The sequence below is a fragment of the Amphiprion ocellaris genome, chromosome 10, assembly GCF_022539595.1.
Source record: "Amphiprion ocellaris isolate individual 3 ecotype Okinawa chromosome 10, ASM2253959v1, whole genome shotgun sequence".
NCBI classification, from domain to species: domain Eukaryota; kingdom Metazoa; phylum Chordata; class Actinopteri; family Pomacentridae; genus Amphiprion; species Amphiprion ocellaris.
Window position 1 is genome coordinate 25,740,795 of NC_072775.1, and position 144,179 is coordinate 25,884,973.

The 144,179-nt window shown below is 38.9% G+C and overlaps 9 protein-coding genes across 13 annotated transcripts; 6 read left to right on the top strand and 3 right to left on the bottom strand.

The window, feature by feature from the left end:
* The first annotated feature begins 8,260 nt into the window (after positions 1-8,260).
* Positions 8,261-10,513, top strand: ccl25a (chemokine (C-C motif) ligand 25a). Its single transcript, XM_023280665.3, has 5 exons — positions 8,261-8,334; positions 9,059-9,144; positions 9,464-9,581; positions 9,703-9,823; positions 9,912-10,513. The coding sequence occupies exons 2-5, from the start codon at positions 9,081-9,083 to the stop codon at positions 9,939-9,941; spliced, it is 333 nt and encodes a 110-aa protein (XP_023136433.1). The 5' UTR covers positions 8,261-8,334; positions 9,059-9,080; the 3' UTR covers positions 9,942-10,513.
* A 2,256-nt stretch (positions 10,514-12,769) lies between these two features.
* LOC111575498 (serine/threonine-protein kinase NIM1-like) lies at positions 12,770-17,380 on the bottom strand. The gene is made up of 4 exons (XM_023280670.3): positions 17,038-17,380; positions 16,604-16,879; positions 15,105-15,373; positions 12,770-14,824 (listed from the first exon to the last, which is right to left on the bottom strand). Exons 1-4 carry the CDS (start codon positions 17,105-17,107, stop codon positions 14,069-14,071), a joined length of 1,371 nt encoding a protein of 456 aa, XP_023136438.2. The 5' UTR covers positions 17,108-17,380; the 3' UTR covers positions 12,770-14,068.
* Positions 17,381-21,101: 3,721 nt separating this feature from the next.
* pnhd (pinhead) lies at positions 21,102-26,877 on the top strand. Its single transcript, XM_055014315.1, has 7 exons — positions 21,102-21,117; positions 22,377-22,472; positions 22,656-22,795; positions 23,398-23,674; positions 24,265-24,446; positions 25,436-25,494; positions 26,516-26,877. Exons 1-7 carry the CDS (start codon positions 21,102-21,104, stop codon positions 26,664-26,666), a joined length of 921 nt encoding a protein of 306 aa, XP_054870290.1. The 3' UTR covers positions 26,667-26,877.
* Positions 26,878-28,439: 1,562 nt separating this feature from the next.
* admp (anti-dorsalizing morphogenic protein) lies at positions 28,440-30,956 on the top strand. The gene is made up of 5 exons (XM_023280671.3): positions 28,440-28,829; positions 28,914-29,044; positions 29,152-29,274; positions 29,364-29,553; positions 30,290-30,956. Exons 1-5 carry the CDS (start codon positions 28,535-28,537, stop codon positions 30,712-30,714), a joined length of 1,164 nt encoding a protein of 387 aa, XP_023136439.1. The 5' UTR covers positions 28,440-28,534; the 3' UTR covers positions 30,715-30,956.
* Positions 30,957-34,614: 3,658 nt separating this feature from the next.
* cib3 (calcium and integrin binding family member 3) lies at positions 34,615-40,043 on the top strand. The gene is made up of 6 exons (XM_023280666.3): positions 34,615-34,870; positions 35,688-35,722; positions 36,154-36,265; positions 37,442-37,589; positions 39,163-39,358; positions 39,492-40,043. The coding sequence occupies exons 1-6, from the start codon at positions 34,820-34,822 to the stop codon at positions 39,511-39,513; spliced, it is 564 nt and encodes a 187-aa protein (XP_023136434.1). The 5' UTR covers positions 34,615-34,819; the 3' UTR covers positions 39,514-40,043.
* A 62-nt stretch (positions 40,044-40,105) lies between these two features.
* rab8a (RAB8A, member RAS oncogene family) lies at positions 40,106-46,615 on the bottom strand. Its single transcript, XM_023280655.3, has 8 exons — positions 46,431-46,615; positions 45,835-45,895; positions 44,893-44,953; positions 44,687-44,764; positions 44,484-44,573; positions 44,327-44,392; positions 43,330-43,380; positions 40,106-43,091 (listed from the first exon to the last, which is right to left on the bottom strand). The coding sequence occupies exons 1-8, from the start codon at positions 46,552-46,554 to the stop codon at positions 43,002-43,004; spliced, it is 621 nt and encodes a 206-aa protein (XP_023136423.1). The 5' UTR covers positions 46,555-46,615; the 3' UTR covers positions 40,106-43,001.
* A 1,626-nt stretch (positions 46,616-48,241) lies between these two features.
* On the bottom strand, positions 48,242-57,056 carry tpm4b (tropomyosin 4b). Of its 4 annotated transcripts, none has more exons than XM_023280651.3 (9): positions 56,704-57,056; positions 54,416-54,541; positions 50,615-50,748; positions 50,026-50,143; positions 49,873-49,943; positions 49,653-49,728; positions 49,364-49,426; positions 49,214-49,283; positions 48,242-48,582 (listed from the first exon to the last, which is right to left on the bottom strand). In XM_023280651.3, the coding sequence occupies exons 1-9, from the start codon at positions 56,815-56,817 to the stop codon at positions 48,500-48,502; spliced, it is 855 nt and encodes a 284-aa protein (XP_023136419.1). In that variant the 5' UTR covers positions 56,818-57,056; the 3' UTR covers positions 48,242-48,499. The 4 variants fall into 4 exon arrangements, with proteins under 4 accessions (XP_023136419.1, XP_023136422.1, XP_023136420.1 ...); XM_023280652.3 differs by lacking the exon at positions 48,242-48,582 and adding an exon at positions 48,786-49,019; XM_023280654.3 differs by lacking the exons at positions 54,416-54,541; positions 56,704-57,056 and adding an exon at positions 52,166-52,446.
* A 5,039-nt stretch (positions 57,057-62,095) lies between these two features.
* On the top strand, positions 62,096-82,317 carry ap1m1 (adaptor related protein complex 1 subunit mu 1). 2 transcript variants are annotated; one of them, XM_023280641.3, is made up of 12 exons: positions 62,096-62,297; positions 64,840-64,996; positions 65,121-65,188; positions 65,310-65,440; positions 67,131-67,278; positions 67,483-67,609; positions 68,780-68,922; positions 73,786-73,857; positions 74,169-74,327; positions 74,654-74,779; positions 81,032-81,107; positions 81,512-82,317. In XM_023280641.3, exons 1-12 carry the CDS (start codon positions 62,256-62,258, stop codon positions 81,532-81,534), a joined length of 1,272 nt encoding a protein of 423 aa, XP_023136409.1. In that variant the 5' UTR covers positions 62,096-62,255; the 3' UTR covers positions 81,535-82,317. The 2 variants fall into 2 exon arrangements, with proteins under 2 accessions (XP_023136409.1, XP_035808878.1); XM_035952985.2 differs by lacking the exon at positions 62,096-62,297 and having other exon boundaries at positions 64,953-64,996; positions 65,121-65,190; positions 65,311-65,440.
* A 59,138-nt stretch (positions 82,318-141,455) lies between these two features.
* On the top strand, positions 141,456-143,977 carry klf2b (Kruppel-like factor 2b). Its single transcript, XM_023280640.3, has 3 exons — positions 141,456-141,804; positions 142,107-143,019; positions 143,154-143,977. Exons 1-3 carry the CDS (start codon positions 141,733-141,735, stop codon positions 143,327-143,329), a joined length of 1,161 nt encoding a protein of 386 aa, XP_023136408.2. The 5' UTR covers positions 141,456-141,732; the 3' UTR covers positions 143,330-143,977.
* The last annotated feature ends 202 nt before the right edge of the window (positions 143,978-144,179 follow it).

Here is a 144,179-nt window from a genome sequence, read left to right on the forward strand (position 1 = left end):
CATTTTCTATCTCATAAAACATTTGCAAAATATTTTTGAATGTTCTGAAAACAGGATTGTTTACACCAACTTTTACTGGTTCATTGGTACCGTTTATGGAGGCCACATTCATTATGCTGTGAATCAAACATGAAAGCATCATGGGCCTGTTTTGCAGTGCTGATTGGTTCCCAAAACTGTAAACAAAGAACCACTCAACTCTGATCCATCCCAGGACTGCCACTTGATGCAGGACAGTAATCAAAGGCAAGCTTGAATCTTACCACTTTCAGTCCATTTTCCCGGACATTTAAACTGGTTTATATGAAGCTTTGTGTTTTACACAGACTATGAGACTAACCTGCATGTGTGCTGCTTTGCATGAATCACTTTGCAATGTAAAGTCATTGCAGTTCACATTGGCTGCCACCAGAGGGCAAACTGTCATTACGCCTATGCAATGCTTGATTTTCAAGAGCTCCAGTAGAAAAACTGGACTTCTGTTTTGGGATTTCGAAGATGTTTCATCTTCAGTTCTGACAAGCTTCCTCAGAACTGAAGATGTCACATGGAAGTGAAACTCCTTCAAGAATCAAAAATAGAAGTCCAGTCGTTCTACTGCAGTTTTTTTTTTGGACTACCATGATGCTGATTAAGATAAGATAAAATTTATTGATCCCACAGTTGCGAAAGTTCACCGTTACAGCAGCTCCAAGCAGAAAAATAATTGTATAAAGGCAGTACAGAATAAACAGAAACATTACTGAGAATCTTCACAGATGATATAACATATTCTCTATTAAGTTATTCAGTCAGAAAAGATTCAAAAGCACAATTCAATCTTTCATGTGGTTGGACTATTCCATCAAATTGAATTGATTCAATTATGTCATGTTGTGCACATTTGACCTGAACATAACATAAAGTCACACAACATAGCATACTATTTGAACCTCATTTTTAAACTTTCTATATTAGCAATAGTCATTATAATTCTTGAACTGATGTTTCCATCCATCCATTATCTATACACCGTGTGATCCTCATTAGGGTCGGGGGGGAGGGGGGCTGGAGCCTATCCCAGCTGACTCGGGCGAAGGCAGGGGACACCCTAGACAGGTCGCCAGTCTGTCGCATGGCTACATACAGAGACAAACAATCACTCTCACATTCACACCTACGGGCAATTTAGAGTAATCAATTAACCTCAGCATATTTTTGGACTGTGGGAGGAAGCCGGAGTACCCGGAGAAAACCCACGCATGCACAGGGAGAACATGCAAACTCCATGCAGAAAGATCCCGGGAAAGCCGGAACGCGAACCAGGGACCTTCTTGCTGCAAGGCGAAAGTGCTAACCACTACGCCACTGTGCAGCCCTTTGAACTGATGTTTCTTTTTTTACATTTCCACTACTTCTGTTTGCCACGTTTAATTTGGTATCAGCTGTGTACATAGTCCTGGTGGTTGGAGTATTATTTCACTTTTTTGTCAACTGTCACGTGCCATTTTAAATTGAGACATACATTTGCTTACTTTCTGTAATCTTGAAAACTACCATATTTCTGATAGTACTTGCATATCTTCCCAGACCACCTGATATCATAACGGAGCAACATTTATTTTTCTGGAAGATAAGGCAATTATCCTGTTGTCACTAGAAAATGATACTGCCCTCTAAAAACATATGAGATGATTGTTTAACTATCTTGAGATGATAGAATTAAAACAATAATTAAACCTTTAGCTGCTCTTCCTTGAGAAATGAAACACACTTTTATCATGCTCTCTCCACCCTGCCTGGACTGTCTCTCTCACAATTTCCAATCAAAAATCTGTCCTTTGTAAAATAAGGGTGAACGCAACAGCTCAGATTTAAACATGTATGAAATGTTTTCATTTGAAAGTGACCAAGTGCCAGATGAAACTGGATAAAGAAACCTGTGTTAGGCAGAAAGCACTGACTAAATACATGATCGACTTAAAACTAAGCCAATTGTTTGTCTTGTTAGTTCAAGTACGGTTGAGGAAAATTGAAAAAAGCACATTTCATAAGAGTTTGTACTGAATGCTGTTGACCAAAAGTTCTCAGAAAGAATCACTCCTCAGCTTTCCCTTCAGGATCAACTCAAACAAGCCACTGCATGTGTTTATGCTGTGTGCCGCATTTTACCCTCATTTGTCAGACAGGCTTGGCTTGTGCTTCAGGCCATAACAGTTTCGCTTCTATTCTTATCCATCACTGTAGCCAATGTCCATTGTACATTACAGTCAACATATTTTCACTTATAGCAGACCAGTGAACTTAGCTCTCCTTAACTCTAATTATACTAAAGCCAAATGTTTGGACTTTGTTATTGTCATTGACAAAGTTGCCTATGGCAGGATCTGTAACGTTGCTAAAATGTTAGAAGTGACTACGTAATTTGAGAATCCATCAGAAACGGGAAAAGCTGACTTCCTAACCTTCTGGTGTGTGAAAGATCTCTGTAGTGATATCTACTACTTTGAAGTATTCTTCAGTACACTTCAGGCTCTCGCGTAACAGGCTTATTGCTTAATAATATTGCAAATAACACCTAAAAAAAACCCAGGGGGATTTTCACTGGAAAATAGAGGGTAATTATAATTATGTAACATGCTCCCACAAAATCCTAAACCATCTTGTTTGTTTGGTGATAGTATACTTGATGTTATCTACCGAGAGGTATCATTTGAAAAGTACAGCTTCAGGATACTGTGTACAAAATACAGCTGAATGCTGAATAAATTTGAATAAAATTTAAGCTGGCAAACTGGATGCACAATAGTGCCTTGAAACAACTCCAAAATGTCCAGTTTGGCTCTGAATAAAGTCTTTTTTCATTGCATATCAACTGTGGTATATTTTCAGGTTATGTCTGTGAAATCCACAAATATAGTTATTTTTAACTTCTACACAATAGCAGGCATACTGCGTGGGTGGGTGGGTGGGGTTGGGGGGTTAGGGAGGGGTGGGTGGGGGGGGGGTGGGGGGGGGGGGCGCAGCCTACCCCAGCTAACTTGGGGCGACGTCAGGGAACACCCTGGACAGGTCGCTAGTCTGTTGCAGGGCTACATATACAGACAAATAATCACATTTGCTTTCATACCTACGGACAATTTAGAATCACCAATTAACCTCAGCATATTTCTGGACTGTGGGAGGAAGCCAGAGTACCCAGAGAAAACCTATGCATGCACGGGGAGAACATGCAAATTCCATGCAGAAAGATCCCGGGAAGGCCGGGACGCAAACCAGTGATCTTCTAGCTGCAAGGCGAAGGTGCTAACCACCATGACACTGTGCAGTCCCCATCAAGGAACATGTCAACTCCAAAATAATATATCTTCAGTTATATATGCCATTAAATGGATACTTTAACTTTGGAGAAACAGTGCATCATTCCTCCAGTTTGTGCTGCATAGTTTAATTTCATAGTGAAATTAAAGGTTACAACCAAAACATAAACAAATATTTGTCAACAACAGCACAGTTCTTTCAAATTCCTGTTAAATCTAACTATCTCCCTCCCCAGGACCAATGACTGTACAACTCTTAAAATTCAAATGTCTGTCCCATTCTATCCTGGTTCAAAAGAAAATATATATCAATACCAAAGTAACTTCATTGGATCTTTGATATTATATGTATTTCTGTTGTTGTTCTCATGCTTTTACAGTCATTTCTTTCTTTCTATGCTGATTGGTTGATGGCATATGAAAAATAAAGGCTTGGTCATGTTCAAGGTTGCTGTGTGCATTTAAGTCCCCAAGATGAAGAAACCATTTGATCTTGTTGACCCCATGATGTTTCCTTATCTATAACATTCAGGTTAAAGCTACATTAACACTGACTTTTCTCCTAACCCCTTCAATGTTAACATTTACTTCGCACAATCATACTATCAGGAAAGAAAGAAAGAAAGAAAGATAGACTGTGGGATTTTGACCTTTGTGTTTGTATCACCATCAAACACAGTAAGCACATACTTCTGTAATGATTGGCCCTTTGCTGCAGGTCTCCCCCTCCATTCTTCTCCCTACTTTCCTGTCTGACTCTCTACTAACCTGTCAAAAAAAGCCAACAAAAAAAAAAAAAACATAACAAAAGGACAACCAGTACAATATTTTTTTATTGGTAGTTTTCTTCTGTGTTTAAAGAAATACATCTTAAATCAGTATGACTATTCAATCCACAGCACAAGACAGCTCTGCTCATCTTTGCTGCAGCTTTTCTGTACAGTGTGCCAAGGTAAAGCTACTCAAACACTGATAAATGGCTTCTCGGAGATGCCTTCTTTCAAATGCATGCTGAATGACAGCACAGATGAAAGGATAAAACAACATATCATATTGTCTGAAAGGAATGTTGAAGACAACACAGTGTATCGTGGTTCGGATTGACTCCAAGTTCCCTTGGCAGTGGACCATCATCTTCTGGCAAATATTCAATGCCATTAATCCATCAGGATTTTTTCAAAGTAATCATAGTCAAGAATAAAGATCACTATAGCCAGCAAGTTTTTTTCTTTCTTGTGAAGCTACAGGTTGTTTTGCAAATGAGTATTCAGTTCATTTGTACTGTGATCAAACCCACACATCTACTCGGAAACATCCACAGACAGGCCAGCATTGCACAATAAGATTGAGGCAATGTATGAATAAATCATAGCAAAACGAACATGTATGAAGTGCTTTAGAACCTGGGTGGCATCTGGGAAGACATAGGTGCTTCTCTAATTCTTTCTTTATAACAGAACACACAGTTCTGTGCTCGGAAGTACAAAACAACTAAGGTGAGTACAAATATCTCGCAGGCAAAAGAAATGAAAAGAGCAGAAGGATGAAACGCCTCACTGAACAGTGGATGTGAGTATGGGTGAAGAGTGTAAACAGTGAAGAGTGCTATCAGATGTCCATTCAGGCACTCCAGGCTCATTAGTATCTGTCACATAGCGTTCAACAAAAAATCCCTTTGAATATGTCACATAGCCGCCCATTTTCTGGAATTAAATGGAAAATACTTGTCATATGCAACATTATCGTGCTGACAAATCTTTTTGTCAGCACGATAGCATGCAACATTTCCCAACTGTAAGAATCTAATACAACTGGAGAAAGATACATTATAATATATCTGATTCCGTAGAGATGATGGTTCACACGTGTGAGTGAAGTTCTTTAGAAAATACTGGGAAACGTGATGAAAAAAGTAAAAAGCTGTATTTCCACCACAACACATCTTTTGGGTACAATAACATATAGCAATTCAATTTTATAAATTGTAGTGGATTATTACAGAAATTAGGATAAAATGGTGACATCAGATTAATGTACACAACCATTCAAAAGTTTGGGGTCACAATTTCATGTTTTCAATGAAAACTCACACTTATATTCATGTGTTAACATAATTGCGCAAGGGTTTTCTAGTCATCAATTAGCCTTTCAACACCATTAGCTAACACAATGTAGCATTAGAACACAGGAGTGATGGTTGCTGGAAATGTTCCTCTGTACCTCTATGTAGATATTCCATTAAAAATCAGCTGTTTCCAGCTAGAATAGTCATTTACCACATTAGCAATGTCTAGACAGTATTTTTGATTAATTTAATGTTATCTTCATTCAAAAAAAATGCTTTTCTTTCAAAAATAGGGACATTTCTAAGTGATCCCAAACTTTTGAACGCCAGTGTATGCTGCATAAAAAATAAATTTAAGTCAGTAAATTAGCCTTTTAGCAAGCCATAAGTCATTAAGACATCATCACTAATCATATCATATCAGTTTAGACAAATATTCCATTAACATCCATCCATCCATTATCTATACAGCGCTGAACAGGGTCACAAGGGTTCTGGAGTCTATCCCAGCTGACTTGGGGTAAAGGCAGGGGACACCCTGGACAGGTCACCACTCTATCACAGGGCTACATATAAAGACAAACAATCACATTCACACCTACAGAAAATTTAGAGTAAACAATTAACTTAAGGGAGAACATGTAAACTCCATACAGAAGGATCCCCAGAAGGCCAGGACATGAACCAGGGATCTTCTAGCTGCAAGGCAAAAATGCTAACCACTAAACCACTGTGCAGCCCTTCCATTAACATTACATATACAATTCTGATTTTAAAAAACGATGACTGACCACCTGTTATTTCCTTATTCTGATTGGCTCAAGGGTCAAAGTGGATTTTTATATTTTCAGCTGCCAGGCCAGGTGAACTATACTGATCCCGAGATACAGCCTTTATTGCCCAATAAAACTCTTGCAAACCACCTGTCGGGGACTTCCACACAATTAAAAGTAAATGAGCAACAGCAACACTTTCAGCTTTACACTGTATATCAGCACATGCTGTCTACGTGATGTACAGTGTTGACAGTAGTTTTAATGTAATTTAAACATGGTATAACAGTTAATCATTGATTGCCAGAATAACTACCACAGAGACATGTGTCGGTATTTATACATTTATGCAAATGGATGTATTAAAATCGGAAGGAGCTCTGTTTTCTATACAATTTACAACAGTCACACAACTTTCTTTAATAACATGTGTGTAGGTGTGCATTTAGTCTATCTATCTATCTATCTATCTATCTATCTATCTATCTATCTATCTATCTATCTATCTATCTATCTATCTATCTATCTATCTATCTATCTATCTATCTATCTATCTATCTATCTATCTATCTATCTATCTATCTATCTATCTATCTATCTATCTATCTATCTATCTATCTATGTCTGTCTGCCTGCCTGTCTGTATCTCTCTCTCTATAGACTAGTAACTGTTATATAAATTATATGTGTTAATTGTTATTTCCTTCACAGTATTTTTAGTAAAAAATGATAAAACTTAACCTAAAAGACAAACTGGTGTTCTTACATACTAATACTGGGTAGGGCCTACCTTTGTACCTTTGCTCTCAAAACAGTCTCAGAGTTTTAGGGCATGGATTTCACAAGATGTTGGAATCAGTCCTTTGAGATAGAGGCCCATGTTGACATGACTGCACCACATGATTTCTGCAGATTTGTCAGATACATCTTCATTCTTCAAATCTCCTATTTTACTACATTGTGATTTTCATGAAATCCATCTGAGAAAATGTTTGCTTTGTGAAATGGTGTATATCATGTGGGTAGTAACCATTAGAAGAAAGATAAATTGTGGCAAAGATATGATGCACACAATCAGAATTATGGCATTCACACAATGATTGATTGATATTAAGTGAACCAAAGTATGCCAAGAAAATATTCCCCAACCGTTACAGCACCACCAACTGGGGCTGTTGACACAAGACAGGTTTGGTTAATGGATTTATGCTGTTGACACCACATTTTGTGCCGAGCATCTGCATGCCTCGGCAGAAATGGAGATTCTTGAGAGGAGGCATAATTTTGCTAGTCTTCGACTGTGAGCAGCCTCAGATTTCTGTTCCTGATGACGGGAGTGGAACCTGACAGTGTGTTTTGCTGTTGTAGCCTGTCTACCTCAGAGTTAAGCATGTTGTGCAGTGTGAGATGCTTTTCAGCAGCTTCAGCAATTGCATCTTAGTACAAAAGTTCTATTGTGAAGTCTATAATGCCAAACATTTTGTTTAATGCTGTTCCTAAGTCCATTGATCTCTTTAGCAGGACTTTTTGGATAAGAGCTGAGAACAAGTTATAATTGATGCCTTCATTCAACAGCCATTATGGAAGACTCAGTATTTCTCAACATGTAACTGTCAGTGTGGGGGACTTTTAAAACCTTTATGTGTTTACTAGGCCAGGCTCCAATTACAACAACCTCAGGCAACATGGAAGCTAATTCTATGGTAGGTATTTTTCCAATTTCTCAATTGATATGTAATCTAATAAAGACATATGTGCGACCTCCCTCCATCATACAAATGCATGTTGCTGGAATGCAACTGCACTTGCATTTTTTTAACCATTTAACTGTCATTGCAGAAAATCTTTCTAATGGCGCTTCTTTTACAAATACATCAAGCTGTCTTTCCATGAAAACTTCCCATGCAGGGAGGGGATGGTATGGGAAGACAAATGTATTGATTTAGTATCACACAAAATCTTTTTTATATCCATCATGAACTCTACAAGGGATGCCTAAAAAACACATCAGCACATCAATGCTGGGTTGAAAATAGAAAGAAAAAGAAGAAACATAAGAGAGGTGCAAAGGTGAGTTTCATTTATGGAAATATGATCCCTGGCAAAATGCCCCAGAGGGCTTTATAAGAGTGTCTTGCCTGCACAGGTTGACAGACACAAGACTAGACAGTTACAAGCTGCATCTGGAACACTGGAGGTGAGTAACTGTAATTTTGTCATAGAGACCCTGCACACTGTTATTACATAGTTTTTAATTTCTCTAATTTGATTTGTGATTGTTGTTAGTTTCAGTAAGTTTTGTATCATCTGCTGCACCTTTTCTTCATTGAACCTTATTTCATCAGTGACAGCACTAATTAACAGGCATCGATGTGATGTAAATGTGCTAAATTCTAGTCAGCGGATCCTTGATAGGTTTATGTCAACAATTTAAATCTTGTGACCAAAGCAGATTTTAGGGCATAAAGTGTAATACACTATGAGCATCAAGTAAGAATTCAAAGTGAATATTATCTGAGAATTCTGACAATTGTGTACATCCATAAAATGCAATAAAATTCAATTTTGACTTCACCTAATGATTTTTTAAAAAACTCAAAATGACACAAAACATTTTTAAACATGAAATACAGGTGTGTTTCTTTATAATTTATTTTACCAAGAGCCATGACTGCCTTATTAAATAAGAGTAAAAATATCCTGTACTGAGATTTGTTTACCATCCTGAGCCGTTGAAATTGAAAAGAAATAAACGTGTTAGATACATAGAGGCAGCACTAAGCCAGCCGATGGAAAATGTTTGTTCAAGGTTCAACCTCTTAGATGTGAATGAGGACAGCGTGGGAGGGGATGTGATACATATATCAGAGTGATAAGCCTGATTTCAGATAAAAATTTGAATTCTTTTTGTCTTTTTTCAGAGTTGCCACTGTAGACTTCACCATGCGGTTCAACATGCTGTTCTTCATGCTGGTCCTTTCTTATCTCTGCTTTGCTTTGGCACAAGGTGAGGAAGTGTAAAAGAACAGCTGGTATCTAAAAATGCTGCAACATTTGTTGCATGCAATAAAGAGCTGTGAACACACAACAAAGATAAAGTAAGGGTCAATGAGGCTGGTTAATTGCCTAAGTGCCTGCATGGGTGGATGTAGCCTGATTGTATACTTATTACTTTATTCAACATCTTCCTCCGTCCTGATTGTGTCAATTGTCAAGATGGGCTGACTTGATTCAGTTGACTTTGTTCAGATTACACAAGGTGTGCAAATGATTATATTGTTCCTAATGTGGAGGAACTGAATTGTATTGGATCTGTAATCTTTCAGTGTCCTATGATGACTGCTGTTTGAAGTATGTGAAGAAAATGGGCCACAGCACTCAAAAGCATGCAGTGAGGTACAGAGTGCAGAAGATAGATGGAGGCTGTAACATCCCTGCTATAATGTAGGTACAAATAAACAGAGAATAACAATATCCACTTTAAAACTGAACTGATCAATCCTACAAATCTCATTGTTTCTTACTGAAACAGAAGTTTACTGTCCTTGTATGAATTCTCCTTTAGCTTCACCATGAGGAGGGGGCGCATGTTTTGCACAGACCCCAGAGAGAAATGGGTTCAAGACCTGATGAAGAGGATTGACAAAAGGGAACCCAGAAATGACAACGGGAAGCTCCCCAGGAAGGTAATCACTGAAGGCAGCTTTTGACCCGAGGATATGATGATGTTGTTGTGTGAAGTGATGTTTAAACAGATGTCTTTGTTCCTTACAGTACCATCCACGGCATTCGAACAGGGGCTGAGATGACTACCTGCTGTAATTGTTCATCATTCTGCCCTCTGCCGTCTTATTATTAAGCAACAAGTGGTTTTATGGCAGTTTTATGGTGGCTTACTGGAAGCTAAGTGAGGAGGCTGGCCAAGGATATCTTGTAGCATTACTTTTGCTTTCACTCTGCACAACTTAAAGGTCAAAAGCTTGTGTAGAGTTGCAGCAGCACTTCTTCTGAGTTGGACTCTTGGATCCAATTGGTCACCACATAATACACAATCTTTAAATGCATGGCTGCTTCAGTGAAAACATTTGTGACTGTTTTCTTGCCTTTTCAGACATCAGATACTAATAAGCTGTTTAATGATTGAAGTAGTGATGGAGTGTAATTATATGTAACATTTAGAGTAACTATTTACTCCATAATGTGTGCAGTAAAATACTATAAAATGTTTGCATGAACACACCAGGTGTTGAATGTAAATGCCTTTCTCAAATGAGTGTCATAGAGAAAGAAAAGCTGTCAAAAACTTTGTTCATTTATTTTGTGTACAGGTTTTATTATAGTAAATATGCTCCAATAAAAGCTATACTTTCCTACCATTCCCCACAGTGTTCTTTAAAGTTTTATGATTATGTTCATGTAATTATTTTGATATTTTTCTTTTGGTCTGTGTCACAGTATGTGATAAAGAGAAAAATGGAACACATTCCTTTCTCATACAAGCTATTGAGTTTCTTGAGCGACCTTTCTGAAAATGATTTGGTGTGATGGAAACTCAATAGTATGTGGCTATAGTTTAAATACAAACACTATACAGTAGTAACAATAGAAAATATTTACCTCTCTATAATATTTACCAGCACAACTCTGGTTATATCTGGTTATAAAAAAAATCTCTACACTAGCTTCCAGTCAGTCACAGAATAGATTTTAAAACCCTACTGATACAAATCCCATAACGGTTTAGGCCCAGAATACATCTGTGATATGTTCAGAGAATACAAACCTAGCAGGGCTGTTAGATCCAAGGACTCAGGTCAGCTAGTCCAGGCCAGAGTCCGGACTAAACACGGAAAAGCAGCATTTAGCTGTTATGCTGCAAGCAAGTGGAACAAACTGCCAGTGGAGATCAAATTTTCACCAAATGTAAACACTTTTAAATCCAGGTTAAAAACATTTCTTTTCTCATGTGCCTATGTATGAAATCTGCACGATATCTTTTAACTGTCTGTACCTCACTGTAATGCTCTTAATGTTTTATGTAAAGCACTTTGAATTGTCTTGGACATGAAGGGCGCTTTACAAATAAACTTGCCTTGCCTTGCCTGTATTACATCTATCAAGTCTTATTTTGCATCAGCTAACTGTAATTCAACTTTGCAAAGTCTTACTGCACTTTAAAATTAAATACATTTAAACACAATAAAAGATACAACATAATTATTTTACATCCGGAGATGTGCAACTAGTCTCACCTGACAAGATATGAAAAAGTAGTTTCAAAGCATGTGTAGAAGTAATGCGATCACTGCTTTACACACATTTATTATTACTACTACATTCTTTATTTTCCTTCTACAGCATTAAGTTTGACCAGTAATTAAGGCTTCAGCTGCATTTGTGTTGCTTTGTACAGAATGCAGAACTAAGTAGATCCAACAAATAAAAATTAAGCCAGTAAAATAGCAAGATTTGAATACTGTAGTACAGCGCAAAAAATAAAAGAAATCTACAGAAAGAACACAGGCACAGACAAAACCTCAATGAGATTACGTGTATGAGTGATGATTTACAACAGTATTTTATCTGACAATGTGCTGGATTCAGTCACCGGTCTGTGTGTGTTTCCTTCTCATCTCCATGGACATTCACAAGAACTGCTCAGGCTTGTAGCTGATAAAATCTCACTGATCGTAATTCAGCTTGTTTGACTTCGCTGTCTGTGGAGATTGATGACTTCCTCAAGTTTGTGCTTCGGAAAGGCTTCGTCTTGCAAACAGCAAGACGAGGCAAAGTGTTTGTACAAAATATGTCTCAACAGAAAATGTATACGCCCATGGAGGCCTGTGCAACACTCTGTATTAAATATCTGATGTTTGTTGATTAAAGCAAAGGTTTTAACACTTCTAGGCTAATGTACATGTGAGAAAGAGGTGAGGTTAATTATATTGTTGTTAAAAAGTCTTAAAGTGGGCTAATTAAGCTTTTAAGCCAGAGAATCCTCCATGCATGCACCCACAGTATTTGTTTGAATGTGTTGCCAACTTACCTCAAAGGCAAAGGTGATGGATATGCTGACAAATGCTTAATAATTACTAAGACATTAATGGCTCATATAAATATTGATGGACACTTAAAATTGCATTGAGTATGAGTAATAGATGCCCTGCTTTCAGAGGTGAAAGAATTGGATTGCAGCTTGAAAAGGATTTTGGTGCTGACGCTGTTTCTTTTTGTGTATATCACAACAATACTGACAAATGGGCTGTGTGTTTTGGGGTTGAAAACATCGTCCGGTTGGCAGCACGAACTGAAATTTTACCCATTGTTATCAAGGGGAAAAACCATGAAAGCAAAGTATGAAAGGAATATGTGGGAAAATGATTTTACAATGAAACAAATGTGCTGAATTACAGGAATTGAGATTATGGAGACTGAAAAGTAGAGAAAACACAGTATAAAATATTACAGGAGGCCTGAAAAACAGAAATCATGAAGTCAGTGCACAGACTTGTGTCTCGTATTAGTTTGGTGCCAAGACTGTTTGGTATGATGGAAGTATAAATCATTGTTCATATGAAGGTGGAATAAAAAGGGGAAACAAATAAAAAGACAGATGAAAGCAGTTGTAAAACAATACACACCACAAAGTAATTGGGAAATGACATTATATTTATTGCCATATGTTATGCAACCTAATCTACCGTAATATCCAAACTTGCCATAACCCTGAGCAGTAGATGAACTAAATCCAATATATTATTTCAATATGTGACTAGAGAGTGTTTCATTACTTATCAGTGCAGGTGAAGGTGATTCACTTTAGTAAATTTAAGAGCAAAATTCTAATATTTTACAGTGCAAAACTGCACATATTTTTTGCTTTTTAAAAACATTAAAGCTGTTGTACATATGAACATATAAAGAGATGGAGAAAAAAATCACAATTTAGCAGAAATAATCTAATGTAATTCTATCATTTCAGATATAAATTTGTGATTCTCATTTAAAGAAAACCTCAGGAAGGACATTTTGGAAATGTTCTGCAGTATTATGACCTCAATATTAATTATGACTTTTTACTTTCCAGTAAACTGGTAAGATGGACAAACATGACAATTCTCTTGTTCATCATTATTGTACCTGATGTTTATTGATAATTGCCTCTAAACAATATTTTTCTTCTCCATATTTCGTCTCTGGAAAATATTGCTACTCAGCACGGATTTAAATTTATCTCACCGAGTTAATGACCAAAAAATAATATATAGGTTTTAGGAAAAGATGAATAGAAAACCTAAAAACTGAACACTGGATATAACGATCTGGCAAAATCAAGCACAAAAAAGTAAATAAAGTGATTGAGGCCTTAGATAGTTCCACATTCCTGCTTCCTTACTGATGGTGTAACTTCGGGGTCACTGTCAGCCCTCATTGGAACTTTAATGCTCAGTTGGTTTTATTGCAGCTCACATTGTACATACTGTTGATGCTATTTTAGTGGGCAAAGGAGTGCCAAGTGCAGTCATGCGGTATGCCACTGTGTATACCTGCATTCATGAGGCCATATTTTCACAGACAGATTCGAAAATGAAACCGTGTTCTCCCTTTTAGAAACCTCATGTGACAACAGGGCAGCTGTTATAGAAAACCCTCTTCCTAAAACCACACATTTGGGTTTGATGTTGCTGTTTGTGTTGATTAAACAAACAGAGTTCAACATATTAATTAGTGAGCGTTAGAGTTGCTGCTAGATGTATGTATTTAGCTTTTGTGAGAGCTGGAGTAGCAATGCTAAACTAGACTAACTGCGTCCTGGCTCTCAGTTCATATTAAAGCACAGACATGACAGCGGTTTCAATTTTCTCATTTCAGAAGGAAAGTAAACAACCACATTCTCCAAATTGTTGAGCTCTTTTTTTGAAGAAACTAAACTACATGATGGTGCAGACAACAGACTGGTGCTTGTTTAGCAGGCCATCTGAGCCGGCTCTCCATCTGAGTCTGTTCTGGGATTCATTGGTGCATGTCTGGATATAACCCACAGCTTCCACAGAGCTCCTCTTCTGGATTCGATGTAGCAAAATCCGATAGGCCCCAGTAATGGGGCTTGTCAAGTCTCGACTGTTATTGAGAAGATGGACTTTGGTGATGCCAAGATCCTCCAGCATCGCCTTCACATTTAATTCATCAGAAGTGAGGATGCAGTTAGACTCAACCAGATGGGAGGGTGTAGCCCTACAAGCAGGGTAGGCCTGGGGGTATTCGATGCCTCTCATCCAGTCACTGGCCATGATCTGTGGCATAGTGAGGCGATCTAGAGGAACTGGTCGTAGGAGGCCCTTAATGATTTCCTGGCATGATTGTGGAACAAAGGAGGGAATGGAATAAGAGCCCTGCAGGATACAGCACTTCAGTCTGCCTGTGTTAGTAGCCTTGAATGGCATAGTGGCCGTCACCATAAAGTAGAGCAAAACACCTAATGCCCAAATATCTGCATATTGACCAATGTAGCCTTTCTCTTTGAACAGCTCAGGGGCTGCATAAGGCGGCGAGCCACAGAACGTGTGGAGAACATCACTGAGACAAGAAGATGTACTAAAACCAAAGTCACCCACTTTAATGCAGTAGGTGCTGGTGTAAAAGACGTTCTCAGCCTTCAGGTCCCTATGGACAATGTCATTATCATGCTGGAAAAAGGAAAAAAACAAATACATGTTTTAGATTACATTTGGTGTCATTAGAGGGGAAATAGAAACCTAATTAGATCTACTGCATAACTTTTTAAAGGTGTGAGATTTGTAAATCACAAGTCACAATAACAGCTCTCGAATAAAAAATATAACCAAATAACAAGTTATTAAAATATGATTTTAAATTACTTGGTTATTTAATTTTGTGCTGCAGTTTTTGTCTTTCTTTTTTTAACAAAGGCCCACAATGTTCACCTGAACGCTTCTTTAGACTCACCATGTGTCTCACTGCAGAGAGGACCTGTGAGAACACCAGCTTGCTCTCCAGGTCTGACAGGCGCCCTCTGCTGGTGATCCGGGAGAACAGCTCCCCTCCACTGGCATACTCCATCACCAGGTAGAGCCGCTTAAATGTTTCCACCACCTCAAACAGGCGCACTATGTTCGGGTGGGCCAGCTTCTCCATGCAAGAGATTTCAGAGGCAAAAATAGCCTGCGAGCGTTTTTCCAAACGCACTTTATCCAGGATTTTTACTGCCACTCTTTCTATCAGGTGAAGACAGATGTAGACATAGGTGGTGAGGAAACAAAGAATAAATCCACTTTTTTCCTTACCTTTTCCATTATTTAATTGTCCTTATTTTATGGAGTTTTTCTGGTCTTTATTACTTTATATTTCCATTTATGTCTTTTATTAATTCTTTTTCTAAATTTTCATCAGCATTGCCATGTTACACAAAGAATGGAAACAGTATGGTTCGGGGCTGGCTGGCTGATGAGATTATCTATGTGTTCTGACATCTGGAATGACCCAGACTGGACTTACACTGTGTAAAGTGCTAAGCTGAGCTGACTGGAGTGTCATCCATGAGCCAATAGTCTGTACATTTATTATAGAACTGACAGTTTCCTTCTGAATTGGGGCATTTTGAGCTACAAGTAAAAAGAAAAAGAAACCTCTAGAAACCACCCAAAATAAACCTTCAGAGTTGCATGAGGTTTCTATGTTGAAAGAACAGTTTCTATATTCAAGAATTCATATGCAAATATAAGAGGAAGATGTGCCGTCAAGCATTACATTGCAATACATATCTGTCATGCTTTTTCACTGCCCAAACTGGTTTTGGCACGTTGCCATGTAATTGTGTGTGTGTGTGTGTGTGTGTGTGTGTGTGTGTGTGTGTGTGTGTGTGTGTGTGTGTGTGTGTGTGTGTGTGTGTGTGTGTGTGTGTGTGTGTGTGTGTGTGTGTGTGTGTGGGCGTACGTGGTTTATAAAATGTTGTTTCGCGTTTATTATATTTGTATCATATATCTTAATATTTTCATAATATATAAAAGGAATGTGCTTCAATAAAACCATCTTATAAGAGTCACACACTGCTTTATATTTTCAGTACTGGCAAGCTAATAAGACCCACTTTACTTGGCGATGTTTGCAGCGGTGATTCAAATGTTTTACCTGTTAAGTATATGGGAGACATGGCCTTCTCTGACTAATTTATCATTGCTTTGAGATTATTACTTTGACACCCATCACACAGATGATACTGTTTCTTTAAGTAATTACAGTAATTATCATTGTCATATCATTAATGGTATCAATAGAAAATAAATGAACATGAGCAGAATAGTTTCTGGAGCAAATACATCTATATAATGTCCCCACAGCCAAAGGTGCAAGATATAAAAGCTATAGCCACGTGTCCTACCTGATCATTGAAGGTGTCAAAATGCAAAAATAGGAGGTAAGAAACAGCAAAGCATCCAAAAGCTCACCTTTGGTCAGGTCATGTATTCCCAATCTAACCTGGGAGAAATTGCCAGAGCCGATCTCCCCCCTCAGCTCGTACAGTCCCACTCGCCGTCCAAACGTCAGATCATTCATCACCTTCTCTGAATGGGTCAGATCATACAGGGCCTTCCCCAGTGCTGTGCGCCGGATCACCTCCTCATCATCTGTCATGTTCTCCTTCGTCTCCACCTTGTTGCCCACCTTTGGGGACGGAAGAGTGAAGATTTCCTCCTGACGTGGAGTTGTCTTCAAGTGAGCCCCTAAGATGGAGGAAGGAATGAAGTTAGGATATTTTGGGATGCAGTAGCAGCTACTTGGAATAATTACTTTCAGCATTGCATTCGGTCTAATCAAGGTGTAACCAAATCATAAAATTATGCAAGCTAAATTGAATGAGAAGTGCTGTATCTGTACTCACATGTTTTCCCTTTTATGTTCTTCTTACTTCTTTCTGTGTTGATGTTATTGTTTCTGTTGTTCACATACATGATTCCTATCCAGAAGGTACTCCGTGTTTCTTCGCTTTCTGTCTTTTTGGGGATTTTAGAAAATAAAAGAGTGGTAAATTACTAAGAAAACTAATTTCCACAAAACAAACGCTGCAAGAAAAAAGTTGTCTGAACAAACGTGAGCAGCATGACAAATAAATAAATTTAAAACCATCTGCATGCATCAGGAAAAATGTTCCAAGAGGTTGTTTCTTAGATAGTAAACTGCCTGTCCAGCTGCTGCTATGGTGGAACTCCTCTTCTTCACCAGCTCTCACTCTATGCTACAGTGCTGTCAGTATAATCCAGAACTACAACATAACACCTGATAATCCCTAAGTGCTGGGCTCCTCCCATGCAGACAGTCAAGGCTTCTTTAACCCCCAGACTCGCACATACCACCTGATACGGGTCCTGAACAGGTCATTGATGAGATTATCTATACAATGCTCTGCATATGATAATCATCACTATTAGAGGTCGACAGGCTGTAAGGTGAGAAATGCATTAGTGCTTCAGTTGTATGGAGTTTCCTCTGGTTGTGGCTTTTCATGAGGAGACACATTGGTCACCTTTCAACTTTGTAAATTAAGTACACTCCTATTCAAAAGTTTGGGGTCACTTTCAAAAAAGTATTCTTTCCAATGAAGATAACATTAAATGAATCAGAAATACAGTCTAGACATTGATAATGTGGTAAATGACTATTCTAGCTGGAAACGGCTGATTTTTAATGGAATATCTACATAGAGGTACAGAGGAACATTTCCAGCAACCATCACTTCTGTGTTCTAATGGTACATTGTGTTAGCCAATCATGTTGAAAGGCTATTTGATGTTTAGAAAACCCTTGTGCAATTATGTTAGCACATGGATAAAAGTGTGAGTTTTCATGGAAAACATGAAATTGTGGACGTGACCCCAAACTTTTGAATAGTAGTCTATGTATCTAATTAACTCTCAAATGCTGTAATAGTTACTATGTTCATAAAGACTGCACTGATGAAAAATAGCATCTTTCTACCAAACCAGAAGAAAAATGCTGTTTTTCATGTTCTTTAGTTCAGCTAGAAGCTAAAGGGGATGAGCACAGACAGTAAGTGCTCCCTTCTGACTGGGCTACACAACCACACAGTGACCCAGACACTGACCATGACACCAGACAGACACTTGGACAGACAGTGAGCACAACCATACTGATGTCTGTTACCTATCTAACTCTGCTACCCAGACTGGACAAAAGGATTGTCTAGCAGTCATCATGCATAAGCTGCTTGCTCATGTCACAAGTGACTCACTATAATCCAATCACAACCTCAGTAATCAATCCAGCACGTGCAATGCTGAATTACAGTATTTAAATAAGGAAAAGTGTACTGGGGAGGGAAGATAGACTGCAGTCAACTAGGTGCGATTACTCCTATGAGCCATTTTCTAACAATTATTTTGTGCTACGATATCCAGTCTAAGAAATTTACTGTCCATTAGTGGTAGAAGTACAAAACTGTAAGACTGAAGATTAAAAATAAGCTGTATAGTAGTAAACATAATGGCCTATCATCTAAGATGTTGAAATTTGAATGCATGGAAGTTTTTTGAAATGAGTCACTCTATGGACAGCCTTGTATGAAAAAATAGATTGTGGTTTAGATTTATATCTCCCCTCAGATCAACATATTCCAAGAATCCATATATTTTAAAGAACAGAATATTACCTTTATACATCCACTGGAATTTAATAAAGTAGGTCAAATACACAACAATTTGAAAGACTCTTGACCTTGGAAACAGCAGTTGGCCAAACAATCTCAACATAAAGCAGCTGCTCTGGAGCTTTTGCTCTTAAAGCCTTCCATGTGGGAGTTTACTTAGCTGTTTCCAAGGTCAAGAATGAACTTTCAACCCCAACTTAAAGCCTTTAACATGCACAGAAAGAAAATTTCATCATATAAATTCTATAACAAGTGGGCAAACTACACCTGTTGGATCTTGTGGTGAGACTACAAGCCATTTCATTACCTGCTTGGGAATTTTGTTATCAGTCTCCCATTAGAAATTGGACTGGATGTGAGTCAGTGAGTTCTCCTCATCCCTGTGGATAAGATGTTGGATAATAACAATAATAATCATAATTAGCAAGCCTTTTAGGATCTGAAACCTAGTTTGAAAACCAACTTTGGTCAGCTTCGGATATAAATTAGCATTGTACTATAATCCGGCATATTTACGCCCATTTCTGAATAAATGGGCATTCATTAATGTGCACTGTCCCTACCAAATAAAGAAACTTGATAGAGTCATTTGGTTTTTGGGGGGAACTACTGTACGACCTACATAATTAACATGAGTATTACCAGGACTATGGTAGAATTTCAATGAGATTTGTTGTAACTGAAAGGAATTAACAATTGAAACTGCTGTGGGGGTGTCACCTTGATCAAGGTGTCTGAGGGTGGATTGCTCTCCGAATGCTGATCTGTTGATCCCGTTGTAAATGAGAGGACCACATCAACACTTCAAAGACGGACTAACACCTTGTTCAGTTAAGAACGGAAAATCAGTACAAAGCAAAAATCCACAGATTATTGGTATGCAGTTTAAATGCTTACACTCAGCATGAAACAGTTAAACTACATACCAATAATCTCTCGATTCTCTTCTGTTTGGGGCAATGAACGACTTACTCCAGGTAATAAAAATGGAGGATTCAGATTGTGAAACAAGGAAGGAGTGCAGAAAATAATGGACCTTTATCAAGATGGGGTTCTGCTTTCTTTTGAAGCCTTATGTCAGAGATATCAACTTCCAAAAAAGCACTTTTTCAAATAACTGCAGTTAAAAAGTTACATGTTATCAAGGAATAAACAAATAATGTGTCCACCACCGTTATCAGAACTGGAGGAAATAACAATTTCTGACATAGGAGGGAAGGGTTATGTTTCTAAACATTATAACTTATTAGTTGCACATAGTACTGAAATGACAATAGATAAGCTAAATACCTGGAAAATGGACATGCAGGAGGCAATAGACAAGGAAGACTGGAATGAAGCTTGTTTAAAGGCACAGAAACAAACAATAAATACAAGGTTTAAACTACTACAGTATAAATGGTTAATGAGAGTGTACATAACTCCTGCCATGCTCCACCATATGTCAGCTAAAATCCCAGACACTTGTTCTAAATGTTTAAATGAAAAGGGCACTCTATTTCATTGTTTATGGAAATGTAAACATATTTAAAAATTGTGGAAAGATGTCTTAAAATGTCTATCAGAAATGTTTCAAATTAATGTACCCCTAAGTGCTTAACTGTGCAAACTTGGAATATACCCAAAGGACTTTCCATATACATCAAACCAGACACAGATGCTGGATTTTGGACTCCTGCAGGCCAGGAGAACCATTGTACTCTGTTGGAAAAGTGCGGATGCTCCTACATTAGGAATGTGGACAAAGGAACTGCTGAGCTGCATCGGACTAGAATGATTGACATATATCACCAAGGGGAAAGGAAAAGACTTCAGTAAACTCTAGGAACTATACGTGGCCATGTTGACAGAGGGGAACATGAGACCTGCTTAAAATAATGTATTTGCCTATCTGGCACTGTATTTAGTGACATTTACTTTTATTGATTTGTATTTTATATGCTCTATTTTGATATTGTGATTCTAATTATTTACTTACCTAATTTACAATTCTTCATATCTACATTTATTTATTTACTTAACCATTATTTATTTACTGATTTTTATTTATTTTGTTTATTTTATTATTATTTTCTTTTGTTATGCTAAGAAATTATTGAATGATATAATGAGTTGTGATGGTGCAATGTGTGGATGTTTGTACATATGTTCTGTTGTTAATTTGCAAAAATCTGATAATAAAAGATTCTGTAGAAAAAAAACTTAGCAAAAATCACAACATGGCTAAATCTCTTACCTGCAAATAGAAAAAGGTTTTAGAACATGAGGCCTGACAAGCGAACATGACAGAGGTGCAAGGTTGGTGCTTTCAGATAATATTAGAACTAACATAACACAAAATGCATTCTTAGCCTCTTTGCCAATACACTGTGTTCTACGTTAAGTTTTCATGTAACCTCAGATGCTGAAAAGACACAAACTTTCATGTCAGGAAACCTGTTTAATAAACAGTTCTGGTTCCTAGTCTTCTCACTTTCTCTAAAGAGAAGAAAAAGAAGAAGCAGAGATTTACAGGGCAGTTCTGAGGGGTCTGGCCATTTGGTGTCATGTTGAATAAACACAAAGGTGCTGGAGTTTTGTGAAGGGGAGGCTCAGGCCCCCATGCTGATCCTGTTTATGTGTTTGAGCCAGGTTTTGTTTTAAGTCAGAGGTGCTAAACACCTTCCCCCTGAGATAAAAGATGATTAATGCCTTTGACTGAGCGACGCTTTAATGGCTCATGGCTACTTAAGCACTTCATTAGAGTGAGCTCGGGCCGGTTGACACACTCGAGCTACGTTTCTCCTTGCAGCAGAAGCAGAAAAGCTGTAGAGTTTTCCTTTGAAGTGGGCTCTGACTGTAGGAGCTCCATCCCCATGAGGCATTTAACATGGAAATTTGATTAGCTCTCACTGTTTTTTGACTCGACACCACTTCTAGGCCTTGTTTTTGGGTGACATTTGGGGCTGACGGTTGATCCCATATAAATATCAGAGGCACCAGGTAGCAGAGGGACACCAGGATCTGGCAGCTGAGGAGCAGATTGGAACTAAAACCATGGATGTAGCCCGGCCTTTCCTGCTCCTCCTGTATGTCCTCCACCTGACCTGTAAGTACTGTGTGCTTTTTCTATTCTCTTGCAGCTGGGACGCATTATCAGAAGCTCTGTCACTGACTGGACTGACACCAGTTGGCTCAAACATACTAATTACTTGTGCTAGAACATGAGTAAACATGCACTTTAGAAGAACGTGTGACGCAAAGAGATGCATTCATTCGGTTGTAGCTGCACAGCAAAGTGGAATCAATTCACTTTCCTCTAACCAAACATTTAATTTTTTTCATGTTTACCCAAGATTAACACTTCCATTTGAACATCATCCATTATATAAAAATATTACACAGTAATCAAGAGATTTTTCAAAACAAATATTACCTAATTAGGACTTTTATTAACAAATGACAAGAAGAAAACAAATTCCTGGCCAAAAAATTGAGCTTATAGTTAATGATTTTATTCTATGAAATACCCTTTGAAGTCACTGATGTATGACGTATGTTCTTCTTGTGTTTTCCAGTGAATGTAGTGTTGAGCAAACACATTGATCACAGAAACCTGTTCACACAGAGGGTGTGCTGCAAGAGACAGAGCCACTTTGTGTATATTGGACAAGGTAAAGCAACACATTCTTCCACATACTAAAGGATTTTTGTCTCACCTAGTGTAGGCAGGTTTACAGATACCAACATATTTGTCTCTATGTGTTTAACAGAAACTAAAGCAAGATTTCTTCTCATGTGTTGCCAAAAGCCTAAGTTAAAGCAATGACCTCTGACTTCTGTCTCTGATTCATCAGACATCTCTGGGACTCCTGTCAGCATAGATGTGGGAATGTGCAGGTCACACTGTGGGGGGACAATAAGACGATCCCTCGAAGCAGGGCAGCAGGATTACTCCAAACACTCCTCCATGCTGGAGTTTCTCAGGAGCAAAAAAGTAAGTGAGAGGCTGCGTCAGTTGCTGACACTACCACAAGGGTGGGCTGCAACATCTGTAAGGCCTGCAATATCTGTCATCTGCTCTTCTAAGGACAGTATCGATGAAGTGTAATGTGTAATGAATGCACAGTATATATATATATATATATATATATATATATATATATATATATATATATATATATATATATATATATATATATACACGAAAACTAACACTTTTATTCATGTGCTGACATAATTGCCCAAGGGTTTTCTAATCATCAATTACCCTTTCAACTGGATTAGCTAACACAATGTAGCATTAGAACACAGGAGCAATGGTTGCTGGAAATGGGCCTCTCTTTGCACCCCTATGTAGATATTCCATTAAAAATCAGCCGTTTACAGCTAGAATAGTTATTTAGTACATTAACAATGTCTAGACTGTAAAAATATATATGAAGAGCTGTGATAAATGATAAATGCTATTTTGTAAACCCAGTAACATTTGTTTGGCCAGAGGCTGATATTGTGTACTAAAGCCCACTCAAATAGTGCACCTAAACAATTTGCTCCACAAAAACATGTTCTGACTTGAATTATTCTCTTTCCCTAAAGATGAGGAGCCGCAGACCCGCCGCTCCAGAGAGCTCGGAGCCGCTGAAGCAGCTGCCGTCCTGCGGGATTAACCAGGATTGTGAGCCGACCGGGATGCGGGTGGACCGGGTGCTTCTGTTCGAGGGTCCCCGGGAGGTGGAGGTCATTGAGGAGTGTCACTGCGAGATCAAGCTGAGCCAGTGCATCCGTGTCCCCGCACTGAGGACCTACAACTCCGACACACCGTACGAGACGGTCATAGATGTGGGAGGATGCTCCCGGTCCAAAGGATCCCCAGGTGTGTGTGTGTGTGTGTGTGTGTGTGTGTGTGTGTGTGTGTGTGTGTGTGTGTGTGTGTGTGTGTGTGTGCGTGTGTGTGTGTGCGTGTGTGTGTGTGTGTGTGTGTGTGCGTGTGTGTGTGTGAGCTGCCTGCAGTAACAAAACAGAGACATAAGGCAGCCAATCAGATGCAAAATTTGAAAATGGGAAGTTATGTTAGTGACATTTTCCTGGATTTTGAGTTTAAGGTCCTTTAGTAACTATATTTAGTTTTTTAATTTGGTCTAAATTTACACTAACGACTACACTGATATACACTATATACATTTTTAAATATGGATTCATCTGAGCTAAATTTACACACATTCTTAAAGTAATTAAGTGATGAAAATCAGCCTGTGTGCTTTGTGCTTATGCTGGCCTTCAAGTATGACTCATGTAGGTCAGACAAACCTATTCCAAATGGTACCATGCTTAGTATATTCTGTTTGGGAGTGACTGAAGAGCTAATCCTGCCATTCAAATACTGCTGGTGGGACTCTGTGGGTTTAGTGTTGACTCACAGATTGGAATTGAGCAGAAATCTTTCTTTTTATCAATCATTCACAGAGGGATTCTCCTGCGTTCCTGTTAAGTTTGACTCAGTGTCGGTGGAAACCCCCAACAAAGTGGATCTCATCCAGACTGTGACGGCCTGTGAGCTGAAGGAAACCTGCTACAGAGTCCCATATGTGGAGTATTATTATGAAATAGTGCACCATGCAGATGGAGTCAAAGAAGAGAGGCTCAAAGTAAGTACAATCTAGAAACAATTACTAAAACAGAGTTCGTCCACGTATTCCCCTCTTCAGCTTTACTTTTAAAGGAAGCCCTTAACAATAAGCACTATTCCTCCTCCGATTCGCATGGTATGCTTAACACTAGAAGAGCGAATCACTTGTGACCCCAGTTTCACACTTTCTTTTGTGATCCAGCTGAGAGGAAACGGGTGTTTAGCAGGGAGCCAGACAGTAATGAAGCATGGTCATTCATCAGACATGCGTGTGGAAGACAGGTTTTAGTCAAGCTAATCCACAGGCTGATACCACACACCCTCAGTGCGAAGGATTTCAGTGTGTGTTGCATGTTTTTTTTATGCACACTTTTATTTTAGTTAAAGCAGAGTCTGAATTTCTGGTACAACTTTATTTACTTTGTGTTGAGAATGGAAATTTAAAAAAAAATAACTCCTGCAACACACGTAACAAAAAAGAGCAAACAATAAACAAAAAAAGCACAAACCAACTTTATTGCACAAACAATGTATCTCTTTTCCACTGAGTTGGAAAGTTGGTTCACTTTAGAAATATTTGTTTCCCTGCTGTACTTTTTCTCATTGAAGCAGCATTAAAACTGCAATTTAAAAAATGTGTGGCCATGACTGAAGCAAATACAATTTTAAACACAGTATTCTTTCTTCATTCAACAAACTCCCTGTTTAAAGAAACCCCCTACTAGCTGCATAACTATCTTAGAGCAGAAAATGAACCTATTATTTATGACTTTATCTAATAAAAATGAATTAATGGAAAGAGTGAAAGTTGAATTCTTTGGCACAGTTTCAGATGTTTGTTGTCTCTCGGCACTAAAGGTGAAGAAGAGCAAACACAAATGGCTCTCCAGGTGTTGAATCAAAGCAGTCTACATGCTAATTAGCAGCTGGCCCCCAACTTTACTGGGTCAATATTTGTGACCAGCTGTGTGCTCATCTCCCTCTGTCTGTGTTGCTAATTTTCCTCAGGAAATAGATGTGGGCAGATGTTTGGGAGGCTGCGCTACAGGAAGCCGATGCCTTCTCAGGTAAGTACGAACACAGCTGCTGCACACACCTCCTCTGGCCCTCTCATAACAACTGCCTGTGAGCTCTGACACCGTCTGCAGTCAGCATGGTGGCCTCTTTAATTCCGACACCAAATGTCTTTTTCTACGTTTTGCATTGATTTGAGATTGCAGACATCCATTGTTATTGTATTCTTATCTTAAGCATAAGACAAGAATGAGAGATTCAGCATCCAAATTATTTTAAAGATTTTTCATCACCGTTCAAAAATTTGGGGTCACTTAGAAATGTTTAAAGAAAAGCAGTTTTTTCAGTGAAGATAACATCAATCAGAAATACAGTCTAGACATTGTTAATGTGGTAAATGGCTATTCTAGCTGGAAACGGCTGATCTTTAATGGAATATTTACATAGGTGTACAGAGCAACACTGGACCACTTTATCAGCACTGACCACTTTACTTTGTTTGTATATAGTACTTTGATTCTTCTTGTTATTATGAGAGTATTTTTTAACTATTTTATTATTTGCACTGCTGCTAATTGTCATGTTCTTCAGAAAAATTTCGTTGTACTTCTGAACAATGACAATAAAGTCTCTTTAATTTGAGAGGTCCATTTCCAGCAACCATCACTCCTGTGTTCTAATGGTACATTGTGTTAGTTAATCATGTTGAAAGACTAACTGACAATTAGAAAACCCTTGTGCAGTTATGTTAGCACATGAATAAAAATGTAAGTTTTCATGGATAACATGAAATTGTCTGGGTGACCCCAAACTTTTGAATGGAGGTGTATACTACTGCTATATCTATCTTTCTACAAATAGTTACTGACATAACTGAAGATAAATGCTGCACAAATGCAACTATCCTTAGTTGTTTTTATTAATGCACGTGTCACTGGGACTGATTAACCGTTCGGCTGTAGTTTAACTGTTTATTTTGCATTTTCCAGGAAATATCACAGTTTTAGGAGATGCACTGTGAATAAAGTGTTTTTCTTTTGTAGTGACAATGTATTTTTACATTTGTTGTTACAGTAGTCCAACTGATCCACAAATATGCCACTTGTGGTCTGAAAAGCAGCCCAGCTCGTGTGTTCCTCAGGGCTATGAGAGCCACAGTTTCTTCAACCAGCATGGACAGATTCACACTGTCCTCTCCATCACTTCCTGCCTTTGCCAAAACTAACCACAGCGCCTTCTACTGGAAAACAGCTCCCCAGGGCTTCCAGTGACTCCCCCATTTTTTTAATATTTTTTTTTATTTTTTTATTTTTTTTTTTACCTCTGTGGCTGCAGACCATTAAGGAACCCAACTAAATACCACCCCTAAAGTATTATTGTATTATATGTAATATATGTACATATGATAATTTTGTAATAAATTTAATACCTTAATCTGTGATGGCTTCTTATTATACACTTTACACACAAAGTTTGCCCAGACTGCAGATGAGACCTGTTGAAAAACTTTCCAAGGTGGCCTACAATTCCAAAAATATATAATAATAATGGTAAACAAATAGTGTGCCTGTGTGCTGCCCTCTCTAATTCACAATTAAATACACTTAGTATTTTTGAATCACAATTGGATCAACTGCTGGTTTGAATCTAGATAATGTAAAACAGAAGCAAGAGAAAATGGAAGACTGTGTTGCAGATAATATCAGTGTCTGTATCACGCATTGCAATGATTATTTTTTTGACCACTTAAGACGTTTTCTCTTCTTGGCGAACATTGAAAGTAAATTAAGTTCTAATACAAATCCCCACACTTCTAAGGCTTCAACGGGTCTGAATGAGGCTTTAAAGAAACGCTGGAAAGGAGCCTAAAAAAACAACCACTACACGTGCAGGTAGTTAATTTCTCCCTGATTTGCTATCAACGTGTGAAAAAAACACTTTCCGTCTCAGGTTTCTGTGTCTTCAAAAGAGAAAAAGGTTTTATAGCTTGCTTGCAAGGTGTCACATAGGGAAAACTTTGATCTCCTAAATGTTTATTACGGTGAAGGAAACAAACATTTAAAGCCCCAGCCTGTCTTTTGCTTGTGCGTAACTGTGCGTAAAGATCAAAGGTAACAAATGGCACCGTGCGTAATTTTTCTCGTTCCTAGAGAACAAGCGAGCTTGCTTTCACAAATCAATGAAAATATGCGAGTTTACTGCATAATTTAGGTTGCACATAAATCCATCTTCTAAATCCAGAGGCATTTCATTACTATTTCTGTTATGTTAATAGACAAATGATGGGATAAACTCTCCCTAAATCCACATTTTTTCAGCTTAGCTAGCACGGCAAATGGGTCAAATTCTAAATTCCAAATCAGGAAACTTATTGTAGGCCGTATCAATAAATAAACTGTGTCGAGAAAATTATTTTGGTAGGTCTACATCAGTATCATACAGGTGGTTGGCACAGCTGGACTTTAGGGCTCCTTGTCGAAAACAAAGCTGCAAATTTGATGATTATCCAAGTGTAACTGGATAAGCAGTTATGTAAATCTCACCAAGTGTAACCAGCGACACCCGTCTCAATATCGCCGTAATTGGTTTCCACCTAAGGCACTGTGCCCATTATTCTAAATTAATGGATTCATTGAGGCGCTATTAACCTCCCCCTGCGAGGGGGCGTCCTACAGAGATCAACCTCAAGCTTATTCTGTTTTCAGCTTTATATATAAAAGGAAAAATATATTCCACGACGGCATAGTCACTGATCAGTAACGATTTTCCAGATTTTCCAAGGCTGAACTTACTTTATCTGAGCCTTTATTGCTAGACATGGAGACAATGGGCTTGAATAAAATCTACAATCGGCTTCACACCTTGTGAATCCCGCCATTAGTCTCCCTTTACATTCGCTGATTGGTGATTTACATTTGCGACCAAATAGCATTTTTACTGCTGTTTACCGAGGGTTTAGAGGCACTGAGAGGGGAACAGGGGCATTTGATATAAAAAGTCGAGCTTCCACGACTCCACAGTCACTCCAGCTCCAAGTTGCTGTGTTGTGCATGTTGCTTCGTAGGACTGCAGGAATCAGCTCATACTCCAGACATGTTGATGTTTGTGATCAGCGTCGCCACTTTCGTGTGCACCTCCACAGCACGGCCCTCGGAGAACTACCTGGAGAATCGTTTCACCGCTGAGAACGAGTCACAGGAGGTGCGTTCAGCCGCCATCAAGAGACTTTTGGAAGTTTTTGGGATGGATGACCCTCCTGCTATCCATGGACACAAGCAGCCTCCTCAGTACATGCTTGACTTGTACAACACAGTTGCTGATGTAGACGGTGTGACCAAAGACCCGTATCTTCTGGAGGGGAATACTGTGCGCAGTTTCTTTGACAAATGTAAGGTCTGATTTGTACCTGCAAGTTACTGTAGGACATTAAACACAATGACGCTTGTTCCTAATGATATCATTTCCATTGCAGTGCGCAGTGAACAGGTGGAGTTCAGCTTCAATTTGTCAACAGTTGCAAGAACCGAGAAGATTCTCACTGCAGAGCTGCATCTTTTCAAGCTGCGGCCTCAGGGATCATTCAACAGACATCACTTCTGTCAGGTATGTAGACCAAGTATAAACCAATGATAACAACTTGAAGATTTGATGTTTAAATAAATGCAGCTCTCCTTTTAAATTTCTGTCTGTATCCATCCTGTTTTATTCAGGTCAGTGTTTATCAGCTGCTTGACAGTAGTAAAACCAACAACACACAGGAGAAGAAGCTGCTGTCTTCTCGACTCATCCCAATCCACTCTACTGGTTGGGAGGTTTTCACAGTCACACAAGCAGTAAGTATCACCTTCTCCCTGAATCCTGCATGAACTGCTGGACGGTGTCAGCACTGTGTTTGGTTTGACCGATGAACTTCTTGTTGAAGGTCCGCTCTTGGATGATGGATGAAGGCAATAACCTGGGGCTCCATGTGGTGGTCCGGACCCTGGGAGGAAGCCAGATAGATATGAAACTGATCCGCTTTGCTTCAGGACGTAGTCACCATCAGAGCAAACAGCCCATGTTGGTTCTATTTACTGATGATGGACGCCACTCTGCTCCTCTTGAGAGTAAAGGTCAGATTTTTGTCAACTTTAATGCCATTTGATTGATCAGGTTATGATAATAAATCATAAGTATAGGCTTTTTTGTGGCCTGACTGCTGATAAGGAGGCCTAGATAAGAATTACAGGGACCAGAGGAAACACAGGGCCTCCCAACACCCTACTCAGCATTGTTATCAATCTATGAAAAGAATTTCTCTGTGAGTATCAGCACCTCCAACAAACACCGGTTATGCTCCACAAACAAACCATTTTAGCAAACAGTATTTATACATATTTCCAAAGGAAAATCTGACTGCTGCTGTTCAATATCTGCCCTGGTTTGTCACAGCTCACACAAGGGCTGAACAATTTGGTGAAAATATCTGAAAGAAATTGCAATTCGATTTGCAATTCAAGCTTCAGTTCAATATTTACTGTGAGATCAATTTAAAACATGTAATGGAGCTTTGCCAAATGAGATAACATCAAAGGCATGACTTTCACACGAAGAAGTTGTGAAACCACTGACAGTTTAAATCCTGGCTCAGGCATGCAGTGTATTGTATATATTTAAGGTTTTCTAATTGAGCTTTTTTGAATTCTGGTTTCCATTAATCGTTCAGCCCTAGCTCACACAACATCATTATTGTATAATTTTGGAGAATGTCAAATTATTCTATTCCTTCTCCATAGCTTCCCCGTGTATTGAGGAATCTATTGTGTCTCTTAGAGTCAATTATAAACTGTGTCTCCTTACTTTCACCAGATCCAAATGACACCACTGCCAGCTCCACTCTGCTTCAGGCCCCCAGGTCAGGCCCATCTTCCCGCAGCACTCGCTCTCTGGACTACAGTGAGGAGGAAGGTGTGTCTATGCCTTGCCAGCGCCAACCCTTGTATGTCGACTTTGAGGAGATTGGCTGGTCAGGCTGGATTGTATCTCCCAGGGGTTACAATGCTTACCACTGCAAAGGCTCCTGCCCCTTCCCTCTGGGTCAAAACATGAGACCAACCAACCACGCCACCGTTCAGTCCATCATTAACGCCCTGAAGCTGATCAAAGGCATCGAGACGCCATGCTGCGTGCCCGATAAGCTCTTTTCCATCAACTTGCTCTACTTTGATGATGATGAGAATGTGGTGTTGAAACAGTACAATGATATGGTGGCTGGAAGCTGTGGCTGCCACTGACACCAGCAGGTCAGCTGGTGCTGGGCTGCACAGATGCTCATTAAAAATACAATGTAAATCAGGTCTTATTACACAGACAGCTAGCTGCCCTTTCACCCTTATTAATATGCTGAGGCTTACATGTGACATTGTAATATATGTAAATATGCATAAATTATAATATATAACAGTGATGGAAGTAATATCCTGTTAAAGATGTAAATGTGTATATTTTATGTTTTCTGTCTTCAGTGATTAGTGACAATCAGAATAAATGTTGTAAACAAAGGATGACACTGTGAATTTATTATTTTTTTAAATAAAAAAATGTCCAGAATGCCACATTAGATCCTGCAAAATTCATGACAGTTCGTGTACACTAGATCAGATCATACATTGTTTACATTTTTTTTTTAAAAAATCATGGATTCATTTGCACAAAACTGAACATGTTTGTTGCACATGACATTTTAAAAAAATTACTAAAACGTCTTTTACAAGGACAACAGCTATATTGTTTGGGGCCTAGTAGAAAAGCTTTATGTTATGACATTTACTGAAATGTGGCCATGAAGTCGACAAATGAAACTGCCATCAGATTAACAGAAAGGCATGCATGTCTGAAAAAGGGCCTTTGAAACACAGCTGGCATGTTTTGTCTGTCCTTTTACCACCAGAGGACACCGTTGTGCTCTCGGGTGGCTCTCCTCGCAGGAAAGAAACAAACAGGAGGATTCCAGTAAAAACAACTTTGATGGTGGAAATTTCACAGTGAAATCACGACATACGCAAATGAATGTAATCCAGTTTCATAGCCTGGTGATAAATCCCACCCTATAACTCATATTTTTAGGTTGTAGTTAGTGGTGGTGTTGCTGCTGCTTTTGTCTCGATCAGGGGTGTCAAACATATGGCCCAGAGGGTCCAGTCTAGCCTACATTTCAAAGTGTAGAAAATTACAGAGAAGACATTAACAGAAAATTGTAAATTAGTAAAACTGCAAATTTTAACTAATTTCGAGACCTTAGGAAGTTGTTTAGATCATAAAGTAAAATACTAGATTGTTCAGTTCCAGATACCTGTGACTAAATGTTTTGTGCCTTTGTAGACATTCTGTGGTCTGTAAGTTGTAATGTGTAAATGATAAACTGAGGTGTAATGCTGTTAAGCTGAACTTTCTTTTTAAAATTCTTTTTCTAAGGAAATTTCAGGTTCATGTTTTGCCACTGCATCATTTTCGCAATGCTCTGTTCTTTTGTTAGATGCTGCCACTTGCACAGTTTTTGCACATTTTTTTGTAAAGATTTCTACTTACATCTTTTACTCCACTATTAAGTTATTTTTTTATTATTTTTTATTTTCTTAACTTTCTTTATCCTGTATGTTTAAAAGGAAGAAAGTCATCCAGAATTTCACTGTCCACTGTGTATAATGACAATAAAGCTTTCTTATCTTATCTTGTCTTATCTTAAAAAACTTCATTAAATGGAAACATTTTCAGAATGCACTTTTTTTTAAAAAACAAAGACAAAGGGAAACATTTGGAGTTGTGTTTTTTTATAGGTTATTATCCTGCGATTTTACTGGTCCAGCCCACTTGAGATCAAACTGGGCTGAATGTGGCCCCTGAACTAAAATGAGTTTGACACCCCTGGACTAGATTATATGATGACAGTGTTTTTATAATATTCTGTTTAATAGGTTTGATTGTTCCAACAAGTCATCCAAGTAATATTTCTGTCGTAGGAGGAAACATATGACATAATAAGATCGTTTTAGACATGATTCTCTAATTTTGTTGCTTCATAAATATATGTTCTCCATTTGCATGAAATCTTCTTCTGACAGTGGTAAAATAAGCAAAACAGCACAGAAGCAAGTCCACAGAAATCAGTTTTGAGGAGGAACAAAACATAGGACTTACATATTAAATCCAATTTATAAGCAAACATTCACTCTAATAATGCTGATGTGTAATGTTCTCTTTCACTGATCTCAGTGAGGAGATCATTGAATAAAATCAAGAGCTTTACAGTTCCACAAAGTTCCGTCTCATCACTTTCCCTGGTTTTGGTGTAAGTGCAAACTAAAATTCTTTGTTAATTTTTCTGCTCTTGACATTGCCTTGAGCCCTGGAGGTTATTTTACAGACTGCCTTTTCAAACAAATATGACAAAGGAACCACAGCATGTAGAATAAATATTAGGTGTCAGGAAAAGTACACGCACACTTACAACAGGAACGACACTAGTGTTTGAAGTACAGGTCTACACTTTCAGATGTACTGCACATCAAGCCTCTGTGTTCTTAAATTAATTCAGGAATGGAAATCCTGTAGGCTGAGAGCAAAATGAGCTGATTGACATTAGGTGGAGGCTGAAAAGGCTGAATATAGGGCATCATAAAGAGAGACATCATTTATCAGTATGCAGAGCTGTGTTTTTATTTGAGACTCTTTATGTAACATCTCAGTTTAAGATTTGCAACATTCCCAAAAGCCAGAAAGCACATCTAAAAAAAAATGTTACAACTAATTTTACTGTCTAGAGCTGGCAAGAGACAAATGTTCCAGATTTTTGTTAAATAAAGGTAAGGTCCAAAGAGGGAAAAATATCAAGTGTTTTCAATTTGATTGCCTCACAAAAACATGAACATTGGTTGCTTCTACAAAAATAAAACATTATATTAATTACATTTATTGCAAACCTTTTTAAACTCTGGCTTCCTGCAATATCTGAACATGTTTACTATGGTATGAAGAGTTTCTGAGAAATATTGTGGGTTCTGTTAATTAAAACACAAAATGATTTCAGGTTTATGGAGAAAATCAAATTCTATTGCTATTCTAGCACTAAACATTGGTATGTGTGTATCATGACATGTTGGATCATTCAAAAAGGATGGAATTCAAAGGGACAGAGAGCTGAATATTTCCTAATATTTTAATATTTCTTTGTGTCATAGTTGTATTTGAGGACCCTTGATTTTTTTCTCTGGACCCATTAAGAAATCCCTCAGGTTGTTCCCCACTGTGACAGAGTGACTGACATAACTTCATGCTGATTTTTCAGAATATAACATCCATCCATTATCTATATGCTGCTTTATCCTCATTAGGGTTGTGGAGGGGGCTGGAGTCTATCTCAGCTGACTTAGGGTGAAGACAGGAGACACCCTGGACAGGTCACCAGTCTATCACAGGACAACACAGAGAGACAAACAATCACGCTTGCATTCACACCTATGGACAATTTAGAGTTACCAATTAACCTGAGCATGTTTTTGGACTGTGAGAGGAAGCTGGAGTACCCAGAGAAATTCCACACATGCACAGGGAGAACATGCAAACTCCATGCAGAAAGATCCCAGGAAGGCGGGGATGCGAACCAGGGATCTTCTTCTAGCTACAGTGCAAAAGTGCAAACCACCAAGCCACTGTGCAGCCCAGAATATAACATTTAAACTGAAAAGTATATTGCAACATAAAGCATTGCTTATTGTGCCGGCTGTCCTTCCTCATGCTAAGTGCAACACCTTGAGGTAAAAGTGGTGCTGTACGTGTGCTATTAGAAGTCATAATGATCAGCTAGAAGGCAGAGTTTGATGTCAGTGCCTCAAGTTGGTTGCCACTCCTACTTCGTGTACAAAGTTAATACATTTCCAAGCTCAGAGTTAGGCCAGGTATGTAACACCTGACCTTATGCTGAATATGAAAACATATGTGATTATAATATATATAATAATCAATTGTCAGCCAAACAAAACTTGTCTACCATTGAAAACTCTATTTGCCACTACAAAACCTTGTCTCTAAAGAGTGTAACCTGAGCAGGGAACGAGGCGTTGGCCATAGAGTGGCACTAAAGGGGGTTGATACCGCTTGGCATGATGCTGGACGACAGCCCTTATTCATTGTCAAAGGGGCTGCTATTCACAATGGAGAAAACGATGAAATGCTACCATTATAGTGGGGACCAAAGGGCCCTGTGGCAGCCTGATACCTGATCTCCTCTTTGGCTCTGGCCTCCTTTTGTCAGAGTATTTCATATCTGACATACCCACCCGAAAAAAGCACTGAATGTTGGAGCAGCGATGGACCTGAGACTTGGCGGCGTAGCACTCAGACATGGGGAACAAACAGACCATTTTTACAGCACAGCAACTAGATGCCTATCAGGTTGGTGTCAGTCCTGTTTCTGTCTGAATGAGACCTTCAGCCTCTGTCTGGGTAAATTGTGCTTCTCCTATCAGTAGCAGGATGCGTCGTCTGTAAAGAAGGTTGGTCAGACTTCTTAAGACTTTTTGGTTAATTAAAAAGTAAGAACCTCCAGATTAATGCAGTGCAACGCTACATGGGTAATGCTGTACTGGGTAGGTCACTGCTTTCCTGATGGAGCTGCCGATTTGATTTTGTTTTTCACAGCCCCTAAAACTGCTGTCTGCTAATATCTGTCTGTAACCGTTCAAACTGGTGATATGCGCCCCAAAGTTAGCGACAGGATGCCTAAACATAATGTCATTTTTAATAGAAATGCTTGAAACTGGGACTTATGCATTAGAAAATTTGTGATGAATGGTATTTGCTCAGGTACTTGATCTAAGTGACTTTACTTTTACAAGCAAATAATATATTTTTCATACAGATATTGTTATAGAAAATGTATGGATTTGTTATGGATTATATAGGCAAATTTTCCAAAACTATATATGCTGAATTAGCTCATTTTGATTGACGACAACATTGTGATAACTAATAAATAATAATAACATAGTGCAGACAGCGATCATTCTGCATATTGAGTACTTTCACTGTCACTGTAAAATATTTTCTGTTAAAGTTTCACATGCTGTTTGTAAAGTGTGATATTGTTCTTATTACTCTGATAGTCCTATCATCACTGTATAAACATGATTAAGCATTGCCCTGTTTGACAACAATTACTTCCCTATGTTCTTGAAATCAATTTCCAAGCATTATCTGATTGTATTTGCAGGACTGTACATATTTTACAAGAAAAGAAATTCTCAGGTAAGTGTGCAATTATTTGATTGATTCTTACTGTTAAACTGGACCACAAAAAGATGTTCTGTACATATGTTTAAGATACTGTGTTTTAATGCAGTGACATTAAATCTCATTCCTTCTGAATCGTTGCTTACGTGGCACACCTGACACAGCTGAATTTTGTTCTATTCTGCACCATGCTGTAACTCTAAACTACACAATCAGGAGACCTGTCCTGCTATGGGGCTCGCTACCAATGAGATCACTTTCAGAACTTTACTGTACTGAAATTTGTCAGATTTTCTTTTAGGTTTCCAGTGTTTCTATGAAAACAAAAGCTGTAGCTGAATTGCAGGAATTTTCTAAGTTAACTTTTCTTTATGATACAAAACTAGATAGTACAGAAGATATACTGTAACTCAATATTGAAAGAAAATTCTTTAAACCTTCCCTAGACTGTTCTACCGCTATCGGGATTTGGCACCACAGCTCGTTCCTCTTGACTACACCAACCACCCAGATGTGAAGCTACCATATGAGCTGATTGGCAGCATGCCAGAGCTGAAGGTAGACCCACTGGTCCACACACACCCTGCAGACCCGCTGTCTCCCTGTGTTCCCAATGCATAATTAATGACCAACTAATCGACAGAATTCTTTGAAAGGTTATATGTAAGCCGACTCCTTTAAACTTGAAGAATGCTGGTGGGTCCCAGAGGGCACACTTGTTGGAAATAGGCCAATTATATGCCTCCTTACATGATGACAAGGTAAACAGGTCTGTTAACACACTGGTTCCTGACGTGCCCTGAGAAAGGGAGAGTGATCTGATGAAGTTTTCACTTTCCCTCAAAGTCATTCATTACTTTAAATTTCCACTTTTTGCAGCATTAATGGAGAAAAACAAAAATCAGGCAGGAACACATCAGTCAAAACAACAATTCTACAATTTCATTTAGCAGATGCTTTCATCCAAAGCGATGTACATGTGAGAGTAGATACAGCACAAGCAAGGATCTAGTCAGGAGGAAACAACCTGGATAAGAGCCATAAAACAAGCTCAAGTCTGATAATAGGACTGCGGTGTCTACAGGCAGTGCAGATGTACTAGGATTTTTTTATTTTGCGGTCTCTCAAGTGCAAAGGTGTTCACTTAAGAGCTGGTGTTTAGTCTTTTCTTTAAGACTGAGAGGGATTCTGCAAATCGAACAGCATTTGGTAACTCGTTCCACCAGAGTCTAGCTATGGACTGGCCCTGTTGTGATCGTATGAGGGGCCTTTTGTTGGCCGAGCGTAGTGAGTGGGAGGGAATGTAGACCTGAATGAGAGAGTTCAGGTAGGAGGGAACTGTTTTCATCACAGTTTTGAATGCAAGTGTCAGAGTTTTGAATTTTATCCAGATAGCAACTGGAAGCCAGTGAAACGATCTGAACAGCGGGGTGACATTTGCTGTTTTTGGTTGGTTGAAAACCAGACATGATGCTGAATTCTGGATCATCTGCAGAGGTTTGACCGTGCATGCAGGGAGGCCTGCCACTAAGGAGTTGCAGCAGGTGATGCGTGATATTACCAGAACAAAACACAATCTTGTAACAATCTTGAACTCTGATCTTAAACTCACTAAGTTTGGAGCACAGGAAAGCAACCATATCCATCAAACACAGCTCTATTTGTTGTAGTTCTGTGTGGGTTGACAGTTTGACATTCAATCAGACTGTCATGTGGGTTGTCCCCTCTGTCCAGGATAACCCATTTCGTCAGAGAATCGCTGAGGTTTTCTCTGAGGACGGAGAGGGAAACATGACTCTGGACGACTTCTTGGACATGTTTTCGGTCCTCAGTGAGATGGCTCCACGTGACCTCAAGGCCTACTATGCTTTCAAAATTTACGGTAAAATACTGAAGTTCCAATAGGGTTCACTGTTGCACAGATCCCACTTGTCATGGTACAAAAACAACGTAAATACTTATCATTCAAACTCAGCATGTAGTGAAATACTAGAGTAATCCTTTCTATTGCCACAAACTGAGCTTGTAAAGGTTAGAAAATGGAAAAATCAACACATATCATTGCACAAAATAAAAAAAATATTTCATGCTTTTATATGTTAAAGTGGCCAAAAATTAATGAACAGAAATGTGCAGTAAGTTCACTTGCATAAACTTTACTAAAGATCAGTTAGAATCTGGCCAAATTCCATAGTAGAGCAATCCAAAGAGATATATTTAGACTTTGGAAAGAGAAGTGCTGTGTGAAACGTGCTGTCAAAAACAGTCATAGACCAACACCCATTGTATTTTACCAGGTTTTATAGATGCGGTTTCTCGGACAGTAAAATGAAACAGTTCCTCATTTTCTGCAGCTGACTTACGCATGTCATCAGTTCAAAATGTTGTCTAAAAAATAATTCACATGAAATTTTGAACCATCTTAAAGTCTGAAGCAGATAACACAATGTTAATGGGGCCCACAGTCTACAAGATCCAAAACAGCAGATTGGGATAGAATAGTCATTTACCACATTAACAATGTCTAGACTGTATTTCTGATTCATTTAATGTTATCTTCACTGAGAAAATCTGCTTTTCTTTAAAAAATAAGGACATTTTTAAGTGACCTGAAATTTTTGAACAGTAATGTATGCAATAGAACCATTAATAAACATGGAATTATACATGTTACAAAGGCGCACCTATATGATAGTGGAGCATTGAAGGTGGAGGGGTATGGAGCTGTAAGCATGACGGATGGTGCATGGAATGTTTTAAATGATTAACCAGCTCTTTATACAGGCAACAGGCTTGTCAAAGCCCAGTTTGTGTTTGTAAAAGAGACCCCCCTAATTAAGAAATGCTGACAGATGAAGACATTACATACACATCACCATGGCTATGGGTCAAAGGAACTTTTCATTCATTATTCAGACTAATAAAAAACATAAAGACAGGCATCGGACTTAGAGTTACAGCAGAGCTGTGCTATGATGAACAGGATGGATGACTCCAACAAAGAAGTGAGTGTGTTATGTGGATGTGTTCAATCCATTGAAAGATATTTTAAAAGGTAAAATATCTCTTAATGAATTAAACACATCAAGCTACGGATCAATGTGTTTAATCCATTAAAAGATATTTTGGCTTTTTGTTTTCAATAAGTTAGCATATCATACACCAAATTTACTAAATGGAGGATGCAAAGATCCTATAAAAAAGATCTGTCAAATTCACTGAAAAAAATGTTTGGTAATGTTTGGTAGATAGGATAGAATCTAGATAGTTTTTTTTTCAAATTTTCTTGAAATCAATCAATTTTGCAAAGCACAAGTCACAAATTAAAACTGCTTGGTTTGTCTTTCGTCATCAAACACAAACCAAAAGAAGAAAAAAAAGCATGTCACAATTAGGACTAATTGATTATTTGACTTGTATAAATCTTTCTCTATTTTATTTAATTTTTTTGCAAGATTTCAACAACGACGACTTCATCTGTAAGTCAGACCTGGAGAAGACTCTGAACAAACTGACCCGTAATGAGCTGACAGAGGACGAGGTGAGGATGGTGTGTGAGAAGGTGATAGATGAGGCTGACCTGGACAATGATGGACGTCTGTCACTCGAGGACTTCCAGCATATGATTGTTAGAGCACCAGACTTTCTCAGGTGAGCCAGTAGTAAACCTACACATACAACACATAAAAGCATGCCATTTTATTAGGTATCAACTATTAGCATATAATAGAATAGAATGCCAATAACAAATCCTAACAAGAAATGTACTTATTTCTGTTCACAGCACCTTCCACATAAGGATATGAAGTAATAAAGCAATCAGAGACATTTTTTACCCAGAATAGCACCAGTGGGGGGACTGACAACACTGCAGAATATCTGGAAACTAAGGAAATCTCCACATCGCTAGCAAAAAACGCTTGCGAATATGTGAGAACTGTGAAAATTTTATTTATTTATTTATTTTTTGGTTATGCTGTAACCAAAAACAGTGCTATTCACAAAATTAGTTCTTAACAGGAGCCTATTTCAAACAGCTTGGATTTGCTGTTATATTAAGCCCACATCCAAAAAAAAATTGCAGCTACAGATATAATACCAGTCATGGTGAAACTGCAGGCCTATCATCAGGTGGTGGCATCAGCCAATCCATCAAGATAAGGCTCATTAGTTATGACCATCAACAGTAGATTTGTGTTTTGTATCTAAAGGGTTTCAAGTTGCACTGGACTATAAAAGAGACACATGCCAGAATATTCTAGTGGGTCACAGCAGGCCAATAAAGGAGAGCTATTTGTCATGAAAGCAGTCAAGCACCACTGTTGAAGCACAGGGTCAACTGATAGCAATTTCCTCTGTCACTCAGCCAATAAAAACACTGAATCCAAACGCAGAGGCTGAGTTTTATATTATTTTATTTAAACAAAAGTACACATACCTACAAATTGTAGATACATTTTTATATGGGTTTAGAAAGTACAGTACAATTTAAGTAGATCTCTTTTTTAATGTGATATTTACAATGTTTGTTTGTTTTTTTACCACTTTTTCCAAAAGGTATTACTCTCCCTGTGTACTTCACAATCAATGGAATGAAAATATGGCTGTAAAAAGGGATGTTCAGTATATGATGACGTGATAAGAATCTTAAGAAAAAGATATGATTTAAAAACAAAATCAAGGAAGTATCATTTTCGTTAAAAACGATACAGCTCGAGTCCCACAACAGTCAGCTCCCGATGTTTATGATTTAAAGCTACGGTATCACTCAAACGAGACGACAGCGCTAACTCTTCCTGCTCAACAATCCTCCATCAGGCTCATTTTCACTTGCATTCATGCAGCAATGCAGCCTTCTATAAACAGAGCATGTCCTCTTTTGGCTCAATGAATGACACAGAACAACAACAAAAAAAGCCTGCATATTCAACTGTACAGGTCTACAAGTATGTCTGAAAGTTACATTACACAAATATGCACAGGTCCAAGATTCACAATGCATAGCTCACCTATGACAGAACTGAGTACTAGTGGTTAAGACAAATGGTCATGGTAGTAACGAGGTCCCCAATTATTTGATTTTGAACAGGTGTAGGCAAGCAAAAACCCATTCCTTCTCGATGTGATGCATATTGGAACCTAATTTTCAGACTAACAACAAATGTAGGAAACATGAAAAGCTATGAAAACACCAGAAATACAAATAGTGGGTATGTGTTTGCATCACACATTTTGAAATAAACGTGGCTTATGTTCTTAATGAAATACTGATTAAAACTTGAGTTTTGTGGTCACCTAAGATGCGTTTTGAGCCTCCGGTGCCATCTACCTGTTAAAGGGCTACAATCCAACACAAACGAGAAAATGTAGAATACTACAACTGAGACCTTTAAGCTTCAGTCAAACCAGCTTTCATGTGAGCCAAAAAGATATCAAAATATCAGAAGCATAAGCATAAGTATAGAACCAGAGTCTCAAAAACAATTATATTTTTTTACATACAAATGACTGCATTACAGTTGAAGTAGGGAAACGGTTTTAAGTGACCTAATACCAGGACAGTGGTTTGCTAGCAGTGAAACAGCTAAGAAGTTCAAGTCATGTATAAGTAAGTGTAGTTTAATTTTGGTATTATATGCCCATTACATTACCAATACTCAAAAGATCAAAAATGCCTTTGTTAAATAAGTAATTGCATTGTTGTATCGCAAAACTATCACTTGGCACAGACTACACACAAAACACGATTTACTGTTAAAGTGCAAGGAGAGCTGCATGGACAGAAGGGCTGAAGGGCCTTACAGTGTGAAACCTCAAGTGATTTTAATGTCAAATAACCAGAGACGTCATTTAGCTTAAACGTGAATCAGAGCAACCAAACTAAATGGTTTAACACTTACTGAATTCATACTGAGCTGTGACAATTAGTTGACAGAGAGAAAATAAATGACAACCTTTTTTGTTAATCAATTGCTTTAAGTCAATTTTTAAGGTAGTTTTCTAAAATGAGAGACTTGGCTGCTTTTCTTTGTCTTGTGGGATATTAAACTGAATGCTTTTGGACTTCAGGACATCTACTTAGGCTTTAGGCATTTCTAACTGACATTTTTAACTTTAACGTAAGTATTATTTGCAGGAGTGCTTCCTTTTACACCAATTGAAGAGGATTAATTAAATGACAAAGCATGTATTATACCTTATTACATTGTACGTAAGAGAGGATAGTTAATTATACAGTGAGTACTTGCAGAAATGTTCTAAATATACTTACAAGTGGGTAACAATGCAGTGCAAGCCTCTTTTTTACTTTCATACAATGTACTCAAACATTGTGTGTTTGTGTATATGTATATATATATATATATATATATATATATATATATATATATATATATATATATATATATACATATATATTGCAGACACACACACAACACTTCCTCACTGGTTACTATACCAGAAACAACCTCAACAGAAAGATGTTACTCCACCACAAAATGTTAAGTGTATCTTTTGACAACAGAACTTTACCTGCAGAGACTAAAATCTAGACTGTAGTTCAAGGTACTATAAAGTCAAACTGCCTCCCTGCACAGGCTGAGAAGATTTGAGGGCCGTGATCGGGGCATGATGAAACACATTTTTAGTTACATGAAATGATTGTCGAGGACTACATTCACATCCAGTAGAACTCTAGCAGAAAACCTCCGAATCCAATTTCTCTCTGATCTTGAGAACATCATTGTTGATATTATTCTGAAACGCGGGGAAAAAAAACCTGTGCAACTCTGTTTCACTGGAGTTCAAGCCTATCAGCCTCTGGTCAACATTTGTCACATAAAAAGGGAAAGAGCACTATATTAAAAATAGATCTAAATATCACATTTGTTTTCCAATCCCACAATACATAAGTTAGATGAATTCTCATCCTTGGTTGTGCTACCAGCTATGTCAAATGAGTGCGCAGAACAAAGAAACTAACATCAGAAGTAAGAGCCTGTCTTTTGTGTGAAATGGAACATCTGGATAATGTTCCTAACTGAGTTCTCCACCACGTACTCTGACCTATGAAGACAACAGATCTCTGTAAAATGGAAGAGATGCACCCCTGGAAGCTTTCAGAAGAGGAAGAGAGTAGGGGAAGTCCTCCCCTTGCTGAGAGGATAATGGTTTATGTGGACTGGGAGGACAGGCCATGGTTGGGGAGAAAGAGGAAAGGGGAAGGAAGTGCTAAGAGTGAGCACAGTCCATTTATGTCCAGCCAGCGGGCAGCCAGTATTGAAGGCCTCAGTCCTCAGAGTAGGCTACAGCGGAAGAAGCTGGTCTTTTTTGGAGGCTCGGAAATTTTGACTCCGTGACTGCTTCCCTGTGGCGTGTTACCCTCCTGCAGAATAACAACAACAAACAGGTCACTACTTCGTCATTTGCGAAGTAGCCATGTTTAAATTGTTCAGATAATATCTCTACATAAATCCTCATGAACATTTCCACAAGTTGAACAATTAAAAAGTGTTTTATTCATTACAATATTCAAGAAGTTTAACTATATTAGTAATTATTACATTTATCATTGTCACAGATGGATATTTACAGAACTTTCAGTATCCAATAGTTTTTCCTACCAATTTTGTGTCCATTTTTGATTTAATGTCTCTGGCGAGTGTCAAAAATGCCTGTGAATCAGAACAAATATACATATGGTCAGATTTCAGGCACTTGTTGATCACAACAGTCACAGGGTTCAAAATGGCTTCAGTGATGATTTTGTGATAAGTGAGATAAAATGACAAAGACAGCAGGGATGAGAATGACAAATGGAAAAAAACTCGGAAAATGTCTGCCGAACCCCCACCCCACCCCACCCACCCACCCACCCACCCACCAAAATTCTCATCCCTGAAGACAGATATCGTACAATTTGAACTTAGCCAAACATGATACCAAACTTACACAATGGATGTTGCACATGTTGTCATGCTGGGAATACTCAGTAATTACTAGTTAGATGCTTTAACATAACCTCTGCAGTGTTAAAATAGACAGTGGGAAAACCTGACAGTTAATCAGAAGAGCATACAGGTTGGATTGTAGAGTTAAGCAAAACACTGAATGACCTGCAGCCCACTGAGGTGCAGGCTGTCAAGGCCCACTGACGCTGTAGCTGAAAACTGTTGTGAACGCATTACACAAAATGCCAAGATACGAGGACCGTTCATCTAAACTACTTCACATTTGACAATACACTTTCATGAGTCATTAGCAATATAACTGCCAAGTGTGAAGTAGATTTGAAGAAAGGTTGACTGACACACACACACATACATACACACACAGCAGGCAAGCAAAAATTGAATCCTCCTCAATATTGTGCGTGTAAGAGCTTGATTTTCAAATGAAGAAGACATAAGGAACAATGGAAACAGGCTGATATTCAACATAAATGATACATACAAGTTTATATGTTTGCATTATGAGTTTTAAAGTAACAGTGGCATGTCCTCTTGATAAAATATTAATTAAAATCTGAGTTTCGGTGATTATGTATGATGCATCTAGCTAACAAATTAAACAGTCACAAGCAACATTGCGAATTCTCCTCAAAAAACAGGGGCTGCTTACGTTTTCCACGTTGATGTTGGACTTTGCACTGGTTTCCATAAACTTGATTCCATATTCTAGTGCAAGCTGAAAGAAAATGTGGAAGAAATTACATAAGTTACATTTTACCAAGTGTTCTGACATGTTTTTCATGTAACATCAGTATAATGCACCTCACCTTCTCTCCCCTGTCTTTGGACACCTGCCGCTTGTCATTGATGTCACATTTGTTGCCAAGAACCATCTTCTCAACATCAGCAGATGCATGCTGGATTAAGAATGACAAATTTTGTTACAAAAATGAAAGATTGTGTCATTCATACTTTTAAAGAGGTCGCAAGCATGTACAGTAAATGGGGTTATGTATGGACCAATATATACCTCTTCTATGTTTCTTATCCAGTTCTTGATATTATCGAAAGACTTCTCGTTTGTGATGTCATAGACAAGCATTATGCCCTGTAAAAAACAGAAAATCACGTTGTGACAAATTAATATGAAATACATATAAAATAAATATAAGCTAAAGTGTCTTGACTTCACTATGAAAGTGAATTTAAGTCATATTTGTCTGTGAAGACACCCACCATTGCCCCTCTGTAGTAGGCTGTTGTGATTGTTCGGAAGCGCTCTTGACCTGCTGTATCCCTAAAATAGTGCGACATAAAGAGTTAAGCAACAAACATCAAAAACAAGCTACATACACACTAAAATATTTTTATTTTTAAAACATCCGTCTTCCACAGTACTCCTGGCTTTTCCATTTCAGTTTGAAAATTCCAATGCTGAGTTGTAGTCTAGATGGGCAGAAACAGAGACTTTTGAAAATGATGAGCCACATTTACTTTCTGACTGGTCTTAACTGTCATTACCATAATTTCTCCTACATGTGACGGTTACCAGAAGAAAACAATGACATCAGCTTCAACTACCAGTAGTTAGTTCATCATTGATACTGAATTAGCCACTTTTATGACTTTTTTGCCAACACTGGCAGCTTTTGTGCAGTCCAGGAAATGTATTTTTCACCGTTGCTGTTCTTTGAAATGCAATTATAAAATAAAAACATGTTAGAGTGAATGTAGCCACAGTGTTTGGGGAAATTATTAGGAAAGTTCCCATCAGTTTCTCACTGCACTTAAGTGTGCCAAATACATATTAAGAAGCTGGTTCATAATTACTTTTTACAACAGGAGCTCTTATAGCATGGAAGTATAAAGCTTGGGAATAGGTCAATATAAAGGTATGTCATATCTAGAGTTTATAAATGTTATAAGTTATCATATCTGTTATTTTTAAATTGACAAATGGTACAGATAAAGAGTGAAAGAAATTGGTAAAACTACAATTAAAATTTGATTTTTAAAAAAAATAATTAAAGACTGTTACAGATTAAAGGCTGTGGACACCCCTAATCTGTAACAACCGTAACTTGAGTTAAGGTTTTTACAAACCATACTTTGTAAGGCAAATGTAGACAAAACGCTGTCATCATGATACATTTCCAGCATTGAAGGAATTAAACTTACCATATCTGTAACTTTATCTTCTTGCCGTCAAGCTCTATTGTCCTAATCTTGAAATCAATGCCTGCAGGGATAAAGAAGGATCATGCATGTCAATCATAATGTTAGCTTGCTAGCATAGAATATTGTGACTGCCTCGCTCAGCTGTGACATAAAAATGACACTTGTTGACTACGAATAAACGACAAACAGTAGCAATATGTGTATAAACGATGAACAGTGTATTTACAATGCGTGTATTAATCAACACTAACGTGCTACATAACGGCCTATCCGGTGCCTTGGCAATGGCTAACTGCTAACGTTAGCAGGCAGGAAATCCACCCGGCATGAGTTTATAATACAACACAAACACGTTCACTAATACAAGCGTCTCATACTATTCACACATTAACACTAATTCGCCTTGCCACACGTCATTAACTAGTTAACTATGTTGATGTATTTATTGGTTATTAAGGACATCGAAAAAGTAGTTTCTTTGATTCTAGAATATAGCATAGCTAGCATGCCAGTAAGTAGACGGCCCCGCAGAGACAGTCCATTGGCGTACTGTAAACACACAGAATGACACAGCTCACATCCCCCCAAAAACGCACCTATTGTTGAGATAAACGTTGAGTTGAAGGCGTCTTCTGAAAACCTGAACAGGACGCAGGTCTTCCCGACTCCAGAATCACCGATTAACAGTAATTTAAACAAATAGTCATATGTTTTCGCCATACTTGATATTATTGCGGAAATCCCGCCCGGCGAAGCAGCGATGTGACTAAACAGAAGTAACGCCCCCTGCTGGCCCGGAATCTACCAGCAGTTTATCTGTGACTGGGAGCAGGGGGCGTTCACTGCTCAGCAAGGGAGGGAGGTTGTTCATTGACTGGAGAATTCTAGTTTTAAGATACTTCAATATTTAATTTTTTCTACTATATTACAATATTAATACAATGCAGATTATTACTGAACATGCAGAACATATGTTTGTTCATGTGAATTTGGGTGCCAGTCTATGCAGAAGTTAATATAACATATATGGTAGACAAAGTGGTGATATGGAGATATTCTATGTGACTCTGTATGTTGTGTATTTATGTCTTGTAGGGCTTGTTAAGTACAGTATTAGTGTTAATACATGCATTCATACATACAGTACAAAATTCAAAAGAGTACCTCCCTGTGTAGTTTCACCTAAGTAAAACTCTTTTTTAAAAAAAACAGGCACCTCACATGCAAAAATCAAAAATCTTCAGGAGGAAGCTGGAGTATCTGGAGAAAACCCACACGTGCACAGGGAGAACATGCAAACTCCATGCAGAAAGATCCCAGGCTCAGAACCCAGGACCCTCTAGGACTTTCTTGCTCTGTATTTTCAATATATTAAATATACAATGTCAGTTAAAAATTTGAATATAAGAACAAATACTCTGCTTTTCAACTTAAAACAGATGCAGCTATTGACAAGTGATACAATTTTAAATTAATTACATGATAGTGATATTGGACAGGAGCATATTCCTATCTATTGTTTGCTGTAATAGTAATGCAGTTGTTGCATGGTGAGTCTTTTTACTTTTGATGCTTTGAATATATTTTGCTAATAATACTTTTCCCTTTCTGAAGTAAAAATTTGATAACAGTACTTATATTTTACATAATGGTATTACAGTTTGGAGCTTCCCCAGTTTTTAACAAAAAATAAAAAAAACAGCACAATTGTTTCCATAATTTTCAAACACATCACCTGATCTTCCTCAGTGCATAGCGCTGCTTATCATTCATGTGTTCATTAGTAGTTACCAATGTTTATCTTTACTGTATAGTGCTTGTCTGAACTAGTTGATGAATGGCATTTTTATCATCATCATGTACATTGTCAGTGTAATGTGCATTACTTCACTGTCATGTGTGACATCACTTATTACCTCAGTATACTTGCCAGCATTACTTTTTACTGTTGTAGCTTTATTTTAGCTTACCTATTTTATTTCAGTGTTGTATCATAAAAGTTGTTTATCTTATCGTATTTACGTTAGGTAACCTAAGCTAATGTTTCACAAGAAGTCTGAGGGCCCTCTTACTCTCTGATGATAATATAACCTTTAACAAGCTTATATGTGTGCTTAACACTGAAACTGAATTGTCAATAATACGCTGTGTATTTCATGAAATAATCAGTGGCTTTGTTGGGAAAGCAATGACACAGCAGCACAAAAACAACAGAAAATTCACTATCTCTGTGGAAAGCACTGCATGTTAGCACATGTAAGCTGAGGAGTAATCTCTTCTTCTTGGTACGGTTTATGGCTGTGTTGAAATTGCCTCAAGGACACACACAAACACATGTGGAACAGTGCATTCCTACACAGAGCACTCAGTCAATATAACACATAAAACTCACGTCAACATCTGAAGCTAGTATCAACACTGTCATCAACAGTTTTATTTGTGCTCAGAGTTTGGTCTACATCATGTCCAGCACCGAAACTGAAATCACATGGCCCCAAAACCATTTTAAGAAAGGAAAGAAACAAAGAACCATAAATATGTAAAAGGGCTACATGTGTTTAACAACCATGAATAAAAGGGAAATTACAGAGAATGAATGGCATGTAGAAAAAATCTTTTACAAAACAAATTTTTAAAAAAATCGTCCGATGTTCTTCTCTGCATTTTACAAGCTATTGAGCTCCTGCAGCGTTTGGTCCAGGACCTGGTGCATTCCTATGTTTTCCTCTTTTGCACTTGATAGGTTCTCTGTAATAAAAAGCATCAGTAGATTTAAAATCCGCGAACACATAAAATAATCATGTAAGAGGAGTGGGCAATAAAATACAGTTCATTTTAGAGCAGACAGAGCATTAAGAAACACACTTATTTGGCTTTTTCAAGTGGGCGGAAGAGAAACGCTACAATATTGTTGTGAAGAGTAGGCTTCAGTGAAATGACAGAAGACTGAGTAAAAGAGAAAAATGTCTTTATTGAGCTTCAGTTTAATGCAAAAGAGAAAGGAGCAGTGAGAGTGAAGGGGAAAAAAGAAGAGACAAAGTGCTTTAAATAAGGCAAAGACAGTAAAAGGAAAGTGAGGGCTTCCTAAGCTTAATGTGAGGTTTACAAGGTGTTCATATCATTGAGGGCATGATCCAGCTCCTCGCTGATAGCCTTGTACTTCAGCTTCTGAGTGTACAGTTCGTCTGCAGGTCAAAGGGCAGAGTGAAAGCAGATGGAGAAGGTTCAAAGGGAAAATGCAGGTTTGTGTAGACCATGGAGGGAAATCAGGAAGAGAAAGAGAGAAACCATAGATTAAAGATTAAGAAAACTAAAGATTGTGGGGAGAAACAGTGCAGATTACTGTAGGATTGAAATAAACAACTGAAATGAAGCATACCCTCTAAGTCATCTATGGTCTTTTCCAGCTTCGCCACTGTCCTCTCTGCAAATTCTGCACGGGTTTCCGCCTTTGAAAAAACAATAAACGTTTTGATTCTGCAGACGTAGCCTCCGTCAATGAATACATCTTAAGTGAACGTAAATTTACCTCCTTAAGTCTGTCATTCAGGACTTTGATCTCTTCCTCGTATTTGTCTTCTTTTTCAGAGTACTGCACAGAGAGAGACAAAGTTAATCATTTAACTGTCAATGTTTTAGTTTGTGAAAATGTGGTACTTCGCCTTTTCATGCCCGTACTGCATCAGTATTTATGCTACATGATTTATTATGAAACATGAAATTGGCCTGAAGCAAGGAATGCCGAGTACTGCATATTCATCTACAAATATGAGTGTGAAGTTGTTGGAGGTCAAGCAGAAATTTGTCAGACAACTTACCTTATCAGACTGAGCCTCTAGAGACTTGAGGTTGTTTGTGACATTCTTCAGCTCCTCTTCCAGGTCACCACACTTACTGAAGGAATGAGGAAGAATGTGTTTTAATGACAATACGTAGTTCTCTCATTTAGAATATGCTTAAAGATGTCATGTTATCTTGATAACATGTGAATGATGCCTGCAAGCATTTATGGAACTTTTCTGTTGTATTTGTGCTTACAGCTCTGCAATTTCTGCCCTCTCCTCTGCCCTTTCCAGTTCACCCTCCAGGATTACCAGTTTACGGGCAACCTGCCATTAAAAGACATGAAACGCAAGATTAGATTTAGTTGAAAAGTGAAGAACAGTTTAAATGGGATCTCTGTTTCTGTACCTCCTCATATTTGCGGTCAGCCTCCTCAGCGATATGTTTGGCTTCTTTGAGTTGCATCTCCTGAATCTCCATCTTCTCTTCATCTTTCATGGCTCTGTTCTCGATCACCTTCATGCCTCTAAAGACGAGAAAGAGACACAACCTTTAGTTTAACAAGACCACAAAGAGAATCAATAGCTGTAGAAATAAGGTATCTTGAATACTCACACTACTGTTCAAAAGTTTGGGGTAACCCAGGCAATGTCATGTTTTCCATGAAAACTCACAATTTTATTCATGTGCTAAGATAATTGCACAAAGGTTTTCTAATCATCAATTAGCCTTTCAATATGATTAGCTAACACAATGTAGCATTAGAACACAGGAGTGATGGTTACTAGAAATGGGCCTCTGTACCCCTATGTAGATATTCCATTAAAAACACCTGGAATAGTCATTTACCACATTAACAATGTCTAGACTTTATTTTTGATTCATTTAATGTTATCTAAAAAATTGCTTTCTTTCAAAAATAAGGACATTTCTAAGTGAACCCAAACTTTTGAACGGTAGTGTACATGTGGATCAACAGATGTACGGCCATCATTACCTTTCACTCTCGTCTGCAGCCTTCTCAGCCTCCTCCAGCTTCTGCAGGGCTGTGGCCAGCCTCTCCTGAGCACGATCCAACTCCTCCTCCACCAGCTGGATCCTGCGGTTCAAAGATGCCACATCGCCCTCAGCCTTTAACATTGCAAGGAGACATGGAGAGAAAGAAGTCAGAGATCAGCCAGGAAACAGGCAGCTGCCACAACAGGAAGGATGGTAGTCAGGATAACACTTGGCTATATATTATAAAATCACTGACTTTAGACATTAGGACTGGTTGGGTTAGGTGTATTTACAGTCCTGTCTACTCTATCCCTGCAGTCAAATGGTGTGAGTATACTGAGCTATGCATGGAGAGTTGTTGATGAATTCTCTCTGGACATGCATCTGTTCCTGTTTCATGGTCAGTTTCACTCTCAGCAGCCATGAAGACTGCTGGACTTTGCAGCTTGACCTGCCTCTGAGAACATGCTGATGCAGCATAACAGCCACACAGTTGAAGGCCGACATACACTACCGTTCAAAAGTTTGGGGTCACTTAGAAATGACCTTATTTTTGAAAGAAAAGTCTGTTTTTTCAAAGAAGATGACATTAAATTAATGAGAAATCCAGTCTAGACATTGTTAATGTGGTAAATGACTATTCTAGCTGGACACGGCTGATTTTGAATGGAATATCCACATAGGGGTACAGAGGAACATTTCCAGCAACCATCACTCCTGTGTTCTAATGCTACATTGTGTTAGCGAACCATGTTGAAAGGCTAATTTCTGATTAGAAAATCCTTGTGTAATTATGAGTTTTCATGGAAAACATGAAATTGTCTGGGTGACTCCAAACATTTGAACAGTAGTGTATCTGAAACGATCCAGCTGGCTGGACTTCAGTAATGTAAACCCATGCAAGGTTGGAACAACTGCCTGTTTCCTGTAGGACTGATATCCCAGATAACCATGTCTGTTCTCCTCTTCCTGGCTGAGGAGGAGCAGGAGGATCACAGATGCTGGTTTCACAGAGGTTGGGTGATTCGGTCAAGGTGCTCAAAGGACGAGTGGAACAGAGAGGTTTTGATGTTTGACAAAACACGAACAAACGACTCCCTGGTGTCTCAGAATACTATTGGAATGAATGGACGCGAACCTACAGTCTCTTGTTATTTCAACCAGCCTGTTGGCAGGTAATACGGTGACGAGGACACGCAGTGCATTTGAGCATTTGAGGTGTTTGAGCAGATATGGGGCGGGTTAAAGTTAGATAACCCATCCCGAAAGAAAGTCTACAAAGGAATGTCGCTACAATGATGTCTCAGCTTGCTTCTGAAACAACTCTGCTGAACCCAACTAGATTAAAAACCTCACAGTTGGCGAACACAGGCACGGTTTGTCCTCCTGTACGGGAGTTATGCGCGCATTGTCCGCTACCTTCAGTCCACTTCTGACGGACAAGGAGTTAATTCTTTACTCCTCAGCAAAGATGCTAAACAACTGTGTGTGCGCATTAAAAATAAACATAGAATGTGCTGGAGTTGGTTCAAATGATATTTTATCTCACTTTTTCGTGCAGTTCCCGTTCAGTGTCCAGCTCCCTTTGTACTGCCAGGGCACGATCCTCTGCCTCATCAACTTGTAGCTGGAGGGTTTGGATTTTCTTCTTCACCGCCTCCATGATTTCGACTGCTTTGTTTTCTCAAAAAGTATCAAAAAAAGCGAGCCCAAAAGGTAGCAGTCCGAACTGCTCTCAAGTTATTGTTTTAAGTCAAAGTTACAGACTCCGAGGAAATCTTTTTCTCGGGCAGGAAATCAGGGACGCGCAGAGCTGGGATGGGAAAAAGGGCTGGGAGTTTTCAGGAAATTTATGGCCAGATCCTCCAATCCTGTGAAGAAGCCTGTCTCAGATGACATCACAGGATTTAGGAGGGGAAGGCACTACTCTTTCCTCCACAAAAGAGGTGTGTAATGCCACTCTGTGTGAGTGGAAGTCTGGATTTTCTATTGTGGACTTATATGGCAAACTTTAGGTGTTTCTTTGGCTGCAATTTCCTGGTCTGATTAAAACGCGCAGGGATCGAAAAAGGAAAGGCGTATGTCTGAGTCATAGTCACTGTGTGATCAGTGTGAATCATAGCTAGTGTGAAATATAACATATGACCGGATATGGTTGAGTGAAATAGAAAAGGAAGGAAGCAAAAGTTGGTGAAGGAGAGAGAAGCAAGTAGTAGACTGCATGGAAATCAGTGGTCTAGAGATTTGGTTGTGGAGGGAGGAGGAAGGTGGGTCAAGAGTGGGGTGGGGTGGGGCGGTAATAATCCTCTTTAATAGGGCTAGTTGACCTGCAGTGGCTTGGAATGTAAATTGATTTGGTTGCAGACATGACCTGCAGCCATGGGGTGGCGACACATTCCTTCGGCGCCCCCTTCTGCCTCCTCCTCCTCACCCTTTAGAGTAGCCTGGATTTATTTTCTCTTTCTGTCCTTGTATCACATTTCTATAAATCAGCATCCCTCATAAGCAGTGTGAAACACATTAGAAGAAGAAGCAGTAGCAGACGGACCTACAAAAAGCAGATCTGTGGGCACCTGAAATGTAACCTGAGAGAGAAATCATCCGTGATCACCTTTAACCTCTGAGGTCTTAACTCACCTGCTCTCAGTGGTCGGTTTAAAGCTCCACTGTGGAGGTCCTTGTAAGTTGTGCTATCTTCCCTTCAATTGTGCTATAACTACTAGAGATGAAACCATTACAAAATCTACCAAAAAATATTAAAAAGAACTAATGAGGCAACAGAAAGTATTTCCATATGCCATTATCAAAACTACTGTTAGTATCTCTTGTGTCATACCAGTGTTATTATATTGGCTCCTTCCTGAAAGCCAGTGAGGCCAAATCTCTGTCTGTTTCCAGGTTTCGTTTACTCGCTCTTTGCTGTCAGTTGCTATAAATGCCTAGCCTAATCACACCTTTTCAAGGTTGAGATCTTACTGGAAAAGATACATTTGAGTGATAAAAATATGAAATAAACCCAAATGCTCCTTTAAAGTCAGTGGCATTCACCATTGTACTTGGACTATGTATGTACTGTAAGACCAGACAGAGGAGGCTGTAATATCTCCACCCCAAGAAAGGCCATTGCATTGATTTCATTAGACACTGCAGTATGGGGTTCTCTGTTTGCTTAAGCTGCATTCCTGGGATTCCTGGTCAGCTACAGGCTGGCCAAGTTTTGTCTGTGCTTGAGAAATAGTTTAGTTACAGGCCTCAGTGAGCCACCAATAACTTGGTTATTTTCAACATTATTTGGGTAAGAAGATACAAATGAGTCATTTTAGGATTCACTTTGTGGCTTTTTGTCCTATATAAGAACTGTGTAACACTGTGGAAGTAGAAGCTTGGATCAATTGTCCATTTCTATCTCATGGCAATTCTTTTGAACAAAAGTCCTCTTTTTTCATCACTATTTTATTATGTATTGTTACAATTCTAAATGTCCTCCTGTGTTCTGTCACTTAAGAACAACCAAACTACACAAAACTATCAAGGTGAGTCCCACACTGTCCCTTCTGTGTTGTGTAAGTAGTAGTAGAAGCAATGCTCAAACTGAGTGCCATGAGCATATCATTTGCTGATTTGTTTCAAACTAATTTTGAACTTTCATCTATGTTACTGGTCTTTTTTCAACCATGGTCAGATAAGTAATTCGCTCCATCTGAAAGAGTGGATATTGATACTTTGAATGACTTAGGTTGTGGGGTTCCACTGTAAAGTTAGTAATGTGTTTCAGATGGTGTCTTTCTGGTAAACTCACATCTGTGGCCTTCTTCTCCGACAGTTCCAGTTTCTCCTGAGCATCCTTCAGGGCCTCTGAGTACTTGTCCAGTTCATCCTCTGTTCCCTTCAGTTTCTTTTGCAGACCGAGCAGCTCATCTTCAAGCTGAGAGAGGGCAGATGTGACAGAAAATCAGTGATGTATTGAATATTTTTTACAGGATAGCTGAATGTAGACGTTTGGGAATATTTACGATCTTTTTCAGACAGGTGAGTGGCAACAGGAATGGACATAAGTTATTCTCTTTGTAATGCTCACTAGTGTACAATCACGCAAGAAGATCTTCAGAGCTGTTACCAAACTCTGTGACTTTTATCTTCTGGCTACCACAAATCTCTCTATAGTCCATTTGGTACATATTCAAATATTTAGGTCTGGTGGTAAAGCCAAATGAAAGTTCTGAGCATCTCCATAGTCATTAGGATTCATCCTCTGGGAACCAGGAATTTCTGTACCAGGGTTGAACAAGTAATTGATTTCAAATAAAACTAATTTAAGACAGTGTAATTGGTAAACCACAAAGGTGTGTAATTTCGAATGTATGCTATGCAGTACAACTGGTCCAGGGTTTAAACTGTTGTGATAATGGGTTTATAAATTAATGCATCCTCCTTAAAAACAGTCACACATTTGGTATTGATGGACTTCATGGTGAGTATATTCAAATATAGCTGATAGACCAACTAATATTTTCTTTTTTGGGTTATTATTTTGATAGTGTATCGTGTTATCATCTATTTAATTCAGACTATATCTTCAGTAGAAAATAGCTCCAAAGTAAACCATTCACCATTAATTCTGTGGATTGTTAAAAATAAACTAGACATTCTTTCTGAAGACACACAGCTGCTGAATTTTGAAAGTTACTTTGTTATTTGTATGCTCCAGTCCTTGTCAACTGCTGGAGTCTCTGCCTGATGTTCTGAGTAATAGATGTTGATACTTCAGTTACTTTTGTGTATTTTCAGGGCCTTCTGTCAGCCCGAGTGTACTCTCATGTTCAACTTATCTTGCCAAGAATAGCAAAGAAAGCATCGCTTGCTTGTATCCCTGCCATCCCAACAAACTAAAGAGCTCTGCATAATCTTCTAGGATTTCATGCTGACTGTTCCTTGATGCAGAAGACATGCTGGGGGTCCATATGTGCAGTGCCAGTGACAACTGTCACTTCTTGTGCTCTCTGAGGGTATGATTAAGGCATTAGCCACCAGAGAGAGGATTCTTTCCACTTGCTTTAATCTCGTTCCTGGCTTTGTCCGAGCATCTCCAACTCCCAGCTCTGCAACATTCCTCTCGTACCACCATAATGACGACACCACCTCCCACTGTGCAATAATTGCCTCTATTCAGACACCTCAGATATCTTATTACATCTCCAGATTCTACTTTGCTTGTATCAAGTGGTACAATTTCACTGTCATTAATTTAGTCCTGGAAATATCAGACTGTCTGAAGCTTGAGCACTGCAGCACCAAATATGGATGTGCACATATTTGAAATTTGTGAGGTTTTCTGTAATATTGTACAGACATCAGTTCCAATAAGGATGTTGTGAAACTTGGTCTACTAGAGTCTGAGCAATAGCTGCTTTAGTTGGTGTGTTTTAACTCTTGGTAGCTTGACGTAATGTATTTGAGTCACTGTGGATCATAGTTCCAGCAGTTGTCACTGTGCCATTCTGTCTGCTTCTGTGAACATCTTCCAGCCCTGGAGCTCAGTATCAGCTGCTCACTGCAATTCAGCATTTGGTGCTCTTGGGAGATACTTTAAATTTTATGTTGAGCCCTCTGCAGTCTGCTTGTGTTTTGGTGATAAATGATTAGGTTGTTTTAGACTACACTATGATATGATAATTTTAATTGTTCACATTAGGTTTTCATATTTATTTAATTCATAAATCAGAAAAAAAGGTAATCACAAAACAGTCAGTGGATTATAAAAACTGGAAAATAAAGTCAAATTATGCCAAGATGCATGACATGGTATAATGAGCAACTACATGACACAATAATAATGTTGCAATGTTGCTGATATCAAATTATTAAGAAAACTTTTGGATATATATCATTACACTGAAAACATGCACAAAATCACATAATTTCAAGAACAGAGACTAGCTATGACAACATGCACATTTTCTAAAACAATTTCCTGTTTACTTGCTCTGATCTTATTTACCTTATTTGCATTTGATCATATTTTTCTGCTGTGACACCTAAATATTGAATACATTAAAATTCCATAAAGTTTTTCCGTCCAGGTCTCACCTGTTTGCATTTATCTTCCGCTGCCTTCTTGTCAGACTCAGCCTGCTCTGCCCTGTCGATGGCATTCTCCTTGTCCAACTTCAGCATCTGCATCTTCTTTTTGATGGCCTCCATGATGAATGTTGCGTCTCAGTGCCTTACAGACTTCTGGAAAATATAGTTTTGCTTTCTTCGGGTGAAAAAATGGTGCAGATGGAAATGGAAGATGCCTTGCAGGAGCCCTCACAAGGTTGACGGGGAGAGCAACTGGCAGATGCAGAGAGGAGGAGAGAGACAGAGTGAGCACAGGAGAGGAGGATGCAAACTGAGTGTTGTTGGAGCTCTGTGTGATTTAAACTTGAGTGGAGGTTTGGAGACAGCCCCAGTCCCCAGTGACAGCCCTTTCCCATCGCTTGCCCCTTCCGCCACTCCCCGACTTGCCTACTCTACTTACTGTGCCCCCCTCCCTAATCTAAACTTCACCTCTCAAAGGCTTTTTGGAGGAACACCGTGGTGAAGATGTTTTGTGCAACGCTCAGCCAATGTCCTTATTTGGATTATTTGTTTTGGTCAGAACAGGAGAGTAATAGCAGATAAGAAGAAGGAAAATGATTCAGAACTCAGAATTCAAAAGGACATTGCTCACATTTGTAATACGAGTTACTTTCCCCCTTTGTGCTATCTATATGCCTGTGCTCTTACTTAGGAATGTTGAAATTGATGTTAATACCAGAGTTGGTTAGAAAGGACATAGTTTTCATTCTACTGCTGAATGAAAAAGGGCTGTATGGAAAATTATCCAGCCAAAGAAAATTTGGGGGGAAGAGCTCCGTGTCTGCATGTGATCTACACCAGGCAGTTGGAACGCTACAGTCGAGCTGCACAGACAGAAACCATAGATCCACTGCAATTAAGATCCTCCTAATTACTATTGGTTTCCACATTTTTATTTAGATCTGTTGCATGGGATTTGTGAGGCACACAATATAAAAAGTGTAGTTGACTGAGGGACAGAACTTGTACTTATGAGAGAAATATGGTTTGGTTTTATGAGATATTTGGAAAATGGGTCATGCTTGGTTTTTACTTCAAGCTCTTTATTTGCAGATATGAAATCAGAAAGTCATATCAGATATGTCATGACAAGAAAAAGACATTCAAAAACTAAATCCAGACTAGATATTCATATTTATGTTTTTATTTTGTAATCTAGGAACAATCTTGGTGCAAACATACCCTTTTTTTTAGCATGGTAGGAGGTGCATACTGTACATCTGTGGATGTCCCAATGACATCAACTGATGGACTTCTGTGCCAGCTGCAGCGGCTAAAAATAAAGATTACAAGGAAACTCAGAGGAACAGTGCAGTAGCCATTTAAGTAACATCTGAGGATAAACTTAGACAAATGTATCTCTTATTTCTGATGCTGCATGACCACTTTTGCAGTACATATCCTCTTGGTTGATGTTACTGTTATACAGACACTATCATGGCTGTGTACAGGAAGGACGAATTGAAACCAAACCTGGTACTTTGAGAAGCATTGTTTATTGTCTAGTAAATGCCATGTACCTGCAAATTTATTTTAAAAGAGATTTAGAATATTCCCTGGTAAACTGAAGGAGTAAGTGTTTATTTCTGTCTTGAGCACTTTTTTGTCAGAATGAATTAGTTATTTTAAAACACGTTTGATTACATTACATTACATACTAAAAAAGATTTTGAAAGTTTACTCTAAGTCTGGGTGAAATTGCGTTCTGAGATCAGGGCCTGTTACACGTTACATCACATCAGCAGACAGGAATGTGATACACAGTTACACAAATATTAGCAACTCTTAAAAGACACTTTGTACCTGTGTTTTGAGGCTGCCTTTCCAGAAGTCCCCCTCGGGAAACCTGCCAAGTTGAAGTTTAAGCGATACAATGTACAAATCTTTGAAGTAAGAGTACAAGATTACTGTAAGTGCACTATGCTCATCTTCTTCAACAGGGGAAGGAAACTGCAGCCTGTTTTGTCAGGAGTTCATGAAAGTGGTGGCAGTTTGATAGCTTGGGGTTAACACAAGCTTACATCATGACCCTGAGAGATAACAGTGGTGGTCTGTACCTTATTTGGTCCATCACAATAGTGACTGCACACATTGTTATGATTACAAATTTTACTTAGTGGAACTCTTTTTCAGGTTTAATAGTGATGTTAAAGGAGGTTTGCAGCAGAACCCAGACAGGGGTAATATAGAGAGGGAGAGAACAGGAGAACGAGAAATAGTGACAGAGTGAATCAGAAGAGGAGCCAGAGAAATTAGAACCCTCCCACAGGAAACTGAGCTAAACTCCTCTTCTCCTTGTATGGTAAAAACTCCCCCAAAAGCCTCAGTATCGCCTTGGGAGTAGAGTGAAAGTCCTGCTAAGTATAAATCACAAGGCTATGGGAATGGTGGAACAAATTAGAGTTTATATGAGCACTACCATGAAGAATACAAGCTCGTTTTTAGTAGTCTTCAGTGCTAAATGTCATAGAAGTGCGTACTGTATGTAAATATTACTGTTGGATCTCAAATGTTTTCAAACCAATGACAGACCTGTAACATCCAATTTTTTCACATCAACAGTCGGGCTTACAGCAGAAGTCTGTCTCAGTGCAGAATAATGAACATCCAAGATCATAAAAACCTGTTGTGGCAATAACTGATGAATCAAAAGTAACGCCTGTGTGATGCACTGACTCATAGCGTACTGAGACAAGCCTAGCTATCAGGCTTCTGTACAAACATGTCTATTAACTACACAACTACCAAGACACAAACACTGTGGACAGCGTCTGGAAGTGGTTGAGGGAAGTAGCAGTCTGTTATATTTGGGTCTGTAGCTCAGTCCACTTGTATTCATGACTCCTGACAATGTCTACACTCCATCTTAGCAGCCAAGGGAACACAGATCTGTCAGTCTGAGGGGTAACAGTTGTCTTGCAAAAGACCAGTGCTGAAAGGCTTTTCACACTAACGTTTGCCAGTTTTCACTCATGCATATACTTTTAATGTCCTCACCTCAGTTTGATTTCTGCTTTAATTGATATAAAAATGAAGCTTTTTCCCAGTGTGTTTATCACAAAATTGTCTATTCACACATCATGTTCCTTAAAATTGTGTCACAATACGCAGATGTAAAAAGTACCAGCTGTTTGTTTAATGCACTTGACTTGACTTGAAACGTTATTTTAATGTCAAGACTATGCTATCTCAATAATTACTCCAGTAGCTTTGTGTATTATAAAACACTGACATATTAATAAGTAGTATATTTTTAGATATATGAAGCACCAATACTTCTTCTTATGTTTCAGGAGTCTTTTCACCTCTGATGAAGTCATGATCTGTTGCTTGGCTGCCATCTGAGCTTTACACATCAGCAGTTATAGCCATTAGGGTGATCAACTGCATTAAGCTGAAGCTTAGAGTGACTGGATTTAATGGCACATCACATCAGCATTTATGACAGTGAAGCTTTGCACAGATTTAAATATTCTGAATGAGAAGTCTAACTTCAGTGAAGACTTTTGTTTCTCATTGAGTTTCACTTCAATTAATTGAAGCTACAACATGAAGCATATGGTAATGTTTAAGACAGTATTTTGAAGAGTCTGAGGATAATTTTTCATTGTGTCAACTTACCTGTGCTCAAGGTCAGGTCAAGAAAGAAAGGCTTTTCACAGTTTGGTGTGGAAGAATTTAACTGGCCCACACAGAGCCCTGATCTCAGTTGTCAAACCTTTGGGATGAACAGGGACAACCGTGAGCCAGGCGGTATCACTCAACATCACTGCCTAATTTTTTAAAGGCTTTGAAATGAGATGCTTAAAAGAACAACCGTAGGTGCAAAACACAGTGACATGAAGTAATGAAAAGGTCGAAAGAAGAAAATAAGTTTGAAAAGGGGATATAGTTATATAAAAATGGTCATTATGAAAAAAACACTAGCAGGAAAGAAAGATAATGATAATTTCATTGTTAAGTAACATACCTCATGATTAATTTATCATTTTATGCCATAAAATGGGGTCATAGTTTAATGCCATGTTTAACTATAAACCCATCTTGAAGTTTGATTTGTTTAAAATCAAAACAGCTGGAAATGGTGATCATCATCCAGTCCTCCAGTGTGGGGAGCTACAAGACAAAAGCATTGTTGATGACAGAAAGCAGCAAGTTAATACAACACAGAAACAATGAGAGGAATAAGATTGTTGTCGCTGTTGTGGGTATGTGTGCATGTAATGTGCATAGACCCATGTGTGTGTTAAAGTATATAAAGTTAATGAAGATTTTTGCCTGAATTTTATTATCAAAAATGAGAAAAAATCATACAAATATTCAAGTTTTAAGATTGCTTTTTAAGATTATGGTTTGATGCATTAAAACTTAGACAATTGTTGGAAATTTAGGATATTATGAAATGCTTGACAGGCACTGATAGCTGTTAGGATAACTATGAAAGATACATATTAGCTTTTATAACATCATTTCTGGATTATGAGGGCATTGAATTTGGATCAACAGCTAAAACCTCTTTAAAAAAAAGTTAAAAAGAATATCTACATAGGGGTACAGAGGCCCATTTCCAGCAACCATCACTCCTGTGTTCTAAAGGTACATTGTGTTAGCTAATGAAATGAGCTGTTGAAAGGCTAACTGATGATTAGAAAATCCTTGTGCAGTTATGTTAGCACAGGAATAAAAGTGTGAGTTTTCATGGAAAACATGAAATTGTTGGGTGACTCCAAACTTTTGAACGGTAGTGTACATGCAGGTGAGACGATGGCTGTCTCTATAAAAGAAGTCTGACCTTTGTTTGCACTCCTTTGCTCAGACTCAAGTGCAGCCTGTCTAATCTGGAACAGCCGAGTGAAAGCGCTCAGTACAACGTGAAATAGGAAAGTTCTGGCAAAAAGAATGACAGAAGTCAAACAGAGGTGAGTTTTATACTTCACTATCGCAAACACTGAAGCACATGGTGAATACAAGAAGGGCAGGGCAGACAATGTGGTCATGACTGGGCTCAGAATGGGTCACTGTGTACTGACTCACAGACTGGCAGTGGATGGCCACCATCCTGATGGAAAATGCAACTGTAAATGGTGCTCTGACAGAAACTATAGCACGGAGAGAGGCCTCATGTGCAGGCAGAGCTGTCAGAAACTAGAGTCACAGAGCCTTCACTAAAATGATTCAGCTACTCAGCTCAGAACACTGAAGCAGTGAACGTTTATTTTTCTGTATCAATAGATTCCCTTAGGAAATCTGTGGAGTGCAGCGACACCTCTTTGCTGCATTTAGTCTGCCGCAAATCTCACCAGAGGAAGAAGGTGGCTTCTGCAGTATCACCTCCAGCGCACTAGGCGGCGCCCGTCAGGTGCACGGAGGCTTTAACGAAAAGGGAAGATTGGTTTTCTTCTTTTCTCTATTATGAATGAAGTCTATTCTCTGAATTTAGCTTTAAACCTGTGATTATCAGACATTATCAATACGGTGCTGATAACGAGCTGAACTAAGCTCGTATAAATCCCTTCAAGATGTCTGCGAGCGCCGTGTATGTCTTGGATTTGAAAGGAAAGGTAAGATAACGGAGCAGCCTCGCTAAGCTAACGTTAGCACAGCTAGCCGCAGAGCTAACATTCTTGGTTGACAGATCATGATGCGGCACAAGTTGCTAACGTGTCAGCAGGGGTTTATACGCGGTGTTAATAGTCTGTCTCATAGCTAAAGTTTGCAATTTGCACCAAAACAAGGAGGAGAATTTCATATAATTGACATGAATAAAAAAAAACATCAAGCGATAACAATAAGTAAAACACCGTAAAACTAGGTCAGATGACCAGCTGTTAGCCACAGGGAATGTAAAGAGACTTCCAAAGCTCCTTAAAAATGTACTCTAAAATGTCTTCCCTGTGTACAAGGATTACATGCTTTTTTTTTTTATTGTGTTTTACATTTGATCATGACCGTGTTAAGGTAAATCAAGAAACCTCCAGTTTAACATTTTTGCCCACGGCTCTGGTTTCAAACAGTTTAAGAAGCAGGTGCATCATCAGTACATAAGTGAACTTATTGTAACCACAGAATGTTTAAGGTGACGGTTTAAATTCCTTTTCTTGTTATATCAGGTGAAACTCATCCTGATGTTACGTAGAGCCCCATCAATATACCTGTTGGTTCGTGGGTCATTCTAGAATTGGAGGACATTTTACGTCCCACCCATCAAATTTCAAATAATCCATGTACAAAATCTTGAAACATGCAGTTGTTGTGTAAATTTACTTATCCTGAGACCAAATCTGATAAAACTAGGAGAAAATAATGTTTGAAAATATTTTTTTTAAATACCAGATTAGTCTGGAGTACCCCCTAAAATACAATTTTTCTCTTGTCCCACCCCGATGATGACCAAACTAAATCTCAAATCAAACATCCATTCATTATCTGGACACCGCTTAATCCTCATTAGGGTTGCTGAAGTCTATCCCAGGTGACTTAGGGTAAAGGCAGGGGGCACCTTGGACAGGTCACCAGTCTATCACAGGGCTACACAGAGAGACAGACAATCACACTCACATTCACACCTATGGACAATTTAGAATCAATAGAATCAATCAATTTAGAACTTCAGCATGTTTTTGGACTATGGGAGGAAGCCGGGGTACCTGGAGAAAACCCATGCATGCACAGGGAGAACATGCAAACTCCACGCAAAAAGATCCCGGGAAGGCCGGAATCCGGAATGCGAACCAGGGATCTTCTCGCTGCAAGGCGAAATTGATAATCACCAAGCCACTGTGCAGTGCTCAAATATAACAGTTAAATTCAATTTAAATCTATTATTAATCTATTATTTTCTTTGTTGTTGATGTCTCTTTTAATTGTGGGAAAACATTTTTAAATCAACATAATATTTTAAATAATAATTATTATGCACAGAATGTGTGTCCCACCACATGCACCCAACCCAGTTAGCATAACCTTTTTAACTGGTAGAAGAAGAAGAAAACAGTAAATCACATGATACGCTGGAATTAACATCATCAAACAGTTTTCCACAAGACTGGGTAGAGCAAAGCTATGTCCGCTCTTTTATTTTTCATATTTTCATAACATTGTCAGCCTTGATTGAATGTCTCATTCTACTTCATGCAACCCTGTTATGCATATTATAGGATAACACAAATTCTTTTTGCTTTTTTCCATCAGTAAGTTTGTCATCTTGGTCAGCAGTAACAGCTAGCTAAATATCTAGCTTCTACTCCTGAGAAAAAGCTAACATTAGCATGGATTAGGAACCCCGTTACTGATTAGAGTAGGGTTAGCAAACAACAAATATAGCATGTAATTAAAATTGTACCACTGATGTGTAAGCTGAGCCAATCAAGCCTTTGATAGTTTATTACCTATTATTGATGACTATGGAGCAGAAAATTGTAAAAGAGAAGGTCTATTTTTCAAAAATTTTGAAGCCCAAACGTCCTCCAATTCTGGAATGACCGTCATATTATCCTGTCACTGATTGATCAGTATCACCATATGTGTTGTCTGATGTACGACGATATAAAATCTTTCTTGTACAGAACGTAATACGGAAAAAGATGCTTGGGGTAACTTATTAAGTGAGGTTACAGTACTCTCTGCTCTGTCAGCAGCGCATATAGCAGAGTGTGTATCACAACTGAGCAGACGGTGATGCAATCAAGCTTCATCTTCAGGGTCAGATGCTGACTAGTTTGCTAGAAAGTAAAGGAACAGTAAAAATTATCATTTTCTTTTTCATTACAGTTCTAACGTGCTTCATATATAGAAAAACTGGATTTACCTATTTATTGATATCAGAAGCTTCTCTCCCTAAAATCTGTATTGACACCACAAAGACAGTATAGATCAGGCTGTAATGGTCTGAATAAATATCATCATGATGGTAGGTACAGATGAACACATTTGAAAATACTCCTGGTTTTGGTTCTATTCGTATCTTACAGTGATGTAAAATTTTGTGCCATTTAAATACTATTTAACTACCACACATCCGTAATATTTCTCTATTTTTCAGAAGGTCTGCAGCTAATATTCAATAACACGACATGCTGAACATATACGGTCTGTTGTTTTCAGGTCCTTGTGTGCCGAAATTATCGTGGAGATGTGGACATGTCAGAGATTGAGCACTTCATGACTCTTCTGATGGACAAGGAGGAGGAGGGTACGCTCTCTCCAATCCTGGCCCATGGGGGAGTCCGCTTCATGTGGATCAAACACAATAATCTCTACTGTATCCTTACTGGTCACTGTATAGTATTTGTGTCCAAACACCGTGTTGACACTTGGTTCTATATCTTTTCATTTTGCTTATTTCCTTCTTTTGTAGCTAAAATGCTTAACACACATAATATCAGTGGTTGCAACATCCAAGAAAAATGCCAGTGTGTCACTGGTTTTCTCCTTCTTGTACAAAATTGTTCAGGTAGGACTGAAAACTTTCCCTGCTTTGGTCTCCAGCAGTTTTAGTTTGTAACACCAATAGAGCCACATACTTTGACAGCAAAATATGGAGAGATGTCTGAAATTACATTTTTGTCCTTCAGGTTTTTTCAGAGTATTTCAAAGAGTTGGAGGAAGAGAGCATTAGAGATAACTTTGTTATCATATATGAGCTGATGGATGAGCTGATGGACTTTGGCTACCCTCAGACTACTGACAGCAAGATTCTGCAAGAGTGAGTATCTTCATTGCCACAGTCTCACTGCTGTTAACTTGATTTACATTCATTAAACCAATGAAAAATGGCACTATTGGTTACTCTTTTTGATTATTTTTTTGATCTATGTTAAGTATATAAAATCCAAAAACATGATACTCATCAATGGGCTGCACAATGGCTCGGTGGTAAGCACTGTTGCCCTGCAAATAGAAGATCCCCTGAGATCTTTCTGTATGTGTGGGTTTTCTCAGGGTTCTCTGACTTCCTTCCACAGTCCAAAATATGCTGAGGTTACTTGGTAATTCTAAATTGTCCGTAGTTGTTTGTCTGTATATGTAGCCTTACAGTTGACTGGTGACCTGTCCAGGGTGTCCCCTGCCTTCACCCTAAGTCATCTGGGATAGACTCTAGCCCCTCCTGACCCTAATGAGGATTAAGTGGTGTGTAGATAATGGATAGATGGATGATGCTCATCAGTCCCATAGTGAAAATTACTGTCTCCACAGTGTTTCTTTGGTCTGACCGGCCAATCAGTTGATTAAAATGTATTCTGTGTTAACAGAATCCATTTATTCTGTGTTATTCTATGTTAACAAAATCAATTTTGGGGGTGTTTAGGGATGTAATGGCATGCTAAATTCATGGTTCAATATGTATCAGAGTTTTGACGTCATGTTTTGACACATTTTCAGTACTCTGATCCATCCATTTCTATACCTGGTTATCCTGTGAGGGGAAGCTGAAATGTATTTCAGCTGACACAGGGTGGAAGGCAGGGTTCATCCTGGACTGAGGGCCAGTCCATCACAGGGCCAAAACAGAGAAACACATAACCAAGCACACTCACACCTACGACCAATTTGGAATCATCGGTTAACCCAACGTTTGCCTTTGGACTGTGTGAGTAAGCTGAAGCACCCACAGAAAATTCATGCAGTCACAGGAAGAACATGCAGAGTCCACACATAAAATACAAGTAAAATACTAAGTGTAAAGATTTAAAAGTGCCACATCGACCGTGATTCTTACTGGTGCCGTTAATACACTGAAATGTTGTCGTACTGTCAATAACATGGAATACATAACAAAGGTAGAGTTTATATGTGTAATTGTTTGGATCACATGGCACATTGAACAGATGTCTGCAACTGAACTAAGCCATTCAGGATGAATTATATGAAACAGAAAAAATGGTAGCAACGATTGAGATGCTTTGATTAGCACATTTCGTATTTTTAACTCACAATGCACTTTACAATTTGCCGTTGTTAATTATCTCTAAAACATTTCCTCTCGTTTCCACAAACTGGTGCAGCACACTATGTGAAAACAGCTTCTGGACTAGTATTACGTTTCATACATTGCTTATTATGCAGCAGTTAAGGCACGTGCTACAGATTTCTTTTTCCGTTTTTGTGGTATTGTTGTGTCATTTCTGTATGTCTGCAAGTCAAAAGGAGCTTACTGTCTTTACCATAAAGAACTGTAAGTGACCGTTTACACTTCCAGGAGTGTGATTGAAGAAGTCATGTAGCTAACTCTGGATTTCCCCGTGTTCTCTGAATACAGTAATAAGTCACACAGTCCTCCCTTTTAACCATCAACGTCTCTTATCTTCTTTGATGGTTTCTGGGAACTAATGCGTGCAGACTGTTAATGTCCCCTTTTTCAGTTTTGCCTCAGTGTTTGCATTTTTGTCTCTCAGGTACATAACCCAAGAGGGTCACAAGCTAGACACTGGTGCCCCGAGGCCTCCTGCCACAGTCACCAATGCTGTCTCCTGGAGGTCAGAGGGCATCAAGTACAGGAAGAATGAGGTCTTCCTGGACGTCATTGAGTCAGTCAACCTCCTGGTAGGAACTCCTTGTTTTAGAAGGCCTGTGTTGCTTAAGGAATGCCTGTCACAGTGTTTGTAAACTTCCTCCCTGCATGCGTCACAACATACTCAGAGTGTTCAGTGTGATCTTGCTGTTCTCTGTGCTGTGATTTTTGTTTTGAGTGACTAAAGGTTTGAACCCATCTCTGAACCCATGATACTTGATCCCCCTGTCTTTCAGGTTAGTGCCAATGGTAATGTTCTACGGAGTGAGATAGTTGGTTCCATTAAGATGCGTGTCTTCCTGTCTGGAATGCCTGAGTTGCGGCTGGGTCTTAACGACAAGGTTCTGTTTGAAAACACTGGACGTGAGTTTCTCTTTACTAGATTTACACCGCTGTTCAAAAGTTTGGAGTCACTTAGAAATGTCCTTATTTTTGAAAGAAAGCATTTTTCGACTCCGGAGCTGCATGTGGCTCTTTCATCCATCTGTTGTGACTCCCTATGGCTTTAGAAAATAAATAATGAGTATTTCATTCAAATTTGTTTTATTTTAGCTTGTTAGTTTTTAAAATGCAATTCAAAATTTGAAGATTATGGTGATCTTGTAACATCAAAATAAAACATCCTTAATTTTTTATCAGTCAAAATATGTGGCACAATCGAAAATGTGCGACGCATCCCGGCATGCAAGTATGCATTTGAAGCATATACTAAATTATAATTCAGGCGATTATATGCATTACTTATTTTTAACACGGTTTTTTCTTTAATTAATTGATTGAAATTAACAAGTTAAAATCCCAGCTCAAATAAATATTTTAATTTCCTATTATTTTGCATATATTCATAGGGTTAGGGTTAATGTAATTTTGTTTTCTCTGTAGCAGTTCATTGATTTCATAAATGCAACACACAAAGGTTTTTTAAACATAGCATGAAGGTAAAAAAACGATATGTTGTTTTACATGTCAAAAGGGTTTTATGGCTCCTGGTGTTTTCTTTTCTGTGGGAAATGGGTCCAAATGGCTCTTTGGGTGTTTAATGTTACTGACCCCTGATCTGGACATTGTTAATGTGGTAAATTACTATTCTACGCTGATTTTTAATGGAATATCTACATAGTTGTACAGAGACCAGTTTCCAGCAACCATCACTCCTGTGTTCTAATGCTACGTTGTGTTTGCTAATTGTGTTGAAAGACTAATTGATGATTAGAAAACTCTTGTGCAATTATGCTAGCACATGAATAAAAGTGTGAGATTTCATGGAAAACGTGAAATTGTCTCGATGACCCCAAACTTCTGAACGGTAGGGTATGTTAATAATTAATTCAAGCTCAGTGATTCGTTATTTTTTTCAAATATTTCAAAAGCAACAGTCAGCATATCATTCTGGCTCTCATTGTTTTGACAGTTGTCATCAATACAACGCTTCAGGCTATCTAGGTGAAAAATGATATTTGCAAGTATTATTCAATGTAATTTCTACCCCTTCAGGCAGTATGTCTAAATAGCTTCTGTTATTTATTTGTCTAGGAGGAAAGAGCAAATCAGTAGAACTGGAGGATGTCAAGTTTCACCAGTGTGTCCGTCTGTCTCGCTTCGAGAACGACCGCACCATCTCCTTTATTCCTCCTGATGGAGAGTTTGAGCTCATGTCCTACCGCCTCAACACTCATGTGAGTAATATTTGCCTGAGCTACAAGAATAGTGAGAAAAACTGAGTCCAAACTTGAAGAAGGGTCTAAAGTGTCCTTACACTTGTCAAGCATTACCTTGTTTTGGCCTTTTTTGCTTAAGAAAACCAACCAGTCAGCCGTACACAAAGTTAGACACCAAAATACTGCAGCTGTCGATTATTTTGGTAATCGAGTATTCTATCGATTATTCTGGTGATTAATCGAGTAATTGGATTCCACGCATGGCATGCAGCATCAAAAGTACAAGTGAGCGAGCTGTGCAACAAAAATAACCGTCCTGGCGGAACACAGGTGGACATCTGTGGTGTATTGTACACATATAGTATAGTGCAGTGGTGTTCATCTGAAACTCACAGCTATGGGAACCTGACATGGATTTAGTTGGTGATGCAGAAATCGCAGTGTTTTTTCATGTTTGGTCCATTTGAACTGCTGGTTCTGCAGCTGATAGAACACAAATAAGAAAACTGATTAGTTTATTAGTATTGATTACAGAAAGTATTCAATCAGTAACATTAGTTTCACTTTGATTTGGCCACAAATTAAAGCGATTTCCATCATTGTGAGACACTGTCAGACCTACAGGCACTTCAAAACAATATCATGTTTAAATATATGAAGTTTGATAGTTTTATTGTACAGCTGTCTGTTATCAATAATTAGCTATATTGATCGGTAGAATAAATATATTACACAATTTTACAGTCTTCTGCTAGCATTCTTGTCTGACATCATATCCAGTAGCAGCTTTTTACAGTCATGCATTTTTAAATGCCACATTGTTCTTCATTAAAACAACTGAATGTGTTTAGCTACCTGAAGCAGCTGAACACGTTCGGTTCATGTTGTTCAGAAAACGAATCAAATGATCGTTCAACGCTCCTGTCAGTGTGGACAAATTGGAAGCAGAAAGTTTGAGTTAACAAAGAAAGTTGATGATCACCTTCATACCTGTTAACTCTGACTGAGGTTTTAGTTTTTGTCGAGCCAACTTAAAGAAAGTTTGACTATGTCAAACTGCCTTTGTAGTTCAGCCTCTGATCTACTAAATGCTGTAAACACTAGAAAAGCTGCACCGGTTAAAATAGAAGTGTCCCATGACATTTAAAATCCCCTTATAATTTATTGATTATCGGGCCGGGTCCGTATAGGATGAAGTCTGGGTCTGGATGCAGACTACGATCCACCAGCTAGTGACCTGGGGTCCAGTATGTAGTGGATTAAATGAAGCCTTGATTCAGAGGATTTTGCATCGAGGAATTTTAGGAATTGAATTACTCTAATAACTCAAGGCATCATTTCAGCCCCACAGACAATTAGTTGTAATGAAAATGGTTACATTTCCTAAGACAAACAAATAATATGTGAATCTGTTCCTTACTTTAAATTGAATGAGGTTGTCCTTAGTATTCCCTACAGAAGGCAGCCGTCCAATTAGAGCTAAACCTTAAAGCCACTGATGAAAACGAAACAATTGTACACATCCAATAAAGATCAAAATGGCTTTTCAGCAAGTATTTTTATCGCAGTGGACGCCTGGGGTAGCTGTTTTGCAGCTAATAGAGGATCCAAATAAAGAAATAAATGTGACAAGCACAGAACTGGTATGAACAACAATAATAAGAATAAGAACTTTATCTAGATCTTTTCAAAAATGGTCTTAAATAACTTCACTGTAAAACCCTTGATTCTTGACTCCAAACAGCAGTTAATAGAAATATTGTGGCAACACTGAGGGAAATGGAGAGTAGTCAAGCAGAATTAAAAAAATTACTCCTGCACAATCAGTCACTTGTTGTAAGAACTGCTTATCTGAGCGTACCATTCATCTGCAACAGCCCATCAACTTTAACTACTACATCAACAGTTCAGCAGTGTTTTAAATAAAAGTAGTAAAAGCGGTTGAATCACGGCCATATACTTCAGTACTGGGTCTGCAATCATGATTCATTGCCATATGGTACTTCATGTTTCTCTTTTTTTATATACAGCAGCTCACCAGATAAACTACTCGACCTGAACTGTAAATCCTAGAGGTTGTACTTTTCAAAGATGTTTACAATTTTTTTGGAAGGCAATGTCAGTGCACCACGTAAATATTTATGGACAAAATTCCTTAACTGGAAAAAAACAAAAGAGATGGGACCTTGGCCAATTCAGCCTTTGCTCAAATGAGGTAAATCTGCTTTGTAATCAACCAGACTGAAGACCACTGTAAATGCCAAAAGCATTAGTCTTGAAGGGAAGTGGAAAATCCTATACAGTGACTAATATAGTTGACTATAGGTGTTTAAACTGGAATCATATTCTCAGTAGATATTTCACAATAGAGTTTCCAGTAAGCATGCAAGAGGAGAAGTATGATAGTGGAGCAGATGTGTTTGAGTTGTAGTTACTAGCAACTTCTGTGTGTACAGAACACAAGAAACGCTTTCTTAATTGACCACATCTGTCCACATGTGCATATATAACATCTGCTTATATACTCTAATATAAACCTGAAGCCTTGAAACTTACTGAAAGTCTTGTCTTGAAGGTTTTAAAAACAATATTTTTAATCAGTATAAAATTTATTTTGAAGGTAATATAGTTCATCCCTTAGCGTGTGAAGTAATTATTTAGACAAAAAGTCATAGGATTAATCTGTATAACTGAATCTGCTTCAAGACTTTTGGATCTTCCCTGTGCCTGAGTGCTTTCTCTATAAGTCTGTTGCACTTATTAGCTTAACCCTAGCAGCACAGCCATGTTCACAGCCCGTCACCTCGGCTCAATTGCTCTAGAAGCATTTATTGTAGCGAAGTCTTGCACATATCAAATAAACTGGATAATTTGACCTTTCCATCAATGCTAGGTGCTTGCCTGTGTGATGAAGTGTTATGATTAAAAAAAAAAAATCTCCATGTTACATCAGATCACAGTTACAAACTGCATACAGCTGTGTGTTCATCTCCTTACCAATTGCTCTTGTCTGAAATACTATCTGGATATTTTTATATCTATGGAATGCACTCGATGCATATTAATTTTATATCACAAGAAAGAACAAAACTGGAACTTTGTAATTCTGCAAGTTACACATTTGTACACACCATTGTAATAAGGTTATGAAACAGATGAAACTTCTTCAGCGTAATAAGTTTACTAATTTCTTCTCCCATTCTCAAACTCCTGCTTCTCTGTTGAATAAGTCACAAAGTCCCCATCGTTTCATAACACAGACCTAGCACATATCAAAATAAACAGCAGAAATCACCCTTTCTTTTTTTTAAGTTATGTTTTTGGTTTTTTTAGCCTTTACTGTAGGTGTAAGTAGAGGGAGACAAGAAACGTGGGGTCAAGAGAGTAGGGGAAGGGCATGCAGTAAATGGCCGTGGGTCAGACTCAAACCCATGGCTGCTGCGTCATGGTCCCTGTTCATGGGTCACCCGCTCAACCAGTTGACCTATGGGGCACCCAGAAGTCACCCTTTCTGACAGTCATAGCTATTAGTCTGTGTGCTTAAGATTAGTGCTTTCTTGAAATGTATATTATTCTACATTCGGCATTGTCTCTGACGCAGGACTGACATGAATATCCCATTTTGTATGAAAAATACAAGCAAAATAATGCATTTACTTTACGTTGCAATGATTTAAAAGTTGTGCTAAAAAGATGAGTGCAGGTCATCTGTGCTCAAGAAGGCAGTAGTGAGATCCTAGACTCAGGCCTTTGTTTGGAGTTGAAGTGGTGAGGGGGCGAACATGTCCTCCATTTGCCACCTCTGCGGGTGGGCTGCTGTATGTGAGCATTTCCGTGATATAATAATGATAGATACGTTTGACAGGCATTTCGAATCACCAGTTAGTCTCAGCATGTTTTTGGACTCGCACAGGGAGAACATGCAAACTCCTTGCAGAAAGATCCCCGGCCCAGGCTGGGATGCGAACCAGGGATGGTGCTCACCACCGATCCACTGTGCAGCCCATATTAGCCATATATTTTTCCTAATTTTAAAGTCATACAGTATATCACATCGTCATGGTTCTCATAATGCCAGATTTCAGACAATGCCTCTAACACGAGTATAAAAAAACATGCTCTAATGCCAGCATTTTATGGTGAGATATGTATAAAGACATTACGATTTAAAATACAAAATATTTTCCCTTGATATAAAAGCTACTATATAACATCTGCACGAATTATCATGTTACACATATTAAACTTAAATGTAAAGCTAGTGAAATAACCCTGAAAACAGCCTGGGGCTCATAGGGTTAATACATATGTGCTGATAGGTTTGTAAATGTCAGCCAAGAAGTAACGAGATACAGCAGTACAGAAGAGGTTTGAGGTCATTTGAAATACATCACATAGTTATAGAGTTCCTCTACCCAAGAGCACTGATTGTTTTCAGCCATAACATGTCCTGCCCCCATAGCTTGGTCACAATTTAAACAGGCAGATTTAAGGCTATGCACTGTGTCAGTGAAAACAACAATATGCTAAGAGACATGTTGCATAATAACACAGTGCGTGAAGTGCCTCCCAAGTTTTGTGCAATCTGTGTTTTTCCCTAGATGTCCTCAGCAACACTGAATTCACACATTCAGCCTAATTGCACATAATTCAAAAAATGAGTAAAGGACTATTTTGTTGTTTTTTGTTGGCCAAAGTAGAAACAATGCAAATTTATGTCCTATTCCTAAAACGTTTGTTGTTTTTTTTATTGTAGTAATCCCTGCTATCCACTAGGTGGTGACAGTGTCATGTCATTTTAAAAAGACATGCTCTTTCTAAGTGGGAAAAGTGGACTGAAAGTCTAAATTCTAATTGGTAAAATATGTGTTGTTGTCTTAGGTGAAGCCCTTGATCTGGATTGAGTCTGTTATTGAGAAGCACTCCCACAGTCGCATCGAGTACATGATCAAGGTAGGTCACTTTTTCATTCAGTGAGCTGCCATCTCATTTGTAGGAGAGCTCTAGTCTCTGTCATACCTAAGTCTCATGGTTAAAAAGAGTGAAATGACAGATGATTGGACTGTTATGCAGTTCAGACTGGCTTATGGTATATTTGCTGTCATAGGGATGTATGCTGCAGTGATTATCAGACTGTTTATGTTGTATCATGCTGTCATCCCTGGCAACCCTGACAATATAATGCTTAAGACAATAATTAAGTCCTGCTTTAATACCTTGTTTAGGCAGCACATTGTGTTAAACTTGACCTACTTGTTTCTCAGGCAAAGAGTCAGTTCAAGAGGCGTTCCACTGCCAACAACGTGGAGATTCACATTCCTGTGCCAACGGACGCTGACTCGCCCAAATTCAAGACCACAGTGGGCAGCGTGAAGTGGGTGCCTGAGAACAGCGAGATCGTCTGGTCAATCAAGTCTTTCCCTGTGAGCAAAAAGCATGACTCATGAGTTTCATACGGACGGTCACCGGCAACTGTGTAATCTTCCTCTTGGGTTTTGAGCTTTTGTTTGCTTATGTTGTTCAACTAACTCCTGTCATGCAAAAAGGTTGTGTCTTCATTCCTCCTTTACTTATTGTTAATATAAACGTTATATAATTGTTATATTCCTCTTTGAAATCGTGAGGAGCAGCTGAAAACTTTCCAAGAACTCTTTTGAATATAAAGTTTTCTTTTGATAAGTTCAAATACAGTAGGTTTGTCATCAGTTTTGATCTTATATTAAGCAGTTTGTGTTGCAACTTGTCACAGGGAGGAAAGGAGTATCTGATGCGAGCCCACTTCGGTCTGCCAAGTGTAGAGGCTGAAGACAAGGAGGGGAAGCCACCAATCAGTGTCAAGTTTGAGATCCCGTACTTCACGACCTCAGGGATCCAGGTATGTTCCCAGTCAACACGACTTCTGTAAAGCAGTGATTCCACAAGTATTTAGTTGAACACAAACGAAAAGGTATTTATCACAAGAAAATGTACTAAAATGTTATCATTCCTACATAAAGAACCATCTGGGAGCAGATTAACATGAATGCAGCTTATTTGCAGCAGCTGCTGTTTGATTATTGTTCTGGATTTAGAATTTTCAGTATGTAGGAACGTCACACATCTGCCCTCTCTTTCCAAGGCAGGGATTTAAGCAATTCACATTTTTGTGTTTTTGGCCAGAGGGGGCAGTAAGGTAGCACTGTTGAACTCTGAGGCTCCTTTTGTGGTAAAGAAAATTTCTACTTACGAACTGATCAGAAAGCAACTGTTCATCAACTTGAACTTGACATTCAGCCTTTATGTTAAGCACAGTGATCTAAAATGTCAGTCGTAGTAAGAGGTCAGTAGATTCATTGGACTTTGATTGTGATTCACATGCCACTGAGAGAGAGCTAATGTTTATATTTCATGCTTCCTTCATATTTAAATACAATCTCTTGCTGACCGCAGACTTACACAGATGTTCTCCTCTCACTGTATAATCACAGCTGTCCTGTGATTATATGTGCTGCACCACAACACAAAATTAAGTTTTCCTATGTCTTGATGTCAGGAAACGATGGCAACTTGACAAATGTCATTTGAAAAATATAATATCATTGCCTCCAGTGTTTTCCACAGGTACATTTACATAATTACACACCAGTGTTACACTACCCAGAAGTCATTTGGCTTGTAACTTTTGCCTAAAGCAAAAGCTCTTAAAATATTCTTTAAAAAAATCTTAGAGGTCAGGTGATTTGAGCCTGACATTGTAAAATATTGGTACATTTATGTAAAAAACTGTTGTTTAAAGGGGACAACAGACATCAATGCTTCTGCCTTAAATGAACAAGAAGAAGAAGTTACTAGTTAAAATTTTTTGGGGAAAACATTAGGAAATGTTTTTATACATTAACCATGCTAGTTTTTAGCTTCATATCAACAGTATTTTACTTTGGCAGCATTTTAATTGTCAGCTTGCGCATCTGTCGACGTGATCAACCTCTTCATCAACAATTCTGCCCTAATTTGAATAGTGTTATTACAAACAGTCAAAAACTATGACATTGCAGTGAACAACTGTGTAGCCACACTGTGATTACAAAATGTGCTTAAGAAAGCAGCTACATGCATATTTGTCATAGATGCTCGTAAATAACTACTGATTCCACAAACCAAATATTCATTATGGATAATGAAATAATATTGCAACTGCTGGTATGTAATTAATCCTGCAAAATGGAGAGACTGTTGGCACTAGACCTCTACAGCCTGCCCAGCTTGGTATTTGGGTGTTAGTGAATTCTGATAGCACTGGAAACATTCAAATTATATCTGAACTTCTTATTTTAAAGCTTGCCTTAGTAATGACCAATGTATTTTTGACTGTAAACCCTGTGACCAGCTCTAATTCTTCAAAACTGTTGGAGATCTGAGTCTTCTGCTAACACACTCTCATTTATGTCTTAACTTTCAATACTGTTTTCTGCATGACTCTCATTAAAAGAGCTAAGAGGTCATATTTTCCAGCCTCTCTACATTTCCTATAATAGTCAATAAAGCGTTATTAGTTTAGTTGTATGGACATTATGCAGCCCACTCGGAAACAAGTAGCTCAAACCCAAGTTAATTGAAATGCATGACACTTATAATTGGGGTGGGTTTGCCAGTATAAGAATGCTTGCCATTTTCCAAGGTAATTTGGCAGTTGAAAGAAATAATCCCCTTTTCTTTCCTTCCTTTAAATCTTTGCCAATCCATAATTGAACAGATACTCGAATAAGAGCAAGTGCATTAAATCAGTGGTGCAACAAGGCAGATTTGGACTGGCTTTGCATATTTATGGAATAAAGCCTTTTCCTACACTATAAATTGACTTCATTTATGTGCAAATGTCAAATTTACTCACACTATTCTCTACATTTGAAGTCATATATTTAATGTTCAATGTCTTCGTCGACATAATTCAGACTTGCTCATCTGTGTTTTGAAACAGTTGTAGTTTTGGTGATGGATCCTCTTTTGTGGTTTTCAACAAACCTTGATGGCTCATATTCAAAAACAAGATGATAGAGTGTTTCCTGTTCACTTCATTCTGCAGACCCGCCCTGCAGAGGTGTCATTGCCGTCAGTGAGATAAAGAGATAACCTGTTTAAAAAATATTGCCAGTCTTAACCATATGACCTTGGATATGCCAAGTTAAAAATTATACTGATGTTTAACAGAAAACTTTGTATTTCCATGTAATGTTTAGTTTGTTTTAAAAGCAGATCTTTTAGCAATGATGCCTTCACTATAAATGGACATCTATACTGGCTGGTGGAGGAAATTTTTCAAAGAATCAGTACAAAGTCAGTCTATCTGAGGTATCCATTTCCATTGTTCTGTTCAGTAAGCCGTCTAAAACTAAATCACATCACAGAAACCACAAACTTGCCAATGAAGCTCCCCCATTCACAGGCCAAATGCCAGAAAACTTATCTTCAGCTCACTTGGTATTATCTTGGAAGGAAGTCACCTGAAAAGGTCTGAATGTGAAAACCACAATGCACCCTGGAGACTTTTTGGGTTTAACGTTCTTCAACTGAGATGCTTGTGGTTGTTCAGTCAGGCTGAACTAATAAGCTCAACTAATTTTTACTAACCAATGGTTTAAGAAGATAAATTAAAGATATAGTTTTAGCTCAGTTTGTCATTGGGATTTGTAATATTTTCAGGAAAACAGAAACTATACTATAGTGCACTTTGGGCAGATAACAGACATGTTATTTTGATGTATCACACTGTTACGCTGTGCTGTGTACATAGAGAAAAGTGTGCTTGAATTTCAACTGAACTGTAGTAGACAAGTTTCTCAAGGTCTTCTGCCAAATATTGCTCCACTTTGGTTACCAAAAGCTCAAGAAAATTTTTCCCCATGTTTGCATCCATGCTGTGGTGCACTTACCATCACAGAGGCAAACTATTAAGAACTATATTCCCACCAAACCCCTGTGTCAAGCCTGTAACCTTTCCCTTATTATAGGGCAACAGCAGACCGGGTCTCAGACTCTAATGCAGCCAGTAACACCACTCAACGTGTGAGAAGAGGCTGTGAAGTTTAATTAGACACATGTATATATCAAAGCATGAGAAAGTTCCTCTTAACTCTACCACTAAGTGTAGGGGAGTGCACATGTGAAGTATGTATGATGCACGTAACTCCACCTTATAAATTTAACTAGAAAATGGAGTAACCCTACACTTTGACTGAGTGGCAGTAAGAGCAGAGCTGTTGTTATATTCTCAAATCTTGCTTCCTTAGGTGATGTCGAGGGAACCCAAACAAGTTGGCAGATGGTTTTTTGGCCATAGCGTCTTCCAAAAGCCTGATAAATCCAGACCACACATGTAGTCTGTACTTACTGAACGAGATACAACAAACATCCTCCTTTCCCCTTCTCATCTTACAACCCATAATGATATTTTGCGGAGGATGGCTTTTGATGCCGTTTTGCTGACTGCGTACCCACGGTCAGGCCGACTGCATGTTTGGCTGCTCGGTTCGAGGAGAAGTGCTGTGCCGGCAGACTCGGTGATCCTGTGTCTATGTGTTTGTCGTCATGTCTCTGGTGACCACGGCGCTCTCTCGCTCTGACCTCACTGTGTAGTGGATGGTAATAACAAGGCGGCCAGTAGCGAGGCCTTACCAGAGCCCTGCCGGCACTTGACCCACAAATTCCTGTGCTGTCTGTCCTGCTTTCGGCTGGGAACCGGCATGCTGGAGACATGGCATGGCGACGTCTCATAGAGGGGTCATGTCATCCCTGGAAAATGTGACAGCACATACCTGCTTTTCTCCTAAAATGTTTGTGAGAAAGTCTGCACTGAAAGATAACTCTGTAATTAGTTTGGAGGGTGCAGGAACACTCACATATTGCTACCACAGGATAAAAAAAACATACTGTAGAGAAATAAATTCTCATTGCAGTTGTTGTGGAATCATGATATAAGTTATTATTGTTCAGATAAATTAAATAATAGTTCATCATTTATAAGAGCTGCAAACACAGACTTGTTACAGCGATATAACTTTCCCAAGAAGTTTTATTTCCCCCACCTGACTGAGAAACCCAGTGTGCAATCATGTTCATCAGTGGTCAAGATGGCAGAATATTTTTAGAGTCTCTTCTCGAAATTCAGCTCTGTGCTAACACGGGTCTGGTGAAACATTGGTTAATGGGTTGTGAAAGTTGTATCTTGACTTTGCTGATGTGCATTTTCTTCGCTTTCAGGCCTCAAAAAATACAGTTATGTAAATTAACATTGTGTCCCTTGAAAGCTGTTCTGTAGCTGCTTCCCTCTTCTCAGTGTGACTCATACTATTACTTCCTCATCAACACCACTCTTACTACGCTTACTACAACTTCCAGCTTGCTACAGGCAGCAGTAATCATACATTATATGCTTATAGAATAAAACGCATACATAGGCACTTATAGGAACTTATCTGCTTTTGTTCTGCATGTTAAGAACTTCTTTCTTAAGGTAGAGCTATGAGAAGCTGTTTTGTTGTATACTGTTTTGGAGGCAGTATGCAAAAAATGCACATGACCTACTAATTTCATACTAAAAAATGGAACAGAATAGAAGGAATGAAAATACATATTGCATGTAAATAAACCTGCTACTTTAAAGTAATATTCACAAACAAATGCTACCTTTTTTGTAATATTTAACCTTTTTTTTTTTTTTTGTTTGGTGAGATCTTTGTGGAACTTTGTCAATCTCAACACCATCTTTTTTTGGCTTTTGCAGCTGGGAGTACCACTTTTGCATCCCTTGAACATTGCTCTGTTGGAGCATTCTCAGTTGTAGGCAGTAGAAGAGATCAGGTAGACCAGAGGTGTCAAACTCATCTTAGTTCAGGGGCTGCATGCAGCCCAATTTGATCTCAAGTAGCCCAGACCAGTAAAATCATAACATAATAACCTATAAATAAGGACAAGTCCAAATATTTCCTTTGTTTTAGTGCAAAAAAAGTACATTCTGAAAGTGTTCACCTTTAAAGAACTCTTTGCAAAACATCATGAACAAACTGAAATTTCTTAGGAAAAATAGATGAAATTTTAACAATATTATGCTTCAGTTTATCATTTACACATTAAAACTTACAGATCACAGTGTGTGTACAAAGGCACAAAACAATTAGTTGCAGGTATCTGGAACAATAGAGTATTTTACTTTGTGATTTAAACAACTTGTCAAGATCTAGAAATTATTTTTAACTTACATACATTTCCATATCTGTGTAATAATCTTGACACCACACCATATAAACTAAAGTGGGAACTATTAAGTAAAAGTTTAAGTTATCCCCTGCCTTGTAAATGTATTAAATTTAGTTAGTTTTAGTTTTGAATTTCATTTACTTGCTTTGAAAAATTGCAGTTAATGTCATCTCTGTAATTTTTACACTGCAAAGTCCTCCCACGGGCCGGATTGGACCCTCGGGCGGGACGGTTTTGGCCAGTGGACCGTATGTTTGACACCCCTGAAGTAGACAATCAACTCAAGTGTTTTTTTTTTCATTACACTTGGTTTTATCAGGTTGCATTTATAGGGAATGTGCTTCCTCTGAGCGCTCTCGTTCCACCTACAGTCCAAAGACAAGCAGGTTAGGTAAACTGCTGGCTTTAAATGTAGTGTAGGTGTGATTGCGTCTATACCATCCATTTGACTGCTGCGGACACCATGAATGTGTAGTTGTTATTCTGTTACTTTCCAGTTCAGTTGGCGGACTCGGTTCCATACGTGCGCGGTATATTCACGTCTATATATTCTGAGCATGTGCACTCCTGCTCTTGTAGTGTAGTTGTCACGCAGACACAAATTCTGGGCTGCACGCAGACATCTGCAGGGTGATCTGTGCAGACTCAGGCAGACGTGGGCCAATGCTGAAAATTACATGAGACCAATACTACCTCACACACTGATAGACACGAAACCTTATAGATTGCCCATATCTGCATGAATCTGGGATGGGCTCCAGCTGCCTGTACATCTGACACCATAAGCAATTTGACCTGATGTCAGCAATAGTAGCGCTTATCAACCTTGAACTCTGCAACCTGATTAATGAAAATGTGTTTTTTCTTTAAAACATTTTCTCTTTTTCCCCAACAGGTGCGTTACCTGAAGATCATTGAGAAGAGTGGATACCAGGCCCTGCCGTGGGTGCGCTACATCACCCAAAATGGAGGTAGGTTAAGAGTTCACTGGTACTTGTGCAGAGTGCCCATATGTGCAGATATTAGGCAACAGTTGGGCAATACAGTGCAATGTGGTGGGAACTAACCTTGAGCTGATGCAGTTCTATGAAAAGGGGATACACTGTAGAACATGAGGCAATGTGGCAACGTCCTGCGAAATGTGAGAAAGTGAACTTTTTTCTCTCAAGCTTCCCTGATCTTCATACTGAGATTACCAAGGTTGCACATGTTGGTCTTTTCGTTAATGTTGCCACTAATTGCCAAACATCCTCATCTCATTTCCTTTGTATTCCATTCATTCTGGGTGGAAAGCATCAGCTGCCTCCACTTGATTTCTCTCTGATTCACTCTTTTCATTGTCCATTTGATTAAGTCTTATCCATTTCCTCCCCAGATTACCAGCTCCGGACCCAGTAGGCAGCGCCTCAGCCGGCAGTCGGCAGGTGGAAATCAGACGGGGTGGAGTCAAGCCGCTAATGTGTTATCAATGGCAGGTGGCAGTCACGAGACCAGAGGACTGTCACTATCAATTTTCTTTGTTTTAGTTTTGTATTTGTCAAAGTTTTATTCATTTATGATCAATGCAAATATTAGATGGAGCCTTCTGTTAGCCAAGGTTTGAAAACAAGATTGTTTCACTGCTGTGTGGCTCCTCATATGAGGGAGGCCAAGGAGAGCAGGACCAATGTTTACATCAGCCGTTACAGTGTAGAGTTGTACACAATCAGTCACCGTGGGTCAAATTGTTTTAAAGAGTATGTCACAGTTCTCCTTTAAAGTTACTGTAATCACCTGCACACAGGTCTACAACACACTCGGCAAGTCTGCGTACGGTATTTTTTGTATGAAGCTGCTTTGTTCTGCCACAATTCCAATTTGTTGATTATCTGTATATATTTGTTACATGTTAATGGACGTTGATTCAGTGTTATTAGTTTAAATAACTGTAAATGAAAAGCAGAGTTTTCTCTTTTTGTATTATCTCCTCCATGTGATGCCATTGATACATGCCAGAGCAATGCCTCCCTGCTTGGCTGTTGTGCTTTTTATTTGCCCGTTTGACTCCCTTGACATTCAGCTTTGCAAACAGTAGTAAATGCTGTGAGTTTAAGTTGCTTTTCCACCCCAGTACTTGTTTTCCTTTTCTCTGTCTGTAACCACACTGTATTAAATCATTAAATGTCTATTTAGAGAAAACTGTTCCATCATCTGCTTGCGTCACTTTGTATGTGATGTCACTGCGATCATCACAGTGAGCAGCCAGTGTCACATGCAGGCACCTGTCCAGCAGCCCAACAAGGACTGCTGAAAGGAGGGAAAACTTTGCAGAAAGAGAGAGACAGAGGTGGGGGTTTCCTCTATCAGGCTTGTGGTTGTAGCTAACCCAGGATGGTTATTTCCACCCTCATCCTGGAGGTCTTTTTAAACAGTGAAACTTTTAATACCCTAGGATCCGTGATATCATAGGCAACTGAGTGCAAGCACTCCGTAAACACACAGGAGAGCCGAGAAGGATGTGACTCAAGCTGTGGTCAACGGTCACAGACATGCTAAAGAGAAACGTAGGATGGACCAGCACAGACTTGTTATTGTTCTTGTCAAGCCAGCCTGCAGTGGTCCCACATGAGGTCATTCCTGAAATTTGTCTTGTAAGGGGACTGTAATACTCCTAATTCATGTGAGTCACTTTAGGCAGGTGCTGAAAGTTGTGAGTACATGCCATAATGACCTTAAAATGACAGATTTGTCCTTATTCCTTGTCACATGTTGGACTTGATTCTGTCATTTATATCTAGGTTTATATATTTTTTTCTTTGGAAGTACCTTTTTTTAATTGAAACACCTAAACTGCAGGTGTGCCTCATATGTGAGCAAAGTGTGATTCACTTTCCAAAGAGAGAACACTGTTACTGAGCCTTCAGTGTTCAGGATAGTCATCAAGATAAAATTTACTAAAATATATAAGTCGCTAAAGTTACATTGCTATCTTCAACTTACCTTTTTTCTCCAGATATTTAGTTTTGCATCTTATGAATATGAAATGTGAAATGTTGCAGTGTTAAGCAGTATTTTCTCACGTGATTGAGATGAAGAGAAATCTGAGGATCTGAGAGAAGAAGTCTGCTACATTTGAGAAAAAGTAACCTATCGCTAATGTCGTATTGATGTTGACAGTTTTTGTCTGTGTTGGGACTTGGACTGAAGATTTTGCTGATTTGAACTTCATCTCTGAGTGGGCATGTTGTCCTGCATGAGAATACATGCCTTATCTAGCAGTGTTCTGAATGACAGGTATGAGTCTGATAACACATTCTCAGAGCAGATTAGATTTCTCTTGTCTACAACGAGCTTTTAATTGTCTAGAGTTAGGATGACTCTTGGCTGGCATTAAACTAAACAAGGCATTTTTACAGAATCATTCAGGCACTACTACAAATATTACTAGCAGAACTAAACATATGTAACTCCAGGTCATAGGATCTCTGCAGCAGAGCTGTTGGTAGGGTACACTTACTGATCAGCGTGTGCTTTCCCTCACTCGGGAAGAGTTTCTGTGATACTTGGCAGAGCATGTGAATATAGTATCTGGCACAGGATGAGAAGGGCGCATTCATGCAGCAAGTCCGACCTCTGAGGAGTCGAAGGGAGCCCTGACATCCCTCATGTTGCAAGAGTGCTTACAGAAGGCTTGGTTGCACCAAAACATGATATCCTCTCTTATGTTCGCAAATATTTAACACAAACATGTGCTCTCTTCTCCAACATTAACCACATGATTATCAAAACATGTTTCTCAAAGACACGGCTTCCTCCTTTATGTGTAAAATGTGTCATTTCAAGTAGTTAAAGCAGAATGTTGAGATTCTCTACATCCATTGACACGTTGCTGCTTTCACAACTCTACTGAAGTAACAATACCTGCATTTGATGAGCAAAATGTACTTGAAGCATTATTTGTAAGAGAGCTGTTCATGTAGTAGGAAGGCTTCGTGCTGTAGTTTCAAAAAGCTCAGTCTACGAAGGAAATTATATTTGTAGCTGTCAAATGAGTGCAGTGGGACAAAGAGGCAATATTTATCCGCAGCAGACGGTCCACAACTGTTACACTCTATTGTATGTTTTTGCATCTTTAGTTACAAATCACTATGACTGTGAATTTACTAATCAAAATTTAGGAAAATAAAGAAAAGTGTCAATAAAATATCAGATCTACAGCATTTCTGACTTCACATCCTCATAGCAATTAGTCACAAGATTTCCTTTATGCACTTCTTTTTAACTTCTGTTTTTTCATTTGACATGTGTCACTGTACTTCACGTCTCTGGTATTCATGCTTTGATTAATGTGTTAAATTGTTAATATAATAATCATTTATATCTGTGTTACAGTGTCATGGAAATGTTAGGTAAATTATGTAACAGTTTACCTGCATCATCTAGCTTTGATTAGGTACTAAGGTAAATAAAAGAAACAGCAGGCCTACAATATACCTAGACGAACAGGTGAATGAAATAAAAACTTCACCTTTCCCCTCATGTAATATTTGGTTGCCTTGCCAACATTGCTCTGTTGACACAGATTTTATAGCAGATACCTCACGATATTTACCTGCAATGGAAAATAACTATGGTTACTTAATAGTGATGAAGCAACAGGTAGAGAGGTCTGACATCGTGGCTGTGTCAACTTCAAACAGGTGTGCCACAAGGAACCCCGTGTTTATCTACAAACGGAACCCCGGCACCTAGCAACCGAGGGAAATCCTCTCATGTCACACCACCACTGTGATCCATGTGTGACGTCAAGACGAGGTCATTCCTCTCTCAGGCATGCAAAGTGTCCCTGTAATCTTCTGTAAAGTCTCTCACCCTCAGTTGTGAAATACTAATAGGTGGTGAGTCACTTTGAGACAGTAACAGGAGAAAAGGTATTTTACAATAGGTGAAGCCACGAAATGCCAGGGACTTCCTCCCACAGAGACCTGAAATAGTTGTTACACTGGTTGAAAAACACCAGGAGCTCAGTGTGTGGTCCTCACTGGTTTTTCAACAGGGTATTCCTCGAGTGGAGGGAAATTTCCATCCTCCTGTGTAGACTTTGGAACAATATTGGTTTAACGAGCATATAGCTGAGTGTTCAACCGTGCTGGCCTTGAGACGCTGCTGTAATCTCTCTGTCTCCAGCCCACACAGCGCTGAGAGATAGTTAACAGAGACAGTTCGGTGCTGTACGTGACAGTAAGTCATATAACCTCATCAGAGCTCACACATTGGGTCAGTCACTAGGTGTCATTGGGTCAAAGGGTACATCAGGGTGAACACTTGGCATTATTGCTATATTTACTTCCCACTAAAGAGCTCATGTAACAAGTGTTTTGCTGTGTCTTTGCTTTGGAAACTGACTCATCAACAGTGGAGTCTAAAGTCTGAAAGATCAGCAAGTACAGTAGAGCACGTACAACCCTCTACATTTCATAATACACACACCATATTATTATGGACTAACAGAGCAACAGTTCCCAACCTGTGGGTCAGACCCCCCAAGTGTTACCGCAATCTGCCAGAGGGGTTCACACAAGATAAAGGGGATGCAAAAGAAGATGAAGAAGAAGAAAATATATATATATATATATATATATGTGTGTGTATATATATATATATATATATATATATATATATATATATATATATATATGGATAATTATAACAGAAATTATAGCACATAACATTATATCATAGCTACAAATCCTTCAAATCAAGAAATTCTCTTGGCGCAGCTCTTTAGCTACAGTGGGACAAAAATAAATGCCCTTTATCAGGAATAAATTTCCAGCAGAAACAGGCTAAAGCAGGGCAACCAGGGGTAGGGGGAGAGAAAAGGATAGTGGACACAACGAATAAGAGAATAATAAACACTAATTAAGTTGTCGATGTAACTGCAGATCAGAAATGTGTAGTTCTGGAGCACAGATACCTGCACAGAAGACAAAACATCTACAGAAGAGAGAAAACACAATGTTGGTGACATGCAATAGTGGCATACAAATGTATGATGAGAGAAAGGAGGAGAACAGATGAGTGCTTATTCTGTCATCAGAGCTCCCCCAGCAATCTGGCCTCTGACAGCGGAACTCAGGTGTGCTTTAGGATCAGCTGAGCAGTCATAACTGTAAGCTTTTTAGAAAGCACAACAAAAAAGTAGAGCATGTGTCTGCCGCCTGAACCCAAACTGGGATCTGGTTCCATAACAGAGAAGTCTGATAGCTCAAGGCTCTGAATCCCATTCTGCTTTTCAAAACTCTAGGAACCACAGGTATGTCTGCACTAGCAGGTATAATGTTGAAGCTGTATTCTTGTACCATCTAACATCAAACCATGAATGTTTGTACAGAATGTCATGGCAAACTGTGTAACAGTTGTTGAGATATTCTGGTGTGAATCAAAGTGGTGGACTGAGGGAGTGATACCACCACATCCCTTCAGCCCCACTACAAGCACTAGTATATATCCAGCCATGACCTGTGAACAGGACTCACACGCAGATATTGTTTTCATTTTAACGTGTCACAGGTCAGAAAGCTTAGGTGTTCCTGTCCACTGAGGGCCTGCTGTCACATATATATTTCATCCTGGCTACCTCTGCTACTTTTAAGAGCCACCTCTCCAGCTATTTTATAAATCACTTTTATGAATTACAGAGAATGTAATTTCAGACAGTATTAATTTATAGTATCTCTTACAGTGTTTGTTCAGTGGCAGTAACTGGTAGTCTGACTCTATTATTCATTCTTTTTACAGCCTCACTTTCAGAGCTCTGCTGCTTATATTCCTGGAAAACTACCCTGGAGACTGTCATGGCTTCCAAAGGAAAAAAGACACGAACCGCCTACTGTCAGAGGAGCTCTGTTTGTTTTGTCAGTCAGTAAATGTGTCCTCCTTTTATTCCAATTCAAACTGAGAGTCAAGACAAGAGCCACGGCTTTCTAAATATGCCCTCGGTGGTACTTTAGCTCTCTATATTCAAACGTTTGTCTTTCCTCTGTTCTGAGAAGCTTCAGTGTCGCGGCATGCCCTGCACAGCTGAAGGATTATGTGAAAATGACATATGTATAATGATGGTTCTGTACAACCTGAAGCAAAATCCACAGGGTAGTTTGAATAATGTTTTCCTTTCACAGCTCTCTGCAATGGCACAGAAAAAGTTTAAAATGAAAGAACCCCCCTCTAAACAAATACAGATAAGTTCAGCCTGTATGAGAAGGAAGTTGTCTTGTAAAAAACATAGAAAGAGTAAAAACACTTAGCAGTGAGCATATGTTTCATTGTAAAGAAGGAAGTCTTTCAATCTTTTCTGTCACTGAACAAAACCATCTAAATAAATGTAGCTTGAGGCAGCATGGTAATTGAGAAGCCTTTCCTAGAAGCACAATAGAGGATAAAATCCTTGTCTGTCCTCCTTGACAAAGCACAGGACACCTGGCTGTTAGATGTAAGTTCAAAGGCTTGTAGGAGCTTTCAGTAACCTTCTGTTCTTGTCATATTTTTGGATTAAAAAAGACAAGTGCACAGAGAGAGCACCTTGCACTCAAGGTGATGACAATTGCAGATCTTCAGTGGTGCCAGAGTGGACAAAACTCCACTCGCCGTCCTTCGAATTGCTATTTTAACCAGCTACATGTCTACCAGAACTACATCTGGATATGATCTGGACAGTAACAGCTGTAATAAATACTGACACACTCATCAGAAACCCCCTAATTCACTTTGATTGTCCACCAGAGCGCCTTTTGGTTTCACTCCCTGCTACTGAAAATATTTGTGTTTTCCCTTCTCTCGCTCCTCTGGACATTCGATAGGCCTTGGACGCCGTCCGACATACTTTCTGCTGTCTTAATGCCGGCCCCTTGCACCAAATGATATTTTAGCACAAGTGCATGGCAACAGCAAAACCAAGACGTACAAGATGAATTCCTTGGCCGACCACTTTTTGAATTACTGATCATGTAAAAACCCGCTGTGGCTCCCAGATTGCAAACATCAGTCCTTGGAGCCTGCATGCAAACCAGCCCTCTAAATAGGCCTGTCTATTTCTGTTGGGCTGCGGGGGGAAACATGTGTTAGACATCAGTGGCACTTGCTAGACGTTTTGCAGCGGGGCTTCATTGTCTCCTTACAGCAACTTTCCTCAGATTAATGCTTGACAATAGCTATATTCAAAGAGTGCTCGTAATTACAGTCAAATCAATGAGCTCACGCTTGAGGACAACCCTGCCTAGTGAGGTTAAATGGTTTTTGGATAGTTTTGAATCTGTTTGGGCTTCTGTTTATTCTAGCTCTTTGACAAGGGCTCTGGATAGACAGCAGCTAAGTAAACATGTGATCAAAGTTCAGCGCCTTCCGCACCACAACAAACTCTCTGAGACTATCAAGCCATGTAGAACATGCACAGTCTCAAAGGGCACAGTCTTGAGCAACTTTAAATCACTGCATTACTCAGAAACCTGATGTGCAGCGACAGTTTGGGCAGAGGAAGGTAAGTGAGTTGCTCCCTCTTTTCATAATAGTGGATGACAGGTGTGAAAATGTCGTGTTTCAGTTTATGGATAATATCCATCCATCAATCCATCCATTATCGATATACCACTTAATCCTCATTAGGGTCATGGTGTGCTGGAGTCTATCCCAGCTGATTTAGGGTGAAGGCAGGGGACACCTGGACAGGTCACTAGTCTATTACAGGGCTACACAGAGCGACAAACACGCTCATATTCACACTTACGGACAGTTTAGAGTATGGATAATATTAGGTCACAAAACTTTGTCTTATGAAATGTTTTGAAATAAGCACAGCTTTAAAATTCTGTCCATGCAGTAGAAAAGAGACACGTTTCTCCAACAACAAAAAAAAAAGGATTTATTGAAGGAGACATAAAAAGACACATCAAAACATTGAAGTTAAGGAGGATTTGCCTTCAAATCTGTCCGACAGTGAGTTTTATTACAAGCAAAGCTAAACCCTCTCCATTATTTTAATTATGTTACCAGTATATAACTTTATATAACTTTGAAAAGACATGCTTTCACTCAACATGCACAGGAACATTACAAGACTTTCATGTTATTCATGCCTACAACACGAGATCTGCCTTTTGGAGATTCATGAAATTTTGTGATGGTGAAGTGAATTCAGTAGTGCAAAGAAGTAATCAGATCATTCATTTAAGTAAGAGGAGCTGCACGCCTGCGTCAAAATGAGTCCTGTGTTAAACACTGAGTGCCCCAAGTAGTCAAATTATTTGTATTTTACCTTTAGACATTTTAATGTTGTAGCTGTTCAAGTTGGAACTAATTTGAACTATTTTGTATACAAATAGGTACTTTAATGTAGTTCTCCCCAATCTTTAGATCGATGGTAGAAAATATAACAAATTTCTCTTTATTTTATGACTTTTATCTGATATTTACTTCTGTATAACATACGAGGTCATATTACTTCTTATGGCCTCCAACGCTTATTTAAATGCAACTATTTAAGACATTTAGAGGGAAAACTTTTTTTTAACGTTCAATATTGTTTGGTTTAAAAAGCTCATCATGCTATTTAATGAAAAAATGGAAGAAGTAGTAGGTCAGTAAAAAGCACAACATTCCTCTCTAAAACATAGAGTTGCACAAGGATTAAGTGACACTAAAGGTAAATACTAAAGGTTACCATTGTTATTGTCTATCACTGAATGAATGAATGTGAATTTTTAGTGATGTGCTGTTGAGAAAGAGCAGACTCTCACAGCAACTCTCTAAATAAGAAGTTTAAATAAACAACTCCTTGTTGTAAAGGCAGGTGATGCTCGTGACTGTTGTCCTCATGAACCCCACCAGTTTCTGTTTCTCAGTCCTACAGAAAAAGTTGTGTATTTATCCAATCAACTGTGGAGAAAGAGGAGCAATGAGAGGCCTGTGTGACACCAACTCTCTCCCTCTATAATTTCCGTCCCCATTTTCCACCAAGACCACTCAATCTTACAGCCATATGGTGGTTTGCTGCCATAACCATTCACAGCTGAGTAAAAATAAGCCTTTGGGATGCTTCCTTGGGACAGGGGTTTGAAGACACTTTCAGCACAACTTGTGCTAGACTTTGTGCTGGTTACAATAACCTACTGTGATTCATCCTATGCGCAGATGATTCTCCTCATATAATTTGCAATGGGGATATGGTCAGGGTATACAATATCATTCAGTTAGAATTCAAGGGTGAGGCAAAAATAGAACTTCAACCACATGAAGAAGCTCAGACCCGAAATAGATTGTTTGATGGGTATATATTTCAGTGGCGCAATGATGAGGTCTCTCCCGAGAGCTTTAAAAACTCCCCCCATTTATGATTTGGCTAGGGTGGTTGCACACATGGTTAGCTCAGTGTGTGCTTCTGCATAAGACACAGAAAGTTTAAAAATTCAAACATCCCACAGCTTTAAAAAAAAAAAAAAAAAAAACCTGAAATGTAGATTGCACATATCTGCACTCCCAAAATAAACACACGTTGAGAATGGCACTTACTGTTAATCTTAGACATAATCAATGAGATTAACTGATGCTCTTTCTTCAGTCTTTTAGCAAACACAGCATGTCTGATGTAGTAACTGTTGTATATTAGAAGGTGTGGCCGTCGTCTGCTGCCTCCCACATAGATTAACCTGTAAGTGTGGTATGAGGCTTGCAGACAGAGAGACACAACCTTCACCCACCTCAAAGCAATTAAAGAGATTACTGTCTATATAATTACTGTGACTTATTTACGGTCTATAATGTATTGTAACAGTATTTCACAATTGAAACCATGATTGATGCATAGTCTGCTTCTCAGCAGGTTTCATGGTTTTGTGCAGGCTTTGTTTGCTTAAACTTTTTACCTTTTCTTAAACTGACAAAATATCTCAGAAATTTAAGAGTGGTTTTTGAGTGAGTGTAAATATCCCACTGTAGGTTTCAAGACATAGTCAGTTTAGCCTAAACTGAAATATCTCAAAGAAGCACTGGATGTACTGTCATTAAATTAGACCCAGGCATTTGTTTTTCCTTCAGGATACAGTACAATAATGTCAGTGATCATCATAGCAGTGTTTGAATTTGTGCAGCACTTTGATTTGAGACCAAATACCAAATTGCTACATTTTGTTCAGTGCTAATAGCAAATAAAAGCTAACACAGCCAAAGATAGGGAACAAACTAAAAATGTGCAGTGTTCACATATTAGCCTGCTGATGTTAGCGTTTTGCTCAAAGTCCAATCTTTACAAAGACTGCAGGAAAAAACTGTGATCTGAAAAGTCAACACAAATGGAGCCTTAAACCTGCATTCTGTCTAATGACCAGCAGGCTCCAACTCCAAAAAGAAGTCAGATTGTACACAACTCAATGAGACAATGACCCTACTTCTCACTTGATTTATCACCTCAGTAGACGTTTCACTAATGAGCTCATGGTCTCAATTACTAGTTTTGAGTCCTCTTCAGCACAGCATGATGTTCATTTGGTAAATTATGGTCCCATTTAGAATACAATAGATGATAAATGGGCAGGGCTCTGGTGTGATCAAGCAGCAACCTGTGGGGCTGAAAAATGAATGCACAAGTGCCAAAAAACTGCAGCTTTGAAACGTCCACTCAAGGCTGGCTCCAAAAACAATCCCCAAGTTAAAATATCCAAGTTTACAGCAGACGTAAGCAGTCTATGTTCACTTCTTTTATACAGCTGATGGCCTACTGACGACCTCACAGTTGCTAGTGATTCTTTTTTTCCATCACAATAAGGACAAAAGTATTCCTTAATTTCAACAAGAACATCATAATCACTGGAAGTAAATTTACACCTTTTTAATGAAACCGAAAAGTCAAAAAGAAGACCTAACAATCGAAAACTCCTCCTAAATTGATCTTTAAAACTCAGGTTAATTGACTGCTTGACTCTCAGCACCCACATGTGTCTGATAAACTTCACACCACAGCTGAGGTTGTAGTGCTGTGATCACTATCTCTATATCTCCACAGAGCAGCAATTTACTCTCATGCCCACAGGAGATCATAGGGCGCTCAAGTGATAAATTACAAGTCTGAATCAAAGACTAAAGCTCCAAGTGTGTGAACAGGAAATATTTGCAAAGTAATGCTCTCCTGTGAGCGTTTCAGCAGGAGGGACATTTTCCACCTCATTTCCTGTTTTATGTGTCACTGTCAAAACTGGATGTGCTTCCTTGTAACTTCACATCCAACTTATTGTTTTAATAGGTATACAGCAGGGATTTTGACCTGCACCGGAGGAATCAGTAATGTCTCAGTTAAATTAAGAAGACATAGATATTCAAAATGTTCAGAGCATACGGAAGTCTTTTTTCACAGGAAAACCTACTGAAACTTTAATTTCATACAAAAAATTTGATGTGTAACTGTTCATTGTTATTATCTTTTCACTTATGCTGTACATTGCTAGCAACCATTTTACAAGAATGTTTTTACAAAAGTATAAGTTTTGAGCTGGACTTTTTAACCTCTTCCTTCATAAAAATAAAAATAAAAAATCTATTCTTATTGATCACATTAAAAAACATAAAACATTGTTCAGGCCACGTTTTTTGTCAAACATGCTTCTTTCGCTAATAGGAATATAGTTGTATAGAGTGCTATCATTTCAAAAACTGCACTCAAGAAAACCTCAAACAACAATGTTAAAACATGATATTGTGTAAGAGATCATTACACATTTTCATCCTTTCTTGCTTAAAAAAAGGTTGCTGAATGTATCAAGAGTTCCTAAATTCGTCCTTTCAGCTGCATTACAATTATTTTTAATATCTTGGCACAATTTTTGCCATTTTTGTTTGGACAGCCACAAGTGCACAGACCTTCTGTTGCAGAGAGCTCCACAAACAGATGGATAAATGGACATAACAATCTGAAATGTCTTAAAGATTGGTATTTGGCTGCCAAATCTAACAAATCAGATACTGGAGCATTACAAGGGCTTCCAAAAAGTCCTAGTCCCACAAAGCATTACATTGCAATAATAGTGCAGCTATATTTATTTATTTTTGAGAGTTTGGACACTTTTGTTACCTTTAAGAGATAGTATACTATCACGAACACGAGGAACAAGAAAAGCAATGTCACAATTCTATTTTTCTTCATATGTGGATGCAATAGCAAGCAGGCATCATGGTGAATAGTCCTTGGTACTTTTGAAAAAGAGAACAATAGACAAACATGAATGTTTTGAAAAAAAGTTAGACTGAATATATATCTTTCCATTGCAACTTTGCTGCTAAATCTTAGAAGTTTAATATACCAACACAAACTTTCATATCATTCTCTGATTACAGTTGCAATGATAATGTAGCTTTGACCATAAAAAATGTGCCTTAGTAGGTAAGAAACTAGTCTAAAATATTTGTAGTTATTTGGAACAGATATAATAAAGCATGCAAGTATATTTTAAATGGTCTTAAATTGAACCACTAGTCCTTTTAGATGTATATTTGGTTAAAGCAGGGATTCAGAATCTATAAATGGCAGGTAAAATTCATGACATTCTTAGATATACATCACAAGGAATGGATCTGCTTGGGAAATCGCTTATATAACTTAGGTAATGGATCCGGTCTAACTGCAGGATGCCTTTCATTAGCTTAACACTGTTTCAAATGTTTGAAAATTGAAAGGAATTCTTTGCTTCCTTTACCCCTCAGCTCTTTCTGCCTCTTTTTTTCTGTCCTCTTTTTCACACACATCTGACAGGACAGGTGAGGTGAGGTGAGTTGAGTTGAGCTGAGTTGAGGTGAGGTTAGGTTAGGTGAGGTGAGCAACATAAGACAGCATCCCTCGGGGCTGAGGATCCTCTCCTTTGATCCTCCACTGCAGATATAATCACTGACAGTACCTCAATACCCGCAAAAATAACCTTTAGAGTCATGTCCCAGAATTCAAGCTTTGCTAATCTCAGTGATCTTTATCACTAAACATCAAAAACGGACCAAAGGACCTAAAAAAATCTGACTGTGTCTCAAAGTTCAACAGAATCTCTTGACCTAAATCCTAATGAGGAGTTTCACTACATGGGGATGAAACAGCTCAGCTCTGCCACCTGTCTGTAAGCTATTCAGGCTCTGCTTTCCACAGGCAGAGGGTGACCCAAAGTTCCCATTTGTGTCAAGCTCATAGCTTTTAAACAGATGCTGGATCTGCTGGTAGCCAAACCAGCCTCACTTTTAGTGTTGACCCATGTGGTAATTCTATTTAGCTTCTAGCAGACCCCATTAAATTTACCCGAATGACTCGAGCCAAATATATCAAGCAATTTCAGTTTATATGGAGTCGACTTTAGTGAGTCACTTTTGGTTTTACCAGCATGCACAGGTTGGTTTGAAAGAATCCTCCAGGAGATATATTTTGAGGATGATTTAAAACTCAGGGGACTTTAACTTGCCCTTCTCCCACAGGAGATGTGTTAAAGTGTTTGAGTTATATTGTTAGAAGCTTGTGTGGGAAAGTCTTCAAACATGTGTTCCCTCAGAATAAAAACTGTGTATGCTGCTTGTTGACTCACGCTGCCATACAATGTGCAGCATCCACTCCATCTGCATTTGACAGAAACTGAGTGACAGATACAATTCAGCCTCAGTAGAGTGTTAGTGGAGTGGTAGGCGGATTGCAGAGGAAGAAATTAGTCAAATGTGTTGATTGTCCTTTGTCTAATTTAGCAGAACATCCCCATAAACTCATCTGCACTCCCTCCTAATCATCTATTACCCTCCTACATGGATAACAACAACAGAAGAGCCCATTTCCCTCTGCGGATGGTTAGCTGCAATGGTTTTGTAATTGCTTACACGTTGAAATGTCCTCTTCAATTTTATAGGAAGAAGGAAAAATAATAACAGCAACATTCCTGAGGGGCTGTAATTTTCTTCCGGCGGGTAAAAGTTGTCCATTATGGTCAGGGTCAAGGAACACATGCAACCCCGTCATCAGGGCCGCGTGGTCGGCCACATCAAACCCGCCTGTCACGACCAGTGGAAAGGCCCTGACTGTTAGCACAACACACAGCCAATCACCAGTCAGAGGCCCCAGCTCCTCGGTACATTTGCCCCCCCAACCACGCCACGCTCTAATTTCAGCACACATATTCCATTGAAATTACTGCATGCATACCCACCCTTCCCTGCAATTTACGTGATTTGCACGCTGATGGGGTGAACTTAGACAATGCTGATACAGTGCATACAGAGGAAGTTTCTTTTTCTTTGTTCTGAGCAAGTTAGAGGGAAGCTCGCAGATGACCATAAGACACAAAGTATGTAGGTCTAACAATTAATTTAATCAGGAATGATCTTTTGATTCATTCAGTGATAAAGCAGCAGCACCGTGTCATGGATGTAATGGATCACTGAACTGTAAAAGAACACTTTCTAACCTCTTATCAGATGGTGCACAATATTACCTGCCAAACAGCTTTCAGAACTACCAGCAACAAGTGTCTGCCAAAATCTTTGCAATGCAAAACTAGAAAAGCACTCAGAGAGCGCAGTACTCCACCAAGGCTGTTCATTCCCCTAAATGGCATTGTCAGAAATGTAGACAAGTGTTTTTTTTTTTTAGAAATGCATATTTTTTAAAATTAATTATTGATAATCAGAAATCCCAGCAACACAGAATGTGGTCATTCAATATAGATGTACCCACAAACACAATTACCTTGCGCTGAATACAGGTGTGTGTTACGCTGTGTACGTTATGTACAGACACCGAATCACGTGACCTAAATATGTAGCGGGCGGCGGAAATTGATGGCACTCGGAAACACCTCCACAATTTAATCAGTTGTTCCTTGTATCATCTCCACCAGATAAGTCCCGGTAAGTCCACAGCGGTCCATTTGTAGTAGGATTGTATTCATGTGATCGTCAACGGGCAGCTGACATAGTGTTCACTTGTTGTCAGAGGTGGGTAGCCAAAAATTGTACTCAAGTAAGAGTAACGTTACTTCAAAATAATATCTCTCAAGTAGAAGTAAAAAGAAGTCATCCAAAAAATTACTCGAGTAAAAAAGAATTTGTTGAAAAGACTACTCAAGTACTGAGTAACTGTTTGATTGTAATGTCCGATTTATTTTTTTAGAAATGTGAGTAGACAGACAAAAATGTAAAATAATGTGCAAATTCTGGTATTTCTAAATCATAAAAAAAGCAAAAATAAACAAGATCTTTACAAAATGACAAGTTAAGGCACAAGACACACAAATTTCCAAATCTCCATTTTTCACAACATAAAGCTTTTGAAACAAATACCTGTAGTAAGGTGACGTTCTTATGTTTGAACACTGCAAACTACTTCCAGTGACAAGACATACTGTATTTCACTTCCCTCCAAATGGCACAGGCTCAGCAGATAAAAAATAACATTACAACTAGGGCTGGACCCGAATATCCAAATATTCGGTCGTTGTGGTGGTATCCGAATGTTAATTTTGAGATCCGAATATTCAGATCCCCCCACCCCAACCCCACGGCTGTATCACGCTGGGCTACCAAGCGTGACGTCACGCTTCACTCCGCCCGTCAGCAGACAAAAGCCGAAGACAGAGATAGCCATGCTAATGCTATGCTAATGTTGTCGGACTCCGAAGCAAGATTAACCTTCTCGAAAATGCCCCTGTTTTTTCATTCCTTGTCTGCTACTTGTGTAGAATTTGTGCCGCTATGCCGCCACAGTTCGTATGTGGTCATGTGACTGCAGGGCGACGTCTGGTGAAACGGAGTCACGTGATTTTTGTTGCTTCGTCTGACTGGTGAAACACAGTCATGTGGTAGATCCACTGGGGGCATCTCTCCGGCAAAATAAAGCATATCTAATGTGGTAAATAAAAAAGTAACGAGTGGAGTGTAGCCCAGTGTAACGGAGTAAGACTAGCGTTTCTCCTTCACAAATCTACTCAAGTAAAAGTAAAAAGTATGTCAGAGTAAAACTACTCTCAAAAGTAAAATTTTTCCCTGAAAAGTTACTCAAGTAAATGTAAAGGAGTAAATGTAACTCGTTACTACCCACCTCTGCTTCTGACCTTCCCTGAAAATTTCATCCAAATCTGTTGGTCCATTTTTGAGTAATGTTGCTAACAGACAGACAGACAGACAAACCAATGCCGATCCACACATAACTCCGCCGCATTCGTTGGTGGAGTAAATAAGAGTTTTCAGTTTAACATTTTAACCTCACAATAGTCTATGAGGATTTTAAAATATTAGATGTTCCTGGTGAAAATCCCGTTAGTTTTTTGTTTTACCTTGTTAACATGTCTGTGTGGGTTTGTTTTTTTTTCTGTAAAAAGATATATTGTGAGTTAATTAAAGAGTAAACACCATGACTAAGTATTTGAAACTGCAGTGTTTTGATGACAGTCTCAACAACACAGATCAGAGAGACCTGTCAGCTAATTAGTCCTTTTTGAATCTGTTTATGGTTCAAACACATATGGTAACATTACTTCAACTCCTACCTGTAATGTAGTAGAAAGTACTTTTACAGTATTTAAGCAGAGTCATTGCTGGTCACCAGGAAGAGATTATTTTCATGGAACTAACTCCTAAATATGATAACTTTAATACCTGCTTGCTTTTCAGAGTTCACTCAAAGACAGGTCAGGAACTTTCTTATCAATAATAGCAACATGATTTTAAAAAAATGATGATACAACAACCTTTCAGTATTTTCATGTCACTAGTTGTACTGTCAAAGGTGTCGCTCACACAAACCCACAGAGAAAACCCCCCCATCTTTGCAGCTTGTTTGAAAACGTTTGAGAAAGTTAGATACTGGTAGAAGCCAAACTAGAGCTAAAAAGAGAATGAATACCGCTCTTACATTTTACAGGTGGTCAGTAACATCGTTTATCAACTAAAAATCTGCTTCCCCAAAATGTATACAACTTTAAAATCAACTGCTTTCCTTGGCTTGAAGCCCTAAAAATCAAACTACTTGTCTGACTAAACAGGACAAAAACAAGAAGATAAATAAATGTAAAGTATGTCAGATCTCAGGTGGACTATTCACACATTAATCTATGCAACACTCAAACTGTGTTTTACTAATGGAGAAAGCCTTACAAAGTAAAAACAAGAATACACCCACACAACATGTCAGAATATTTCCCAGTGGAACAAATTGTCAATCAGAAGGTAAAAATGTTGCTCATTGTGGGTTTTGGTCATGCAACAGTACACCTCTTTTATCTAAAGTATGAATGTGTTGGCTTGTGTGGGATGCCACTTGGCTGCATCAACTATACAGTCCACAGTGGAATTTTACAGGTGTTGTGGGAATGTGAGGCTCCTCTCTGCAAAACAACTAGCCTTCATACCTACACTGTCTCAAACGTTAGTTGTTGTTATACCTTCATATCTCCATGTGAGGTGTTGACAGTCAGCACCATCAGGGTGTAATAGGTGCAGTGAAAGACATATTAGACAGGCTAACACACACACCTCACCTGGGAATGCCTGAAAAACACACAGTGCTGCAGAGCGTGGTGAATCGTGGGATAGACAGTGGTAGCGATGACTCAGTGCAACAAGCTGAGAACCTGCAGAAGGAAATGCTTGTGGTGTCTTGGTATTTTGACTATCAGATCCAGACATAGTTTAAGAGATTTTATTTTATTTTAAGAAGGCTTGACTGTTGAGCTTTTCATTTGTTGCATAAAGTGTTAAATCCTAAGTATTACATCCATGAGTGTAGAGACGCAATGTTTCTATTTTGCCCTCAATGCCAACAAAGTTGACAGTGTGTGAAAACAGTTGGCAGATGGACACAGAGGAGCATTTATCTTGTGGACACTAAAGGAACACATTTAAGACAACACTGACCAGTCACTCTGCAGTTTCCTGTTGGCTAGTAATACAAGTAAACCAAAATAACTTAAATTTGGATTTAAAAATACAGGGCCTGGCTCTACGGGAGAATTATTTCCTTTCTTCTCACTTAAAAAAAGAGCTGCTCAAAGAGAATCTTTGGATTTCTTGGGTTTCACTCTATAATTTTGTAACCTTAAAGTGAAGTGCCTTGAGATGACCTACACTACCGTTCAAAAGTTTGGGGTCACCCAGACAATTTCATCATAAAAACTCACACTTTTATTCATGTGTTAACATAATTGCACAAGGGTTTTCTAATCATCAATTAGCCTTTTAATATGATTAGGTAACACAATGTAGCATTAGAACACAGGAGTGATGGTTGCTGGAAATGTTCCTCTGTACCCCTATGGAGATATTCCATTAAAAATCAGACGTTTCCAGCTAGAATAGTCATTTACCAGATGAGCAATTTCTAGACTTGATTTCTCATTCATTTAAGGTTATCATCATTGACAAAAATGCTTTTCTTTCAAAAATAAGGACATTTCTAAGTGACTCCAAACTTTTGAACGTTAGTGTATGTTGTGAATTGGTGCTATCTAAAGAAAACTCAATGAAATTGTCAAGGAGAAAAATAAATGGCTTATCTGTAGTTTATATTAAGTGCCCTACAAGATCAGCACATGTTGCAGTTAGCTAGAATAGTTTGCTAAAAAATAACAAATAACAGTTTGAAATAATGAAAAGTGGTGAATTAACAGTTAAAATGGTTAGCTAACAATAATGACAAATGACTGAAATCATTTGAAGCACAGAATGACAGGAGAAATGCTAAACCAAAACTAACAAAAGGTGAAAGAGATATCAAAAATAATGAAGAAACAGTTGAAATAGTAAAGCGTTGAACATAACGGTTGAAATGGTCAGGAAAATGTAATAAACAGTTGAATAGTTGGCAAAAAAATGGAAAAAATAGTAAATAAATGTTGAAATGGTTCGCCAAAAGTAATAAATGATTGAATAATAATCACTATATGGTTGAAATCAGTTAGAGAAAAGTAAGGAATAACAGTTGATGGCCAACAATAATGAACAGATAAAATATTTACTAAAAATAATGAATAAACTGTTAACATAGTTAAAAGTAAACAGAATAACAGCTAAACTGGTTAGTGCGCCATAATCAATAAACCATAAAATATTTAAATAACCATAAAAAAACTCTAAATTGGTGCCCAAAAACATTAATAAACATTTGAAATAGCTAAATAAATCTTCTAATTCACTGAAAGGGTTACGCAACACTCATGGATAAACAGAATAACTAAAAACAGGAATAATCAGTGAAAATAGCTGGCACAAGAAATACATGTTTTCAGTGACTTCTGGTTGCTTTCAGTTGTCTTAATTTATTAGAATTTTATATCTATTTTAATTTTAATCCTACAAATTGTTGTAGTATTTTATCTTACTCTGTAGTATTTTATATTTAATTTATTTAACCTACAAATGCCTTATTGCAGGTTTTTCCCTGTTTTTGGTCTTGCTTTTTTGTTGGTAAATGACTTTTAATATGTACTTCACTTTTATATGTACTTCACTCAACTCAGGTTGTATTGAAACAAAAGTTTGATAAATAAGCTTGATTTGATTTGGTTTGATAAAACTAATGCATAAACATATAAATTAAAATGAACAGGTGAACATTTAAAATAACCAAAAATTACAGACGATCGGTTGAAATCATAGACTGTGTCTGAAAAAGCTGAAAGTAAAGAAAAAAGTTTTTGCAGAAATATGTTGCTAAACTTAAGGATTGCCCAAACACTACATTCTGTTGTATGAAAGAAAATATTACAAAAATATTCCCTTATTTTATTTTTTAGATCATCCGCATTAACAAAATTTGTAGCATCCAGGAAAGTAAACTGAAGTAACATTCAGTGTATAATCATCCAGAATAATGTGGGGATTGTGGTGCTGAAGGTTCTCAGCTCTGATCTGGTCTGTGGGAGGAAGACAGGCAGGAACGCTGGGAACCACCATCTTAGACGACAAGCTTTTTAATCCCCAGTGAAATATCTTTATTTTTGGACTGATTTCAATCCGTCAAACAGGTTTTTGATGAGCCAAACGTGGCATTCATCCAGCATAAGAGCATCATACATGGATGTCACATTTACAGTTAAAGGCCACCTTTGTTTGTGGTTCAGTCATTTGCTCAGGTGTGTTGGAGGCACCACAATGGTACGCTATCGCACAGTAAGTGCTTTTGAATAGGAATTTGTTCATTGTCACATAAGATGGAGAGCCAAAGGGGCTTTGGCATTTGAAAAGGCCATATTTGTGGGCCTCCTCTGTGAGTGTTTACCTTCGAGGACAAATGAAGCCATTGAGTTGCTGCGAGCTGTGAATGAGCTCCTTCTACACACACAGGCTTTTTGAATGCACATCAAAACAACCTCAGCAAACCCAGGGACACATTCCTCAGGTGTTTAATGTGAGGGCAAATAGGCAACCACTTCAATAAAATACCTCTTAGATGGAATTGCATAAGGCAAAAAAGTCAGCTCTGGCCAGACCAGGGTGAAACTCAGGGAGCAGCGCTGGTTGAAATTTTACCTGAAGTTTATAAGGACTTATAAGGACAGGTTTACAACAGACATAAACGCAGCTAGTGTGTGCAGGTACCAAAATGTGATTGAGAGAATGCTTTGGCTTTTATCTTTTCACAAGATGTTGATCAGTCCAACCACCTCAAAGTAGAATTCATTCTGCAAATCTTCGTAAAATACATGGAGGAGGAAAATGAAAACATGTCTATTTTTACATGCCATCTTTTTGAGGTTGAAAAGACAATAACAAGTTGAGCCCTGCGAAGGCCATCCTATTTTAATTATATTGTACCAAAGCTCCCCCGCCCCATCTCCCGCCCCTTTCCGCAACCCCTTCCCTTCACAAACACACACAAAAAGGCATCACATTACACGCTAACATCTCCCTGCGCCGTGTAATTATACAATCGGCTGAAAACATTTATTTTTAGGGTCAGTAAATGTTTGACTTCTGCCTGTGTGTACGAGGCTCAGAGAACAGGCAGGGGTATTTCACTATAATTTTTTAACAGCCCAAGCTTCATTGTCCAGTTTGGGGAATTTATGATCTGTAGGCGTTCACTTGCGTTGAAAGCGTTTCCAGTTCCAGCAACATCTTAGAAAAGACCCAGAGCGCAGTGTTCTCAGTATAACAGGTGTAACTAGTTAAAGCTACTTTGGTTATTCTACAATGGGTGGATTTTCAAGGCAACACTGCTGGAATTCTGTGCATTAGTTGGGGATTAAAGGGATCTAATACCATTTTTACCTCTTTATCTTTATTGATATGATGGTGAATTTCAACAACATGCAGTATAACACATTTCAGATTGCAGCGGCCTGAACCAACATAACATGAAGTAATAATATATCATGATGCCAAATTGGATTTCTTCATCATCTACTGTTTTTTATGTGCTCGCTCACTCACAGCTGTCTTCCACTGCCACCAGATAGAAATGCAAAAAGTTAAGAGCTTGATGAAGTCATGTAATAATAAATAATGACCTAGAACAGCTCTACCATTATTTTTATTTCATTTTAAAAATCCCACTTTCTTTAGATGTTTACTGTTGGGGAGCATTTTTCTTCCATCTGAATGGAGTACTGGCCAGAAAGCGAATTTTGAAGGCCAGAACTCTCTGGAAAATGAATCTGTGAGTCACTGAGCCTGGTTGACAACTCTATCAAAGCTTTGAATATATAATGTATTATGGCCATGTTGTCCTTTGCCAAAAGCATAATCTTAGTCATAGGATCCTTAACCTGTATGAGTAACTCGCATAATTTAGACATGAGTGTCGTGAGAAGAGTATTTTGAGTTGTCCCTCCTATAACAGATACTGTACATGTGCTGAGTGCTGCAACAAAAAAAGAAAGACGTGGTTAAAGTAAGGTTAAAGGAAAGACAACAGACATGCACAAGTTACATTTTCTATTTTTTCACTGAAATGAAACCAAAAGTGCCCCCGTCTTCCTTGGACGATACAATAAATTCATTAAGTGTCATCTGAAGCCTGCTGCAGTTTGTTCCTGCTGAGGAAAAAACACCTCATCTGCTTACATTAAGTAAGCATCAAATGTTAATCCACCACTGAAAATAGATGAAATACAAGAAAAAACATATAGAATAACACTTATGTTCTGAATAACGTGTCACTTTTGTTTGCTTCTTTGTTTGCTTGCTGTTGCTGCTTTTAATATTTTATTTTATTTTATTTTATTTTATTTTATTTTATTTTATTTTATTTTATTTTATTTTATTTTATTTTATTTTATTTTATTTTATTTTATTTTATTTTATTTTTTAAGTGTTGCCAGAAAAAAGTGTGCAGGATAATGGGTTAAATATTTTATCATTTCTGTTTGGGCCTGGTGATTGTGGCTGTGATCAAATTAGTCAAAATTAAATAAGTTTGTAGTTGTTGCTCACTGCAGAATTTTCTTTTTGGCTGCACATAATGAGTTACACACTCTTTTCACCAGTATCACTGGTAGCATAAAGGACAAGACTGCACATGGTTCATCCCATTATTTATTGCTCATATTAAGTTCATCAAAAAGGTATTTTGATGTGAAACAGGGCAAAGGATGAGAAGAGATAATTGCTGCTGCCGCTATGGGCTGTGACTTGCCTTTCTAACGTCTTGCTGTCACATCGTCTGATAGCAGACTATTTGCAGCTCTGCTCACTTCACAGCTCATTGTTTGGGGTATGATCAGACATGATGGCCGCAGTGCCAGAGTTAGGCAATTAGCACATGTTTCATCAGAGAAGTTCATGTGACCTGCAGTCAGACTGCACCTTGCTTTTGTTTTCCAAGCCACATAATCTCCTAAAGCAAACTGTTTGCAAAGGTTGAGGACTTATCTTGGGCTTAGAATAAATATAACATTTGACATAGAAGTCATTGAATATGGTGATATGCCGGTTTTTAATCTAATCTTTGGCAAAGATTGAATCAGTGTGAAGGAGTTTTATTACACAGGACTGATCTGTAGGTGGTTTATCTTATCTTAAGTTACCTATATGTTTATCAAAAAATCAACTAGGACTGATTCAACTTGTGTTTTTATCCAAGTTCAGTTTTTTATACGTAGCATATATTTAGTATTTACAGAAAACCTATCAAATAATAATATCAGGACAGATTTTTTTTCTTTGAAAATGTCCACATTTCTGTTGACATTTCTGTTTATTATAAATCCTTAACATACATTTTGGACAAACAGAAAATTCAGATGTTTGTTTTTTTCATGTCCTACAACAAGATATAGAGTCACATTGAATACTCTTGTGTCAGCCTGGAAAATAAGTGCTTCAACATTTTAAAATGGAGTGAAGAAACAAGTTCAATATATCAATATGACAGATTTGTCTTTTACATGGTTCAGAATCCCGTCTTAGCTGAATGTTATTACCTTTAGGGGAGCATGGGTTATAAATGACACACTCATGGGGGTGATCCTGGTGACTCAGCTTGCAGCACTACACTACAATATTATCACCTCTCTTGATAAGCATCAAGCATCCAGAATGTCCCAGTGACCCAATGGAGCTTCCAAATGATTTAGCATTTTTATGTGCTCTAATACCAGGACATATACTGATTTTACTCTGAAGAATCAGTGTTAATGTGTGTGTAATTACACAAACTGTTCTCACAGCCCTGAAGAATTTCTTTTAAAATTTGTAGAATATACAGCACATTTAACCATGTTTCCTAACAATGATAATTGCATATTAAAATGTAACCGCATGTCTTACAGGTAATGTAAGGTTGTCATTTGTCACAGAAATCACTCACTTTGAAGGTCTCCTCTGAGTTGTGGTTGAGTTGATTTGGCATTTTTGCCAAGAATTTATTCCCAAAAAAGACTCTTTCATGTCAAAGTGGAAACAAATTTCAGGTGCCTCTGATTCTGACTTGAAGCGGGTGAATCACTTTTATTACATTTTATATTTCAAATTAACAAGAAACTTATGCATGAATATACTGAACACGTGTTTAACTTCAAGGAAACATTGTGGGACTATCTGAATAAGATATTTGGACAATATATTTTGAATTGTCATCTGGTGCCTGAATGTTCACCACAAATTGGTACATAATTCATTAACCAGAATGCAGGAAATAAAATGTACACCCCAGTTAATGTTACATAATAACACAATAGTGAAAAATAAGCATCTCTTCACTGATATGTAGCTGTTGTATATCTGATCCTCAGATTTGAAAAAAAAAAAAAACGAAAAACTACTGCTGTGTCCTTGTTGCTTCATTTAATGCTTCTGTTTTCTGTTTGTGCTGCTGATTCCTGAACAAACTGATTTTTCTGGCAGGACTGTACTTATTCTTCTTCTTCCAAAGTTAAAGCCTAAAGCTGACCCACCTTTAGGCTTTAGTAGGACCAGTCTGAGGAGCTCCACCTGAACCTTTTTCTAACAAATTTTTCCTTTATCTTTCTCTATCTTTATCATTTCTACAGTTCAAGTTGTATTTACACACACAGTACAATGCAGAAAGTAAAACAGCTTGAATGTTAAACTGAATCACAACTAATCAAAGGAAGCTGCTGCTGGATGAGTACAGTGTGCTCTTCCTCATTTTGAGTTTGGCAGGATGTTAATCAGCCACAGACAAGAAATCACTTGCATGTGCCAAGAAAATTTCCATGGAAATCCCTCACTAGAAGAAAGTCATACATAGTGTTGTTCCAGTTGAGAAGTTTTAACGTGAGTTAATTTAGTGGCTTTTCAAAATAAAATGTTCCAGTCTGTTGTGATTTAAACAGATACATTTTGGTCGCTGGTAACCTGAAGAAAAGTTCTGATGTTATGTTGTTTCATATTGCATTAGTGTTTTTCTAACAATAAAAATGAGATTTACTTCTATTGTCATTCTTGATTAGTTTGGAGACAGAGGGACCTTAGGGGCTAAAGCTTCATTACTGCCACTTAGCTTTTGGTGTTAATGGGAGACAGAGGAGGTGTTTTACCCAGATGCTATCAGATGATGGAGTATTTACCTCCATTGGTGTTTTCTGTAATTAAAGAGTGTTTGTTTACTAAAAGCTGTGGCCACTAATCACTTTAACAACTGTTGTCCTCTAGTGGCCTTTCATGGTTTCATGGATACAAGACTCCTTTAGCTCAGAAAATACGCAAACATTCACTCCGGAATAAAACTGGCACTTGAATATCAAACTTTTATTTCAGATCATTCCTTTATTGCTAATTACAAGTTTGTGTTTTTAATAACATCTTTGAAATATGACACTGCCACAAAAAAAAAAAAAAGCCTGCAACCTAAAGGAAACCACTGAGAAGCCTTGACTGTGTTAAGCTGGACAGCTTATCTACAACACATCTCCAAGGCTGCTTAAAAAGTCTGCAATTGTAGGTTGTCTCAAAGAAAGAGATAATGAGTTAAGCTGGGCTACAGGAGCGCAGAGGCTTATTACAAAGATTACAATTTACATCAAAGATTGCCCTGGTGCTTCATTGTTTTCAATCCATAGCTTGAGAATGCTTTAATATTTCTCCATGAGGCTTCTAAGAGCAAAAGCACGTATCAGTGTTATAGTGGGTCACAATCACACTCAGCAGAAAGGAATTGTTATCATAAGGCAAGGTATTGTTGATTTTGACTCACATGGGCTGAGTCATAAAGCACACATATTAAAAAGAAAGAAAATACTAAATGTAATAACATGTTAAATGTGCAATAACACTAATATGGCCTTGCATTTACAGATTGAGGGTCAAATACCTAAAAACAGTATGTTTAAGGTAATATAGATCATAGATTTTAATGGGGTTTTTCTGTCTTACTTGTTTTGCACATTTGCACATTTTTTTGCTGCCTCTTGTACAGTTGTACAGCACTTTGGTCAACTCGGGTAGTTTAACGATAGAATTTGAATCCCCTGAAGTTGTTTTTATTTATCTTCACAGACAACAGACATTTAAAAATGTGATTAGACAACTTCAGATAAACCTGTTTTCACATAACTTTACAAAGCTCAAAGCAACAACTTGCAGTATTACATTACTGAAATATACATAATCACTGAACTACTTTTTCATTATCAGCTTGGATTGGAAACAAAATACCTCCAAGAAACTTCTCACTGAGAAGCTTAGAATATGATGAGACATAACCTCTGTAGTGCAGGGACAACAATATCTGGGACAGCAATGAATTTTCTGTTTTGCAATGTGATATGGCGACAGCAGCCCATGTGATGTCATTCCCACTCGGTGTTCAGTTTGGTGGGGTTGGGGGAGATTAAAGGTTCTTCCGATGTGCTTCCTCTCCCTCTGAAGAAGCACCCGTGTTCCCCTTTTAATTTGCCTCCTCCTGCCATTTGCTGTGTGCACAGATTGAAGCCTTTGAAGTGGTGAAACTCTCCTGTTTTTGATGTAAATGTGCATGTGAGTGCATGTGTGCTCAGATTTTGTGCATGCAGTTGCTTCAGCACTGGTGTAATAATACAAAATATAAGAGTTCAACAAAAGGTAGGTTTCCTGCTGTCCTGATTCCCATGTAACACAATGCAGGAGGACAATAGAGCTGGGCTCAGCCACCGTCATTATCCACCGAGCTCCACTGTGAGCTTCAGAAACATGAGCCCTGCACACATCCCTCCAGTGGCTCTGCTAAAGAGGTAATCCTGGGTTTATCTGCATGATCATCAGTATAAGGTTGCTCATGAAGTGTTGTGTTTCCAAATGCTACTGTATATATGTTTTGTTAATCTTTTTTTTTTTTTTTTTTTTAACAAATGTTGAACTAAATCTGTTAAACTCAAGATACAGTTAGTATGTTAAAATGCCCAAATTACTTGCCAGCTGATTATGGATTCACTAACAAATCACACTGTTATTTTTTAACCATTTTTTTATTTGCTGAGTTGGACTTTTTCTTCTGCTACTTCTCGCTGAAAACTGAGTGAGAGATGAAAGATTAAATTCACACAGCTTTCACTGGCTCTGATAGGCCTTGATATCAGATTATTTATTACTATAAACTGACAGCATTTCTTCATGGCTTTGCCATAAAAATTAAAAAAACGGCAACATTAGCATCACAGTCAATTTACACGTCTTGTGCTGAGAGAGTGGCTGTTAGCCGCAGTTTGGCTGGTTTGTGTTCCTGCTGAAAGACAAAACATTCCCTGATCTGATAGCAGCCCACTCTTTGATTAGTTAAGTGAAACAATGGCTTTGAAATCAGTGTGAGAAAGAATTCAAAACACACAAGAGACACTCAGATAGAAAGAGGATGCTGCAGCAGATGTTGATAGGAAGGTTTAATTATAGCATCCTGCAGGAGCGCCACAGTTTGTTCATTTTGACAGTGTACAGACAACATGCAGGCACCAGGCTGATGCTTTACACAAATAGTGGTAGATGTCTGATGAGGAGGATTCAGATGATGCCAAAGAGCAATTCAAGAGGCAACAAGGAAGCTCACAAACACAGGCTCACCTTAAGCATCAACATGCCATTTTGTGTGACAGTCCATGCTGTTACACTGTCTGCCATATTTTTGAAATACACTAAAGTATCGCTAACAGATCACATCTAATGTGCAACTACATTAAAAACCTGAATGACACTTTTTAAAGAACAAATGTTGAAACATACAATCACAAATTATATGCATATATACACACACCCACACACACACACACACACACACATATATAGATATATAGATATAGATATAGATATAAATATTATGATCTTGCAGCTAAAGCTGTTAAATTCAAGTTTAATACTAAACTAAATACCAAAAATTAAACACAAGTAGTGATAACAAATGTTGGCTCGGCAATTTCACACAGATTACTTTGATAATGACGGATTTCATAATTGTACACATTCTGATGATAACAATCATGTTAAATGAACATGTTTTCATTGATGTATAATATCTGTAAGCATTGGTAGTTTGTCAAATGATGATGATCTATATGTGTTCTATTTTAATGAGTTGGTTATTTTCTGATAGTTAACACTATTTTTTGGTGCCCCTGTAACTGCTGGAATATTACAGGATTGTTTTACAGTGTATAATATGTTATGTGTCTGTCAAGTGCGATGTTGATGTTGTGCCACTTTTGTTGTTAATCCAAACAGCAGCAGTTGTCACACATTCTTCTGCCCTGTTGTATTTGGTGCCCTGATGGAGCCTCAGGTGGCCCTATTCAGCAGGTCAACAAGACCTCACAGGAGCTGATGGCAGCCCAGTGCCCACATAGCCAAGTCTCAGCACTCAGCAAAACAATAACACAACAGGGCCCTCACAATGCAAGTGGCCCCTCACAATGCAAGGTTCCCATTAACAAAGACAGGGGACTAAAGCAGCAATCAGTGCAGGACTCCTGATGAGGCAGACCAGAGCTGTGCAGACGTCTGGGCTAGGGATTTAACCAGAGGCCTCGGGCCATCATACCTGACTGAAGGCAACCTGAGACACAATAGAAGAAGGAGGGGGAGACCTGGAGACATAGGGAGTGTTGGATGGACTGAAGTCTAACCTTTGAAAAAAATAAAATCATTCGAGCCAACAAACTATTTAAAGCAACTATAGGTGCCATGTTGACCTTATAGTTCTAAGTGAATCCTGTTGTTAGGTGGTGTGTTGCTTTATTTTTCTACAGATTTCTGACCAAACATTTCATTTTTCTTTTCACATCCAGATGTTACCAACAACTACAGTGAACAGTACAATATGGACAGTACAATATTTTTAATCATGTTGTACAGGCTTTGCTCTTACTGAAGGGAGCAGCATAGACTGGAGCAGCTTTTTTGAAAATTAAAGTATTGCTTTAAGCTCATGGACATGGATTACTGAATGGCTGCACTGGACACAGACACAAGGAAGGAGGGCACAAGGAAATAGGCTCAGTCGAAATGAACGACTCTCCCAATCATTTGTCCTATAGTACAATCCAATATTTTGGGGTAGGGTGGAGGGGTATTGTGAAATTCAAGCCAGAGAAAAGTGTCATTACCCAATTTAGTATCACTTTCGATGTGAAAACAAAGAACTAAGCATCAAAAAGAAACCATCAGGCAAAACAACACAGCATTTTTCTGCCCTTAAATTATCCCATCAGATGTCATGATTCAGGCCAAAGAACCATCTGACACAGTTCCAGCTCAAATTGAAAATATAAAAAGAAAATCTGGACAAATGGGAGGGTACGAGTGTGCTTGCGTGTGTATGTCTGTTTGTCATCTGAGTGTGTGTGCACGTGTGTGTGCGCGTGTGTGTGTTTTTGCGACATGCCGCATAAATATTTACCATCTCTAACCAAATGAGTGTGCTGATGTGGATTTAAAAGCTAACATTACGGTGGATGAAATAATGAGCTTGTGGTTTCAGGGAGCTGGAGGGAAACACGCTTGGACAAATAAGGATAGCGAGTAAATGGGGCCTTTGTTGAGCTCTGAGATACTTCTCACTCTGCACAAACAGAAAGGAGGTGTCACAGGTGATTAGGAAAACAAATGTCAAGTTCTATCACTCTGTTATCAGCTCTTTTAAATGCAATCCTGCACACCCAGCTGAAGCGGAGTTCTGCTGCTGAACAATAGTTTGACTTGATGTAACCTCCTTCCATCACTTCTTACTTGTCTAGAATGTTAAAGTTTAGGCTCAATCATAATACTATTATTGTTTTTTAGCATTCTTGTCTTTTGGTCTCACAAGCTAATAAACAACTGAAGGTTCCTGAGTTTCCTCTACAAGCAGGTTGGGTTAGGAGTTATATAAAACTGAACATAAAAATCACATGCACTCTAAGAGTTTGTGGACTGTAAGGAATTTTCTGCGGTTGCCTGTGAGAAAATCAAACCCACTAACTGGCACTACCTGCATAACTTGATTGTCCTCATGAATAGTACATAATTACAAAGTACTAGACAAGAGCAGCACAGAAAGTGCTTTGTGAATAGACAGACAACATGTAACCAGTCCTCCTTTATTCTTGTCCCTCTGTCAACAGAAGTGCATATTTAGTTTATGATGTGCTCATTAAAATACTTGCAGAGTTTTAGGTAACATTTTACTAGGAGGCTGTGCTCAAGGAGCTCCGCTGCCGATTGTTTGATCTCAGTTTTATTGCTGTAAGATGTAAACAAAGCAGGAAAAAATACTCAAGCTGTTTGCAGGAGTTTTCTTACTTAGTTTGGCATTTTTCTGTGTTGTGTGTAGCTTCAGGAAGCTGATTTTATGACTCATTTATATTTACTGCTAAAGTAACTGCGTGAAAACATTTGTTTAGTAGTTTTACGGTTACTTTAACTTTCATGTATTCAGAGATGTACTGGCTGGGATCACTGCAAACAGATTTCATATCAAACAAAAGTAAATTAGCAATGAAACACTATTAAACAACTTTATGACATCGGGATGCGAAAAGAATAAAGATGTAACATAAGCTTTACAGAGTGTACAATCAAAAAGAAGTAACTATATATTTTCACGTCATGTTGAACAAATCAGAGTCAACATGTCGGCATAAAATGTCTGCTTCAAAGGAATCATTCATTGACACAAATCCATAGCTGTTACTATAAAAACACCTTCAGGGTGTGGTTAAAGATGAGACGTGAACGGACAAGTAAATACACACATGGAATGTAGTAATAGTTTTATAATCCTGTTCAGTACAAAACACACCTACACTCTGTGTTACATGACAAGGTATTACCCAGACACTGGGTTCAGATAGACACTTCTCCTATCATCAACAGCTATACACACAACATATAGCTGTAACATTAATCACACTGAAAAATTAAAACTGCAGTGACCAGGCTGCTGACAAAACCCTTTGACAATGATGAATCAGCTTTATCTTATCAATAGAAATAAAGATAAGTCCAAAATGAAAAACAAATTGCTGCAAAGCTAATGTCAACGCCCAACACTCTGCAAACAGTTCTGACATCCTTTGAACTTTGCATTTACCTTGGATGATAGCAGGGATATTGTCAGCTGCAGGAGTGAGGAAAAGCTCGCTGATTTGTCTTAAATGCACAAAAGAAGAAAAAAAGGGTTAATAAATAATTGGTTAAATTTATCTGTTTTTTTCAAATGCTTCCTTTCTTTCTTACTCCCTTGCTGCCTCTCTCTTTGTCAGTGTCTCTTGTCTTTTCTTAGTTTCTGTTCACTCAGAAATTGAGATTTTTGCCATTGCACCAAATGACACCAAATCAGATCGCCAAATGTAACTTGTGCTTAATGTGTCACCCTTTACTTCTATGGCTAAAGCAAATCTAAGCTAGTGTTAGCATGTAGCAACAGAATTTAACGGTGAAAAGAAAGCAGAAAAGCCAAGCTGACTAAGTAATAGGAGGCATTTCATATTTCAGTCAGAAATGAAAGTGATAAAGTGTAGATCAGACGGGTCTGAAAGTATCTTAAGCAGGGTAAATACTAACAATTCAATCCCTTTCAAACTGGTTTATATGCACTGACCAGCCACAACAATAAAACCACCTGCCTAACGTTGTGCCTGTCCCCCTCATGCCACCTAAAAAGCTGACATATTGAGGTATAAAATGCCACAAGACCGCTGACATCGGTCCTGTGGTATCAGACACCAAGATGTTCGTAGCAGATCCTTGAAGTTGTGGAAGTTGTGAGCTGGGGCCTCTTTGGATAGGACTTGTTTTTCCAGCACATCCCATAGATGCTCAGTCGGAATTGAGATCTGGAAAATCTGGAGGCCAAGTCAATACTCTAAAACACACAAACTCACACAAACTCTTGGTCATGTTCTTCAAACCGTTTGTGAACAGTTTTTAAAATGTAGCAGGGAACATAAAGAGACCACTGCCAGCATGGAATATCTTTGCCATGAACGGGGGTGTATGTGGTCTGCAACAAAGTTTAGGTGAGTCAAAGTAACATCCACATGAATGCAAGACCCAAGGTTTACCAGCAGAACATTATCTGCATCACACTTCTGTACTTCTCATAGAGTCACCTGCTGTCAGGTCGGTTTCACAAAGCAGGTTCAACAAACTCTGAGCATAACCCTGAACTCTGAGTTGATCTAGTCTGAGATAGGAAACTCTGAGTTTCCCGTTCCAGAACAGCTGATTTGAGTTGGTTTTATCAACTCGGAGTAGTTTCACCCGGAGTTAAGCACGTGCACCACAACTATAAAAAGCCAGTATCAATGGAGCTACGATTCGACGAGTGACCATGGCAATGGGGAAGCGTTTTTCACCCCACTTGAATTGGAAATCTTAATGCGATTATGGCGAGTTTGAACATGTTTTTAGAAAGAAGTGCAACACTGCTGCAGCTGCAAAAGAGAGAGAGATGGCCTGGGAGAACATTGCTGCCCGGGTCAATGCGTTAGTTTAAATGTAGTCCTTTGCAATCACAATAATATTACAGGGGAAAACTGTTTGAATGGTAGCCTATTAAGTTATTTCATTTAGGTGCAATCCTGCAGGGGAGAAGCGCATGTGGCAGCAGCTTAAGATGAAATATAAAAACACTCCCTGGGAAATCCTAAAAGAAATTAAAATTGCTAATCCCAGTCTGAGGTTGCAGCACAATGTCATTAACAGAATATGATTTAAAATTAATTTAACAGATCTCTACATCATTCACCTGCAATCCTGTGGAACTCCTCCTTGATGGCTCTGACAGGTTTATGTCCAGGGAAAATGACAAAGATGGGTAAAAACCGTTTCAGGTCCAGGCTCACTTTTCTGACTGTCCTGCATACAGTAGCTTTACTTAAGTGCTCTGCATCTCTGACATTATACAAAAAACTTCCATTCGCAAAGAACCGCAGCGCAACACACAATATCTGATGGGATGTGAGAGCATGACTGCGGTTGGTAATGTTGCAAAGGTAAGGATGGATTAGTAGGTTGTATATGTAGATTATGGACTGTGACATGAAACGGTACCGCTCTAAAAGATAATTCTCCAGAAATGCAAGAACATCTATGCGTGGTCTGATAATCTCCTGACGAATATTTAAATTCTCTGCGCAGTAATGCTGCTCCTTCATCCACTGGCTCGTTAACGAAAGGCCATGCCATTTTGATAGACGACAGAACTAGGCTACGCTAAAACTCACCTGCTGACTGAATGAATGGATAAGGAAATCAAATGGCATGTGTGTCTGAAAGAGGACAGAGACAGAGAGAAACTCGAGGTTTACTAAGAAACATGTGGTCTCGACTAGGTTAGAGTCATAGAGTCTGTTACTACGGTAACTGACCCAGAGCTTAAGTTACCTCTCTCTGTGAAACAGGGTAGAGTTACCCCTCTTTCTCTGGTTTGAGTTACCTCCCTTTTTGAAACGGAAAACTCTGAGTTTCCCTCATTTCAGGGTTAACAGACTCAGAGTTTTCACTGATCCTGCTTTGTGAAATGAACCCGTCATCACTGGGTGAACAATGCACCACAACTGGCTGCCCATATCAAATGAAATATGATTCATCAGACCAGGCCACCATCTTTTATTGCTCCATGGTCCAGCTCTGATGCTCACAAGCTGTCGGTAGTAACGCGATTCAGTGTTATTCAATTCACCTGTCAGTAGTTTTAGTGTTGTGGCTGCTGGGAATAGAGAAGATTGATGGGGAAAAAAGGCATCTTTTGGCTACACTGCAAATTTTCATGAAAGAAATGCATTCATGGCTTCTGCAGCATGTAACAGCAGCTGTAAGTACGTTTTCCTCATGTCCTTACATCTCTGTCTCTCTTTTTCTTTCTCTCGGTGCATCTTCCTGCCACATTAGAGTGTCATGTCATGTATGTCGTCACCTCTGGGGTCAGGCTCAGGGCGCTGCGTTGTCTCCAGGTGAGAGGAAAATCCTCCTCTTACACGTGTTTATCACTGCAGTGCTGAGTGAGGTCAGTGTAATCCAGGATTAACCCTTCCCACTTTCTGGTTGAGCAGTGGGTCAGGGGGAATTCTCCTGCATCTCACTCAACTCCCTGGTTTTTACTTCTTTTGTCTAGAAGAGCATCTAAAATATTTCAGTCATTTGAAGAGCTGTTTTTTGTTGAAAGGGCTCCTCCCGTTATTTCGGATGAGAGCTCATTGCTTCAGCCATTCAGCCGCAGGTGAAACAGGAGAAGTTGGGGGTTTCCAGGAATTGATTCCTGAGACGCCAAGGTTTGAATTGTTATGTATTATGTGGCACATAATACTGTGTGTGATTCTTCATGTCACTGAATAAAATTTTGGGTTAAAATGAATTAATTCACATGTCCAGGTCTCTTTTTATTTAATTGTAGTTATAGAGAGATGACTTTTCCTGTCATTGTATGCTGATTAAATTAACTCTGATATAGGTTAAAAGTTATTTGCTCACCAAAGTAACATTAGCTCAAATGAAAATAACAGCAATTGTTTAACACAACTTTATCAGTCCACACAGGTTACATATGTATTAATTCCAGTATCTACATGCTTCTAATTTATTACAATCTTATTTTTGAAAAGATGAGAGCTTAATATTTGCAGAATATATCAGCTGCTTAACAGATAATGGTGGAATGCACAACATCTTATCATTTCTAGGCAGTCACACATTGCAATCATGACATTACTCACACTGTAATTAAGTGTGCAATTAGCAAATACGGGCGCCACAGGTCTAACAGGAGACTTTCTGTGAGTTGCCCTGAACTTGGTCTGAGAACACTGTTGAACTCCCTGCAGCCGCTGTGACCTCCCAGGCAGTGTTTGCTCTCCGACACAGCATGAGCAAGTTTTCACTGTGGATCCTGGCCTCATAAAACACGCTAATTAAAGGGCTTCCTTCAGTTGAGTGTAGCTATCAGTCAGTCATTTTATGTTTATGACCAATTTTTTTCTTTTGCTATAAAACTCTGCTTAAGTAGTGTAAAGCTGACTTGAGGAACCTAGGGAAGAGATAAGACACCTATAATGTCTCTGTATCAGTGATGAGGTTAAAGCTGTCTCCACTGGGCTGTAAACCTTGGTCAGGCACTGATACCTGGCTTTGACAGTCGCCCACGCATGTTTCCAAAGCAAAAAAAAAAAAAAAACAGTATGTAGAAGTGTGCTATGCTGGAACACCTTGTTTTTGTACTCTATAAAGGTAAAAACTGGACATGCACATCTTTGAAATCACAGCAGATTCCATCTTAAAGATCCAAAGCAGTCTTGAGTGACATGTAAGATGCATATTCAAAGAGATGAAAAAGATACTTTAGCATGCAAAAAAATGGAGATATGAATATCTCACAAAAGTTCAAGTCAAACAGATACTTAAGGCATGAGAAAAAAAACGACAGTCCAAGTACCAACCAGCAAGCATGCAATGAGTCATGGCAGCCTGGGCAAACAATGTTGTCTGGCATGACTCATAACCACTGACACATGGGTATCCAGAACACGTGGATGGGTGCACAATGGGCAAGTCTAGGCAAAAGGCTGCAGCCATTTACACCTGGATAAATTCCTGATTTATTTCACACCAAACCACCAGACCATCCTCTTCACCAAACTCTGAGAGTGCAAACGCGTGAATATGCACGTGAATGCAGAAGATTTGGTTTCACATACTTTTTGTCCATTTTGCACCAGTGTGTCTGGATTGGTCCATCTTAGCCTACCTGCAGCAAGATCCTGCTCCTCCACTCGCTCACATGGCCGTGATGCTTGTGATTACGAGCTCAATGCAAACAGCAACAACCCTGCTGTGAGTCACTGCATCAACATACGAGCTGTCTTCTGTCTTTGGCTCTCAACAGTTCCCATGATATTGTTGAAGTGTTTCTTCCAAGACCAAGGTTGGATGGAAAAATATTCTTGCATACATTTTACAGGATTCAAAACAATACATGCAGCCCATTCACATAGTTTTTGTATCTTTAATTTTTGATTTGCACTTTCAAGTCAAGTTTTCAAAAGCAAACACACACACACACACCTGTCACTAAAACCGTTACAGCAGCTTTGCATATCCTGTATGCCTCTTTGAACAGGATTTAGAGATTAATCTGACATAGTGAGTAAGGCCAATTTCTCCATGTTGATCTAAAGTGTTCTGATGCACTACATTATGTTATGTATTCATACAATGTTTTTCCAGAAGCTGTGATGTGTGGTTTGAGCCAGCTGGAATATTGATAAGGTCACTGCTAGGCTGTGTTGTTTGGTTCAGGCTGCTCCCACAGAGTGAAACAGGGCAAGCTTTCTTCAACTTAACAGACGAGACTCCATGCCAAATAATGAATGACTCTAGAACATTCAGTACTCCTGGTTGAAGCTCTTTGTTGTATTATGCGAGTCCATAAAGCTGGTAATTCAATTGGTGGAATGTGGTATTTCCTGCTGATGCCTTCAGGGTGATAAAAAGAACAACCTGACAAACCATCATGATCTAATAGGACTGTGACATAGATAGTTTTATAGTTCTAAAATACATTTTTTATCTAAGAGTAAAACTGTTAATGACATTGAAATTCCCAGAAACTGCCTGGAGATGAGAGACTTAAAAATATTTTAACCCAAAGTCTGTTAAATATGCTTAATATGCTTGAAAAAATAAAGGCATGGACTTTCTCTATGAAAAATTAATTCAACTTAGGATTTTTTTTAATAAATGTGCTTAATTTGATAAACATTTTTCATTAATAAACACACTGTTTAATACAGATTTTGCAAATTATGTTGTGTGGCCATTTGTTACTGACTGAACTGTTTTCAGTGCTCATGTGGGGTTAGGAAACTAGCATCAGCAGAGCGGAGGGTACAGGGGGAAGAGTGCCAGTGTAGGAGTTCAGTCAGGTTGGGGCGAACCTGGTGAGGAGAGCTATGTAGGTGATAAGGACTTTGAAGTGGATTAGCTGGGGGTCGGGGAGCCAGCTGAGGTTTGAAAGGATGGAGGTGATGTGATCATGGGTGTAAAAGAGAGTGAGGAGGTGAGCAGTAGAATTCTGGGTGTAATAAATGTTCCTGAGTATTTTGGATGATGTACCATTGAGAAGACTGTTGCAGTAGTCAAGTCTGCATATGTAGATGGATGTGTGGATGAGTTTCTGCAGCTGAACAGGAGAGCGATGGATGACAAGGGGCAATGTTTTTGAGGTGAAAGAAGGCTGTTTTAGTGATGTTTTTAATATGTTTGTTGATGGCACCTAGGTTTCTGGTGTGAGGGGAAGTGAGTACAGTGAAACAGTCGATGGTGAAGGAGAAGTTGTAAGTGGATTTGGGGAATAACTTTGGGCCGACGATGATGATTTGCTATTTGTCACAGTTTAGTTTGAGGAAGTTTGTTTGGAGCCATGACTTTATTACTCTGCCAAGGAACACAGCGGAGTTATGTAATGATCGGTATACATGTGTTAATCTGTGAATCTGTCTATCTGTCTGTTAGCAACATTACTCAAAAACAGACTAACGGATTTGGATGACATTTTCAGTTAAGGTCAGAAATGACACAAGGACCACCTCATTAGATTTTGGCAGTGATGCGACTTATAGTCTGGATCCACGGATTTGTTAAAGATTTCTCTGTCACTGCAAGATAGCGGCACGGCATCACTGTAACTATGACAACAAGTGAACACTACATCAGCTGTCTGCTGATGATCACATGATTGCGATCCTGCTACAAATCCACCACTGCGGTCTTATTGGGACTTATCAGTCGGAAATCATACAACGACTGAGCAGCCTTGGCGGAGTACTGTGCTCTCTGAGTGCTTTTCTTGTTTCTTTATGCAGTTGGTGAGGTTTGAGTGGGTGATATTGGTGATTGTTTTGGTGGAGATATAGAGTTGCGTGTCATCAGCAAAACAGTGAAACTAGAGTCCATGATGGGAAATTAGGTGACCTAAGGGAGCATGTAGAGAATGAATAGTAGGGGGCTGAAGATCGAACTTTGGGGAACATGTTGGGAGAGGGGAGGAGTGGAGGATTTACCGTTGTTGATGCTGATGAACCGACTATGTCACTGTGGGTGAGAAGGATGAAATGGTTGATTGTGTTGAAGGCAGCGCTGAGATCAAGGATGATAATGTTTAAGTTGCCAATGTTAGAGGAGAGAAGAAGGTCAATAGTAACTTTGAGGCAGAAAGGTGGATTTTGAGCTGTGATTTAACAGCACATTCCAGTATTATAGACAGAATGGAAAGGTTGGAGACCAGTCTGTAGTTATTTGGAATGCTAGGATTTAGTCCAGGTTTTTTAAGAATGGAGGTATCAGCAGCAAGTGATGGAATGAATTAACCGGTCTAGGAATAAACAACCTTGTGACAGGAGCCTCTGCGGATGTATTTGGGTTGCCGTAGCAGGCTATACCTTTTGATGGAGAATAGTTGTTGAATTTTGAACAGTTGTGACATTTAGTATTTCAACATCGAGACTGGAGGTACTAGTCAATTGGCCAGCCAATGATCCAGAGCATGGCATGTGAAAGTGGATGTAGGGGGTGAAGAGAGGGATTGAAAGAGGAGATGTGCAGGTAGAGAAGGCAGCCTATGCTGAGTACTAATGTTAACTGCTAATATGTAAGTATATGTAATATAAAAGCCATGATGGCCAGATGGTGAGACATCTGGGAAGGAGCAGCCAGTAGCAGTGGAGGAGCCGGGTAGGTCAAGAAGGGAGGATTTGTAAACAACAGAGGGGAGCTTGTGGAGCAGCGACACAAAGCATGGCACATTGGTGAGGTGCCAACAGGTAGGTAAGTCCAGTAACACAGCAATCAGAGCAGCAACTCAGTAGAATCCGAACAGAGATATAGAGTTTAACCAGACTTCAGCTGGGGTAAAGGCAGAATCAGTCAGAGGTGCTATCAGTGCAAAGAAAATTAAAACTAAGGATCAGATGGAGACATAACCAATGAACAATGCTAGCATTCTCTCACATCCAGGCATTCTGTTTATAATTACCACAAAAATGTAAAATTACAAGGCTTGAGGATTTATGTACTGTAACTATTTCTGTAAGTCACAGCCGCTAACTCCATTAAGTGACCTGCCATCATCTAGCATTGAGAATGAGTCTGACTTGGACATTCTGTTGTGTGCTGCATGTGTGAAGGGACAATTCATAATCATATGATAAAACAGCAAAGAAATGTAATGTGCTTTAGTGATGACTTCTACAGTGAAAAAAAATGTTTCTATCAAGCTAATCAGAACTATTAGAAAGTGTCATTTGAGAACAATTTATACTAGTTCAATAGCACATTTATGAAGTTCCACCCCTCATAATCCTACAGCGGACTTTTCTTTCTACTCTTTGAAAGTCACATTTTGAGACTCAGTGAAGAGGGAAATAGATGAAAAGCACTTCTCAAGTTATGGATTTCAAAACAGTAAAAGTAAACAGATGAAGCTGCATAGGACGAGCTCGAGCCTCTGCACTCACAACACAGCTGCTCCATGTCAAAGCCATGCTGGAAATAAAATATCTGATCTGTAGAGCCAAGAAACTGTTGTAGTTAAGTTATCATGAGGCCGATAAAAGGAAATCCTAATCTAATGCACATGTTCTACAACAAATTAATGTTTAAAAAAACAGCTGCTATGTACACTGATAATCCAGATAAATCTGACAGATTGAATGGAAATGTTTCTGTTTTATTTTTATATTTTCTTCTTTATTACCCTCTTCTAGCAAACGTTTGTCATCTGCTTGTACTTTCCACATAAAATCCACCCTGCTCTGACTTAAAAGTGCAGCCACGACCTCTCTGCGGTCACTCGGGGAGAGGATGAGGACGAGGTCCCCGGAGTCCTGATGTAGCCGCTACACTGGACACCACAGCACTGGTCTTTAGCAGAGAATGGGATACGTTTTTTTCTTTCTTTTTTTTTCTCCAGGGTCGCGTAAACATCAGCGCCAGACCTGAGTGGGATCAAAGTGCTCATTAAAGAAGCCCACAACCCTGAGAAATGGCAGACCAAATAGCAGCCCATGGTGCCTAAATCTGGAACAAGGGCACGCATTCATTTCCCAGGAATGGGGTGTCTTAGGCAATTGCCATTGAGCAACGACAGTGTTTTTAAGCAGTAGGTTTTTTTTTTTAAAGCTACAGCCAACGGCTGAGTTTTATGCATTAAACAGAGGAAGAGTTGTGATAGATAGATAGATAGATAGACAGACAGACAGACAGACAGACAGACAGACAGACAGACAGACAGACAGACAGACAGATAGATAGATAGATAAATTACAAAGAGGAAAGAGACAGTGTTATTTCACAATTTGTCATTAATAAGCAAAAGGGTCCAAATGTGGTAGAAACCCTGTCATTCTCTACACAGGTCAGGGCAGCTCATGCATAATCAAGAAGCCTTAATGAGGTGACCAAAGCTCCACTTAAAATAACACACACTTATATGGAAAATGTGCATTACATCTAATTTTCATACCACGGAGGTGTCAAAGTTTCTGCTCATTTAACGGTTTCCGCCAGCTGGTCTGAAATAGTGGAAATGCTGTGTTTGTGTGTGTAACAGAAACACAGTGAGGCATCTGTTGTAAGAGAGTGAACACGAAGTGTGAGTCACAGCCATACACTGTCTGTGTTCACAGTTGGCCACTGACTAAAATCAATATGTTTTTCTTTTTCAGTTAGAGGTTATGATCAGAAGGCAGCTGCTTTTCTTCATGAGCTAGTACAATACAGAAAAAAAAACTTTCATGTGGCCTCTGAGCGAAAGCAAAAACACCAAAGCACAATTATATATCACCACTTACAGGCTTCTAAAAGGCTCAATCAGAGAAATGTTAACATTTGTGCGAAGGACAATAGGTTTCCATTTGCGAATGTAAATCAAAATGGCCTTGCGTAAACAGAGGGAAACGAAACAATCTGGAATCATCTGTTGATTCAGATTTTCTATTTGAGTCTTTGTGATTATGGCTTTCCCACCATTGCTCTGTAATTATAGGTCTGCTCTCCTCAGCAGTGAGGTTCACATTACAAGTGTGGTTATCGACATGTGTGTGAGATCGAGTGAGAACGTGTGAGAGTGAGTGTACGTTACGGGCTGCAGAGGAATACAGTGCAGCCTGAGCATGCCTGTGGTTCACCTGTTCCCCTTAATGTCCACTGAGGAGATTTCATTATCAGAAATAAGGCCTCTGGCATATTTACAGTGTATTATGTGAGTGTACTGATGACAGGTATGATTGTCAGTGTTGAAAAATAATAAATTCATTTTTCTAAGATGTTACACTAGGTTTTCATTTTGGAAGTTATACTTTGGGTTTTGTACTTGTATTTTGTGCATTTTAATAGATTTCTTATGAAAATAGTGCACTGAGCTACAGCCACTATACAAATATGGTCAATTAATAATATAAGATGCATTAATATGTATTGTATATCAATCAGTGTCTGAAATTATTTCCATCTCGGTCACACACAACAAAAAATGCTGCCTTTGCATGAATGTAAATTAATTCAATTACATAATACCTAACTAGTGGCCATTAAACATATTAAGTAGTTCACATTTGATATATTTTGGCAGACTTTGAGGCATAACTAGTAATTAATGTTTTTACACAACAGGATTTTGTCACTGTCCAGTACTTTAAGATTTAATTCTTAAAATATTGTTTGATTTAGTGACACATAAGGGTACTGGTGGTATTAGCAAATGTACAATCAAAATTCCAGATTTGTTGGCTACTGGGGACAGCAAATCAACTGCTTTCATAAACAGTGTGAATTTTAATTTTGTCTTATGTGAATTTAACCATAATTCCGGATGACAAAATTCCAAGATGCGAATATAAAAAGCAAAAACTGAAACTGATTCAAACTAGGTAACCATTACTTTCGAAGTAATCACCTGGAAGTCCTGTATCATAAGCATCAGCGTCAACGTGCTGGGACTCATCTACTGTGTCAAAATAGTGACCCTTCAATTTAAAGGAAGGCATTACGCTGTCATAGGTCTTGACTACTAGGGAACTTCCAATGACACACTGAGCAGCTCTCCTCTAGTCTCCTCTCCTTCTCTCTCCATACATTTATATGACATTGTATGGCATGTCATTGACTTTGTGTTTCCTCTGTCCTGTAGTTTGTGTTTTGTCCCGTCTGCAGTTATCTCTGGCTACAGAGCTTCATGTTTCTGATCTGTGGTTATTTTTATCTTACTTGCCACAGTGTTTATAATTCTCTTTGCATTGTTTATCTATTCTATTTGCCGTTCTGCTGTCTCCTCCATTTACCCTCACCTCAACCAGTCAAGTTGTTCTCCCTGAGCCTGTTTCTCTGAGAGGCTTCTTCCCATTGTCGCCAAAGAACTGCTCAAATAGAATATTTGGATTTGTTGAGTTTCTTTCTATAATTTTGTAAGGTCTTCACCTTAAAGAGCCTTGAGATGACATATGGAATTGGTGCTCTATAAATAAACTGAATGGAAAAAAGGTTGAGGGGAGCTAAATCTGGTGAGTAAGGAGGGTGGAGAGCCCTGATTGCGTCAGCGCAGCCAAAAAACTTTGTGAGTTTTCACAAACTGTGAGCAGGCATATTGTGATGATGGAGAACACAAATGCCACGGCAGCACAGGACAGATGGTTACTAGCAAATGTTCTTCCTCAGATGCCCTAGGACATTACAGCAGAACTCAGCAGTGACACTGTGAGTCTGGGGAACAGTTTCATGGTGCACAACCCTTTGAATGTTGAGGGAAAACAACAAAGATGCTTTTGGTGTGCCCCTGACTTGACGCACCATCTATAGTTCTGGAAACTGTGAGAAAACAGTCTCTGGGTTGCAGCCATAGACCCATCTCTTGTCAGCAGTGATGATCCTCAACATGAAGGTTGGGTCATCCTGGACCTGTTTATGGAGATCTTGGCCGGTTTTGACACAGAGATGATTCTACAGGTCCATGATGAAAACACATGGAACACTGCTCACACATGTTACATGAGCATGATCTTGCTGTGCTGTTTGTGTGGAACATAGTCTGAACTTTGTGATCACACCTTGGACATTGTTTTAAGAAGAAAGTCAGCCAACAAATTTGTCCAATGCAAGAACACTGACCTTGTGATTAAATATTGTCTTATGTGTCACATAACGTGTGTTTATGTACTAGTGTTTGTCGTCCACATTATATTCACTGAATACATGCATCCTTTCCTATGTGGACACACAGGTTGATGGACAAATACATGAAAGGGAAATTGCTGAAAACATGTACTTATACACACTACCATTCAAAAGTTTGAGGTCACTTGGAAATGTCCTCGTTTTTAAAAGAAAACCATTTTTTCAATGACGATAACATTAAATGAATCAGAAATTCAGTCTAGACATTTTTAATGTGGTAAATGACCATTCTAGCTTGAAATGGCAGATTTTTAATGGAATACCTACATAGGGGTAGAGGCCCATTTCCAGCAACCATCACTCCTGTGTTCTAGTGGTACATTGTGTTAGCTAATCATGTTGAAACGCTAATTGATGATTAGAAAAACTTTGTGCAATTATGTTCGCACATGAATAAAAGTGTCATTTTTAATGGAAAACATGAAATTGTCTGGGTGACCCCGAACTTTTAAACGGTAGTGTAGAGTCTGACATTGTAGAAAATCTAAGTTCATAAAAATGTCAATTCTTTGGCCTCTGTTTACTGTTTGGTAATAAAAGGTGCTGCCCCTTCCTTTGATCCACGTTGTGGAATTAAACAGAACTATAAAGTTGTACATAATCACCCCAACTGCAACAGTGAGTCAGCCCTTGTTAAACATCACAACTTAAGGAGATGGTTACTAATATATATGTGGTCATATTCTAAAGGCAGAGTTTAGACTTGTGAATGAGTGTTTTTACACAGTGGTATTTGTAGTTTTACTAAAACTAAGGATCTGCATTTTTCTTTCATCACTGCTGTTTGTTCCTTGTAAACACAACCAAAATCACCCAGAAATTCTGCTGAATGCTGTTACCTCAGTGTAACGGCAGAGCTTTTGGGGAGAAACGCAGGTTAGACCGCATTTTAACTGAGGAATTTCGATTCTCTAGAGAAGTCATCAGTCAAATGGAGGAAAGGACTGAGTTGTAGTTTCTTTAAGCTCTAGAGACAGCGCCAACAGTCGCACTTTTTAACTGTAGATAGAGATATTCCCAGATGAGGCTTAGACAGGCCTAACCCCATATGATGAATTAGGCTATTCACCTCTCCCGAATCCACAGACCTCTGTGTGTTTTGTCACATGAAAACACAAGGTTTCCTCTTTTACCCCAGGCCCAAGTATGTAAAAACAGAGGAAATAGCTGAAAGAAAAGGTGTCATTTTTCTTCATCTGAAAGTACGTGTGTGTACGTGTGCATGTACAACATAGAGAGGGAGAGTGAGAAAAACTGAGAGCGCCTGCATGCGTGAGAAGCACATGGAGGGAAAGTGAGAGCGCGAAGGGAGAACGAGAAACTGGCCTCTAATTCGCTGATCTCAGCTGATTACATTTTCCCGTCCAGACAGTAGACATTCCTCCAACCTGTGGCCACAACCGTTGGGCCCCTCGGTTTTTACTCTGCAGCAGAATACCATTAGAGGTAAACAAGCCTGGGTCTATGCAGGCCACAGAAACAGGTGGGCGTGATGGGGTAAGACTAGTCACTGAAGATCTTCAACAGTTCAGAGGTGGATTCTGACTTAGAGGACTTTTAACCGTGAGCACATCAGATTTTCTCACAAACATGAAAAAGGGGAAAAAAGATTCCATGTGGTTTCTGTTTGTTTAGACGGCAGTGAAAACACAGCATGTGCACCTCAAAGAGTTAAACATCAAATCTGTTGGCTGCTGTAATTACAGCCTCAGAATGTGATCTGATGGAGTTGATCAGAGCAAAGCTGTCATTCCAACAGAGAGTAAACCACTTCACATCACTGGGATGGTGCTGACTTGTCAAAGAGGCCAGTGACATGAGAAAGATGTGACATGGCAAAAATGAGTCAGATTCATAGTATATCTATGTGTGTGTGTGTGTGTGTGTGTGGGTGTGTGTGTGTGTGTGTGTGTGTGTGTGTGTGTGTGTGTGTGTGTGTGTGTGTGTGTGTGTGTGTGTGCCTGCTGACACAGCCGCTGTCAACAGAGCAGCAATGTCACTCTACGCAATGCTTAAAGAAGTGTTCCTGGAAGAGTCCTGGATTCATAATCTTACTCAAAAAAGCAAAGTAGTAAATTATCTGATAATGCACTAAATTAAATGTACTTGTTTGGCAGAAAAGTATCTCCTGGTACTAATTTATTTTTGAAAAAATGCTGCATTTCTGACAATGCCATGTGGGGAATGAACAGACTTGGCAGAGTACTGCGCTCTCTGAGTGCTTTTCTAGTTATAGAATGCAGAAGTTGTGGTCAGGGCCCCTCCTAAGGGTCACAAAATACATCTGGGAGGCTTCTAGATGCTTAATGGGAGTGGGAAGAATAAATCAATAGTTTCTGCCAGCTGAGATGTTTAGAGGGAAAATGTAAAACATAATGTTTTTTAATGTAAAATTTCAATGTGAAACGTGAAAAGTAACTGTATTGCTCTAAGAAATGTGCTGAAGAAAACAATGCAATGAAGTACAAGTAAAAACTATCAAAAAGTGGAAAGACTTGGTTCAAGTAACTCAAAACTGTATTTGAGTAAATGTACTTTGCACCACCTCTGTACACACACACACATGCATACACACAGTCAAAACACACACCTCACACCAACAGAATGAAGGCCACAAAGGTCAGGGAAACACTGGCAGCATTTCAAGCCGCCCCCCTTCTCTGCTTCTTAGCAGGCCATACATTGACTATCAGCAGGAAACATCTTTCACAGTAAAGGAAGTGTTGCTCTCTAATTGGCCTGATGTGATTCAATGACCTGACTGCACTCAGCCAATGGGAGGGGGGTTATTTTAAGAGGAGGTATAAAAGGGAACAGCAGCCCTTCCAGAAAGCTTAGACGGCACAAAGTTTTCACACTGACAACATGGTGTGCTCTCAGCTCAACTTCTGCAAAGTTAAGACTGTACATAGACGCATTACTAAGCACATCTGGTTTCATTGTTGTTTCATGGATCCCATAACACATCATGAAACCACAGTTTAAGCAAAAGAAGATGGAGGGGAAACCCAAAGTGCAAAAAAAAGTGACCTTGTTGTGATTCTGCAGTCTTGGCATATGTGTTCCTTTTCACACATTTTATGAACAGAGAAAAATGATCCATGTATCCAGTAGCTTGCAATATATCAAATTATAAATCATACAGGAGCTGACAGACATATGAAGGTGAGAGGAAGCCCCATTGAAAAGGATTTACTGTATTTTTTCTTTTCACCAGTATTCACGTTTGGAGTTGTGCCTTGTGAAGGAGCAGTTATCCATTCAGTTGCCACTTCTGCCACTGTCTCATTTTTCTACATTCCAAAAGGTGATTGTTCATCCCGACTTTGACTTTTCTTTTTTGTCTTTGTTTCAATGGACTGCATGAGGCATGAGAGCAGAGCCAAAAATATCATTACACAGAGGGTGACATTAGGGGAGCTATGACGGAGTTCCCTGATTAGTGAGTTACCATGCAGAGACAAAGGGCCTCTGAAATCACAGGAAACAGAACAATCAAAGAGCCGGCGCACATTCCAAGAAAAGCAGCGCGCCACAGAAACACAACATGATCCAGGACATTGCTGTGCCTGAACATCTGATGAAAGCTTTAGCCGAGCAAGTGCAGTGAATTATTAGTAAAGAATGACTCCAAGGACAGAGCCAATAGCTGAAAACTTAAAGTATTGAAGTGCATACATCAGGCACTATCTTTGATCTGTGTTCCTCATATTTTCCTGCTGAGAGATGCAAAATCAAAAGCTAGAAGACATGGATCTGAGCCATATTTGTACAAAAAATGACACTATTTATAACCTCTGCAGTTTTATGAATCTGTTTTACAGTCTCACTGACAGGTATTTTTTACACTCATAGATATTCCAAAACCCTCAAAAGTGTGGGGTCCATCCCCTTCAAAAAAAACATTACCAGGCCCACACAGCTTCCCCATGATCCATTAGATCTCATTTGGGACACAGGAAATAACTGGCTCTTTCCCGTTTCTCCAAAATGGCAGCTCTGCTTCCGCAGCATTGGTTTGCTGGATTAGAACAATTCCCCACCAACCATAATTTGTGGGACTTTCATAACATGACACACCCTGCAATACGTTTCCATTAAAACTCCACTTTGTTCTCTATGAGAATATTTCAGGAAGAAGAACAGTTCATCCAGTTTTGGTGAAGGACCCTCTGGTTTTGGGGGGCTACTTTAGATTAAGGCCGTCATGAATGAACTGCTAGCTACTAAATGTCTCAGATTTCTCCTCAGTTGTTCAGTAGCAGGTAACAACAGGGTTGGAAAACCCTCAATGTGGTTGCATAAATTCTAGGTCAAGAAGAGATGAAGGGGATCTATTTTCAGCAAAATGTGTTGTTTGTGTGTGTAAAACGAGTGGGGAAGCTCTTCCCCCACAAGTCAGGCCCACTTCTCCAACTTGTGGTATATGTGGCTAACAATGTGATACAGCTGCTAGATTATCTGTTTTTTCTCTTTCTCTTTGTTAGGCTTAACTTTCAAGTTCATTAGTAGCAATGAAGAGCTTCAACATCTCCAGAAGATGAGGAATGAGATGTTTTTGCAAATCACTCATCAGACTATCAAGTGTACCACAATCAGTTGTGAGTCCATTGTCTGTATTTTAAAGCTAACCACTTCTCTGCCAAGATTTTGCAATTCAATTGGGTGAGGGGAAAAAATGCCACATGATTATAAATCTTAGCACTGCCAACCTTAGGGTCTACAAAAACAAATTACAGCCCAAGAGTCTTGACTGAGTCAAAAATACACATTATATGCACAACTGGTGTACATGTGTTCCTGTTAATCTCTGATTTGAGAGACAACATTGGACATGGGCCTCAGCAAAGGCAAGAACGTAGTGTCTCTGTTGTGATGCCTGTGTGAGGTCTACGCTGCTGTGCTGATCATGGACAAAGCACCAAAGAGAGATGCAGAGATCAAGAAAGCAATGTGAGAACAACTCTCACATTCAAGCTGAGTTTGAAGGTTGCAGCACAATGCCAGAATGGTGACTGATGACCAGTTTTCAGATAGCATTAATAAACAAATAAGCCTCAAAATGTCATTCATGCAAAAAGAAATGCTCCTTTTATTCCATCATTTCATAAACACAACAGTCAGTTTCACATAAGTTGGCATGCATGTGAAGCTACACACATTTGTGTAGCTTCACATGCAATGCCAAAACATGCAGACATGGAAATCAAGTATTGGTTCATTTTTGTGAAAACTTTAGTTCTGCGATTTGCAGCTCATAAAAGTGCACCACACTGAGCAGAGAGGAACTTTGATTGTTCATTGCAAACCTGCAAGCCTCCTCAGTTTGTGTTAACCCACAACACACAAATGCTTGAACTTACACACACGAAACACGCTTCAGGAAATTATGGCCAAACTGTGAGAAGATTCACTGTTCGAAAAAACAGGAAGTGGTTACCAGCTGCATTAAACCAGAGTACACCTCTGTAATACTCTGAAAACACATTGACAGCCACAATATCTGACTACTTTAAAACTCTAAAGCAGAACAGAGAAAAATGTTCTATCACCTCCTCCAAATTATTTATTTGCATAAGAGACAGATGTATGTTCAAACAAGAACATTATTCAGGTATTCTCGTCATGCTAGGGTGATTTTCTTCAAAGAAATTGTCCTTTGGTATTACAAAGTTGCACTTTCTCACATGTATGCGTACGTTTGTGAAAGAACACTTCTGTAGCTTTAACAAAAGAATGTCTGAATTGCATGATAAGCCAGGCAGGTAGATTAGCAAAGACTTTTCTCCTGAACGGTATCTGTGCCTCAGGGGAAACACAGCAGCTGCATTTGAGAATGTCACCCAAAGCTGCAGGGCTCTCCTTCCATGAGCACAGATGCATTTATGGATCAAGTGTGTTTATCTCCTCAGCTTGCTACAGGTTGAAGTACATGACCTGTTCTGCTGCAGAGAAGTGCCCAGGCATGCTAACAATTGTGAGGGCTTACATGAGAACAAAGACAAGAAGGGGATTAATCGAAGCAAGAGTCATTATTTGAGCAGTTACTCAAAGGACATCACAGGCAGCAGGTCTTGTGACGAACTGGTGCGACAACAGGTTCTGACAGTTCAGCTGAGCTGCAAACAAGATGGGCCTGATAAGTGCTTAAGGCAGAGCTCAGGTGAGTTTTAAGTGGTCAGTCAAGGTTAAGAGGGTGAGAACCTCAAGCTCTCCAGAGGTCATGGACTCGTGGGCGCCTCAGGATAGCAGCCATTATGACCTTTGACCCTTCAAGAGGCTTCTGAGTAGTGGTCACAGGCTCAGACGCTGAGGAGTGAGAGTTGCTCTGTGTTGGCTTTTCCCACTCCGTCACAGCACATGCCGTTGCTAAGCACAGGGTGTGTGTGTCTATGTGTGTGTGTGTGTGTGTGAGAACACCGTGTTACGCTCGCTATTCACTTTGATAGTACAAGATGATCACATATTTTAGGAACAGTCAGTTGATGAATAAGAGACGTGATCATTAAACACTACAGAGCAGTTATGTCAGCAGTCCTTCTGTGTTATAATAATCTCAGCCACACCAGACCTAACCCTGCTTTGACATATTTCAAAAAAATGCAATGATGACAATAACATAGATATGCATGATAATCATATAGTCCTGTAATCATCATTTCCGATGCCACAGATTTCAGCTTTGTTTTTAGATAATCTTCACCCCTCAGCTATAACAAGAACCACCTCTTTCTGTTTTCATTCCATTAAAAGCAAATAAATTGCAGTTTGATCAATGGTGGGCCCCACTCAGGAAGTGAGTGAAGAGGCACAGATGATACAAGAGATACAGATTATTAAAAAGCTGCGGGGAGGATGGGGGTTTGAAGTTAACCAGTCGGGTGAGGCCCCAGAGCCATTACAGTAGGTTAATTATACCTTAGCTGAAGTGTTAAATAGACCAGTAACCTGCACTTTGGTGCACTTTATTGAAGCCAGGTGTAGTAAATAAATCAATTAAGTATAGAGCTTCAGAAGTAATTTGACTCACTTCAGTCCTTGGGGGAGTTTTCAAAGCTATCTTTGACTTTATGTTGGTAACTGTGTGGGTATTTTCAGTTCTGCTACAGTAGTAAAACACAACCATATTTAAACTAGATGAAAATCCTCCAACTGTAAATGACTTTGTACAGATTTTAAATCAGGTTCCATCAGTGGATTGCACATAGCCACAAAAGAAACTGCTGAAAGTTGAGAGGAAACCGACATGTGGCTCAGCAAACCACTCTCTCCGTTGAGGTAGCACACTTCACACATGATGAACTGAATATTTTGCAGTGGTGTGGATTCACTTGTGCATCGTGGACCCACCTGGTTAGCTGACAAAACCACACTACAAACATCAATTCCTGTCAGCAGGCTCAGAGTGAAAGAGGGACACATCAAAATCTGAATTCTGCGCGTGCCAAAATGTCGGTACACACCGGATCTCGTTTGTTTGACAACCACAGGTTGTTATCTTCTCTCCCTTTTTGGAACCAAACCCAGAAATCTAAATTACTCAGTTGTCGATCCACCCTCAACACCTGAACACTCCCTTTAACTGTTCTAACTGTAAAATGTAGACAAGAATCTTATTTAGCACCTGGTGCACCCAGAATCCACTTAGTCATCTGTTATTTTCAACCCCACACTGCAGTCATCATTAAATTAGAATTCATCAGTTAGCCATACATTATAACTTACATACATTCAGCTTCCATGTTACTCTGTTTAAGACAAAAAGAAATTATACAAAGCATGCTAGGCTAAATACCATGTTTCAACATCTTTCTCGAGCATCACTGCAAAAAAAGAGTGTTTTATGACACTTTGGCTGGGGGTTAATGTTTCAGTGCTTCTTTGAGATAGCATCTGTAATGTAAAAAGGAACCTGTCAGACCCCCCCGCTCCCTCCCCACTACCACTGCCTGATGACTTACTGACTGGCTGTAGGACAGCTTGTAAGAAAACTCTGGATACCTTGAATATCTCTCTATATCATGGTTGTCTTGGCGTTTACTTACTAAACTCACATAATTGCAGACGTTACAGTTTTGCAACAAATTTATTTCTAAACTTATGCATCAGCTTTTGTCAAATACTGTATTGTGGTTTAGTTTAGAATTGTACTTTCATTCCACAAAGCTGACTGAATACTAAATACACAAGAGATAGACAAAAAGCAGATTAAGAGTTGAAGCAACAGAGGCTGAGATATCTTGACTTTTAGTCTGGGTATGGGTCGAGCTCCAAAGGAACTGGATTCTACATTTACTCATCAGACAACTAGATATTAGGCTTCTGTACTTTCTAATACTCTCTTCTTTCAACCTCCACAAAACCCACATCTCTAGTTTGCCCATCTAGTTAGCAACTGTAGTGTTCAGTTTAGAACTGTCTTAACATAAGTTAAAGTAGTTCCTTCTGTGCTGCTGAAGCAGTGTAACGATGATTTAAAGTATCTGCTGAGGTATCTTTTTTGTACCAGGAATTTATATTTTCTTAGCTGTATAGCTAAAATATTAATGGTTTAACATATATGAGATTTTAATAGTAGCAATGTACCAAATAACAATCGAAAAACAATCTTTTCAGAATATTGAGTCTTTAAGTTCACTGTTTTGCTCTCATTGCATTATGTGAAAGAGCTATTTAATCCTTCAAAATAGAAATGACTAAAAATAGAAAAGACTGAAAGCTTGGAAGTATTTTGTTATTTGAACTCTTATGGTGAAAATAGTTTGCAGAACATAGTGATTCAACAAGCATGTGTCCGCATAGATGACAGAGATCATTTTAAGAAAAAGTTTTACGGTATGTACACTCCTGAAACAGGAAACACTGCTGCTGCTGTTATTGTGGCTGTGGTAGCGGTATCTGAAAACTGTTTAAATCGTGAGGCTTTAAGCTCTCCAGTGCTAATCGGCCAAAGTAATTAAAAATTCAGTCGCAGAGGTGCCCCATAGCTCAATTGGTCAAGTGGGCAACCCAGGAACAGGGGCTATAGTCCCCGATGTAGTGGTCATGATTTTGAGTCTGACCCACTGTCATTTGCTGCATGTCCTTACCCCACTCTCTTCACCCCATGCTTCCTGTCTCTCTCTACTTACAACTATAAAAAAGGTTTAAAAAAAAAAAAAAAAGTCCAAAACTTCAACAAAAAAACTAAATCTGTAGCAGAATTTTCACTTGGCCCACATTTGAGCAGGTGAGTTTTATGAGGTTAAACTTACTGAATACAGTAGAGCATGTCAAAGCAAAAACAACCAGACACCAAAAATACAGCTATAACTTTCAATATTGGACTTCTTAGGCTGAACCCAAACACAACTCCAAAAATTCAAAACTCAAATTTTAGACAGTTCAGCAGAACCACTGTGAACATGAGACAGCTGATTTTACAGACTGGCTCATTATGATTAGTAGCTAGTTATAGAGTACGGAATTTTCAGAATATCTTATGGCCCAACTTAGATCTTGATCCTAAAATTAAGTAATTTTTTCCTATACATTTAGTCATGTAGTCCTGGTGTAACCTGGTCACTTTTAACAAAATTCTTTTCACTGACACCCAGCCTGGCCTTTTGACCCTTGTACGTGACATATCAGGTGGTGACATGTAACTGCCTCCCACTGGATTTCATACACAATGATGACCACACAACATACATACTTCCATTCACCAAACCATCAGATTATAACTCATACTCACACATTTCCCAAATGATGTGACCTTTTGCTTATGACCATTTTGCTGAAATGGCGTCAAAGCTTTGGCCTTTAAAGGAGACTGTTTTCAATGTCATCCATTTAGCAAAACACAACACCATTCACACATACATGATCAATATCCACTCTCTGAAAGAGCATGGTTCTGTGAAAACAGACGGGTGCACTTAAGGAATAGTAACCAGGTGTAGGGGAGGAAATACCTGGAGCATTCCTTGCTCCAGGAATGTTTTTATTAGCTTTTTTACAAATGTCGCCATTTCGAGGTGTGTACACTATAAAGTGCACTGCAGGCTGGATCACTCAATCAAGCGGAGCGTGGCTTCAATGGGGAACCTGTGTCGAGGCCGGGGTTATGTTATTTGAACAGCTGGCACAGTTTAGTTCGGCATGTTCAAATGTGCACAGGTCTGAGGCTGTCGTACCCCACAGAGGAAAAAAACACAGGCCTCCCCCAGTTTTCAGCAGGATGGACTTTACTTTATACAGTGTCATCATACTCAAAGTGTGGCTCGAGCAGTTGTGATAACCTGCTGACTCTAGATCAGTTAGAAATCAGTGCAAACACAACAGAAGAAGCAGAATTTGCTTTAAATCGACACAACTAATTATCAGTGTAACCCCTTCCACATCGTGTCCATACATGAATGTTAAAGGAGTAGGTTAGCTATTTGCCTTCTTGCAACCAGTAAAATGAGAAAATTGACACCTCTTTCATGTTTGTATGCAGAATATTTAGCTCCAACCAGTTAGCTTAGTTTTGTACAGAGACCAGAAATGACAGGCCAGGCTCTGGAGTCTTCTCTTCACTGTCACAAATAGTTAAGTACAAACAGTTCAGCACTTGTCAAACAATTAAATCTTGTTTAATTTTGTTCAAATGTGGTGATTTGTTTATGTGGTCATTAGCAAATTTTGAAAATGCTAGTTGTAAGTTGTCGCTGTTTCCCCCATTTCAAGACACCAAGGTGGAATCAAAAAGGCAATAAATGTATCTTTGAAAATGTAAAAGAAGCATTAAAATACTTTCAACACTACTTCACAATGTGCTCTGAGCCTGACCAGCACTTTGAATTGTCATGTGTCAAAAGGGAGGTCTGAAAACGCTCCAGTGCTTTCAGAGTGGCCCACTTCAAGCCCCTGAGAGCTTGCCTATTCTAATTTATTAAATAAAAAGCACCTTTCTTTGCACTTTGGAGAGAAAAAAACAACATTTTCACAGCCAGTGAAGCCATGTGTGTGTGGTGTGACAAGTGGGACCGGTATGATTCCTGGTGTTAACAGCTAATAAATTGGGGCCCATCCCCTCAGTGCTCTACTGGCTCAATTATATCCACATGTAGCCATTATTCCTTCCATGCTAGTCAGAGTGAGCTGCATATTTTTAAAAGGTGTGTTTCCATAACACTTGCTGAAAGCTTCGTTGGTTGTCAGGACACATGTTTGGGTTCTGTGGAAGCCAGACGCTGGCTGTTTTAATGCAGAAGTGCTGTGGAACGCAGCAGGGGCCAGTATGTGCTCTTTGTTTTCAAAAGTATCACCTCTGTGATGTGTGCCGAGACGATAAACAGGTTTATTACCTGGACTGAATAGCAAACAAAATCTAGGCTGAATCTTTTCTGGCTTTTCTTCACAAAAATTAGTTTATTGAGACATGGTGATGAGTTTGCTGTAGGATATTACAACACTATGTCTAGAGGTTTTTAACAATATAACTAACATTTATTGAATAACTAATCTCAAAGTACTGTTTTAAAAAGCCCTGTAACACATCCTACTATCATGAACATTTTAATGTTCCCCTCTTGTTGAAACTGTTTTAGAGAAACTTTGTATACCATTATTGTGAGATGTGTTTCAGTTATTTATTCCAACAGTAACTATACAAAGGTTGTGAATAATGTTACAGTGACCACACAGTATGTATTTCCAATGAACCCTAAATCAATTATCAAATGATGATATATGAGGATATAATCAGTTTTACTGATATTTCAGTACTTCATTTCTTTATTCAAGTCTCTGGACCCAAGTAAAAATGCATGAAATACTGGCTGTATTTGTCTCAGTGTTAGAAATCAAGAGTTGAACTAATCTCTTTGTGATCTCCTGCTTTACTTGACAATATAAACACCCAGGCTGCGTCATTCAGCACATTATTCAAGTGAGTGCAATGCAATTAACTTCTGAGTTACTGAAAGCTATGTTTAATGACAGTTATCTTAAACTGTGAAACTCAACTGATCTTGGGTTATGCTAATTCGCCAAAGAAACCTTGTTGTATACTCCCAGCAGGTACAACTGTGTGTCCAGGACTGTCCCTGTGCTGTTTTTACAGCAAATGTTTGAGGGTTTCTGAAATTGGAGCAGGACTGGAGCCAGCTCAGTGAATGTCATGCTGTTGGCGCGTGCCAACCTTTTCTGCTAAACATTTATCTCCCCCCTTGTCAACCTCCCCCTTCTTTTTCCAAAAGGGGGGTTGGAGAGCCTCAATGCTATCATTCTTTGATTCTGTTTGAATCTGGCCGCATGTGAGCAGGAAAAGGAGCCAAACGTGCTTCCTGAGTGTTCTGGGGGGAAACGCTGTAATAAGCAAAGGGGTGTGTGGTTAAAAATAACTGGCTATATAAGCCCGGAGCAGGATCCCACTCACTCTCAAACTCTCACTGACTCTCACTCAGTCAGGACGTTCTGTGCAGGCCCGCCACTGCCTCTCACACTTACACACTGTTTTTCCATGGACATTAGCGGAGTACGCCACATGAGGCAGAGGTGATGTGTCCAAATTCTCACCACAGTGATGAAGCACTTACAGACCTGACACAGACATGATGCCTGTCTGCATTCATGTCACTAATTTGTACAGCCCAGTAACAACTTATAAGTGACGACATGAGGTTTCATCACGGAGAACATGAGACATACATTTGTACAGCAGATTTCTGTAGACAAATATACAGTTATACAGATTCACTTCATTTACATTTTTATCATCAAAGTTTGTATTATTCGTTTTGTCAAAAACTTAATATTTTAGGAGACTTGAAAGGTCACCTGCTTTTCCAGTGGCACTGAATGACCAGACTCACATAAGATATGTGCAGTACAACTTTTTTTTTTTATAAATGGTTACGTGAAAGGATGAGGTGGAAGCACAGTGAAGATACTGACACTTATTTGTGTACCTGTATTGTCTGTTGACAGTCTGTTGACTGTACTATCCATTTTTTCTTTTATGTTTTATTTCTAAAAAAATAAAAAATAAAAAATTGCAGTTTGCTTGACCCTTCAGTTTCTGTTTGTGGCAGTGGGATAAGGAATTTCTTTTTAGAAATACCTTTTTTCTTCCTTGCAGAAAAAAATGTTCTATTTCATTGTAAGGCATCAAAAAGAAAATCACGAAATGATTTGAACAGAACAAAACAAAATGTCTAAAATTCTCAATGTTAGTCTAAAAGTCATTCATGGGAAAGTTTTTTGTAAGGTGTATGAAGAAAATTAAATATTTTCAAGAATTAGTTCCACAAATGCAACAACATCTCAACAGCTTCATGGCTTGTTAACAACTTGACAACTTGTTGATAACGTGGTAACTTAACTGTACAGACAAGACAGCAGTATCAATGGTGCAAACCTTTGCAATTGTGAAATGGCATGCCGGTTGCCCAATGGTAAAACTATTGTGTAAATCTCAATTCAGGGAAAGAGATTTTCACAGGCTTCTGTGGAAATGTTGCTAATCTACATTTGACACTTGTTTTGACGAAGATTTCCGTGGTTCCTCTTCTGCAGGGAAAGTCGAATGTGCAGGTTGCATGGGACTGCAGGTTGGGAGACGGTGTTTTGAATAAAGGACACAGGGTCAAGAATCTGAGGAGGACACTGAATCCCTGCCAGCTCCAAGGTGTTTGTCCTATTTTTTGACCTCTGACCTCCCTGTAGAGGACACAAGCAAAAGGACAATTCCGCCTACAGGAATCAGTCCCACTTAGTTATGATCTTCTTATGAATCTCTTTCACATCATCCTCCACAGACAAATGTTTTTACGAGGGCCGTCCCGCCCATCGCATGTGGGACTCTGAACATTTGCTCAAATGAAATTCTCTCATCGGGTATGTACACTTCTCCACAGGAAGTGACGGATTAGAATGAAATACAAACCTGTCTCTTAAACGTCATGCCAATTAGCGAATGCTCCCACCAGACCTGCCAACTACTTCTTTGCCTTTCTTATCCCTTTGCTGCGCTTCACAGAGCAGAGCACACTTTGCGCAATTTGTGCTGCTCCAGTGCAAATGTTTCAGTCATGTCTGGCTGACATTTGAATCCACCAGGTGCATGTTGTCTGTTTAAGTCTTCATATGGTTTTGTCCAAAGTTTCCTGCTAACCAGATCTGATTGCATCACAAAGTTTCACAGATAGACTGAAAACATGACACCCCTCCCTTGTTCAAGTTTTGGTCAGTAAAGTTGGATCTGTTATACTTTAAGGTTAAAAGCTGCTAAATGGATGGAATAACATAATAATCTGACTTAACTAACTTTACTTTAGAAAGGCTCAGTCTGTCTTTTCTACCCATTTCAAATCTTTGTCTATGGCTGAGAAAACTGTGTCCTGGCTGTTTCTTAATAAAAACATAAATGAGTTATTAATCTTCTAATTTAACTTGACCATTTCCCCAGAATGTAAGACAAAAAAAGTAAGCCGCTATGGACGAAAGCCTCTCAGATCAGTGAGGTCATGAAAATGTCATTGTCAAATGGCACCAATGTGATATTGTGTTGTGGTATCCTGGTTTTACATGGTGAGCAGTGACTGTATCTCAACAAGTGAGACCCTCCAACATGACCTTATCTTGCAGAAGGTTTCTGGAAGCAAATTATGAGATATGACTACCAAGAGTTCAGTAGTGGATAAAGTTCTCTAAATTATACTTTGGAGCATTACAAGGCATAGGTAGCTGAGTAAGAGGGGAAGTGAGAGTGCTCTTACTCTCACTAGTAGCAAAGCAGAGGAGGATTGCAGCGCAGAGCAAGGGTCAGAGTCAGTGGTCAGGGGTTCAGGCATCAGGCCGGCGGCTCTGCTGCCACTAAAAACACATTTCCTCTCTGGCTTTACTGGACTCCTTCTGTGTGACGCACTTTCCACTGAACTCACAGCACAGATCAGGGATCAGGATGTGGAAACCTCACAGCTGCACTGACAGAGTTTACTGGTGATGGCGGACATGACAGCCTGATGATAGGTGATGAATCTGTCACGAGGAGTTGAGTTGTTCTGAGTTTGCTCAGGACATCATCACAACAAGGACTTTTACACTTTTCAATGTACCTGCTGCAGAAGGGCTCTCTGTCTTTCTCTCTCTTGGGGGTTTAAGGTAAAAATGATAACATGTGTGGTTATTCTTGCAGCACTTGTGGAAAGTTACTGCATACATTCTGCACTTCATTACAACTCTGAGCAAAATATACTTTACACTTTGACTGTGAAACATTTCAGAAGGAGGCTTTGTGTCTTTTACTTCAAGTCGCATTTATGGCTGATAACTTGTCATTTGGCAGATAAACTAAACTACCCAGCAGTACACAACATTTTAAAATTAGGCCCCACAACCAGATAAATGGCTACATACAGGTAAATGCATCAGTAATAACTACCCAGTATTATAATTTGTAGTGCAACGCTGACTGTGCCATTCTGCCTCCATAGTAAGTACACTACTATTCAAAAGTTTGTGGTCACCCAGACAATTTCATGTCTTCCATGAAAACTCACACTTTTATTCATGCGTTAACATAATTGCACAAATGTTTTCTAATCATCAATTAACCTTTCAACATCATTAGCTAACACAATGTAGCATTAGAACACAGAAATGATGGTTGCGGGAAATGGGCCTCTGTACCTCTATGTAGATATTCCATTAAAAATCAGCTGTTTCCAGCTAGAATAGTCATTTACCACATGAACAATGTCTAGACTGGATTTCTGGATCATCTAATGTTATCTTCATTGAAAAAAAAATGCTTTTCCTTCAAGAATAAGGACATTTCTGAGTGACCCCAAACTTTTGAACGGTAGTGTACATCTTGAAAATAATTTCAATGTGCTTATTTCAAATAAATTTTCAACGCAGCACGTGTACCTGGACATGTTCAAACTGTGAGGCTGCTAGGTTATATTGAGTAAAGAACTTGATTACGATTGTCACAACCTGTGCTCAGTGTTAAAACCTGTGTGGAATCAAACTACAGCATGTGGTTTCTTCGTTAGGTGGGTCAGGCATATGGGTTCTGACTGTAATTGGCGCTATATAAATAAAATTGAATTGAATTGAATTGAAATGATACATGATTTATCCAACTCTTGATCCCCTTCATAATGTAAGTGACGTGTCGCTGGGTACAAGGGTTATCATAAAATCACCGAGTTACACATTAGTTGGCTTGCTGACCTGTGGAGTCAGAGGATTCCTGCTGAGGAAACAATCCCACTGTCTTCGTGTCAGAAACCAGATCTCTCAGCAGAAACAGCAACAAGCGCGCAGGATGATTTGTGATGTAAATCTGACCCCATCGACACCGCAGCCCCCAGCCTGTCATTTACACCTGAATGGCACGATACCTTAAATCATGTTTACATCTCGAAAAGTTAAGATTAAAAAACAAAAAAACGACAAACCGTTTCAGACAAGCCTGGCGCCTGTTTGGACAAGCCTGCTGTGAGCGAACAAAAGCATCCCCCATTAATGAGAAAGAGCCGAGAGCAAGACACCGAGCAGGTGGATCCGCAGCATGTACAGAGCAGATACAATCTGGATGAAATACTTTTAAAATAACAACAAACGCCATCACTTTTGCAATGATCTTCTTTTATATGCGCTCTTACACCAATCTGAACGTTTGAAGCAGCTGGTTTTGTTTTTTTTAGTTTTTGTCTCGTAATAATCAGGAAAAACAAACAAACAGAAAACTGATTTTTGAGCACTGCAATTAAATGATGAAATCATAAACAAAAAATTATTTAAAAAATAGCAAAAATATAATGTCGCATCCAATGTATAATTTGGTGATTTTGGACATTTTTTTGTGCCAAACGCTATGTGATGTGTGTGCCATAAGTAATCACAGTATGTCTGCCTTTTATTAAAAACATTTCTTATGACCCACTACTCCGAATTCAATGATATTTTTATTATTGCTCATCAAAAGAGCTGTCTGTCCTCTGTGTCGCTATGATTAACTGGAGTACTGACAGTCTTTATATTAAGTTGTTGGATGCGGTTTGGCCCGCAGCACTTTCTGTCATTAAGCTTGTTCTTTTCAGAGTATTACGTAAGTATCTATGGTTTGTATATGGCCCGTGTGTTTGTAATTTGCTTTGCAACTTTTTTTTTTCAAGCTCTGCCCCTGCGTCAGTGCTGTGGGCGAGGTCCTGCACTTTAAAGCTGCGCTGCTCACAGCCAGTCTCATACTGACTTAGCCCGACAGCCTGCAGGAGCGACTTTATAAAGAGCTAAATTTACCGAACTTTACGTTGTTTCCTGAGCGCTCACAATTGGCCGGGCGCGCTCGAGTTAGAGAGTTATAAAGTTTGGAGGACCTCCTACCACTTTTAAATTTGTTCATGTATTTGGACCACAGCTGTGGAGAGGCGACAGTGAAATAGGCGCACAGACTCTGGCGCAACTGCCGCTCAACACAACGCGACTTTGGCAAGAGATAGATTGTTATTTCACCAAACGATGGCCTTATCCGGAGTGATGCTACCGTCATTTTCGACATTCACAAACCAAAGAGAAAAAAACTGGGAAAACGTAAGTTTGCAGTTATCTTGTGTTTCAAAGTTTATCGGTATGTGTGAGTTGGATTAGATTTGTGTCGCTTTGTTTCAAATATTCGGATTAGAATGATAGTATTATTATCTTGTGATACTTTTGAAACCAATTTATCTAAAACAAGAGCAAACAGCAAATTTTCATTATTATTTTAATAAACAAACTTATAGTTTCAGACTTATATATATTTTCCGAATTGAAAATTGCCGTCTGGAATGTCACATACGGTATTTTCAGCAACTTTATATTAATCATGTATCGACGTCTCTTTATTCCTGCAGAGGTGGAAAGGAGAGATGGACAAACTAGTCTCTTCCAGCTGCTCCATGCTTGAAATGGTACACAACCTGGACAGTCACGGCAAAAAGGACGACGAGGATCTGAGTAATTATTTGGATCTGGATTTTATTCTCGCCAACACAACTGGATCAGACAGCGCGGTGGACTATGCGGGGACAACAGACCCCAACATGTACACGACTGGAAACTCTGTGCCATCCTACGCACCAGACGACCACCGCTCCCCGCCACCCCCGTACGGCGTCAGCCTCATGACAGAGCTGCTCCGCTCCGAGGGAACCAGCAACTATGGCATTACGCGTAACCCCAGCGTTCAGGGGAGATTTTATGTCAACACGGCGCATTTTCCCCGCCCGGACAACATCAAAGTGGAGCCACCAATGGACAGTTACGGCCCCGTTTTGGGCATGGTGCCCCAGAGCTGCAGCAAAATCAAGCAAGAAGGCAACGTTTCGTGCATGATGTCCTTTGAGCAGCCACGGGTGGCCATCTCTCCCCGGGCAGCCAGCAACATGACTCCGCCTCTAAGTCCTGATGATCAGGGAGTTTCGGACTGCCAGGCACAGCTTTGCCAGCCTATAAACTTTCCTCAGAAATATCACACACCGGCGGCTTTCCAGCACCACCCTCAGGCGCCCCAGATGCAGATGCCGTACCACGCTCCGCACACTAGCTTTGGCTTGTATGATGAGGGTCTCAACCTTCAGCCAGGCGCGCAGAGAGTGATGCTGACGCCACCCTCATCTCCCCTCGAGCTGCTGGAGTCCAAACCCAAAAGAGGTCGGCGCACGTGGCCACGGAAGCGCACAGCCACGCACACCTGCACCTTCGCTGGCTGCGGAAAAACCTACACCAAGAGCTCACACCTGAAGGCACATCTTCGAACTCACACCGGTAAGTTTGAGCTCATACGTATCATAATATATACAACCATGTTTTTGCGTAATTACGCACAGGGCAGCACTGTTTTCCAAACCACGTTTCCTTTCTCAGCACATGCTAATAAATTCCATTGTTCTGTCACGCAGGTGAGAAGCCGTACCACTGTAGCTGGGAAGGCTGTGGATGGAAATTCGCCCGCTCAGACGAGCTGACCCGTCATTTCCGCAAGCACACCGGACACAGGCCCTTCCAGTGCCACCTGTGTGAACGCGCCTTCTCCAGGTCTGACCACCTGGCGCTTCACATGAAGAGACATATGTGAAGGAGCCCACATAAGGACTTGGGGTTCATGGGGATGTTGTGTTATTTTTATTGTGATTCAACTGTATTTTTTATTTAAAATGTTCTCATCATGACCAAAGTCTTTTTTTATATATAATATTGAATTTAAAAAAGTTTTAGTGTTATTATTTTCTAATAACGTAGCTGGTACTAATTTGGTTCTATTAAGCTTTAGAAAAGCTTTGCTTTAGAGCAGAAAGACCAAGAAGGGGCTGGCCCTGTATATACTACTCTTCTTTGACAGAACTGGAATGCTGTGTTAGACACAAAAGTGCCTTTCTGTGACTGTGCTACTGTAAAACTCTGTGACAGAACGACATGGCCACACATTTGTACATGTTCTTGGTGACAGGAGTAAAATGCACATACAGTTGCCTAACATGTGCAAAGACAATGTTTTATTTAAACTGCCTCAATGTCTGAATGGCCTTTACTGTTTTTAAAATGCTTTTTCCTTTTTGGAACTGTTGTCTTCTTGGTGTGAAACTCTTGGATCCAGCCCCTCTGTACACTATCAGGGCTTGATGTCCTGTGCATTATTTTTTACTTAAATTTATATAAATAAGTACATGGATTTTATACTGTAAAATGTGTATTTATTGTAAATATTAAAAATAATTAAATTGAACATTTGACTGGTGAACTACTTGTTATATATGCTTAGTCATTTAAGATACATCTTGTTCCCATATTTAGTTCTATACACCACATCCACCCACTCCATAAAGGTTTCATAACTGCTATAAAATAGGTGCAGCCAACCTGCAGATCATGTCATCAGTTACACTAAATATGTTATACATCTTGCAATTGTAGACTCAGATTGGAAA

Coding starts and splice junctions, on each gene's coding strand:
- ccl25a (XM_023280665.3), top strand. CDS start 9,081: ATGCGGTTCAACATGCTGTTCTTCATGCTGGTCCTTTCTTATCTCTGC. Junction 9,145..9,463: donor CTGCTTTGCTTTGGCACAAG/GTGAGGAAGTGT, acceptor GTAATCTTTCAG/TGTCCTATGATGACTGCTGT. Junction 9,582..9,702: donor TGTAACATCCCTGCTATAAT/GTAGGTACAAAT, acceptor ATTCTCCTTTAG/CTTCACCATGAGGAGGGGGC.
- LOC111575498 (XM_023280670.3), bottom strand. CDS start 17,107: ATGTATGTGAACAACAGAAACAATAACATCAACACAGAAAGAAGTAAG. Junction 16,880..17,037: donor GAACATAAAAGGGAAAACAT/GTGAGTACAGAT, acceptor CCTCCATCTTAG/GGGCTCACTTGAAGACAACT. Junction 15,374..16,603: donor AATACATGACCTGACCAAAG/GTGAGCTTTTGG, acceptor TTCACCTGATAG/AAAGAGTGGCAGTAAAAATC.
- pnhd (XM_055014315.1), top strand. Junction 22,473..22,655: donor CTTTGTGTATATTGGACAAG/GTAAAGCAACAC, acceptor CTGATTCATCAG/ACATCTCTGGGACTCCTGTC. Junction 25,495..26,515: donor GGAAGCCGATGCCTTCTCAG/GTAAGTACGAAC, acceptor TTGTTGTTACAG/TAGTCCAACTGATCCACAAA.
- admp (XM_023280671.3), top strand. CDS start 28,535: ATGTTGATGTTTGTGATCAGCGTCGCCACTTTCGTGTGCACCTCCACA. Junction 28,830..28,913: donor GCGCAGTTTCTTTGACAAAT/GTAAGGTCTGAT, acceptor TTTCCATTGCAG/TGCGCAGTGAACAGGTGGAG. Junction 29,554..30,289: donor TGCTCCTCTTGAGAGTAAAG/GTCAGATTTTTG, acceptor TACTTTCACCAG/ATCCAAATGACACCACTGCC.
- cib3 (XM_023280666.3), top strand. CDS start 34,820: ATGGGGAACAAACAGACCATTTTTACAGCACAGCAACTAGATGCCTAT. Junction 35,723..36,153: donor ACAAGAAAAGAAATTCTCAG/GTAAGTGTGCAA, acceptor AACCTTCCCTAG/ACTGTTCTACCGCTATCGGG. Junction 39,359..39,491: donor AGAGCACCAGACTTTCTCAG/GTGAGCCAGTAG, acceptor TTCTGTTCACAG/CACCTTCCACATAAGGATAT.
- rab8a (XM_023280655.3), bottom strand. CDS start 46,554: ATGGCGAAAACATATGACTATTTGTTTAAATTACTGTTAATCGGTGAT. Junction 44,765..44,892: donor CCTACTACAGAGGGGCAATG/GTGGGTGTCTTC, acceptor TGTTTTTTACAG/GGCATAATGCTTGTCTATGA. Junction 44,393..44,483: donor CCAAAGACAGGGGAGAGAAG/GTGAGGTGCATT, acceptor ATTTTCTTTCAG/CTTGCACTAGAATATGGAAT.
- tpm4b (XM_023280651.3), bottom strand. CDS start 56,817: ATGGAGGCCATCAAAAAGAAGATGCAGATGCTGAAGTTGGACAAGGAG. Junction 49,944..50,025: donor CTGACCGCAAATATGAGGAG/GTACAGAAACAG, acceptor TTTTAATGGCAG/GTTGCCCGTAAACTGGTAAT. Junction 49,427..49,652: donor TAGAGGCTCAGTCTGATAAG/GTAAGTTGTCTG, acceptor CTCTCTGTGCAG/TACTCTGAAAAAGAAGACAA.
- ap1m1 (XM_023280641.3), top strand. CDS start 62,256: ATGTCTGCGAGCGCCGTGTATGTCTTGGATTTGAAAGGAAAG. Junction 64,997..65,120: donor CAAACACAATAATCTCTACT/GTATCCTTACTG, acceptor ACATAATATCAG/TGGTTGCAACATCCAAGAAA. Junction 67,279..67,482: donor TTGAGTCAGTCAACCTCCTG/GTAGGAACTCCT, acceptor CCTGTCTTTCAG/GTTAGTGCCAATGGTAATGT.
- klf2b (XM_023280640.3), top strand. CDS start 141,733: ATGGCCTTATCCGGAGTGATGCTACCGTCATTTTCGACATTCACAAAC. Junction 141,805..142,106: donor GAGAAAAAAACTGGGAAAAC/GTAAGTTTGCAG, acceptor TTATTCCTGCAG/AGGTGGAAAGGAGAGATGGA. Junction 143,020..143,153: donor ACATCTTCGAACTCACACCG/GTAAGTTTGAGC, acceptor TCTGTCACGCAG/GTGAGAAGCCGTACCACTGT.